Source organism: Echeneis naucrates, chromosome 23 (genome assembly GCF_900963305.1).
Source record: "Echeneis naucrates chromosome 23, fEcheNa1.1, whole genome shotgun sequence".
Classification (NCBI taxonomy): Eukaryota; Metazoa; Chordata; class Actinopteri; order Carangiformes; family Echeneidae; genus Echeneis; species Echeneis naucrates.
In genome coordinates, this window is record NC_042533.1 from 10941955 (window position 1) to 11086133 (window position 144179).

Consider the following 144179-nt stretch of genomic DNA (forward strand, 5'->3'; position numbering starts at 1 on the left):
GGGACGGAATCTGGCACTTCCCTAATTACGAGAGGCCAAATGTCAAGCCTGCTCGCTGTCAGCTTGGTGGCGGGCGGCGCTGCTGTCTCACCGTCTCTATCTCTCACGCCTTCCCTCTGTTTGTCTCTCTCTCTCTCTCTCTCTTACTCTTACTCTCCCCTTTTCTGCAAGTTTTTGCATGTTTTATGAATCTCATTAAAAGTCATTAAAAGTGTGGCGAGATTTTCACAGCCTCCGCTCCGTAGCCCTGTGGTTCTCTTTCTATCAGTCACACATCTGAGGTAAAGAAACGCAGAAAAGAGAGATGTGGGGAAAACACAAAACTGAGGCAGGATTTATGTTAGAAAAAGAGGCATTTTAAGGCATTTTAAGGTAAACAAGTAAGAAGAGGAGAAAAAGAGAAAGGGAGAAACACTCAGGGGCACTGTATCTAAGTGGCTGAGCTACCTCTACCGAAAGGTCTAATTTTTACAGGCCTGTAGCATTATCACCACTTTTCAAGAAGCAAGCACTCTAATAAAATAACAGAATGTGAACAAACACCTTGTAGGAGGGGTGTTTTCAGACAATTTGGCCTATTTGGCAAGCAGCATCTTTCAGCATCTTTTCAATGAAAACTATTCTGCATTCAGGGCTCCCATTTTCCGATGCCAGATACAACAAGGGGTCGAAGTCAAGGTCTTTCTGCGTTGCTGAGTGGGAGAAACTTCAGATCCTGCTTACAAGCCATTACAAAGACCTGCTGTTTTTTCTCATCTTAGGGCAAGTTGGGTTGGGGAGAGAGGTCCGAACCTTGCACATACGGTACATTCTTTAAGGCCTTTCAGCTAAATCTTGGCCAAGATGCTCGGCTGTGAAAAGAATGAGCTTCCATCCCATTCAGGAGAGACACATGGATGGAGGGGTGGGAGGTGAGAACAGGCAATGTAAAGCAATGGGGAGAGATGAAAGAGTGTGTGCCTGTGTGTGTGTGAACGAGGGAGAAATGGAGGGAGAGATGGCACTAAAAGCAGTTGGTCTGACATATAGCGTTCCAGCCACTATGCTGTCGGTCATGCTCCCAATTACACCAGTTCAATAGACCGGCTGAAATCACATTGGCCCCCTGTGTTTGTGCTCTCCTGCTGCAGTATCTCCTTCAGACGCACAAACACACTTTTACACCTACACACATGCAGAAAAAGCCTCCTACCTCCATACAAACACACACACACACACACACAAAGGCACGCATTGTCGCTGGCTGTGTAGCTAATTGAAGGTGTGCGCGCGGAGCACATGTGAAAGGTTGTAAAAGTAGTTGTGTAACAGCAAGGTGACTTGTCTCCCCGCACCAGCATACCAAGACTCTACAGATGGCCCTGTACTGCCGAGGTGGCGACAACCGGGGTGTGTGTATGTGTGTGTGTGTGTGTGTGTGTGTGCACAAGGGAGATAGAGCGCTGTGGAGCCTCGGGCATCGGCGGGGGACCCATGTGACTTGGCGAAGGGAAGCGAGCGAGGAAGAGGCCTGCGTGGGTGGGAACCGACAGAGGTATGAAATGCTTTGGCGAGCTTGTGGGGGGTTGTCACAGGGGCAAGATGTCAGTCAGAGGGGCAGGTGGGAGTAGAGGAGGTGGCGGTGGGGAGGGGGGTGATTGGATTCCACCGGGGGTCCAAGATGAAACACAAAGGTAAGGAAGCAGTGGTGGGCTGAATAAAGAACAGGAAAACAATGTTTTTGGAAAATAGATAAATACATAAGTAAATCAATTTGTACATCATGTATATCATACCGTGAACTTCTAAATAAAATAAAAGGACTTCAAACCTTCAGCATTTACTGCCGGACAAAAATTCACAATGTTCATGAAAATTTAGCAAACAGCATCCTTTTTAAAAAGAAAATTTTGCATTACCTTTGTGTTGAATTGTGAAGAGGAGGCAATGAGCTAACTGCAACAAGCGACAACCTTTTTCAAAAATTATACTGAGATACAATGAAAAATACTAAATATGCAGCCTTGGTGCATAACCTTGCTGAACAATAGTGTGTGGTTCACCTCACCGGTCTTGGTATGCCTGTTTTTAACAGCTTTTATGAACACCATTTCCAACAAGCTGGCAAGGTCCTCAGGTTAAAATGTCACAGCTTTGAAAGACTGAAAGGCAAAGCAAAGCACACAAGTTCGGCCACTTATAATAATTAAATATGTGAACACTATTAAGCTGTATGGTAACACAACAATGACAGCCGAAAACATGCTCACACAGTAACGTGTGCATCACAGTAGTCCAAAGTTTGAGTGCGTTTCATGTCACGGTTGGTTTAATCCACTGTGATGTTTCATTTTTGTGACTGAATATCACGACTTTCAATAAAAAGTTGCATTGAAAAGAAACAGAAATTTTCTGGGGTAACATTTAACAATACTAATACTAATGATGTGATGACTGTTTCTCACACAACAACACAGAGGAGGTTAAACATAAAGCAGCAAAGATAATAGAAGATAATTGTGTGTCACTACTGGCCGACTTGCATATATTTGCTTTGAAAGTTTGATTTCATTGTAAATTTGAGTTAAACACGAATGGCATGAAATTCAGGTATTGTAGGTAATTCTTTCATTATATGTTTGTCAGAATATTTTTCTCTTTCGGAGAGACTGTTGGAGGATTGAGCAGAAGAGTAGTTAACCTGAGAAAACCGTTTAAATCACCTCTCAGTACCACAAAAATCTCTCAGCTGATATCGGACTATAGTATTACGACGCGATAAAATAGAGGCACAAATGGCCAGAGAAGGTGAAGAAATGAAGAAAGTTGGAGGCAGAGTGATGTTTGAAAGAGAACGGTGCTAACCGCCTGCACATTAGGGCTCCTGTAGAGCAGGAGTGGACAAACTGCAGTCTAAGAGGTGTGAATGGTGGATGTTTTTTCCTCCAACAGTGAATTGTTGGTCTTTCTGTCTGATCTGAATGTATGCATCTTCAGGTGAGATTGGTGCATAATAGGCAGAATTATAAGGCAGCAATAATGGATTCTAACAGCCTGCAGTGAAAATATCCTTTTTTCTTGTTTTGTTTTGTTTTGTTTTGTTTCACAAGCAAGAGAAAATCCATTTTTTCTGCAGGCTAATATGAACTTTAATTTGGGGAGTAGCCAGGCTTAAAAAAAATAATAAATAAATCACCGGATTTCCCAGGGTCCTTTGTGCTTGATTGTTATATGAGCGATGTCTCTGGGTCTAACCCACCAGTTCGCTCACTTGTCAAGCACTTAAGTTTGGCAGCTAGTTGAAAGCAATTGAAAGCATGGAGGAGGAAGATCATGGTCAGATATTAAGCTTTTTTGTTTCTTCTTTTATTTTGTTACTTTGATAGCTTTGAGCAAACTATAAATTGATATACCAAAACAACAATTATTTCAGAAAGTACATTTGTCCAACATTGTCTGCTTTAAAAAAAAAACTGAACAAAACAAAGTTTTTTTTTTTTAAGTGAAATAGTTGTATTCAGTGTTGTTGGTGGTTTTAGTCAGGCCTGGTTGTGTTGGAGAAGATGAGTGGCAGTCCTGATAGCAGACACTCTGGGACAATATTTAATATTAAATTTAAACTGAATTTAATCACCTGGCCAGTTTTTTGGAGAGAGGAGGCGTGACGGTTCCCATGAGCCCCCAGGCGGTTTCATTTCATCGCCAAACTTTGCCTTTCATTTGTGTATTTGATTGAGATCCCTAGCAACAAACATTCCTTGTGTACATTTTGATTTTAACAATCGAATGCACAATTATTTGGATGTTGAGCAGAATGGTATGGCCACAGGATTCAGACTCTGGCAAAATAGCAGCTGAAAACCGAGTGATGTCAAAATCAGCTCCCTTCTACACATGGAGCAGACCATAGCATAAATAAATGATAAAATAGAGGCACAAATGGCACCTGGTGAAAAACAAAGAGGTAAAAGAGATTGGTGCATAATAGTCAGAATAATAACGCAACAATAATGGGCTCTAGTAGCCGGCAGAAAGTGAAAAGGCACTAATTAAAGATACATTTTTCAAAATTCTTATTGAAATACTAACAGAAAAACAATTCTTGCTGAAACCTAATATGCACTTTAATTTGGGGCATGGCCAGTATATGTGCATTGAAGTATAGCTTGATTTGTAAGGATTCATTGTTTTGTTCATTGTTGAGTGCTGGGTGGGAGACTTCTAAGTTTCCGTAGTAACAAAGGATCATGTGATTACTTCTAAAATGGCTCATCTGTAGAGACGAACCAACGCATCATTCAGAAGCTGTTTTCAATTCTTCTTATATTGCTTTTTTACACCACGGGAATGTTTCCTGCTGCTGCCCAAAGTGACCGAAAAAGTTCTCCAATTCATTTTCTTTGCTTAACTTTGGGGCCAGCATGGTAGTGATGGTGCCCCACAGCAAGAAGGCTGTGAGTTTGATTCCCAGGCCTGGGCCCGTTGGGTGGTGAGTTTGCATGCGTAGTCCGAAAACATGCACAACTTGTTAATTGGTGACTCTAACTTGCCCGTAGGTGTGAGTGTGAGCGGTTGTGCGTCTCTGCCTTTATATGTCAGCCCTGCGATGAACTGGCAACCTGTCCAGCATGGACGCCGCCCTCGCCTGAGATGCCAGCTGGGATTTGCTCCAACACCCGCCGCGACCCTCACAGATGAGCAGTTGAGAAGGAAATGGTGAATGATTCACTTCAGGATTCATATTCAAGACATATCGATGAGTGAGATTGAACTAGTATAATTATAAAGTAGAAAATGGAGGGTAAGTGCTTTCCTTAGAAGCTGGCATGCCAAATCTAAAAATTGCTTTTGGTGGTATGAGGTGGTTTGCATGAATTATATGAAACGTTTTTCAGTTTTTCTTCGATTAATGGTGGAGCAATTTTCTAGAGCGATTTGAGCTCCAGAAATACCTGTTCCTCCAAACGACACGGTGCAGCATCCTGAAATGATGTTTTAAATGCAATATTGTCAAAAACAAGACACAGATGTATCATCCAATTAGTCTGGCAGAGATCACCGTCCTCTGTTTTGGTTGTGTGGGGAGATGCCATGTTACTCATCCAGACCACCACACACACTAACACACACACACACACACACACATATCCCCCCCCCCCCCACCCCCCCCCCAACCCCTGAGTGACGGCAGGAGGGAGAAGTGATGTGAGGAGCGGTAGAGCAGCAAGAAGTGGGTATGTGTGGGGGAACCCCTACTGGGCATGAAGACACATGCCCACACACCACACACACACACACACACACACACACACATCCAGTGCGCACACACGTCAGACAGAGCCCTGCAGTCCCACCTTTGACACTAAGCTTCCAGAAGCAGGGAACTCTGTCTCATCCCCGTTAACACAGACTGGCAGGTGAAGCTAAGCGCCCTCTCTTTTCTCCTCCACTCCTCTCGTTTTCTGTCTGTCTTCTTCCCTCTCTCCGCTTCTTATGTGCGTTCCTTTCTTTTACCCACAGTGTCTCCTATTTCTATTTTCCTGTATCCATCTGTTTCTTTCTCGAACCCCCATCTCCTTTCCCTTTTCTCCCTCCTCTCCTCTCTTTCCCTCGGAGGCTGCAGGCTGGGGTTGAACTCATCTGTCAGGATCAGAAAGGGGCTGGAGTGACGGGAGACTCCTGTTTCAGCAAGATAAACAGCCAGCACAGATCAAAAATACTCTCCCTTAAACACACACACTCAGACATGCACACCTACATGCATGCACAAAGTCACACACACACACACAGAGCGAGTGATCCATCTCGCACAACAGCAACGTCAGATTGAGGGTGTGAGCTTCTTGTCAGCTTAGGAAAGGTGCAGCATCCAAATTCAGGAGGCACCTGGTTATTTACAAAGTTAATCACGGAAAATTCTGCTAAACTTGGCCAGAGAACTCAGGCGGCTCTTGATTGACGGTGACCGAGCAAAGATGCCGATATAGATCTTTAGAAGAGACGAACATATTTTTGGACGAGGCATAGAGACATCTGTATTCGCTTTGACTGATATGTTGAGAGCGGCTGAATATCTAAAAAAACTAACTTCTTTCTCTCTGTGTTTTTCTTTTTTTTTTTTTTTTTTTTTTTTTTTGCAGACGAGAGCTACTTCAACACTTGCCAAGATGACAACGGTTGCCCAAATGTTCCATTTGATGTTTCAAGCCTCAAGAGCAAGTGGGAGAGAAAGAGTGATACAGAGGGAGAGAGGGAGAGAAACCCAGGGAAAACAGAGAAAATAAATAAGAGAGAGGGAGAAAGGGGAGACTGAAAGCAAATGAGAATGAGAGGAGTGGAAAAGAACATTAGCTCAAGAGGTGCCAAGTTCACTATCTGCCAGCCTGAGGTGTGTGCAGTCCTGGGCGTCGTGGATGGCAGTGGAGGGGGAGGAGAGGGAGAGGGGAAGGAGGGGTGAGGCAGTGGGTGTCAGGTATGTCTCTCTTTCTATCCAAGCACTCCAACATGCACTTTTTGCTGCAGCTGCTGCTCGCCCGGATAACAAATCATTCCCTACAGCGCCTTCTGGTAACCTCGTCATTCCCACTAATAACATTTGGAGATGCTAAGCTTGTAAATTAGCGAATCTGGACCGAGGAGATATTATTTATGCTTGTCTCCCGTCCTGAAAGACTTGTCTTGATGGGTAAATTGTGTTTAATTCTTGGAGGAAGCCGTTTTTTTCTGCGCCCCAGCGTGAGATGAGATTAATCCCTTGACAACCTTTGCGGGCGCACTTCAAAATTGCTCCCAAATGTCACTGCCGCCATTTGCCACCAACCGAGATTTGCGGAGGGTGGAAACAGGGAAGAAACGATCACCGTGCAGAAACGGGGACACATCCGACACACATGATCCTCCCCTATACACACAAACACACACACATTCTTTAAATGTATTTTCTTTCCCTTCTTAGCATTCACAGAAAGAAGAAAAAAAAAAAAAAAAAAACATGCACACACAGACTCGAGGCACAAGCCGTCACCCACCCACATACACAGACACACACCTTGCACCCTCCTATAGATTATGTTCTTGTTATACTGACACACATATACCATTGCAAATAAAACTATCACTCCAAACTGTTTCTAAGTGACAGCAGACACATTCACACACAGGAGCAGTTGTCCTAACACACAACACTTACAGCTTGTTCCCCAGATTGCCTTTTACTAATTTGTTCCCTCTGAGTGAGAGTTTGTCTTTAATTTAATTTATCTTTATAGCTCTTGGTGAAAAGACACTTTTAGATTTATTTACCAAGAAGACAGACACGGCTGGAGAGGCCCCACAGCCTGCAGCAGCTTTTTTACTCAAACATAAATTCACATACTCGAATGCACTGACAAAACACCTCCAGCCATCTCCGTGGAGCTTGGAGGGACGTCGAGAGGCCTCCTGCCCCAGCTCTCCCTCACCCGGCCGGGGTCTGCTGGACAGGTTTTGCCTGGGTGACGAGTGCTGGTTCTAATTCAAGCTCCCCTGCAGCTTCTAGATCAGCTTCCAAGAGCAGCAGGGGTACGGGCATCTCTTTCTTAATGACCCAGAGTGTGGCGGACATACCAACTGTCAACATACATCCACCTCGCCCTCCCCCTCCCATATCTCTCCCTCCCTGTGTTTGTTTCTCTCCATGTAGTCTTATGCTCTTACTCTTTCCCGGTTGTTCTGTGTGTGTGTGTGTGTGTGTGTTTTTTTTTCTCCCCCCTCACTTCACAGCTGGGATTGGAGGGGGAGAACAGAGAGAATGGGAAAAAGGAAAAATGCACATAATTAGATTGTAAATGCTTCATGATATTTGAGGACTTCAAAGTGCAGAGAGGGCACGAGTGAATGAGTTTTGTGTGGGTTTATGCCTCTCTGTCGACAAGTGCCTCTGCATGCACGCTTGTTGTTCTCCATGTGCCTGCTTGTTATGTGTATCCATGTGCTTTGCGTGTGTTCTGCATTATCATTATCAAAGGGGGCTGCTGACCCCTCTTCTACCAGCTTTACAGCAGTAAAATCACTCAGAAGTTCATTTTACACCAGCGTGTGAAGAGTTCAGTGGGAACCGCAGCGTGACTGGAAACAATGAGCTTTAATGTGTTAAAAATGAGTTGCAAAGTGCTGTTACCCAAAGTTCCGCTGACATCTGACCACCGCATTCAAACATAAAATGACTCGCGTGACTGTTTTCATGCAACAAGTCATTTCTGGTAATTACAGTTATTTGCAGAAACCGTCCCTACACACCAATTACACCCGTCTGGGGCATTTCTGTGAGAGTGTGTATCTGAGGGAGAGAGGAAAAAAAAGAGCAAAGTTGAAAGCAAACAATTGTCACATAAAAACACCAAAAGTAAAATTTGATGAGACAATAATATTTTTGATCTGTCAACTTTTCCTCCTCTGCAGCAAAAGCAGGAAGTGAATGCCCGACCTCCAGGCTGGAGAGGATTAGAAGGCTTCCTCTCTGCTGGGCCACATCCAGCTCAATTTTTGCAAGGCCTCTCAACATTGTGACCAAGTTGTTTTTTCTTTTTTTCTTTTTTTTTTTTTTTTTGAATAATTTTGATGAAATATGTTACATGATAAAAAAAAAAAGGGTGGGGGTTTAAAGTTGTTTTTGCAGAGCTGAAGAGATGTCATTTAAACAGAACATAATCCATAAGCTGAATAACAAGCAGAGATGTTCGTTCTCTCCCCTGTGTGTGTGTGACACAGCTACATAATGTCTGTCTGTCGCTGTCTGAATGTAGGCTGTAGAGCTGGCAACACACACTTGACGAGTACACACACACGCATGCAAAAAGAGCTGTCCTCTTGCATAGCTATGTTTATTTATTGGAGCATTTAAGAGTCGGCATACTTCTGTCCTTAAATTGACAGCTTGGCACCATAAAGCCGGGTGGCGGAGTGATTGGCAACAGTGGAGGAGGAAGAATGCCCCGCTGATCGGGACTCTTACTGCGCTCGTTAAGATTTTCTAATCATAAGTCCTAAGCTTCAGTGTTTCTAATAACGCATGTTATTTTGTAATTGTAAGTGTGATGGGAAAAAGTTAAAATCGAATTTGATGCACATCCCATGGAGTCATAGTTACAGACATTATACCGGATACAAGACCTGATTTATCATCTGGAACCATCACAGTTGTTTGTATGATGAGTTAATTATTGGTTTACAAATCTAGTGAACATTAGCTTCATCTTATAAAGTTGGTAAAGAATGGGAGGAATGAAGCACCTTCAAATATATTTTTTGCAACTTTGTGACATAAAAACTTGTTTATGGTTTGTCACTGAGCTATTCAGCATTAGTTTCAATAAGGATTTTCTTTACTATGCATTTTTATAGCCATTATTTCCTCTAAGACTTAAAGCCATATTACAGTTACCAGCGACTTTTATTATCAAACAAATATTCCAAAAAAAAAAAAAATATCAATGAAATGTCTTGCGCCGTCCAAACAACTGTCCAAAGACCAAAGATATTCACAGTTTACAATAACAACAAACAGACAAAGGCAGCGAACCCTCACAGTGTGATCACAGCTCCACTGTAGCTCCACCGGGAGCATAAACGCTGTGACACCTTCAGAAGATAATGAACATGTCACACATTCCACTGGTTGGCCTCAGATCTATTTTTAAACATTTTTAATCCAATTGCAGCAAGTATTTTGATATTCCCCTGAAGGAAAACATCACAAACGTTCTTGTGGGCATCCACCACTTTCCCACGGTTTACACAAATAATGAAAGAGAGTTTCAGAGGTTAAAAATTTCCCAGCCCCTTTCACATGTTGGGACCGCAGTAAAAATTCGGAGCGTTCTGAAGTGTCTTTATGCAGCACCGAACAGTTTCTGCAGACACTGGTGGAGAATGAAAAAGCCAGATATACCTGCAGGTATATCACACCAGTCGGACCAATAATCTTTATTAAGTCATAATCTACATGTTTATATAATAAGATAACTTTACTCTGAGGTATCTTGAATGCAACACTCTTCTGAGGAGTCCCAGTCGCTGTATAAAGTCTGTTTCTTCAATAACAGTGCTTGAATTCGGTGAACATGAGGAGAAGAAATGCTGCGTGTTTCTTCCATAAAAATCCTTCTGATACAACAATCACTGGCTTCAGTGTTACACACTAATGTGAGCGTAAAGCGCTGCGGATTGTGCGTCTCCACCGTTGTCGATGAAGTTATCCAACAGACCTCCAGTGCTTGGCTCGGCGTGCTGGGCGTCCTCTGCTGAAGTCATGCCTTCTGACAGTGTTTATGGAGCTGTGTTTTGTGGCCTATGTGGTCTCTCGCTTGTCCCAGAGGCCTTGTAAAGAGCCTCACCGCAGGGCTGCTCAACCACACTGCGCGTCGACCACAATACCAGAGCTCACACATCTGTCGAGCAGCAGCGTAGCGTATTGGGGCTTCCAAATTTATGTACAGGGGACCCAACGGGACCCCCAGGAAGACTGGATGTCTCGTTCTGAGCTTGCAGTGTGCTTGGGCTCCGGACTGTTGTTTTAGTTTCATGGATGACTTTATGAAAATGGAAGAAACATTTATTGCATGACTTGTGGAGATGAATGTGACTTCGACCGATTTGACTGCGACGAGGTCCATTTCAGTTTCATTCGCTTCTGATTTGAAATGCTGAAGTTCTGCAGATCAGCAGTGAAAAAGCATTACTGATCTTCTTTAGTTATCTTCTAATATTTAATTTGCCCTTTAATGTACTATTCATGATTTTATAGTCATTTGGCTTTGATGAAACTGTTGTGAGGAAACTCCACCAAAGTGATGAAGTGAAAAGAAATTCCACCGATTGTGTGGAATTGGAATTCCCTCTTTGATTAATGCAACCCAAAGCTTTTCATTATCCAAAAAGCATTTGAGTCACATAAAGCATCGATTTGAATTCATTTAAAGCATTTCAGAATAGTGCCTCGTATTGTGAATGAGATTGGATAGGAATTTCAATGAACGTGGCCGCTCTGAACATTTGTTGCCCTGAATCTTTCTGTATGTCTCTCTCTTACTTGCACACACACACACACACACACACAGACACACACACGAACACACAGTCGACCTCGTGTCACAGTGATGATGGCTAACACATGCCGTTTAAACAATCGCCCCAATCCCCCCTTATCTTCAGGAGTTATGGGTCTAAATCTACTCATAATACACAGCTCACTGAGGATGTAATCCCTCTGAACATCAGAATAAATCCATACTCTATCCGCTACATGCAGACTAGCGGCCTGAGCCAGGGCCATTATGATGGGACTGAGGAAGAGGAGGAGGTGTGTGTTAGGGAAGCGTGCTAATGGGTCGTCTATGAATTCATATCATATTAGCACTGAGCCATTAGGACACCTCTGTCCTCGAAATCCTTCTGATCCTTGTGATACAACAGCTGTCCGAAGTTGAAACTTTAAACCGCCAATCCCTTTGCTATCACGTCTCTTCCTGTCTCTCCTTTCCTGTCCCCCTCCCCCCCCCCCCCCCCCCCCCCCCACCCCACCTCTCCTCGTTCAGCCATACTCTGGCTGGATTGTCCTGGATTTGTCCCAATCGAAAAGTCTTAACAATTCCACCCAGGGCCCAGAGGCAGGGAGAAACGGAGCCAGCTGGTCATATTTGGTCACCACGAGAGGGGACACAAAAGCAGTGGAGGACAAATATGTGACGACAGCCAAGAGGGCAGTTTGTCTTTCATGCAACCTTTTGCAACCTCTTCTAAAAATAAAGAAATAACGCCAAAGCAAACAAAATACAAAACAAAATTAAAGCTGGCAAAATAGAGTGAATCTCAACTCAAACTCAAAGTCAACTGTCAGGACATATGGCTGTCTGCTGCATGGCTCGTGGCGTCTGCATCGCCGTCTGGAGAGCGTGCATGCTGGGGAAATCCTTGTCATATTAAAAAAAAGTCCAAAGCAAAGAGGAGTAAGTGGGCTTTTTAGTCTTGGAGCAAAGTGAAGAGACGAGGCGATCAAATTAAACATGCAAAACTTGGGCTTTCTCTCTCCTTCGCCCTTCCTCACTCTCCCTCAGTGTCTCTCTGCCTTTCTTTCCCAGGCCTGAAGAAGCAGCCAACACAGCCATCTTAAAGTCTGGGGGGGGGGGGGGGGGGGGGGGGATCGAGGCTCCTGGGCTCTTTGGCTGGACGACAGTTTCCTGGCCTGAAGGGGTCAGCGGTGGGCTGTCTGAGAATCTGGCAGCCATTAGGGGTTCCAGAGGGGTGTTTTTTTCTTTTTGGGTAGTGGGGAGGGGGCATCTTGTGGCTGGTTGGCATGGAGCGGACACTGACAGCTTCCAAATAGCGCTACTCCTGCCAGGGCCCGCTGAGCTCTTACACTACACACAGGAAAAGACCAGAGGCACTTGAGGCCTGGTGCTATAAAGCCCCTGACAGATTCATAAGGAAGTGATCTGGGCCGCATTTATTTTAGGTATTCATACTGTAACGGCTCACAACTCTCAATGCTCCAAACAATTATATGCTGCGACCTGGGGTATGATTCCCGGTAGAAAACAAACTATGTACAGGAATGTCCCGGAGCTCAGTATCTCTGTGGCTGTCACCAGGCCCTGAGCTGTAGACTAAACATCAGATTAACTCTGTTCTGAAGTTTGTCTATGACAAGAGGGAATAAAAGTTTTATTCGAGATGCTTTGCTGTGTTAAAATCTGATGGCTCCACAGATTATTCCGGTCTGTGCAGAAAATCTCAAATATTCAAAGAAGAAGACGACTTCTTTAATTTTGAGCGTGACCAACAGGAGCAGGATCTTTTATTAAACACCTTTGAATCAGGATCACGACACCAAATCGACGGCCTCCCCGTGACCTCATTTATGCCTTGTGTGACCATGTGATCAGTGGGCCTGGATCGATGTGACTTCAGGATATATTCAGGATGACCAGAGCAGGCAGGAGCTGCAGCGGCGGCGGCGGCAGTGAGTCTGTTGCGAAATGTGAAGCAGAAACGAGTGGTGCTTGTCCAAAGCACAGGCAGAGGATCGGTCACTCAGCTGCTGCTCAGGTCACACCTACACACACTCATACTCTTTCTGCTGACTGGGAAGGCAAAGAGTGGGAGCCTGTGATCACCACTGGAGAGAGACGAGTGAGCCCAAGGTTCGCTTTCATTCATAAAAGCTCAGTGCGTTTGTTAACACTGGTCCCTGTTTCCTCGTCCTCTCTGTCGATCGGACAAAAACACAACATAGTCCGATGCCGGCCACGAGTCTCTTTATCCGGAGCACCTTGCGGTTTTTCTGTGAGTCAGCAGTTTGACTCCCCTTGTTCCAAATCATTGTCTTAGAAAATGTGATGACCTCAGACGCAGCAGCGTGTGATGATGATCAGGACGGATCACCACAGTCCACTCTTCTTTATTGCCCCTCTGATCCTCACATCCAAACACACTTTCTTGTGTCCCACTCGTCCACGTTGGCATCCAAATTTGCCTCTACCTCTGCTCTCGTGCTCCTTTCTCCCTCTCTCTACCTAATTCCTTTCCCAGAGCTTGTTTCCTCATCCTTTTATGTACATCCTCTGTTTACCTCTTGCCTTTTAATGTAACCCCTTTCAGCCTGTTTCACCCTGTCTTATTCATTTCACCTCTGTCCTGTTTCTACCATGTCTCCCTCTAATCCCCGTGTCTTCCTCATAAACCCTTCTTACCCCTCTTCCTTCACTCGTTCCTTTTGCTCTTGTCCCTCGGCTTCTCTGTATTTCCATATCCCTGAGCTGCTTCCCTTGTCCCCTCGCTTACAGCCTGTTGTATTCCCTGTCTCTCTTCTCATCCGTTTATCACTGGCCCTTGTTCTGTTAATCCCTGAGGGTTTTGTTTATTTGTGTTGGAGCTGCTTTTACAGCTTGCGACTGACCCCACCTATTTTCTCACCAGTCATTTGAACAGCAGGGCTGCTTTGCAGCTACTCCACCAATTAACATACCATTAGCATAATATTTGCATGTGTGCATTAGGGTGTTGATGGGGAGAGAAAATAACAGTTTTACAAGGTTTTTCTTTTTCATTCCTTTCGCAAAAAAATAAATAAATAAAAAAATAAATAAATATATATATATATATATATATATTTCACGGGATGACGTTAAAGCACCCACAAGCTTCTTTATCTCACTTTGATACTGCTTCTCAGCGAACATCATGTTTTCAAGTTGGTTGTGAGAAGTTATGTGGCTCTTGTGTGATTGGCCTCCTACACATTAACATCTGACGATCACTCCGATCATTTCTACTCCTTGAGTGTGTTCCATCACGATTCTGAGCAAACTGCTGCATAAATCTCAGTTTTTACCTTAAAGTGTCAGACAAAATGAAAAAATCTGTCTCACCGGCTTTGTGCTCAATCACAAAGTAGTTTGTTTTGTTAATGTGTATTTGGCATTTTATAGCCAGTGAAATTTCTGCAATGTGGAATGTTGAATGACTTGACGTTGAGGTCAAAGGTCAGAGTAGAAGGAGGAAAGGATAAGAAGGACATGGGACAGGTTGCTTCTCTTGTGAATGAAAGCTTAAAGGAGCTGGACCATCGAGAAGGAGAAAAAAAAACATGGAGATATATGAGGGGAAATCGGTGAAAGCATAGATTCTGATGGAGACAGAGAGAGAAGGGGAAAGTAGGCCAGTCGCTGCTGCCGCTGCCGCTGCTGATGGAGCTGGTGAGAGTTTCTTGTTAGAGTGGCGGTGGATACGAGGGGCGATGTGTCAGGGGCGTCAAGCCAGTTTTTCCGTCTTGATTGGGGATCAGCCCGCAGGCCGCACTGTTCCTCTGTGTACCACGCCTGTCCCTCACACACCGCCACTCTCAGATCTGTCACATTAGGACCGTCGCTCAAACACTGACGGCGCTTTGTGACTGTTTGTCTCACGTCATGCTGATTTCTCTGCTTGTAGAAACCTAAGTGAGGGACCGGGGGATGAAGGTGTGGCGGGGGGCCGCCACATTCGCGTGGTCAGTGGCCACCTTTTCTCAAACCCTCCAATTAATCGTTAATAATTAATGTTCCTCTGCCATCATTTGTCGCGTTTGCATCCAAAGACACAAGTGCTGAGCAGCGCTGTCATGCGGTAATATGATATGTGCTACATGTGAACCGTCACGCATTAATCCTCCATGAAAACTACTCACGCTTAAATTATGGGAAATAAAGTGACTGTGTGGCCATCTGCCAAAATGATAACATGAATATATATTTATTGTACCATATGCTTAGATATCTAATTTTTATTTTGCTGCTCAGCATTGCACTACTTTATTTTTATGGTTTGAGTGCAGCCGTTTTCTGATTTGGGGTTATTTTATGGACTCTTAATGCATCGCCTACCTGATATTAACGGCCAGATGCGGAGCGTCGTCTCACTGCTTCAGCGTCAGGTTGAAAATGAGGAATGACTGGTAAAATATTTGAAATATTTCGACGCTTAAGCACCTTACTGAAATCATTTTCATGAGACGTTTATGACTGCCTTCTCCTGTTTTAATGATGCTGCAGTTTGTGTCTAGATTAGCATGTTGGACAGAGGATTAGCATGGCTGCCAGAATCAGAGATGAAAGAATAAGAAACAGCTCGACCAGATAAACACAATTGTTATATGTTGTTTTTGGGGCTCAAATTCAGATCTGATTGGGAGCTTTTAACATAACTCTGTTTGCCACCAGACTCAAATGAACAATATTACACTTTCAAAATACAGAAAATACTTTCATCAGCTTTTGATTGACATGATGTAAGACCATGTTTCATGATTATTTCTGGAATGTTCCCTACCTGAGAACTATCTATGACTATAAACTATCAGCGGTTCGAACGTCGTTTTGCTGTTTATTTTATCTGCAGGAGCAGATAAATCAATAAAAATGTGAATAACATTTTTCAACACAGTTTAGTATGAATTAAATATCATGGCTCATTTTTCTTCTTATTTTTCCACTTTGCAGCTCTACAGTAATGTGTGTGTGTGTGTGTGTAGACCCACCTCCTGCATTGTGAAATGTGTACTCACGCAGTTTAAATGTAGTTATATATAATATCTAACAGGCCTGTTGGCCCTGGCTGCTCTGCTGCACTCAGCTGCTCTTGTCTCTGTATAATCCTTCCTCCTCATGAATACATTAACGCCGGAGCCTTAAACTCAGCTTAGCTGGCGGCTCAGCATCACAGCACATCCTATTACCGACTTTAAATCATTAATGTGACATCGTTTTCACTCAATTTCCAAACACCCACGGTCGAAAACTGCACATTTCACTGAGCTGGTGCAGAGAGAGGGCCCGCTCAAAGTCACACAGCGGAGAAGGCGCATGCGCACAATGACACAAACATGCGCACACAAGTTTTTCATCTGAGCTACAGTGGAGTCGCACAAGCAGAAATAGGTAGAGCAAACGAACTGATGTTGAGAATAAGCCCAGTCAAACGCGAGCAGGCGCTGGAATGTGAAAGTGTTCCCACTGTAATAGTTTTCACTCCTTTGTCTCAACTATTGTGATGGAAATACGTGGTGGATAATTGTGGTTTAGGATGAGCTGACTCCTACAGTACACCTAAGGGCGTTAGTGTGTGTGTGTGTGTGATTTAATCTGTGAGTCTAGCCACCATTTGCTTCCTCCAGCATCTTGCGTACTGCTGACAATAAAGAAAGAAGAAAAATCTGAATCCCCTTTCTGCTCCTCAACTATTCAAACATAAACCTTTTCTCAGGTTTTTACCTTCAGGCAGCCACTGAAAAATTCACAACGCCCAGAGAACAACTAAGTCCTTCACTTACCGTAGGAGTTGTGGATCTGCCCCCATCGAGTCTCTTTATTGCATCAAAAGGGGTTTTTTTTCAGTGTGTGTGTGTGTGTGTGTGTGTGCATGTAAAGCTCTGGTAATTAGCAAATCACGTAAAATCATCTCCTCAGAGTGCATTTAACTGTTTTTATGTGCAGAGTGTCAGACCGGGCGGTGGGGGTTGATTGTGGAACATATGGACACAGATGGGGACAGCATATTAATGGGTGCACTGAGTGGGGTTTTGTGTTTTTAACCCTTAGAAGTGGAGGCATGAACATACTCAACATCCTTAAGCGAGCATCAATTAAAGATTTGCTTTTAAACTGGCAACAGCAGCTCAGGCGGCATCAGGCACTTTGGCGGGGAGAGGACACAGTCCTCTCTCCTCTCTCTACACACACATTTCATCACTCGCTCCCCTCTCCTCTTCTGCCACGTCCCTTGTTGTGCTTAATTAGGTTATCAGGTTGCTAACGGGCCATGATTCGGCTCCACGCCTCCCAGCTGGCCCTCTGATTGGAGGGGCAAGAAGGTGGACTTAGCGTAATTAACATGTTGTTATGGAGATGATTGAATTGTTCGGCGACACATGGGGCAGTGCCACCGCCGTCATGTCACTAAGAGGATGGCGGAGGGAAATTCTGAGGACTTTTCGTGTCCGGAAATAAAGATTTAAATATCTCTACCTGCCTTAAGCTCAGCTCAGCTTCATCCAACAGTTTCTCATTCACTGCTGTTTTGTTTCCCTTTCGTTAATTTCACATAAATAAGCACGGATGCGTACACTGTCCTCAATGACTTTGTTTTTCTTTTAATAAAGATGGCAGCGTATATTTGTATGTTTATATGAATGTGTTGGAGCTGTAAAGCCATTGTGTGAATGTATGTGTGGAAGCAAAGAAGTGACCAGGACCAGCACAAGTTTTACCGAACACATTGCTGTCTTTATTAGAGCCTTGTCTGGCAGTAATACTGAAAAAAAAGTGAACTTAGAACAGATGGTGGTGGCAGCCCACAGCTTTTTTTTTTTTTTTTCCTGTTTTTCTTTATTTCTTTGATATTTTTTCTTCGTTTTTTTTGTGAGAGTACTGCGACTCCTGCTTTTCTGTGGCATGGATAACATCAATAAAAGAGACAGTAGGGAGAGAAAAAAGAAATATACAACTTATATTACACTGTGTTATGAACAAAATATAAATCTATAACTCTATGTTATATTTACATAATTATCTTTCTTGATTTTTCAAGTTGAGATGGTAAGATATTTTTTTTTTACTTGTAATAATTCTTACTTTGTTTTGAGCTCCACTCATGACTTTGATTGTCTTAAATAATATCATCATCATCTTCATCATTTTCATTGTCTTGATATGGGGACAGACCTTGCCAGCAGGGATGATTGACATCTTAATGCCCCCCACCACCTTCCTGATACTCTAAAAATGGACCGATCCACTTAACCCCATCTCTCCAGCATCGGGTTGAACCATGGTGTGATAGCAGTGGTGACTATACAGCAAAATTAAGACCCAGAGGCTCATCGTGTGGCGTGTAGCAAACATCTATAGCGAGAATGATTGTGGGGATCACTATGTGACAGCACACCTGAAGAGTAGTCATGGCTCCTGTAGCATCGCGTGGAGCTAAAACAAAGCAAAGGGCTCCTGATGAGAAGTGACTTTAAAGATACTGTAGATACGCCTGGTCGTCTCACACACACACACACACAGACATACGCACACACACGCACACACACACACACACACACACACACACAGTGGAACACCGTTGGTGGATCATGGTAAACACTGCTTTCCTATGATTAAAAAAAAAAAAAAAAAAATCACTGCTATCACAGAAACAAAATATATGTACAGGATTTTAAATCTAAAATTGTAGACTTCAAGAAACAGAAAAAGGACAGCATAGGATTTGTTTGGTTGTCATGATAATCTCTTCATTTATAATGTATGTGTGCGTGTCTGTTAGTGATTGTGCAAGTGTGTGTGTGTGTGTGTGTGTGTGTGTGTGTGGATCCGAGCCAATGATGTTCCACTGTGTCTCAGTGAGGCGGCCAAACTAGTAAACGGGGACGGGACTCTTTGTTCACAGAAAACAGTTTCCAAAAGTGATAAAACAGATTTTCCAGAAAAAAAAAAAAAAAATCCCAAAACAAAAGAAAAGAAAACAAACAAACAAAAAAAAACAAAAAACAAAAACAAAAACAAGATGACAAAACACACTGAAAAAAGGAAAAGGCAAAATAAAACAGAGGAAACTTCACATTATACATTATTATAATAACCATTACAAATAAAATTATAATAACAATAAAAAAATCATGTTCTTCTTTTTCTCTGACTGCACAGAGTCTGAGTGCTTTTTAGAAATGGGTGTGGACGTGAAAAGGTTATGTCTTCAGCTCGGAGGAGGGCTGGCGTTGAGTCTGTCAGTCCAGCTCACTGTCCTAACCCCGCCTGCCCAGCAATCCGCAGGATTAATAGATAAAAGATAAAAAAAAAAAAAAAAGAAAAGAAAAAAAAGAGGGAACAAAAAATGCAAAATAAGAAAGGTAAAATGACAACTTTTTGTTTAGATCTAAATACCTACAGCTAAATAGAATAATGTTTCATTGACTGTCATAGTTTCATATGGTCATAAAAACCCGATAAAGAGGAGAAAAATAAATTATACTGTACATAACTTACTAAACTTAGGAAACGCTGACCATCCTTATAATTATTGTTAATAATATTATTAGACTAGAGGCAGTTTGAAGAGAAATAATAAAATACAGTATTCAAATACAAACAGAAACACTGACTGGCTGACTTCACCTCGGCTCTGAGGACAGAAGGACGACGCTGATTGGAGGGAGCAAGAAAACACTGACGGACAGAACAGCAGTTGTGTGTGTGTGTGTGTGTGCGTGTGTGTGTGTGGGTGTGTGTGTGTGTGTGTGTGTGTGTGGTGTGGAGGGGGGGATTAGGGGGGTATAGAAAATAACAGCAGCAGCACAAGTTGCCTGGCTTTCTGTTATCTTGGATATTTTTACAAAGAAGACACACACGTGCAAACGCCCAGTGCACAGAACACACACACCGACGCACACTCACACTGTCGGATGTTTCGAGCGAAGTGAAGTTCTGTCCCGACAGAGGGGGACGGAGCGAGAAGGAAACTGGTGGATTGTCTCACAACACAGTGCTTTCGTTTCTGCTCCGTGACGCCAGAGAGACTCCCCTTCTCCCCCCTGAAAATCCAGTTGATGTGGGACAGTCCATGCTGTACTGATCAGTCCTGGATGGACCGTCCCATTGGATTCCAAATGGGAGCGGGGGAGCAGGCGGTCACAAAAACACAGAGAAAAATAGGAGGGGGGAGGGAGGGCAACCGCTGATAGCACACTGCGAGGTTGAAGAAAAGATATCTTTTTGTTAAAAATAAACATGTCTGATGTCTTTCAGGTGCTTTACAACAAAAGGGGAAAAAAGAAATGTCTCTTTTTTCTATTATTATTCAAACTTGTAGCACAAAAACAACAAATCACATTCACAAGCCACTTATTGGCACCGTGTACCTGAGTGAGAATATTATAGAACCAAAGAACAAAAAAGCTGTTTTTTTTTAAAAGTGTCTCTTGATAATAAACAGGTCCGCCATCTTAAAGTGTCATCTGTTAACCTTTGACAGGTCCACTGCTCCGTCGGTCATTTTCTCTACAAACGGGTCTAAAAGGTTGCTTTCTGAGCGTGCTCTTTATTTCTCCTCACTCGTGGCGTCACTCAAACTCTTGCAGTAGTTCTCAAATATTCCCCAGTTTGTGTAACAGTCAGTGTGAGTGACAGGTCCTGTGCTTCAGTTGATTGATCAGATGCTGGTATCAGGACTCCAGTGGGAGGGGCTTTGGCTCTGTGAAGAGTCCATGTTAGTCAGGAAGGGCAAAGGGTGGCGGGCTGTGTGAGATTGGGACTCAAGGTGATTGGCAAAAGAGAAAATTGTCTTCCTGATTGGGGGATTTGGGATTTTTAGGGGGGATTTAACCAGCGGTGATTGGCTTCATAAAAGGAGGCTCTCACGCCATCCTATTGGGTGATATGGTTCTCGTTATCGCTGGCGTAATCAGCCTCTTCGTCCTCATAGTCGAAGTCGTCGTACACATCGCCGTTGCTGTCGTCCAGCCGTAGCTCCTCCTCCTTGATGCGTGGCTCATCCCCCTTCAGGCTGGGCATGTGTGGGTTCTGGTGGTGGTTGGCGTTGGGTTCGGGGCTGCTGGACATGCTTGAGTGCTCTGAGGGCATCTGTGGTGAGGGCATTCCCGCCATGGACAGCGCACCTGGGTAGACCACGCCTGCGGAGGACAAGGGCAGCTGGCCCTGCTGCCTGTAACGCACAAAGAGGGAAAAGCATCGTCAAGCATCGTCAAAGGCAGCGTCACGTTTAATCATCATCCCCTCTCAAAACCTCGAGGTGCCCTGTCCCTTGTTTTCATTGGATAGTTTTGAGACTCGTCTCAAAAGAAACACAAAAGCGTTGTTTCCTCTTCACCATCTCACCCCCTCTCATATAAATTTTTCCTGTCTTTGTCAGCAGGACAAGTTGTCAACACATTATGTATAATGTGTAGATAATTTGCTCTTGTTAAAATCTCAGATATCTACTATGACGTGCGACTGTCAAAAAAAAAAAAAAAAATAGGTGAAAAAATCTGTTTGGATATTACAGTATGTAAACTCAAAATGAAATACTAAAGATAAAAAAATTTTCAGGCCTACGATGAAACAGCGCTCTCACCCCACACTGAAATATTGCCTCATTTCCTGTCTGCGGGACCTCATAATGGCCTTGTACTCGCCGATGCGCAGCTTCTTGCCGTCCACCAGGCAGGTGCGTTTGGGCCGCGGCTTGTACTTGTAGTCGGGGTATTTTTCCAGGTGTTGCTTGCTGAGGCGAGCCTGCTCCTCATAGTAGGGCTGCTTCTCCAGGTTGGTCATGGCTTTCCAGCGGGAGCCTACATGAGAGGGGGGCAGGTTTCATGAAAAATAAAGAAGCGTTTCACGCTCTGACTCCGCAGAGTAGAGAAATGCAGATAAAACTGGTGAGCGCGCTGAAAGCACGGTATGAGAGGTAACATGGAAATGAAGAATTAAACAGGGTTTCAATATGAAGTGACTTAAATTGAGCATGAACACCACCGTGGATATCGGTTACATCGTGTGTGAGGAACAAATGTCGGTGTGCCATGTGCGACCCCACATCACATGTGCATAATGGCTCTGATTTGACGGCATTTAAACTCACAGACACGCGCAGATAATAATGGAAGTTTCACTCGGAACGCGAACACACAGCCTGGAGTACGAGGTCAGTAAGGAGAACAGGGAGGATGGCAGTTTCTCATCTAAACTAACGAGGACTTCACTTAACCTGCTGTCGTCTCTCTGAGCCCAATTTCTCTTCAGGGGTTTGTGTGTGTGTGTGTAGGTCTAATCCCGAGCATGCCTTCCCCTGTGTGTTTCATATCTGGTCTGAATTTGCACTTGACTACTGTATGTTTAATGGGTAAAAGCTGTCAGCACTTGGCTGTTCTCTCTCTCCGTCTTTCTCTGTTCTGTTCTACGATCTGTTAGCAATCGAGAGAGAGGGAGAGAGGGAGAGGCTTATTAAAACCAGATTTCCCTGTGTTATAAAACGCTTAGGAGCTCTTTAAAATGTCAGGGCTGATCCCAGCGGTCTGGGGGAAATGTCAGGCGGCCTCGCGCTGCTTGTTTAATGCATAATGAATTATATCATCATTTGTCGGAGCCCCGCTCTCCTCAGCCGTTCATTAACAGCAGCTTACACGATGCCACCGCTTGTAAGAAAATGAGTGTGTGTTTGAGATGGTGGGAAATATGACGTTTTTTTTTTTTGTTTTTTTTTTTGAGCAGTATGTACTGTAAGGAGAGGTGGGTGCAGTGACAGGGAAAGAGGAAGATCAGTGTGTATGCGGTTTACCGAGGATCTTGCTGATGTTGGAGTTGTGCATGTCGGGGAAGGCCTGGAGAATCTTCCTCCTCTCATCCTTCGCCCAGACCATGAAGGCGTTCATCGGCCGCTTGATGTGCGGCTCATTGCTGCTGCGACCCCGAGACTCACGAAATATTCTGGAGTCTGACACGCTTGGAGAGCCTGAGGGGGGGAGATGGAGAAGGAGGAGAGAGGGTGTTAAGGGAGGCAAAAATCAGCGAAAAAAAAAAAAAGTACAACAAAAAACCATTTACAGATATCAATAAGGTGTATTTTGGGGAAATGTGTGTTATGTTCTATTAAACAAAAATAAACTGTCTATATTTGGAGCTTTAGGTTTTTTAAATAAATTGAAATATTAAATATTTCTTAATGGAAGGAGACAGTTTAATAAACCAAAACACATTGAAGTACATTAAAAATGTCACAAAGCTGAATGGTTCCTCTTTTACAGACACATGGTTGTCACTGAACACCAGCACAGGGCGAATGATCATTTAGCCTGTGTGTGTGTGTGTGTGTGTGTGTGTGTGTGTGCGCGCGCGCGTACCGTCAGAGTCTCCACTCATGGTGAAGTCCAGCATGGCGTGGCTGAACTTGTCCTCTGCCTGCTGCTTCAGCTGTTGACTCAGACTCTCCAAGGCAGCCTTGTCCTAAACAGCATAAACAGTTCACAGTTGCAGTCAGACTGAGTCAGTGACTGTGAATACATGCATGAATGAACGAACCTGCAGACCTGTAGTGATGCTCAACAACTCATTTCCTTTTACTGCCAGTCGCAGCAGCCTCCCGGCTGATTTCATAACTCTGATATTTCGGAGTTAAAGTAGTGGTTTAATGGAACCAAAAACGGAGACCGTCTTTTACAAAACCGACCGACAAACGAGGAAATCTCAGTTTCTGATGCGCAGGAGATCATATTGTCTTTTTATCGATGGAGCCAAACACAAAGAAAACCAAGCAGCTATTTCAGCAGATAGACAGTTTGTGTTTTGGTCCATTTTGATGTCAATCTGTGGAAACGTTAATATCAACATCAAATTGTTAGAGTGCCGTACGCTTGCATGCTTCAACACACATCTGTGTATGTTTGCATGTGGAAGAATGTTGATTACATTTAGTCCTATTTGGATGTTTACTGTTTTGTGTGTATACTGTATATACTGTGTGTGTGTGTGTGTGTGTGTGTGTGTGTGGCAATTCCTGGCAGCCACCTGCGAGAGTGAAGTGCCACGGCTTGCCTCTCTCTTGCAGAGGCCCCCGAGGGTCGACGCATTAGAGAGAGAGAGAACGAGAGAGTGCAACGTGGACGAGAGCGAGGCCACGCCGCACGGCCCCCTGGGTATTTATTACAACCAATAAAAGGCTGATTTACTGAGCATTTACATGCTTAATGCAAGCAGCCGGCACACTCTGTGCTAGAACCTGGCTGTCGATGAACACACACACAGACACACACACACACTGCAGTGCACCAGCGCCAGCATTTTACAGTTTAATTATACGATTAGGAGCGGTACCCAAAACACCGTCGTCTTCTAAAACAACCTTCCAAAAAGTGTCCCTCTCCATTTATATGTGACCTCGGCGAGCTGGCTGACTGGATGGAGGGAGGGCAACATGATAATGAAATGCATTTTCTCTGTTTTTAGTCCAACAGACTTTAATTGTTAGAGATAATTTTCCCCCCCAGATTGGAATAAATATGGCTAAAGAGACAGGGAGGGGAGAGGGGGGAATAAAAGCCAGAGCCACGCTGCGGAAAATGTTCGCTGTTTTTGTTTTTTGTGAGCCTTTTAAAAAATCTTTTATTATGAATGTATTATGTTTTAATAAAGGAAGAATAATCTGCCGTTGGGTTGGAATGATTTAGTCATTTTGTATGTAAATCTGAAATATTTTGAGAATTTTTCTCATTTTTCACAAATGATCAGCTTTAGTGTAGACCTTGAGTCAATAATAACAAAAAAAGATAAATAAATTAAATAAATAAATAAATAAAGTGTGTCACATGGTTTTAGATTTTGAGATCAAATAAGCTGTTAAAAATGGCTTTATGCCGCGTGAGGCAGAGACGGAGATGAACAGGGAGACAGAGTGGATGACAGCCGAGTCTGACATTAAGCTCCAGTACAGTACATGAGAAAAGTGGATTGAATGGCTGACACTGGAGCCAAGACACAAAGTAGCGACAAAACTAATCCTCTGAGTATGTCAAAGATGAAACTGTTGTATCTGAACGCCGAGAGCTTGCCGGCGTCACACTCGCACAGCGCAAAGCCAAAGGGCCGAGAAAAGAGGAGCCAGCGGGAGCGCTTGGCTATGGAGGCTGAGAAGAGTCACACTGACAGCGTTTTGATAGCTCGCATTGCATTTGATAATATAAAAAAAACTAACAAACAAACAAAAAAAAAAACAATTACTTTACAGGACAAACACGTTCTACAAAGTTTGTATGCTTAATGTTTCATTGTTAAAATAAAGCTGACGAAAAACCTTCCTGTTTTACTTTCACTAAATTCTTACATGACAACCTTACATGACAACCTTGGTTTATGAGAAATCTGGTTGTTTAAATGATGTGTAGTATTTTCTGATCATCTGCAGTAGAGTAAAATGGCTCAGTGCCTCCACCTACTGCAATGAATGTGTGGAAACAAACTAAAGATCTTCCTGAAAAATCGTTCAATTGTGTGCTGTTCCTTCACTTCCCCGCAGAATTTATCAAACTCCCCAACTTCCTTTGCCTCCTCAATGTAATTGGCTGTTAGACTGGGAGACTGAAGCTGCTACACTGCATGCACAATATATTACTCTCTGTACTCTGCGTAAATGTGAACAATAAACCTGGGATGAAAGCAGAGTGTGGGTTTAGAACATCACATGAAAGAGTGGAAAAAGAAGAGACAGAGACAGATAGAGCTGTTGAATGTCAGTGGTGCAGATGCTTCAAGCCCACTGTTGCTCTGTCTGTGTCTGTCTGTCTGTGTGTGTGTGTGTGTGTGTGTGTGTGTGTGTGTGTGTGTGTGTGTGTGTGTGTGTGTGTGTGTGTGTGTGTGTGCGTGTGCGCACCAGCTGACTCCCAATGTGTTTAACAAATAACCACAATTTAGCCACGCTGCTGAGGAGCCGGCGCCGTCACTTCACATTACTGTCTCCTCGACGCTGCGCTCTGCCACACTCGCTCACCAGCGCACACACACACACACACACACACACACACACACGTAACCCTGCAGTGCGCCTTATAGACACACTCATTACCTCTGAGGCGCCTCTGGTTTTACCTTATCTGGCCCTGTTTAGCTTCAACACATTTCAGTGAGCACAATGTACACTGATTTACCTCCTACATAGTGCAGTGGGGATGGCATATGGCAAGACAAATTATTACACACTGACAATGAGACGGTACGGCCTGTGATGACTTCGGAGACCCGTCTCTGCATTTTAGTGGTAGTTTTTGAATTTAGACCTTTACAATCACTTGTTTTTCTTGAGATAAAACACAACAATTTGTATTTGTTCTTGAGTGGCTCCTTATGTTTTTCTCCTTAACAATGACTGAGAGGGATTTTTTTGAGAAAAATCCCAATTCCACAATTACTATTTTACTTCATACATCATTGCAAAAATGTCAGAACAAATATAAATGATTGTTATATGTGATATACAACCTCATGTTTTATAATTAGAGGATTTCATTTGTAGTGTGCAAATTGTATTATTTTAAAACTAGCGTTACAGTAACATCCAGCTGTGTAAGTTGCCTACCTTGTCTGTGCGTCCGTTGTTGAGGCTGAGGTTGCTGACAGCAGCCACTTTGGCGTCCAGGACCTGCTGTTCTCGCTTCAGCTGCTCCTTCATCTGCCGGGCCTCAGCGAAGGCCTTGGTCACCGCCTCGTGATCGTTCAGGTAGGCTGTCGAGGACAGCGACGTCAACAAGTCTGCTGAGACACAGATAGACAAACATAAAGAGAGAGACAGAAAAAGGAAGAGCAATTAATTTGGTTTTGCATTTTCTTTAAAGTGAATGCACATATTGATCTGATTCATTACTGATGTCAGTATTTATATAAACCATACATTGCTTTTAAAGTGAAGTAAATGTGTGTATATGTGTGTGTGTGTGTCTTTATGTTTGGGAAGAAGGCAGGAGGTTCTCATCCAGAATAAATCTTCCCCTGAACCATGAGGTAAAGACATTAACATACAGTTGATGAGGTGAATTTAGTCTGGGGCATGTGTGTGTGTGAGGGGGGGTACTTGTCAGACTTGTGCACATGTACACACATATATTGACCACTTGAGCTCATCAAGTAGGACATGTGAGTCAGACTGTGCCTGTAGCTGGCCTTGCATCATGCTGCCCACTGCCTCCCCACCTGCCCTCAGCCATGCACAAGTACTGACTCAATTAAGACTTCAATCTCTGGATTCCCCTTTATATGACATTAAAACATTCAACATTCACTTCCTTCCCCCCTCTTTACGAGTGCACACACACACCCACACTTCCCTCTCTTTTCATCTGAACCCAACACTTAGAACAGAGGTGGCCATATGACTCCTATTATGGCTGAAATGTCTTGCTAATTTCCGCGGTTGACAACATCTGCCCTGCCGCCAAGCAAAGATCAAATCTCTTCGCTCCTCTTCACCACCTATTATTTGTATTATTTCCGCAGCTTAGCGGCCGATGAGGCATCTGCTCTGATCGTATGTGTATGTATGCGCGTGATTGTGCGCACTGCTATCGCCTCTCTCTATCAGCCGGGTTAGCTCTTAACAAAGAGCCATGGCTGGCTTATGGGGCCTTTATCTACGCTAATCCGCACTGCTAATGCCATCTCAGGCCAGATTACCAGTTTCAGATTGGTAATGACAGAGCCGTGAACTCTTTCAGAAGTCATAACCGGAAAATCTGGATGTGAGCGGGGCTGAAAAGGGGGTGGAGTGGGGTGAGAGAGGACAGAAAAGGGACAGGAGGGAGAGGGCGATGGAATCGGGTGGCAGTCAATTTTAATCTGCAGTCAAAAGAGAGGGAGGGGGGACAGATAGATATTCTTGTGCATATGAATGTGTGTGTGAATCTTGCCTAGACTGACAGCGATGCCAACCATCCAGACAAGTGAATGTGACCCAGTTAGAAGGGGAGGGGGGGTCTCTCTCTCTCTCTCTCTTTCTCACTCGATACAAACAAATTAAGTCTCTGAGCACCAAATCTCTGCAGACAGGCGCAAAACATTTATGACCACAAAAACAGTCCAGCAGGGAGATCAGAGGGAGCTGCAGTATTTGTCAGCATACAAAGACGAATGTGTGATCCTGGTAGAAGTTACAGGCGCTGACAGCCCTTCAGTTTGGTTTGAGATGAGAAGATGGATGGATGGATGGAATCACAGAAAGAGGAACATGCCTCTGGGATGGTAGGTGTCAAAAAGAAAGAAAGCGAGGTGCACTGTGTAGAAGTTAGGGACAGAAACTCTCCTACCAATCTGCTATGGACTAAATGAACTGAGTGAGTTTTACCTGCAGATACGTACAAAACCCTGTACAAGCATTATCAATTTATATTCTTCTTTCAAAAGCCGTCAAAAGGCATCGTCCATTTTTTCCATACTTAGAATTGATATGTGTTAAATGAGGGTTCATTTAAAGCCAAATTCACTTGTATACCCATTTATATAAAATATCACCCTTCATTCATTCATTCATTCATTCATTCATTCATTTTCTACCGCTTATTCGTTTACCCCGGACAGGTCACCAGTCCATCACAGGGCCAACACACAGAGACAGACAGAGGAGAACAACCACTCACACTCACACTCACAGCCACCTATTAACCCAAACACAGGAAACCCACACAGGCACGGGGAGAACAAAACTTCGCACAGAAAGGCCCCAGGCCCGGGAACCGAACCTGTGACCTTCTTGCTGTGGAGCAACAGCGCTAACCACAATGCGAATGTGCTGCCCCTGCAAAATTTCATATGAAAATAATACGTGTTTAGATTACTCATTTGAATAATCACAACACAAACACCTTTCTTTTAAAGTACATGTGCAGTACAGTGTTTTTCAAAGCACACTGATATATTTACAGTAAAATGTATCACTTTACTCTTGTAGTTGGTTAAGGTGGATCTAATTTTATGTATTATAAGCTTTATATACTTTCTGATCAAATATGCTGAAGCAGAAATACACCTTTTTTCTGAAAAATAATTTCTGTGTACATTTCTGGATTTAATAGTGATCACAGATTTTTGTATCTGTCTATTTAAATCAACACACACAGGCACACACTCACTCCCAAATCAACAATGACTGCCTCTAGACTCTTTTCCAATTTGCCTGCCCTTTCCATCCCATCTGAACCCGGAACAGGAATCCTAATTCGAGGATGAACCACAATAAGGAATCTGCTGGTGACTGGGCGCTTTAACTTGGCAACAGATGGGCCCATGAGTTCATACAACATGACTGGGATCTGCGGCACAAAACACACTGGTATCCACACACAAATAATTCAGCGGGGATCACACAGAAACTTTAAACACTGTAATCCATTTTTCTGAACAAAAAACATCTGGGACCGCAAATCCACTAATCTGATATTAAATCCGCAGATTTGTTGAAAAACAGTGAGATTAGCCAAGAAGTCAGAAAAAAATGACTAACTGCCTATTGCATCGGAGGAGGAGGTGGGATTGTGTTTGTGTGTGTGCGTATGAGCCTTTGTGTGTGTTTGAGTGTATGTTTGAGTGTGTGTGCTGTCATTGTGTCATTAATGCTGGGTGTTTGCGCTGTCCTGGCTCATGTAAGAGGCTTGTCTAATCTCATTGGTGATACCTCCTGTCTGTCATGCACTACTCTCTTTATTATTCCCCCGCTTCCATCGCTCGGGAAAAAAAAAAAAAAGTGCTAATCCCCATCCCTCCCTCTCTCTCTCTCTCTCTCTCTCTCTCTCGCTCTCTCTCTCGCTTTCTCTGTCTCTCTCTCTCCCCTCACTTTTATTCCTCTGTCTCTTTCAGTCACTAATAAACACATAACAATGAAGCAGCCCCGAGGCAAATAGCGACAGGGAAGAAACACAAACACACTAATTATAGCCTGTTACATATGTGTAATATTTGAACTATCAGTGTTGCGTGAAAAATGGATTAAGAGTACAAAATAGTGATTCATTTATGTCATATTTTATGTATGTGTGCATATGGCTGGGTATGATTATGGTACTGGCACACACAACAATGGCGACACTATGAGGAAAACACTATTCCCATCATCGCCACTACCAGAACTATTACTGTTTTCCTTAAAGGCATACATTGTCATGGTGGGAACCATTTTGCCTTTCATTACTGGAGTACATGCTCACTTATACCATATGTTTACAATATGTATTCATTCACATGTTGTGTTCTTGCATTGGAAGGCTGTTTTGGATTTACTACAACTACCATCTTTTTTTCTTCATTTATAATAACAATAATAATATGTGTGGTCATTGTTACATGCACATTCATGTAGCTCAGCTGTGGGCTTTGTAGGAAAATGACTTGCCCATTCTTAGTGCTGTCTGAAAAAGCAAACTGGAAGTTTGTTGTGGTGATTTTTGTCAAACCTACCAAAAAGACTGAAGTCATAATAATGTGGTATTTTCCTTCAAGTTTCCTTTGGCGCAGTTTTGATGAATACTTTAGTTCGCTTACCTATTGAGCTGACTCTGCTTGGGGGTCCTCCGATGCTGGAGGGGGCGACACTGTGCTTCATGGAGCCAGCGGGGCCCATCTTGGCGGCGGCAGCAGCAGCAGGGACCTGTGGGGAAGTTGGGGGGGAGTTGGGTGACTTGCTCTCGGATGCCTTAGGCTTGGCCGACAGGTTCAGTGGCTGTGCACCCTCACTGTCCTGCAAAAACCAAAACAGCACAGTTTCGCCTGCTGTGACCACCGTAAGAATTTGGGAACGGGAGGCAGGAGGAACCCCTCGCACTCCCTCACCGAGATCACTCGCAAGTGAGGCTTTTACATGTGCGAATTAAACTTGAGCCCATGCACAGCAATCTGACGCAAGCCTCGCGGGACAAATGACAAGGTGCATGCCGCTGCCTGTCTCCAAACAGCTCATCAAAAGCAAAAAAGAAAAATAATTTAAATAAAATAAACAGCACAAACAAAAAGAAATAAGCAGATATTTCAGTGCAAACCACTGACATTAACATGCAAAATAAATTATGTCCAATTACAACAAACTCACCCTTCAATGGGGTGATTCATGCACATGCACACTCTACATGCATGCTGTAGTTAACGTGCATTACTGTACAATGCTGCTCCTCAACATGCTTCAAACGAGGCCAGCGGCAAGAGCAACAATCAGGAGAACAAACACCTTCAAATCATTTAAAGAACAACAGTAGACTCCTCTTTATCTCTCTCACGAATAATAACACCTCTCACAGACTCACAGTCTTTCTAAGGGAAGACTAAAGACTAGATGACGTCTCAACATATCACACAGCAAATGGAACAGAGGGTTGTCTGCCACTTCAATGTGCACTTGCTCCATTAGAAGCAGCAAACCAGTAGCACTTTCTGCCTCAAAGACAACCGCACACAAATGCAGAGGCAACCAATCGATACATCTTTCTGAAGCATCTACTTTTTTATGAGCCATGTTGATGTTGCCGACAATATTTATATACTAAGGCAGAGGCCATGCAGTATGACGCCAAAAAGGTGTCTGCATTCGCATATCTGCATCATTAAATTTGCTCGTACGTCTAAATTAGTGGATGTCTGCGCTCAAACACATGCAGCAGACAGCAGCCCCTAAATGTGGACCACCACTGAAATCTCTAGGCTGTTATCATGTTAATTGTCATGGCAACATCACCCCTGCCAATGACCTAATCCAATCAGGGTGAGCTTCAGAGGGTCACATGACAGGAAGGAAGGAATTAGATCGCAGAGGGGCCAGATGTACACAAACCACTCTGTGTAATTAAAACTGTGCAATTAAAAGGCAGACACAACATGGGGCAAGGGGCATCTTAATGTGCCAGCCAATAAAGATCCACAACAATCATGAACATACTTAGGAAGAACTATTTGTTTTGAGATTATTTGTTTCGCATTACTATAAGAGCAGTGTACATTTTAGAAAGGAATTTTTTAGCATTGCAGGTGCAGGCTTATTGTAGTTAAATTCAACCCATAGAACAGAACTGAAACATTATTTTTCTTTATTTTCCGATCATTAGTCTAATTGCTGCTTAGGAGGAGAAGAATCCAGCATACGGTTGGATCCAAAAAGAGAGCAAGTACTGCAAGTGTGTGTGTGTGTGTGTGCGGTATCTCCACTCATTAAGGCCGACTTTCCCTGATTCCCACTCCTTGAGTCGTACTAAGCCTTATGAGCCCCTCACAACTCAATTAAGCCCTTCCAATTAAGCCCCTACATGTGTACGTGCCTGTGCATGTGTGGTTTCAAGTTGGTGTGTGCGTGCATGCATTCGTGTGTGATGAGGCCTAACCGGATTGTCCTTCATTAGGGGGGTCTTTCTCAATAGATGGAGGACCCCCAAAGATGTCTTCAGTGAGACAATGGGCCCGGCGAAGAAGAGGAGAGAAAGGAGAAGAGAAAAACTAAGCAGGATGTTCTCAATCCTGACCCAAACTATGGTGGGCTTTGGCTGGGAACATGTTTGAATATTTATTACAAATAGATAATGCCTCTGCCTCTTGTACAGTGGATGGGGGAGTTTCCTCTCTGCGCCAAGCCAAATCCTATGGTGGGAAGGTGGCCAACCTGCATTATGCCAGTGTGGCGGAATTAGTTTAGACAGTGGAGCTGAGAGGCTTGGACCGACTTGTTTATGTGCGTGTGTGTCATTGTTCAACAAGCTCTAAATCTCATGACTGTGTGTGTGTGCTCGCATGTGCGCTTGTGTGTGTGAGGCCTCTAAAGCCTCTTGGAATCTTGAATTAATACAATTGCTTTTGTGTCTCTCTTGGCTGATGAAACAGTCTCCAGCTTTGAGGCCGAAAACATGCAGAGTGACAGCGAGAGCCAGAGGGACAGAAAAAGAGAGAGCGAGACATAGAGGAGGCAGGGGGTGAGAGATAATGTGTGTGTGTGTGCGTGTGTGTGTAGGATGTAGCACTTTTGTGGATGTAGACATGTGAAAGTGACATCAGGGTTCTGAATCTTATCACAAGGGCTGACGGTTCAATTAACAAGACCAATGCCGTTTATCCTGGTCAGGTCTGTGTGCACGTAGGTGTGTGTGTAGGTGTGTGTGCTACAGCGACCATATCACCACCTTTCATGTGCCTCTCAGCTATAAGTGCCTATTTGGATTTTAATTATATTGTCTTATTCAATTCTATCAGACAGCAGACGACACAGAGGAGGCAGATACGACACTGTTTTTCACACTAAGTGGCAACAATTTACTAACAAACCAACACCTTAACGATGTAAATGCACTTCATATTTTCAACTAATTTGTTTTCAGAGACACGGCTTTGCCTTGACAGTCTAACTGGCTTATTTATTTATTTATTTTTTTGTCTGTTTTTGTTTTACTTTTTCAATGAGACCTTGTATAATGATGTTTAAATGAATTTAGAAAAATGTGTATGTGTGTATGTGTGTGCGCGTGCGTGAATCTATATACACACACACACGTATAAAAACATGCACGTATATATGTGTGTATCTTCTGAATTGCTGAATTGAAGGTATATGAATTCAAGGATACATTCCAAAACCTTTACAAGTTTTTTATGATTACACCAGGCCATTAAGGAGCATTTATAGATGAATGACACTTTTGTAAGAGCCTCAACAGCAAACATAGAGCCGCAACCCACTTCACAAAAACCTTTTAAAGTGATGGCAGGGGCCTGTAGTGTGTGCACGTGTGTGTGTGTGTGTGTGTGTGTGTGTGTGTGTGTGTGTGTGGGCACACAGTCAGTCACGGTGATATTGGCAGCAGTTTGCCGGTCGCATATCGTCATTACATGCCAGATGTTTGGAGCGGATGTTTTCTTCTCCATTTCAGCTGATGCTAAATCTAAAATTTAAATGTCTGTGCGCAGGTCAACAGTTGTTGAGCTACGCTGGATACATAAATACTGTGCACAATGTACCCGAGTACATAAAGTGCATTGACAAAATTGTACAAGTACCAAGTTACAACTTAAAAAAAACATTTCCTTTTATTATTGTGCTTAAGTAAAGAGTATAATTTTTTAACTCAGCCTTTTACAAAATATAAGTGCAGCACATTCTGCAGACAGCATTCTTTATGAGCATTACAGAGCATCAATATAGCACAGATGTATCCATTTCAGATGGTGCTCATTGGAGCTTTATATACTTTTGGATATAATGGTAAAATAATTATATGTTTCTATGTGAAACCATAATCCTGATGCAAATAACTAAACCTAGTGGAGTAAAAAAATACCCTAAAATGTAGAGAAGTAGAGTGAGCCATGAAATGAAAATACTCAAGTAGTCTAAATGCATTTCAAATACTGTGGTCATTGTAAAATGAGCAAATGTGTTTAGTTACTTACCACAACTGCGTGCGTGTAATGCATGTCAGCAAATGGGGTACATATGGTGTATCATTTGAACTGGCACTATTGTATGGGCCTGCATGCATGCCTGCCTACATCTGAAAATCCACTCTTGCGTATAAAAAAGCTGAATGTATGTATGCTGCAGTGATTTGTGCCTCACTTGTGTGTATGTATGTATGTGTGTGTGTGTGTGGGTGAAGGGGCTGCATGGTCTCTGGGTGGTATCTTGTTCAACACCTGTGTGTGCGCCTGTACATGTGTGCCAATGGGAGTGTGTATGTGCCTGTGTCTCACCCGAGGGTAAAGCACTTAAGCATTGTGTGCCTGAGTCCAAACAGCTGTGAGCAGAGGTAGGCAGCGGGTCTCTAAATGACTAGAGACCTGAGATAGAGCGCGCAGGGGGAGCACACCTCTGAAATATACATGTCACTCACCCAAAGAGAGATGGAAGCAGAGAGAGAGTGTGAGAGCGGTCAGACAGAGTGATAAGAATTCAAAAAGACAGAGGTGGACAAAAAAGAAAAAAGAAGAAAGAAACATTATTTATCTAATGCTGCTCTTACAAACAGAACTACTACATGGGGGAGTAACGCCAAAACTGCTCTGTGGTCGATTGGCCATTTAGTCTCCGTGGGGTCTGTTGGGGTCCATGTGGCGTCCATACTCCAGTCTGCCACTCCCACTGGACTGAGGAGGTTTGGGGAGGTTTGGGGGGGGGGGCATTATGGCTTTCCAGGTCTCCTCCACCACAGGCCCCAGCACTTGCCCATCAGCTCCAATCCATATATATGGTAATAAGACAAGTGTGTCAATGGGGTGGGATGGAGGTGCATGTGTGTGTGATGGAGGTGAAGGTAGGGGTTGATGGACGAGGAAGCAGGGGTGCAGGCTCTGGGGTCAAACACAAGCTTTAATCTGGACAAGGAGCTTGGCCTTGTAGTGGGAGAATGTGTGTGTGTGTGTCTGTGCGCATGGAGGTGGCACAGGCTGAGAACAATGTGGGAAAAGAAACTGTGATGATGGAGGATGATTAAGTAGCAAGTAGCAAAGAAGAGGAAGTGGAAGTGGAAGCACAGAAAGAGGGGAAGAAAAAGTGAAGGAAGTTGGGAAACTTTGATTCATGGGATAAAATGCGGGGTTAGGACTAATCTGAATTCAGATTGTCAAACTCTGTGGGACTTTGATAGTCTTGTCCCACACTTAAACTGACTAGCCTGACCCTGTGTGTGTTGATTTGTGACTGACCACTACACTTGCAGGGGGGCCCCAGGACAGACAGAGGACAGCAGGGTGCATGTGTGTGTGTGTGTATGGGTGACGGGAGGTGGTCAGGGTCCCAATGGCCCACCAGATATTCATAGAATTCCACTTGAATGGACACAAGGCTTCCCCTCGCCCCTATTGGGCAGCCAGCCGAGAAAACAGCACAAATGCCAATACATCCTCAAATCCACCGCGACCAGATACCAGCTGGAGTTTTGTGATAAAGTTGGAGTGTTTGATTTTGCAGAGGTGACTGTGAGTTTTTTTTTTTTTTTTTTTTTTTTCCCAGGCACAAAGTACCAAGGTGTCCATTAGTATGAGGAGCTGACCGTTGCTTCGGACATTTGTTTGTAAAAACAAAACAAAACACAAAAAACTATAATAAAAAAACAAAAAACAAAAAACCAAAAACCCAAAAAAACAAAAAACAGAAAATCAGGATGCTATGCAAGATTAAAACAAGCCTGGATACACACTTTCAGATCATGCACTGCGGTGAAAGACAATCTCATCCAAGCAGACATTCAGCATCTCGGTCTGTGTTGTAACATTAGAAGGGCCAGAGTCAGGCACAGTTTGTTCGGCAGAATAAATAAATGCCATATTTGGAGTCCAAAAAGTTGTAATTTCTTAAATAGGCAAAATAATTTGCTGGTTCAGAATAAATTTCAACAGAAATAAACATATTCTCTGGGAAATTAGTGTCTGGGAAGGAAGGCAGCAAGGCAATTGCACCAGAATCGAGATAAATGAAATTTATTTTTGTAAAATGCTGGAAACAAATTGATTTGCAGAAAAAAATAGGTGGATATATTGTGACTCCACTGGGGGGATTAATTACAGACAAAAACAGTCTGATTTGAGGTCAAATTCCTATTTTAAGAATGAAAATGTTTTAGCCTGTATCTGTTTTCCTGGACTGGACATTTGAAGAAAACCAGCTGACAGCTGACCCTCTAAACCCCAGAATCCACTGGCAGTTCTAGTGTTAAACACATACCCAAGCACACGTTTCTCTTTTACCTTGGTCTTGTTAGGCAGTGGGGAGCTGCGGCCCTTGTCACTCTGTGGGTGTGTGTTGGTGGGTGGTGAGTGTGTGCCCAGGTTGGCTTGAGGTGGCAGGTTGCCTCCATGCTGCTTGGCCCCCGGGGACACCTGCATGGCCGCCAGCTGAGCTGCATATAGCTGCTACAAGGTCAGAGAGACAGGTAGAGAGACAGACAGGGTTAGAGTTGGAGAAGTGGGGGGAAAGAAAGGAAGAAGAAGAGTAAGAGGGGAGATGACGGGAGGAGGAAAAAAGGGAGAAGAAAGGCACAACATGAATAAATGAATACTTGGGAGCACACAAATGAAAAAGAAGTCGCCGGCTAAAAAGCTCTGGAAGAAAAGGCCATTAGTGGCCCGGCCTCTGTTTGTGTGACACACACGGAAAGATAGAGAGGGACATCTCCACTGTCAACCCCCTCCCTCACCCCATGGGAGAAGTGCTAACAGCCTCTCTGACAGGCCCAGAGATGGCCATGTCCCCTCCAGGTGCATCGTGGGAGAAAAGGGAAAACATTCTGGCTATCGAGGTCATGCTGGAGAGCCCAGCTCTTGCTCAAGGTGAAAAAAAGTGATGACGGAGGGGGGAAAGAGAGAGAGAGCGTGAGAGAGGGAGACAGAGGGAGGAAAAATTTGTGGAGCTACATGCCAGATGGGACATGCCAGAAGTGTCTCATGCCCCTGCGATGTTTTGAGTGTGCTGACAATAAGATGCTGAAACGCACAGAAACGCTACAAAATAGTCTGAAGCAAAGATAAATTGATTCAATATTTGCCGAGGGAAACAAACACAAATAAATAAATAAATAGTTTTCCCAATTCTTATTTATGTATTTAATTAATTTCTAATTAAATAAAAGCATTATGGCGTGAGCTGCTATGGTGTGAACATACTCGGGGAATATTTATGCAATACCATTGTATCACACAAAACAGTCTCTGGCCAGTATTTCCACAGCAACAGACACAACATAATATTCACAACTTGGAAGGAGCTTCAATATTCATAAACGCTTCTTTCTGCCTCTCTATCTTCCTCCTCAAAATCATCCAGCGAGGCTCAATTACTTTCATGTCGGCTAATACAAATCTCCAAGATGCTGTTTTGTTTTTCTCAGAATTGTTATTCCCTCCTCTGAAGAGCAACAGAACGGTTGTTTTTGCGAGAAGTAACTGATGTGTTGGTTTTTTTTTTTTTTTTTGAATAGTTATAATTGTTATTATTTATTTCTGGTGGAAGATTTTTCTGGAAGAGGACCATTCTTTTTTTTCTTTTTTTCTTTTTTTTGAGTTTAACTTCCGTCCTTCTGTTGGTGCTTGGCTGCCGGCCACCAGCGTCAAACAAAGGCTGGTTTATGCAAATGGACAAGGAAGAGATGCTGTCACTGCTATTTCTCTCTCTCTCTGTCTGTTTGTACCTCTCTCTATCTCTCTTGACAGCCACATTAGCGTCTGCTCTCCTCTGCTATCTTAAATAAAGACATTTATCTCTTTTTATACAAACAAGAAAAAAAAAAAAAAGAGACATTCAAACTGGCAGCACACACACTTACACAAAGAAGCACTTTTTGGGAAGAAACTCATATTTGAATGTGAAATACTCTCTGCCTGACTGTCACTCACATGTGGCAACAACAATATTCACTATGCAACAATGCAACAGCATTGTAAAAGCAACATGATTTCTGTTGCAATGCTGTCTCTTTCTATTCAGTCTATGTAATCTGACACAAAGATCAAAACTGGGCATAAAGTAACTTAAACACAGACAACTCACTGAGATGGAATTCTCTAAATTAAAGAAATGCTGCGCTGTGCAAGTAATGTTGAAAGGCAGTCGTATTAGTGCGCTCTTCTCTCAGTATCAGATTTTTGTTTCTTGCACCGTGCTGTAAAAGACATGGACATGAACATTTGTTCTCACACAGTTGCGGTTTACCGAAGACTTTGATGCATGTTTGGAAATAAACCTGTGTCCGCGTGTCAGCACCTGCCACTGTGGGGAACAATGATAATTGAGCTACATCAGGTAGACTGGGCGTGCTGCTGATGCTGCTGATGTGGAAGCCAGCGGGGGATCGGCCATGCTTCGGCGAGCTACAGTATATGGACGCCGTACGGAGGACCAGCTTGCTGAGATCAGATCAGCCTTCATTTGTCCATTTCTCTTCAATTAGCTGCACCGTGGCTCCTGGAAGAGAGAGTGATGGGGGGGGCAGCCGAGCATGAACACCCCACCACCCCCCCCTCCCTATCCTACCAGCCAAACCCCCTAGCGAGTGGACCACAGGCGGTGTGTGTATGTGTGCGTGCATATGTGTGTGTGTGTGTGTGTGTCCTGCCATATTCGGACCAGTGGTTCAAAGGCCTCTTTATTTGTGGAGTGAATTGAGTTCCATTACAAGGCCAGCTCCCGTCACTCAAAGCCTGCTCAATGGGCCGGCGAGCAATGGCGACACACACACACACACACACACACACACACTCGAATTACAGAGGGCAGAGGTACTGTGGAGCGCGCCTAGAGCGTCGCCACAACGACATGCATGTCAACAAACAGGAAGTGACAGCGCAAAGCCCCCTGGGTTGACTGGAGGAGTGAGCATACACAGACAGGCACAGGCACACACACACACACAACACAATGGGTGATGGGGGCTGCAATTGTAGTTGCAGGATGAAACTAAGGAATTTGTCACTCACTTGCCAGGCATACGGTGGAGCTGTGTGTGTGTGTGTGTGCGAGTCTGTGCGTCATTTTGAACTGTTGGGGCTTGTGTCTCGCTCTTTCTGACGCTAATCGCTACATTTGAGGGGCGATGTATACAGATCTGCATGTGTTTGTGTGTGCGTCTTGCACATGAACACGTCTAGTGGTCAGTGTGTGCTTGTCACGACTTGCGCATCCAGAGGTATGTTACGTGTGTGCATCTGTGTCTGGAGTTCTATTGATGAGTGGTGAAAAGGTGACGTGTGATTATTGGCGTTCTCTGGGTGAAGACATGTTTGGTATTAGCACTATTGATACTGTGTGTGCGCTCGCATAGACACAATAAGCTGCTATTTCTTCTGTCATCTTAGTTGGTGGAGATCTGTGTGTGTATGCGTGAGAGCCCTGGTCAATAATCTGCAGCTTTAGTCAGATTACCAGCTTGCTTGGTCTTTGTTGCCGGAGTTAGTGGCGCTTCAGAGCAGTTTGAGCTCTATTGTTTACGTGGACAACGGGGACTATTGTACACATCTTAATGGATTCTTCTCTGTCTTTCTGTCTGTCCGACTTCCTGCCTGTCTGACCACATTTTTTTAAGCTGCAGCGTATTTTAGTGCTGAAGGACAAAAAAGACAAGAAGCACGCGTTGAGTCAGAGACACAAACACTTCTCTGTCTTTAAATTACATCAGCCTCTCAATAGATTTCTCTTTTTTCCTTATTTAGTCAGTCAATAAAAAAAACAAAGCAAAACAAAAAAACGCCTGACATAAAGGAACTGAAGGTGATAAGGTTCTAGTTGTAACATAATTGTAATGCTTCTTCTACTTTCAGGCTGAAGAGCAAACACAAACATTTGGAATTTACAGACATAGAAATTGACTAACTACATTTCTATATCAATAAGGTGCCACAGATGATTGTGCAGACTTATTATACGTCTCTTTTACTTGTCGCTTCATTTACTCAGATGTGGTAAAACAGAATTTTTGTTTAACTGTAGCAACCTATCTCTGCTGCTATTGATTTCGCATTGACCCCTTGCTGCTATCGCAAAATGGCATTTCCTTACAACTCCTAAAGTCTATACGACTGAGGAGATACCAACGCGGCAGCAATTGTCACATTGAGGAGAGTGCGTCCCCGCACTCAGACGCTCATCCAGATAAGGTTCTGTGGAGAAATGAGCTGCTCAATTGGTTTCGCGTTCACCTTCTCTCATCTATCCCTGCCCCTCTCTTTTCCCCACCGGCCGCCTGCCCGTAGCTCGCCCGTCCATCTCTCCGGTGTACAGTGTGGTAATCCAGGACAATATGTTCTAACATCTGCCTCTCCTTATGATGCCTGACCCACAGTACTGACCCTCTTTATACCATGTCACACACACACGCACGCACACACACACACACACACACACACACACACACACAGGCATATACTTTTGCTCCCTCTCACACATCCATACTTTCTTCATTCTCTCTGTTCATCCTTTTAACTGATCATCCTTCTAAATACCTCCCTGCTACCTCTGTCTTTAGCTCTTTATCTCCAATCTTGCTCTCTTTGACTGGATAAGTGCATTTTTATTTTGTATTTTTCTGCGCTCTGCCTGTCCCTCTCAGTACATTTCTGCGATGCGGATGATATCAATGATATCAAGGGGGTCAATAGGGAGCCAGATTAACATGCTCTTATACACAATGTCACAATCATCCCCCAGATTAAGATGCTAAATGCCAACTTTGTACACTCCAAAGCTTCCATTGCCGTGAAAACCTTCTATGGAGGATTGTGTGCTAAGCTCTCATTATATGAGCTACTCTGTTGATTTCTATGAAGGATGTTTCAAACATAGAAAGAGCTTTAAATCATTGAGAGATTAATACATTTTTCTAAGAACTGCACTTAACTGAAAGCCAAGCTATTGAGGGTGTTCTTTCTTTCTATGTATACAGTTTTAATACTGTGTAATCAGTGTAAAAATCACCACTGATTCCTTCCTTTACTTCTATACTGTACGAGGATGATTTCAAAATTGAGACAGCAAAATGGACATAGATGTGGACTTTACTAAAAGGTTCACCGCGTAATGTCAGGATTTTACACTAATATACAGATAGGGTACACTTACTGGCATCTAAATTTGTTTTATCAGTTTATAGTATAATTTGTGGCTCTTTGTTGTTATTGTAGAACTGCTCATATTATTATGAGATGTTTTGAAGTGCATTCATTCATTTATTTTCAACTGCTTATCTGTCAGGGCCACAGGGGTTGGGGTTGTTTGATATTAAACAACAAAAGTGTTTGCTTTCCCATGACTTCAGGGTTATATCAGGTTGAGTTTTGAGATGACAGTTCAAAGAGAATCAAAAGAGAATGTGCCACAAATCAGGTGCAAAGTCAGGCCAGGAGGCAGTAACAAAAAGCAGCATTAAGTTGGATGATAGGAAATGTTGGATTTGGAATTTCTTTGGGCTGAATGTCCACCTGAGAGTAAAAGTTGGGAGGCTTTGATGCTTTTTCAAGTTTCCCACCTTAGCGCATGTGCAATATTGCTCAAGTGGCTCTCATTCTATAAATCGCAAAGATACAGAATGAAGAGAAAGAACATTACTTTGTATGATATTTGGATCAGTAACTTCTGGGTTTTTCGGTGCCTGGTACAGCTTTAATGCTGTGCTGTGTCAGTAGGTGAAAGCTGTGTGGGCTTCCTGTATTAGCATCACTGTATCTCTTTCCCCAGTGAGTTTATTAAGGCCTGTTAGTGTACTGAGGAGGCAGAGGTCATGACCCAGGCCAATGAAACCCATAAGTATTGCATATCGGTGAAACTTCAACATCAATCATTTTATAGGTCAATTGCACTATTTAATTGTTGTTTTTGCTTTTTTCTATATTTCTTTCAACTGAGAAAACACCCTTGCAAATCTACAGGAAACAAAAATCAAGAATATATTGATTTGCACTATTAATTATGTAGCTGTGTGGTAAATTGTAGATAAGAAAACATTAATCCCAATAATTAGGTGTCCATATATTTCTGTGTGTGCGGTTCAAGTGTCCATGTCTTAACGTATCTCAGTCCAGTTTATTGTGTATAGCATGGGAAAATTGTCTTTCTATTTGTCCGTGCGTCTCAGCTAAGTGGGCTCACTTGGGTCCTTTCCGCCAAACCACTGTGTTGCCGTGGTGACCCGAGGCCTGAACTGACTGTCATGTCTCGTTTCATCGTGACAGAAACACCTCCTTATCAAATGAGGGCGCAGAGACGATCCCAAAGGAAATCCATCCACATTGAGACATCTGTACTTGTGTTAGCCTGGGCAAATCCGTTTCTTTCTGACAAAGCCTTAATCTAAAAGTGTGAGTGTGTATTTGTCTATTTGCGTGTGTGCGTGGATGGATGTGTGTTTTTCTGGGAGGATTGTAAGAAATCTGCTTGTGAGATGTTTTTTTGCACTTGTTGTGTCCTCTCGCCCCTCCCTTCTGGTTTAAAAAAAAAAAAAAAAAATCCAATTGCAAGGTGGACAAAGCCGTTCGACTGGAGATTTTGAGCGAGTCTGAACAGAGTCGAACATATGGACAGCTAGATTGGAGCAGTAATAACAGCACAGAGGACATTATTCTCAGTCTAAACACACGCACACACACACACACACACAAAAGTAATAATGAAAACAGTGACGACAGCGGGGTCCGTTCTCCATGATAGAATTACACAGCTATTCTGTTCTCCCTGTAGTGTCTACCATATGGGACAGCATGTTTAGCTGACAGGTGCAAATGCATTATAGACACTCAGCCTCACCTTTAACCCATATCTTACGATTGCTCCTTGCGTGTGAGCAAGTGACAAATATGTGTATGTCAACTATATATTTGTGTGTGTTATCTTTTGTGATATGTGTCAAAAGAGGCAGTGTAGAGGGCAAAGCGCAGCCTGTCCTGAAGCTAAGCCAGACACATGAGGGCAATGTGTTTCAGACAGGCAACTGAGAGGATGCCCTGCCCACATGGGTTCTTAACCTCTGGGAGACAGGGGCCCCAAAGCCCACGTGGATCTAAATTGTAGTCTGTGAGGTCCAGTCCTATGCGCTTGTCTGCGTGCGGGGGTTGGAGGGAGGAAAATGTGCCGGCTGTCAGGGGTCGGGGACGAGGGTCAGGATTACAAAGCAATCGACCACTTATTCAAAATACAAGGCGCAAAGTCAGATTTATGTTTTTCATAAGTGGAATAACAGATGTTGAGTGTTTACTTTTTTATTTTGTTTCATTTATTTATTTTTATTTTTTTTTTACTGTTCTCTCTTTCTGTGATTCTGTCTCTTCTCTGCTTTCTTACTTATTCACCGCTTGGCCGCCAGGTTTATGGCAGCACAGATCATAGCACATAACACTTGAAAAACCTATGATTGCATGTTCATAATGACTGACCCTTCGCCTGCTTGTAATAAATGTTAATATGAAGTCCCTTCCGACCTTTGAATATCTAAACACAAATCGTCACAAACTTTACACTGGAACATCATACGTCTTGTCACATTCCAAAACTTACCACAATAGACTGACATGGCTGACATCTGGATGCTCTTAACTTACTACATGCAGATTTTTAAAACCTGCCACATCCCAGCAAAACTGATCTACATTGTTGCTCGTGTCTAAAAAAAGTAGATCCCTATTTTTCATTTTGTGTTGTGTCTCAGTACTATTGTCAGTCAGTCCCAAGTCACTCACATGGATATTTTGTCTTGTGGTTTGTGGTTTCGGCTGAATATGCCTGCACACAGGGATTACACAAAAGACAACAGGTGGTGACCACACTATTGTAAGCAAATGGCAGGATTTCACATTGATGAATGTTATTTTCCCACAGGCTTCCAATCATGCCCTTAGTGTATACTATTAAAACATACTTGTAATAATTAACATTGTATTTTGACTACAGCTGGGTACCTGAGAGATCAGGGGAATGTCTAAAGATATTCTGATCTCAAAGTCTTCTAACATCACCCCTAGAAAAGCTCCGACAGTGAGTCTGAAGATTTCTGTCCTGCTCCTGCATTTCCTTCCCCCTGCAAGACAGAGGCAGGGGCGAGGGCTACACTTGTCAGTACTGTGTCACTACTGAGTTCTGATCATGAAGATCATGTTTTTTTCCACACTTTGGCTGAAAATGACAGCTGTCCACCCCCCTGTGGCCGTGTTTGTGATCTTGTATAGCTCAGTGGGCAACAGTGTGCGGTGAGAACACTGTCAGGGTTAGGCGGATTTATTCCAAATGAGACCACCCAAGTGAAAAGGGAAACCGCATCTTTTTGTATCATAATTCTGATTATCAGTATGTCATATTAAGAGGCTTGCAGCTAATGTTGTGATTTCACTGTGTTTTTTTGGCTCAAAGATCTGCCTCCAGTGTGTCCTCTGGGGGTTCTGTGTTCGTACCTGGAGCTGTAAGGGTCCTAGACCTGGTGTGGCAGCAGCAGCAGCAGCCATTGTTGTGGGGATGAGCTGGAGAGGGTAGGGGTCACCTGAGGCAAAAAACAACAATAACAAAAAAACGAAAACAGCAAACATTAGTATTTTCAAATGGTTGGCGATTTTTGTGATTTTACACTTCAGTGCCCTTTTCCTCATTCTTTCCATAGTCCCGTCCTTTTTCCTGTTACATCCCCTTCTTTTCTCATGTCTCTGAATCCTCTTTTTCTCCAACACGCTTATGTCTCTCTCTCTATCTGTGCATCCCCCACTTACCCATCATCCTCTTGTTTTTCTCCTCCATCTCATCCCACCTTCGCCTTTCGCCTCACCCCCATCGACTCCCCTCCCACCACCACCACCTGAGTCCCTCTCTGCAGCTGTTAAAGCCTTCCTTTGTGTGTGCTGCCGGTAGGGCCTTAATGAAAAGCCTGATTGTGTGTCCTCCGCCTTAATACCCCCTGACAAAGAGCAGTGAGGTGAGGGGATTCTGATAAAGCTGGCCCTAGCGTCGTAATTAAGAGCCGCCACTGCCGATTACTGTTCTCTCCTCTCTCCCTTTTTCCCCTGCTCAACTGTCTGTTCTTCTGCTTTGTTGAGACAGGGCTGCTTTCAGTCTCTCTCTCTCGCCTGTGTCCTTCTTGTCGTCATGTTCATCTCTTCAAAAGTTACTCTCCACAAGTGCGCCCCTCCTCCCCTATGTCAGGACTGATAATTCGAGAGATAGATGGACAAACAGGGCAGAGAAGATGACAGAGGTGCAGTGAGAATGAGACAGAGAAAGCACTGGAGGAAAGAACGAGTGCGGATTATTAGTGACCAGGTGCAGATAGGGTGTGCTGTAATTACTCAGAGAGAGAGAAAAAAGGATGGAGAGAAAGGTCAGAGATGAAGGGGGGAGCAGATAGATGCTGAGGGAAGAGGAAAGGTGGGGAGGAGAGATGAGGAAGAGGACTACTTAATTATGGCTGAATAAAATGTACCTGTTGACAGCTTTGGGAGCATATGGACATGCCAACGAACCAAAATATAGTAGATGGGGGAGGTCGGGCCTCTCTACTGGCATCACATCGGAGAAACTTAGCTTTTTCATAGAGAAAACTTTGGAATGTTCATGGGCTTGACCTTTCCTTTCTGACTTCGACTTTCAGTTCAGCAGCCAGCCTCTTAGCCTTATCAGGGCCCTCTATTGTGCATCTGGGTGCCCATATAAATATGTGTGTGTGGGCTTCACATAAGCCAGATTTCCCTACCAACATACTTTCCCATATTCTTTGCTTCTTAAAAAAAAGTGTAGCTGATACATTCTTTTCTCCTGTGGGGGAGGGAAGGCAGGGGGGATTAAAGAATTATTTCAGGCCTGTGTATTCTAGGAGATGGGTCTTTTCTCTGCGCTCCCTAAACAAACATGAGCTGGGTGGATATTTATGGTCCTCCTGGGGGTCGCTGTAACAAAAGAGAGACGGATGGAGGAAAGCAAACATGTTGCTCTTGGCTTGAGGACAACGACCTCAATGAACACAGCCAAAATTTCTCACTGAGAGAGACAACAGAGGGAGATAATTTACATCTTTCAATCAAGCTATAATGTAATGAATGACACTTTATAGTCAATGAAGGCAATATTTAACATTTTAGTTGTGAAATAACTTGGAGGGTCACTTATAAGATAGTTGGATAATATCTTAGGTGACTCTGACGGGGGGGAAATGAATCCAGGTGATGTCATGAGGGTTACCTCAAAATGGGCTGAGTCTAAAGATTTTTTAAAAGAAGGTATATGTTGCACACTCAGTATGTTGAGTTTTGAAGAGACGCACATTTTTCAGACAACAGAGTGGCGGTTTTCTGCTTAAAAAGGAAAATGTGTTTCTGCAGTTTGATGTATCATAGCTTAACAAGTTGACAAGGAGATGAAAAAAATCTGATTCAAAGCCAGCCGCGACATGTCACACCTCAAAATCCATGTAAGTTTTGCTCTGATTCAGTTTTTAACATGCAAAAATTTTGATAGGACACATTAACAGGAATGCTAAACTGTAACATGTCGCATCAGAGGCCTGAAGACAAAAACTGTTCTGGCTCAACAAGTGTTTAAACAAGGCAGTGACATTGCACAGAAGTCCATACTGTCGGATAAAATCTATTCATATCTTCAAAGCTATGAAGCGCCGTGAGAATATGTCAGAGCACAATGCTACACATGTCCTATTTAGAGCTGCAGCACCAAAACTACATCAACTCATAACAACTTTGAAAGTTGCCAGATAGTTTTCTCAGGGGCGGCTCAGCCTGGCGCAGCGTGCCATTCCGGTTGGAGTTGGCGGAGGCAGTGAAAAGACAAGCCCACCACTTGACAGGGTATTTACGTGGGCAGTGGGCGTGGGTGAAGATGGCACTAATTAAAATGGAATGGACTTGTTTGGGAAGCTGTGAAACTCTAAGGGATTCGGGGAGGGGGTTGAGGGGCTGAATGTGCACGAGCTTGCGTTTGTGTGCACGCTCAAATTTTTTTCGGTCAAGTTTTTATTTATTTATTTTTCTTATTTTTGTGTTTGAAAAATCACAAAGCAAATCTCTGGCTGCCTTGAAGTTTATGTGTGTGTGTGTGTGAATATATAAATATACATATTGATTATATATACTTATGTGTGTGTGTTAAGTATGTGTGGGCTGTGTTGGAAACATGTTCTGGCTCTGTCCTGTGTTAATGTGAGGAGAACCTGGGGCAGGTCACTTTGCCACCCATTTTCTCCCCCCCTCTGCTAACCCCCTACTGTGCATTTATTCCCAGCCTCCCCTGGCAAGTGCCCACCCTTCTTCTTTTTCTCTCTCTCTCTCTGTCTCTATCATGGTAAACAACACATTGCCACACAGCCGGAGCGTGATAGCCAAAGGAGAAAAAAAAAAACATGTCCTGCAGGATGCCTGCATTTTGTTGCTTTTATACATCAAAAAATAGACAAGACAAAAGAAAGGAGCCAAAAAAGACTGAGCAAGAGAGGGAGTGAGAGATAAAGAGAAAGAGGTTGAGAGTGTAAACAGGAAGGGTGTATTTGGACTGGTTTTTCTATTAAGAGAGAGTTGTTGATGTAGGGAAACAATCTGATTCCTTGTGTGGAAAAATGGTTACACTGTACATTGCTTGGTGAAAAACATTTGAAACATCACACACAAAAACAGCTTTGACTCTGTAAATTGCACCTATTTGTGAATTCACGTGTATGTGTGTGTGTGTGTTTGTGGACGCTACTCACTGCAGCCAGGCTTGTAGTTGAAGCCAGGGGGCATGAGGAAGCCTTGCTGAGCTGCAGCTGCTGCCAGAGTCCTCTGGTCCGGGGGAAAGACAGGAATCATCAGTGGAGGGAGCTGGCCCTGGACCTGCTGATGACGGAGGCAGAGGAGAAGGGAGGAGGGGGTGTGATGTAGGTAGGTAGGAGGAGGGAAAGCGGAAGAAGAGGAAACATTAGCATTTTGGCATGTCTTACAGAAACCATCCATCGACATGCACTGAAAACAATGTTCTAAATAATGCTAAAAAATTTGTGTAATTGAGGCTTGAGCAGCAGGAAGTCGCTTCAGAGAGCACTTTACATTTGAATTGCATCATGTTATCTCTGGATATGAGCATTCAGGCTCTCTCACCCACACACACACACACACACACACGAAGTCAGACTCCATCTTCTCAAAAGACAAAAAGCCAGTCATACAGACAGTTCACCGTACTCTCACAACAGCTGGCCTTTTCCTTTTATTTGGAAGATGATGTTCTGTCCTGTCTCCCTACATTACCCCCCCGCCCAACAACCCAAACACACACTAACTGTGCACACACAGACGCAGACACAACCCTTTCTGCACGCTCGTCGGCAGGAAGCCATATGACTTCACAAGGTTTCCAGGATTTTAAAAGGAGACGCAGAAAAAAGGTCCTCCGATTGATGGCTTTGGCAGGGACAACAGGAGAAGGAGAAAGGGTGGTGTTCGGGGGGGGGGGGCACAGAGAGAGAGAGAGAGAGAGAGAGAGAGGGAAGGGGAGAGAGGGAGAAAGAGAGAGAGAGATAGAGCGAGAGAGAGAGAAGTAGGAGACAGATGGTTGCACTAAACAGCGTTCTGCCAAAAACAACACACAAAGACTTGCGTGTGATGGACTGACTGACAGTTTGAGAGGAAAGATAGGCGAGGATGAGGAGAGGAAGTAAGTAGGAGAGGGAGAGTGGAAAAAGGTGAGAGAAGAGGTAGAATAAGGTTTCTTATCGTGCTGCAAAAGCTGCGGAGTAATGCAACGACAAACATGAAGAGAGAAAGGGAGATGGCACAATATTTTTTGCAATTTTGGCTTAAATCTGATAAAAATATCAAAATACTTTTAAACTACAGGACACCAGTCTGAGATCACATATTCAATGCAGCCCCAATAAGGTTTCCACTGTTCACGTACCATTGTGTCATTTATCCTCTTTTAATTTATTAACTTTTGTGGAAAGACACAATGCAGTGTTTTCATTGGGCACCAGCATTGCTTTGAGTCTTTTGGTCATGGCAACAATACAAAAATGCTGCGCCTACACTGTACTGAAATAAAACAAGAAGCAGAATAGGAAGGTCCTGCAATGCAATCACTTATTTAACAAGTCTGTTTTATCACTTCTGCGTTTCTCCTCTTTATCAATACAGGGATTTTTACACCTTAAGCACACGAATGCTCCTTTTTCTACCAGTATTCAGGTATTAGACTCAGTTTGGGTCTAAAAAACAAACAAAAATGCCAACAGAAAAGAAAAGCCAAAAAACACAAGTGTATGGAACTGACTTCGAACAACTGGGCTTCCACCTTTGAGGGCTTTATATAAATTTAACCTCCATCATCTCCACCATCATGTTCTTTCTCACTTTATGTCTGGATATTACAGGTTAAAATTAAGTGCTGTAGTAGAAACAAATGAGACTAGAAACTCCACATTTATTGGAATGACTGATAAGTAAACTAAATTAAATGTGTTGGTGGAGTGCCTCTTTAAATCAAATCTCTGATTGGTTCTCCAAGGCTTGGACCTGCAACACACTTCTCCTTCCCACTTGTTCGTGTGTCTCCTGTGACTTAACCAGGAGCTCATAGAGTGGCTGAATAGGACAATGGGCTGGGAAAAGCTGTTTGATTCGGAAAATTCATCTGGAGCGATAGAAATATCTGCACAATCATGAAGATGCAGCGTTGCCACGAGACAGTTAGGAAATAAGTGATATGGCAACTTGAAGTGGTTAGTGCTTGAGACAGATAAATAGAGATGAGCTGCTGTCTCCCAGTGCTGACAGCACTCCCTTCTTTTGCCTGTGTGTGTATAGTCAAGTTTACCTGGGCGTACAAATGTTCCTGTACTGTAAATACCTATGTGTGTGTGTGTTTCTGTGTGCCAGTGTGTCTCCTCCCCCTCCTCCTGCTACTGTGTGTCGGCATGTCGTAGCCGGCAGCACTGTAATCAAACTATCACAGCGCAGGGGAATAGCGCTCTTTTCAAGCGGCTCCTGTTTCCCCCTTACACCAAAAACAATAATTACTCCACCATTTTGGTTAACCATAAACCACCAAGCCGCCTGTGCCATGCGATCAGAAGGGAGAGGCGCTCCAGCGCGACGCTCGGACAGGACCCCTGCGGGGACAAATCACAGACAGAACATTTCCGCTTTGCCTTTCAGGCCTAATTGGACATATGCTGGAGTGGAGCTGGCTAGCAATACTGTAATGTACCGTAGGGAGGAGGAGAGGAAAGAGAAGGAGAGGAGAGGAGAGGAGAAGAGAGAGGAAAGAAGTCTGTGGCAGCTGTAATGTATGCATACTGTACATAGACACACTGGAACACACACTGTATAATGTTTGTGTGTGTGTGTGTGCGTGTGTGTGAGAGAGAGAGAACATGGCTTTGCTTTCTTTCTTTGCAGATGAAAATATCATAGAAGATCCTTTAATAGGCTCTGAATCCTCTCCTCTCTATCCCCGCTTCCTTCTATCTTATAACAAAAAGGAGGCACACAATAGGACGACATTAATCAGCCTACAAAACTGTTGCACAATACACGCAAGTCTCCACAAAGGAATAAGAAGATCAAGCTTAAAAAAAAGGAAAGGGGGAACAAAACGAGAATAAAAAAGGCACAGAAGAATTAGAAAAAGCTGGGAGCGAGAGAGTGAGAGAGAGCAGGGTTCATGGGGAATCATTCCCTCCCATATGTTGCTGTTATAATAGTTGAGTTAGATATGTGTGCAACAGCTGCTGAGCTGATGAGCAGCAACACGACCCTTGCACGATCGCTGCCATACATATAGACACAAACACTGACCTCTAAAGTGCAATACACACAAACACACAGATATGAGGCAGAAAACATGGGTAAGAGCAAGTTGAGCGTAACAAGGAGAAACAAGGCACTGAAGGGGAGGAGGGTATGGTGGTAGAAAGGGGTTTGTCTACTAGCAAGTCATATGGTACTGGAATGGATCAGTCTCCCTGTGCATTCCTCCTTATTTACTTTTATCATCTACAAATGACTTAATCTGATATTTCTCCCAATATTGGATATACAATAATGCAAAGTGGATTAAGCTGTGTGTGTTAGCCTCGTGATTGTAATGTAAACTTTGAAGGCAAGGGGACCAAGTCAGAGAATGAAAATCACAATTTAAAAAATATATTTAAATTTAAAAATAAAAATGATCTGACAGGAGGGACAGAGAGAGAAAGGGTGAAGAAAATGGAGTGAGGAAAGGGGAGAGCAGGGCTCCGTCTATCAATCTCCAGATCATACTCAAAAGAAGAGGTGCTTCTGGAACAACGGGAGCTTTGGGGAATATCATACTGCGTCTCTTTCATATCGGGCCCGAAGCGAGAATAAAAACCTTCAACATGGGAACAAGACGTCACACTGCTACCACTGGAGGGTACCAATGTATGCCTCCTCCATGATGACAAAAGAAGCCAAAGCTCATCTGAAAAAGCCCTCCAATCAGTGTAACCGAACACAAAATAAGCACTCTGAATGGAATATATATATATATATATATGGGTGTGTTTCTGTATGTGTGTATATAGCAAAAGTGTGAAACTTTTTCTTGAGAACTTTCACAGGGGCAAAGAGGACGGAAAGACAGAGAGAAGTTGACAGTTCATCCTGGCAAGAGAACTTCTTGGGAAATAAACAGCAGAGACACCAGAATGAACAAGAGAGGGAGAAAGAGTGAGAGAAAGAGAGACGGAGAGGGGAGCAAGAGTTGGATAATTGGCAGCGAGTCGAGGCTGCGTTCACCACGCGCCAGGCGGCACAGCTTGAACTTAAAGCGCCGCTGCGGCATAATGAAGATGTGGCCGCTAATTAACATATGGGGTGCGAAACAGGTTGGTTGGCACGTGGCGCGCTAAAAACTCCAAGGTAAAGTTATTATTGGGGAGTAATTAGCTCTATGAAGTTAATGCGCCGAACAATAGCTGCCAGCGCCGCACAATATGGCTCGCATCTGAGCACGCAAAATAGCCCCCGCTAAAGTGCGAGTCCCACAGCTAAAATCTGTTTGCGACCATATGCTCCGGCAATTAATGCAAGACCTGGATGACCTATTGCTGAAGAGGGGACGTGCAAGCGATAGAACCAATAATTAATTTGGAGAGAGGAGAGAGAGTGAGAGAGCGAGAGAGAGAGAGAGAGAGGGAGCAGTAGCTGGCTTTTAATATTAGTCCATTAAGTTTCTATGTACAGGGGCTGTTAGAGGCCAGCCTGCAGTGATTGTAGGGGCATGGTTCATGACAAAATGGTGTTTCAATGGCTGAGATTCACAGATACAGACACACACACACACACACACGCAGGTATGTCTGTGTATGTGTGTGTAAGTACGTAAGAGAGCATGTGAGCGAGGGTAGGTCTCAGTGGGGTTGGCTGATTGGATGTGGTCCAGTTTGCGAATCCGTGCATTTGTGCGTGCTCAACGACACATACAGTGTGTAAGGAAAACAAATTACACTGGTTGCACGGTAATGGGAACGATTAAACAATTACAAAGGCAATTGGGTTAGACGCTCCTATGCACAGAGTACAGAGGTGTTGGTGTATGGTGCTTGCATGCGTATGCTGTGCATGGTGGATGTAAAAGTGAATGAAAAGAGTTTTTGCATTTGTGTATTCCTCTTCATTTAAGACAGAATCACAAATATTCAGCATGGACGGCTTGTGATTGCATTAGGTCTTTCACACACTTTGAGAGTGTGTGTCTGTGATTGAGTTATCAAAGTAGGTTAACCTTCATAGAGTGCTTGTTAGTTGCTCTCCGTGGCAAGTCTGGCCTTCAGTCAAAGCATCAGGTGGCTTTTCTCATTTTCTGATTCCTTCTCATTTTTTTTCTTCTATCTGCTTTGACTCCTACCTATAGAAAAGGGGGTGCTTCATAGGATGAAAGACAGAACACAGAGGTGCCACTTCACAGTTAGACATACTGGACAGTGTGTGTGCTAGAGAGTGCGTGCCTTTCTACTATTCTATGAAAATGTGTGTGCATGTTCTCAAGGTAAGCTCTGAGCTGCTCGGCAGGTGAGCTCCTTTCATCCCCGTCGCGCTTCCCTGCACGGCAGCAACAGTCGTCCCCGGCAACACTGGAGGGAGCCTTGGAGACAAGTCATTTAATTAGAACGAGAGAAGACGAGAAGGAAAGCAAAGGGAAGTTTGAGGAAATGTGCTCACCCCTCAGAGCTTAACAAGAAGGCCCCTGGCAGGAGGTAGAAGTGTGTTTGTGTCTCTGTGTCCTTTAGTACATACATTCTTGCTTTCAAATTTTTGCGAGAAGCAATTGTGTTATGGCGTTAGACTGAACAAAGTATTGCAAAGTGAGGGTCCTCACTTCCCCAGGAGATGCTTGGATAGAGGTAAAAATGAAAATTTTCTTTGGGCTTAAGGATAATTTCGGCTCAGGACCTGGATTAAGGGTTATGATTAGAGGCTTAGTTGGGATAGGGGTTAAAGTTAACTTCTGTTTAATTTCAGCACTGGGACTACAGAACAGATCAAGGGTAAAGCTCTGATTAGGCATTTCGGAATGAAGGCTCTCTTTAAAAGTAAAACAATGACGCGCATGAGTGTGTCTAAGGAGGGGGCAAAGCGGATCATAATTGATGCTAATTCATGGATAATTCCAGGTGGAAACAATTAGTAACTTGTGAACACTAATGAATGGTGGATGCCCGTGTGTGTTGTTCGTACGGGATGTCATTAGCTAGTGTTGCCTGCCTCTGTGAATGAACCGGCATATCTGGTGGTTTAGACCACAATAAGTGGTGTAAGCCGCTGGTGTATGACGCTAACATGCATATCACTAGCCTGATTTGGACTTCAGGGTGAGAAGAAATAGGAAACCGGACGCGAGGACAATAAATTATTTGTCCTTCTTTCATGAGAGATGTGTGTATGTCTCTTTTTCATGAGCTTGATGATCCATTATATTTCATCACCTCTTCCAAGTGGACGGTTGAAAGCATTCTTCACAGGCCTTTGGGGGTTTGGGCCTAACAAAGCCAAGGACGCACGCAGACACACACACCCAAACATACGCACACATAGACACAGAGACACAGAGGGGACAGCTGAACTCAGCCTTGTTAGGGGGAAATGCAATCACAAGGGGCTTATCATACAGACAAAAAACACACACACACAGACACACACACCCCAACATAGTGAACCTGGTGCCCTCTCTCTGGCAGGCCATTGTATTGTGGGATTGTGCGGACAATCTCTTCATGAATGATTAAGCAGTGTATTTCTCAACCAAGTCTTTGATGATGAGTGTGTGTTTGATCATCAGGCGAGAGTGCAGCACTCTCTGCCTGTGATATGTTTGTGTGTTTGTTTGTGTGTGTGTGTGTGTGAGAGTGAGTAAAGGCATACATTTTGTATGTTTGTCCATGTTTGTGCATACTTTGATGTGTGTGACATATGTGAATGTGTGTGTGTGAGTGTTTTGCGCTCCTGTGATGAGCCCCTGTTGATTGTGTCCCTCTCTTAACGAGGCTGCCTACAGCTGCCCCTGCTTGTGAGAAACTATTGTTGGGGCCGTTCAATGGAGAGACGCTTGTTTGGGAAAAGGTTGCAAAGTCATGGGAAAAGAGAGCTTTGTCTCGATGGGGTCGTGAGGGAGTGAATCATGAGCGGACGTGTTTATAGCTTAAAACACACAGCTGTGGCAAACACACACACACATACACATGGGTGAAGAAACGGACGCTCCAGAACGCACTGAGGAATCCTCAGAAACAAACGTGCTCTCTCTTTTTTTTTTTTTTGTCAAAGGGACAAAACATGAACAATTCAGAATTTAACTCACACAAAGCAAATAAACACAGCTGCTTTGCACAGAATCACGGACCCGCATCCCACACACATAAACACAAAAATTCACTATCACAAGGTCTCTTATCACACTAACTGTGTATAGCTAAACTCTCGGGGGGTGAGGGAATGTGTGTGTACTTGTGTGTGTGTTCCTTCTTGGACAGGGTGTCTCTTTATGACACAAAGCCTGGCTTTCTCAGCTCAAAATTCAGTGTCATCTGCCTTTACAAAGGCCTGGGCTATTCGTTCCAAGCCACCTGGACTAACATAGAGGCTCCAGTGTAGCACCCAAAAGGACAATACTTCCATTTTTAAGTGTTACATATATACCCACCCGTCTTCTCTGGACCTAAAGACACAGATTCACACTGAAAGACACTTTTTTTTTTTTAGTTATTTTACTTTGTAGATTCCTAATCTATATTGAGGCGTATCTGTGTAAAAGCCACATAATTTGATTTGCTGAACATCTTGTTCACAAGAATGCTCCAAATAATAAGTCAACTAAGTTTGCATTGCCCACAGTTGCCTGGTGAAAGCAAAGTGAAAAACAATCCATCTTTTTCTGATGGGATGAAAACAAGTTGATACAATAACAAATATGTGCAGACCCAAAGGCCAAGAAGGGGCTAATTCTGTGTTGAGTAAAACACTCCGACTTGATATGTTTTTTTCTCTCTGTTGTTTTCTGTGACGCTGCAAAGGTAGCCTAAACTACTTGTGCGGATCAAAACTCCAAACTTAAATTGAGCCATCCTGGGTCCTTCTGGTTCCTGACATCCAAGACTCGATCTTATACCCATGTTTCCATTCTAATCGAAGGCCAGGCAGGATTCATTCCTGGTAGATTAATTTGTAACATGAGTAGCATCTTACTCTTTGAACTGGATCAAATAACCACATTCCATCACTGTGATGGGCAACTATAAACCTCAGCATCCAAGATTTGTATCCAGGACGTGTCACTTGGCATTATTTTCTGCCATCTCTCTACTCTTGCCGCAAAATGCTCTGAAAATAAAACTGGAACCTAAATGTTTGAACAGGGCAAGAGTCTAGAACACAGGCCCTCACAGTTTCCAAACCTTTCCGAGCAACTCTTCTGGTTTAGCTGCCGGGTTCAGATTTATACGACATCAAAGTCAAGCCAATCTTCTGCTCTCTGTGCAAACACCTTCACAATCACTCACATACACGATGGAATCAGCATGAGTGAAGTGTCCTCCACCAACAGTTTGATGTGGGATATTTGATTTATATAATAAAGACTTAAAACACACATAGCACCCCACCAGCACCTTACTTCTGATTTTTCCAAGCAGACTGACCACTTTTATGTGATTAGACGTGTGTGTGTGTTTGTGAGTTAGAGGAGGAGGTGCTATAATAAGTCAACACTGATTCAGGTCCGAAATGTTGATGGCTGAGTAAAGAAACACTGCAACAATCACAATCACAAAACCATGATTGTTACAGCCCACACACACTCACAGACACATACGCATCAAAAGATTTGATACATTTCGCATATACGCACGCACACACACACACAATCCTCACCTGGATTTGTTGCTGCAGGAGGTTGATTTTGTGTTGCTGCTGCAGAAGCTGTTGCTGTTGCCGGGCAATCTGAGGACAGAGCACACAACATGTTTTAATGTATATACTGTGTGTGTATGTCAAAGTACGCAGGTTTTGTGGTATATGTGTGCAGGGGGCCTGAGGGACGTACGGCACATCTGCAGGTCTCTAGGCCCCGGTTGCACGAGAGAGGTTTGATGCCCCAGGTATGAAATATTAAAGCGCTCATCTCATCTGGGCACAGCTCATCGCCAAATGGACGCACCAACATACTTACTGACTTTAAAATAGCTTTCTCTTTTCAGAGTGAAGTCCGTGCATAGATGAGTATTCCCTTAAGTCATTTTACATGGAATTTTACAGGTTGAAATAATTATGTGAACCCTGGGTTTAACTCTGTTTGGACGAAGACAAAATCATCATATCTGTGCCTTCGAAAGAAATCAGACAGCTGAAAGAAGTTGTTAATTGTACATAACACATATGGATATATAAGGCATGTGTTGGCTTTGTTTTGCAAGTGCCATGAAAGTGAAAACAATGTAAAATCGATTGAATCTGAATCGAATGGTCATGATCGATTTCTTTGTTCGGTCTCTTTTCAGCCAGTTCTTACTTATTGTGTGCCGCAGCATCAGTTACATTCCTAACATGTAATTAACTTCTGCAACTGTGTAGTGTCCACATGTGCTACAATCCCATACAGTGCACACTGGTGTGGGATGAAGCCAAGGGCAACGTAAAGGCATTGTACTTGTCATAGGTGATTTGTCCTTATATATGTGTGTGTGTGTGTGTGTGTGTGTGTGTGTGTGTGTGTCTGTGTGTGATCTTCTCTTTGTAAAACCAAGCTTTCCAGAGGCAACAAAACACAAAAAAGAAGGAAACCCTTCTCTATGCAAATACCTGGCAAACACTCGCCTGGAAGCTTTGAGTGTGTGTGCGTGTGTGCGTATGTGTGTGTGTAAATGCATGTGTGTATGTCTCAGCTACATCCTTTTCAACACTACACACTTTCAGCTCTTTCCTGTGCAATCTCCCTGTGTTCGAGCTGCCCAAGGCGCTCATCGCTGTGTGAGGTGTGTGCTTGTGTGTGTGTGTGCGAAAAGACAAATCCAGCGTTGCTGGATGGGTTTTGCTTCCTCTCACACCTTTGACCGTACTTCGTGGTATAAGCCTTAAAATGTAAGAGGATTACTGATGACCCTTTGTTATGTTTTAGTATATATGCGAATTCGTATGTCCATATAACACACAAAATGACTTGTCAGGATGTTTTGTTTTTTTTTTCTTTTGCAGTGTAGGCATATATTTCCTAATGACACCCTTCCCAGGCAGTGTGCTCCCATACCTGGTCCTGCTGCTGCTTGGCCAGCTCCATCTGTTGCCTCTGCTTCTCCATCTGTGAAGCAGCCAGTTTCTTCTGCTCCTCGTGGGCCGCCAGGAGCTGCTCCCTGAGGCTGCTCAACTGACCGATCATGCCCATGAGCTGGCGCTCTTTCTCCGCCAGGCTGTCTGGGGTACCTGTGGGGTAAGCAAGGGGGTGGGGGTCAAAGGTGAGATTGTAGCACTTTGAAGAAGAGTGCAACACTTGGCTAAGGTTACATTATAAACCTTAAAAGTCTTCTTAGCACAACTTGAAAGCCATCGCTATAGGTTCTTTGGACGGAGAAACCACAAAGCATTTGGAAGCGATTTAGATTCATCGGTTTATAGGTACCTGCTGGAATATCCTCCATCAAGACACTTGTTACTTATAGTGTTTGCAATTTGCAATTTAAGCTTGTTCACAGTGGATTAAGTAAAAACTGTGGGATTTTTTTAATAATAGCCATGAGTTTCCTAAAGTGTATCTTTATGTATCTTTAAGTGACGTAAGAGGACACAGAAAATGTATGTTCAAAAAGATTAACAAGAAAGGTGGAAATATAAAATTAGCAATGTCTTCAGCTTTGTGCAATTTTTATGGCTAAACAGAGGTCAGAAATGATTGCAGGGTTTAGGTTAAAGGTCAGAGGCAAGAGGGAAACAAGCAAGGCTATCCATGGCTTGTTGGTCATTTTAATATATGACTGTTGAGGGGTTTTAGACAGTGGGAGGGCGGCACATCAGTGGATGGTTGGTATATGTGTTGTGAAGTTGTAAAACCAGATGTTGACTCATTTTCCTGGGCACAGTGGGCCAGCAGTGATTACTCAGACCACATCCATCACTGCTGTTACTGCCTTACTGAAATAAAGAGAATGAATCTGGCAATGGAAACATTTGTAAACAGGCAAAATGTGGCGGCAAAACAAATGTAAAATCTGAGCCAGATTCATTCATGTTTAACAAACACAATAAATCTTCAGCCAGGTTTGAAAATTTACATTTCTCACTAAAACTTGAAGAAAAATCAAAATTTATTTGATTGGTGGCGAATTATGGGTAAATTCAGGGATTAGACTGTTGCTGTGAGGCTGTATTTTTGTGCGGTTTGTATGTGTGTGTGTGTGTGTGAATGAGAGAGGAGAAAAGAGAGCATAAGAAAGAATGAGAGTGTGTCTGGTCTGTGTTTATCCTGCAGTCAGCCAACCTCCTGCTCACATTTAGCATGGCCTGACCTTTGACTCCTTAGATCCTGGCATACCAGCTCCATTACACACACACACACAATTACACATATACAAACACGCTTCCACACAAGGCCTAAATCATTCAACAGGATGTAGTTAGAGAGAGGCACACAGAGGCACAATCAGCAAGAGTGTGTGCGTTCATGTCTGGTCATATGTACCGATGTTTGCCTTCATGCCTTTTTTTAAGTGTGTGTGTGTGTGTGCGTGTGTGTCTCTCCAGCACAATCCCCCATTGTTCTTCAGCTGCTACCTTTAACAGGGCACATTCCTGGGCCAGTCAAACCAGATGAGGAAGAGAGAAGGAGAGCATGAGGGAGAAAGAAAGGGCAGCATGGAGGAAAAGAAAGAGAAACACAACAAGGGATGAAAGGGGGAGTCAGCAGAGAAGATTGGGAGAGGGTGAAGGTGACGAACTATGGCTGCTGACCTGCCCTTTGACCGCGCGGGAAGGTGAGAGTCATCCATTTGTCCTCCCCGTTGGTAGCCGCCGCTTCACCCAACCCACCACCCACCCGCCCGCCTCCGCTGCCCACAGGCACCCCTCACCCCTCCTCCCTCACTTCCCCCCTGCACGCCATCCATCCGCCAACAATGAACAATAAAGGCAACTGTCGGGAGCACTGGCCGCTGGAAAAATAAACACGCCGCTGTCCTAACTCACAGACCCACCTTTGTAGGGCCAGAAAAAAGTGTGTGTGTGTGTGTGTGTCCATGTGTGCATGTGTGTAGCCAAAGCTAACCAAGACAAGAAAGAGCCTTGTGTTAAAAACGTTAGCCTGTTCAAATGGTGTGTGGGGGGGGTGAAAGGGTGGGGAGGAAGGGGGCAAGAGGGAGAAAAAAAAGGATAAGGGGGGTTGCAAAGGTGAAACGGTGGATCAAAGGAGTCTTTCTTGTCGGGGTGTTCTTGTTGGGGTTAACCCCCTTCAGACACACACACACACACACACACATCCACCAATGCAAACACAGTAAAATTGGCTAATTCTGTGGAAAACACTGTGCATGTGTGTGTTGATGTGGAAGGACATTCTTTCAACCAGCAGCCTGAATAGTAAGGTGTGAAAAAACAGAGAGACAACCAGTCTATTCTTCTCCTACAAGCTGTTCTCTATCCTGCTCTCAGCTGTGGATCTTTCATCAGTAAACCAGGGTATTTGCAGAAGAAGTAGAAGCGCCATCCAAGAAAACAACGCGCTTCCGAACTGAGACGAGACTTCCTCGCTGAGCTGACCTGTCTCATCCCATTCGGGCTCTCAGGTTTTCTGCGGTCGCCCCATAAATCAGCTTGTTCCCGCCTGTTTCCTCAACTGCTGCGAGGCAGGCAGGTGGATCGATAACTGGTTTCCTCCATCCCTTCACACACATCCCTCCTTTGGCATATCGCTATGGCTCATGCTTACCCTACCAAACACACACTTTTTTCTCACATACACACACTCACGTAACTGCGTCCACGGTGTAATTAACCAATTTGTAACAATGTAATACTTGTCACCTTGTACGCCGTGCTAATTAATGACACTGGCTCCATTGATGACTTCCCCCCTGGTAAGGAAGGAGTGGTGGGGAGGATAATGTTGAGGAGGAAAGGAAGGCGTAAGAGATGAGAGGTGGAAGAGAGAAGATGGTAGAGGAAATGTGTTGGCGTTAACAGAAGAAGAGGACAGGGAAGTAGAGGAGACAGACAAGAGAAGACTGAAGGAGGCAGACAGAAAAAAAAACTGTCTGGAAGTTTATTAGCACAGAAGTATACTTACATGATACCAATAACCCAATTGCTGTAAATAATTAAATTGAGTTAATATTAAAGTAATAAAATTAGGTTTTGATTAAAGCACAGAGTACATGGTTTTCAGTAATCTGATTTCCCCAGTAATTCAAGTTTACATGAATTGTTGACTACAGGATTTGCTACGTGATTTGTACCATTGCAGAAAATGTTTTACTTTTGCTGTTTATTGCTTTTTTGCCCTAATGTTTTCACAGAACATCTATGGTGCTTAGTTTTTGGTTTTTTTTTTTTTGTTTTTTTTCCTGCCAATTCTGGTCGCAACCATTACAAACACTGCTTTATACCACATCTCCGATCAATACAAAAAAAAAAAAAATAAAATAAAGAAATCTGCTAAAAATAAAATAAAACAAATATCACTCCAGAAATTGGGTTATATTGAAGTAGGGTGCAGTTTACAATGGTGTATTGAATTTGTGTTATTTATTCAGTTAAAACTAAAAGACAACAACTGAGAGGAAACAAGAACAAACTCAAAAGAAATTAGTTTGAATCAGTTCTGCTTACAGTAAAATGCACTGTTGAGTTTGCAGTTGGTTTTACTGTTACTGAGATATGATAAATGTCTTTAGATGACATTCTTCTCTCCTTGACACATACTGACATCGTGCCACTGACCAATGTTAGAGTTAAGCCTTTTTAAACTCTCGTTATGGAGTCCAGCTATATTCAATTTTGAATCACAGCTGAGATGTCCAAAGTTTTCTGTTACCAGGTCCACGTGCAGAATTTGAATAAAATTCTAACAAAATAGGCAAAGGACATCCAGAAGACTAAGAGTAATGCGGGTGCATCTTTAGTTGGAGTCTGTGCCATGATGTGACCTTCATATAGCTTTAATTGAGTGGTGAATTCAGCTGATACACAGCACATACCCTATACATGTGAAAGCCTCATGCGGTGTGCAAAGGGGAAATTTACAGGTAAAATTAAGAGTTTGGGAGATAAATTTTTTCACGTATGTCAGTAAGCAGCAGATCTGACGCAAATGACAGCATGCCACAGAGATGGTGATTCTGTTTCTACGAGTTCCTTATTTGTGTCAGATTATATTTGTGTATACGTGTACGCGCATGTGTATTTTGCTATATGAACCACATGGGACCAATAATGCTTCTCAATGAGGCCGACAGAGCAGGAGGTGGCTCAAAATCCCTTTGTTCCACACATAAAGCTCTTCAATTGAATTTGATTGGGGAAAAGAGTCAAGGGAGGTGCTGATAAATGAGAACAGTATGTGAACACGCACACACACACCCAAAATGAATGCAAAGTGATGTATGAACTCTTGACTTTCTTTCTTTCTTTTTTTAAAAATCACAAGCTCACATAATATTATTATGTAAGCACTGTTAAAGGCACACACGGGCGACTGACTGACATGCGGTTCCACTGTTATCCACACACCCTCTCTCATACTTACTCCTGATATTGCTCCCCAGCTGTTGGTGTGTGGTGCGCCATGCGGGACGCCCCTACACAGAAATGTCAGCGCGACAGGGAGCTGGGAAAAGGGGGTTTGATCAATGGAGCCTCCCTCTCGATGGCCACGCTGCTCCACAAGGCTCTTTGATTACATATTGCTTTGCTTCCTAATGAAGCTCAATTACTGGTGGAGAATGACAGCTTTGCCCCGGAGTTATGGGGAATAATAGCCCGTCTCTTCCATCCCTCTCTCTGCTCCTCTCACATCTTTCTTTCCCTCGCTTTCTCTTTCTCTCGCCCCGGCACATTCACAGCGCAACTCCCTCGATTCCCTCCTTGTTTCACTTCCTGTCCTCTGTCCTGCACTCAGATGATAAGAGGAGCTGGTGTGGATAAAACGGGTGACTAATGCTGAGATTAACACAGATCTGATGGAGCGGCAGAGACATCATTGACTTTTTGACTTGCTGGTCAAACGCACGAGACAAAATTGGCAGCTCAGTTCAGCTCAGGACAAATCAGATCATTTGATTCAGTTCAACTGAATTCACTCACTTTCTGTCTACATCAGTTTGAACAGTTTTTCCTCAGATTAGGACAACAAATTCGGATGATGTTTATGCAATTTGGACAATTTAGATTTTTAGACGCATGCTCACACACATTTAATATATGTGTATAAATGGAACAAGGACAGTTTTAGTGCGTAAAGCCCACCCTACACCTTTATAATACATTTAAGATTAAATAATGTCAAAACATACACAGTTACTGACAGTACAGAATTTGAAAAGGAAATGTTTTTGGTTTCCTTTCATTTTGACAATATAGGCAACAAAAAATAAAATTGCTCCTCGAGGATTTTGGATATAAACACTAAGCATCATGCTGCAATGCAATTCATAAATTAGCTGTGGACAATATTTGGACCCTGCATCTTTCAGATATTTCTTTACAGCCTGCCACCGCAAACAAAAAGTCACGTTGCAGTTTGTTTGCATTGTAACCATGGACACAGACAACAGCGAACTGACTTACTTTTTACAATGAAGAAAACATGTTTAAAATAGATACGCGGGAAGATATGAGGGTGATAAAATGAGTATCTGTTGTGATTTCCAAATAGTTTTAAGGAGGCTTTTCACTTCTCAAAATGCAACTAAACAGATTGCTTCAGTTCAGTGCTGTTGTTATTTACTTGTACTATACCTTTAATTTCGCCGATGTGCCCTGAGCCCATGGCCAAAAGTTTATCCTTCCAGTCCTTTGACAACAGCCTCTCAATGCTGGGGGCCTCTGTTTAGGGGAGGAGAGGGGGCAGAGGAGAGAGAGAGAGCGATTCAGTTGGCTGGCCAACATGACAATAAAGCTCATTTAAAGTCCATTTGCTGTAATAAAGGCAGCGGCAGCTCAGCCTAATGGCCGCATCAGCAGGAGAGAGAGGGAGAGAGGGAGAGAGAGGGAGAGAAAGGTGGAAAAAGAAAAGCTGATAATCGAAAGAGAGGAAATCTGAAGAACAAAAACAAGTGAGCAAAAGGGAATGAGAGAGAGAGAGAGAGAGAGGCAACACAAGATAAAGAGGGAGACAAGTGGAGGAGAGAGGAAAAGAGGGAAAGAGAAAGAGAGAGAGGCTTTTTTGCCTCTCACCTGCTGCTAGAGAATCATTAGCCCTGTGGGCCCTGAGACAAAGAGGGCCTTAATGCACCCGCCACAATGGACACATTATCAGCTACCGCTTTGTTTTCAACGCACACTCCACAGACACTTATACAAACCCCTGCACAAAGACACACATGTGCACACATACCCGGAGAATCACTAATTACAAATCTAACTATGGTCACACTCCCACATGGATGTGCGCGCGAGCACACACACACACACACAGACATAATGTGTGAGATGGAAATGCAAAACAAGAGAGCATGCACAGAGAGGTGGGCACCTACATGCAATGATAGCAAACACACACACACACACGTGCGTGCGCGAATGTGCACAGAAATGCTGCCATCTATCCTGGTACCCCGCTGACTGTTATTGACATGAAAGAAGCAAAAGCGAAGAAATGATCAGGAAAAAAAAAGAGGATTGGAAGTACAAGGCATGAGGATGAGAGAAAAGGAGAGAGAGCAAGAGAGAGAGAGAGAGAGAGAGCATTCTCTTTACTGGGAGTCATCTATACTTTGGAAAGTGAGGCCTTGTGAAGGTAAGAGGTTTTACACTTGGAGTGGGGTGATTAACCCTATCAGCCACATCGCAAACACACACACATGAATGCACAGACGCATGCTCAACACATACAGTTGAGTGCACTCATATGCACAGCTGCATACACAGACATGCTGTATAGCCAGTGCCAACTGCTGATGGCAGACAAATCTGTTTCTCCCTGGATTATTATTATTATTATTGTTTTTGTTAGTTTTATATTAATAATAACTACTGATAAAAAAAAAAGTATTAATCTGTCTGGTGTAGAAATTTTGCAAACACACATACATGCTCACACACACATGACACAAACACTAATGCTCTCCACAGAGAGGGAGAGGTGTCTAGTTGGTGTATTAAGTTGAACACCGTAGTGCTTTTTCTCCATTAAGTGAGACACACTCAACAACAAATTTAAGTACTGTTATCCATCATCACAACAACACAAAAACAGAACTCCTCATCCCTCCATTTTTCCCTGGCTGCGATGTCATGAATGCGGAGAAACGAGTAGGAGAAAGCACCTGGAGATTTTCAGGATTTAAAATGACACTTGATCATGCACAAACAAGATTGCTTGCAAGAGTTGAGATATACACGGCTCAGAAACAAACAAACAAACACACACATACACTCGGTAGCATGTCCTACACACTGTACCTCTGTTTCTGTGTGTTTGTGTGTGTGCCTGAATCAGGTCCTTTCGTGTGCCTTTAAGATGCTCCATTGGTTACAATGCGCACACCAACGCAAACACACACACAAACAGAGATCAATACTGAACTTCCAGCAAGGCCATGTCTCACTTTCCCTTTTTCTATTTCCACCGTCCTTGGATTCTAACTGCTCTGTCCATGTATTTTCAATGTTGCCACTCACCCAGTTAGTAAGCGTCAAGTCCCTGAGTGCTTTCTGGCCTTCAGGGAGGAGGTTAGCTGCGGGATGAAGGTGGAAGGAGGAGGAGCAGAGCATAGATAGACAGAGAATCTACTGCAAAGACAGGGAGGAGGCGAAGAAACAGGCAGAAAGAGTAGAAGTGTACGCGCCTGTGTTTTTGTCCCCCTATGACAGCTGTCTCACCATCACCCCAACAGGTGCTATTAGCCCCTGGCACTCCTTCTCTCCCCCTCTTTCTCTCTGTCTCTCACTCTCATCTTTCCCTGCAGCCCCCTCTCCCTCAACAATGACAGAGGCTTTTAAGCCAAAGAGCTTTGACAAGTGAGAGGGAACAACAAATGGCAGTGTCGCCTGTTCTCTTTCCATTGCACTCCCTCTCTGTCTCCATCTCCTAGTTATTATTTTTATTTATTAACAGGGCTGCAGCCATTGTCCCCAGTGACAGGCCGTGGCCACTTTAACTATTAATAAAAGCCAAGAGGCTCTTTCATTGTGCTGCGGATGACAAAATGGGAGGAAATGGGGTAGAGGGAGAAGAGCAGGGAAGAGAAGAGAAGACAAGAGAAGACAGAAGAGAAGAGAGGGTCACTGAGATAGTGATTGATGGGCTGAACACTAGGAGAGATAAACCCCAATGCCACCTGTGATAAGCTACAAACCTACAACAACATGTGCATACACATTGACAAACTTGTGCATCAGTTAAATGTTAAATGGTCCATCTCAAAGAAAAAAAAAAAAAAAAGTCTCTCCCATGCATTAGCTTCTCATCATGGTTGTTTGGGCATTAGTTTGGTGCTTTCGAATACACTCAACTTCCAAGTGCATTTCCTTGTTTTCATCTTTCTATACACGTGCAATGAAATTTGGCTGCCATTACCTCACTCTGCAAAACAATACCAACTTGCCTGATGCAAAAAAAAAAAAAAAATCGAAAGAGAGACTCTTTCCACTTCTCTCACATTCAAGGATTTACTTGCTCTTGTTCAGCAGATGGAAATGCACCTGATTCACATTTCGTGTTCTGCCATATTTTATGAGGTTTCATAAAATTTGGTTGACATTTTGGATGGAAACATAGCGAGTATCTATTACTCCTAATTAAGGCCAAAAATCCTGTTATAATGGAGGACAGCACAACAGTTTCCATAAAAATCAGAGAAGCTACTCCCTGTTCTTGTGACGTAAGAGATACTGAATGTTTTGTATCTGTTTGTTAAGAGTTCTGTGAGGTAAGCGGGTGGAGTTTGGTGCCCACGCACGGGTGTGGGCCTCATATTTACAAAGTAGGGTGTCAGTAGCCAAGGGTGAGAGAGGACACCCGTCTACCCTTTGACAAGAATGAAGGGGTGAGGAAAATTATTAGAAAAGGGAGAGGAAAAGAAAGAAAGGGAAGAAAGGGAAGTGTTGAGCTACACAGGCGGCTAAAAGTAAGAAAGTATGTTTGCTCACTTTTAAAGACCTCTCTTTCCTCATCCTCTAAAGTACATTTATGGTTAGGATCATTTTACACATCTCTCATATATAAAGTGAAATATGAAAACCGAGTACTGCATGCATACATTTTTTGTGTTTGGCATCTTCAGGAACTTTGGTCCTGGACACGTAAGAGACATTTCTGATTATTTTAAAATACATCCTTTCTTGATTAGGACAGTGCTCTATGTAGGACTGTGAATCCTGTTGTCGTACTTTCATGCGGAAGCACATTAATTCGTCTAAGGATGATGTTCTGATTCCGATCGTGCATGGCTGAGAGGGATTCTGGGAAAAGCAGAGGGGGGAAAACGCTGACAATAACTCTGGAATTGTCGGCTATTATTTTGGCTCATTGGCTCAAACGGAGTCAAGCTGCTGCCCTGCAACAGAGCCAAAACAACCCCGTCCACCTGCCGAGAGAGGGAGAGAGTGAAACAGTGTGTGCATGTGCGTGCATATGTGTGTGTGTGTGTGTGTGTGTGTGTGTGCGTGCGTGCGTGCGTGCGTGCGTGCGTGTGTGTGTGTGTGTGTGTGTTAGAGAGCCCCCATCCGGCTTTTGGATCCACAGTGAGCTTTTGGTTCAGAAGCTGCTGGAGAGAAGGGAAGAGAAAAAGAGAGAGAGATGGGAGGAGACTCAACCTCAGTTCAGCTCGCTCTGACCAACCTCACAAACAATACCATCTCTCTCTCTCTCTCTCTCTTTCTCACTCACTTTCTATTTTTCACTCAGACGTCTTGCCCTGAGTCACTGCAAGCAGCCAGCTCTATTTTTCCTATTATCTCATATTTGTGAAGCCTGTAGACCTTTAGAGGAAAAAGGAGGGAGGGATGGTGAAAAGGAGGCGGAGGGGGATGTGTGGAAAGAGAGAGAGAGAGAGAGAGAGAAAGAGAGGGGACGAAAAGAGAGTGGGAGAGTCCGGGCTCTCGGGTACACAACAAAGGGGCCTCTGTGCCAGCGCCAGGCCCAGCCGGGCTCAGAGGAGGGTGGAGGATGAAGGAGGAGAGCGAAGATGAGGAGGAGGGGGAGGTGGGCCCACAGGAAAGGGCCCTGGCTTGGGACCCGTGGCCGGCCCTTATATCCCAAAAAACAGACTCCACATTGACTTAGGCCTTGGCAGCAGTGGGGAGGCTCCAGCTACTCCCCCCTTCCTTCTCCATTCTCTTCCTTCTCCACCCTCCCTCCCTCCCTCCGAAACTGAGCAGGGGTCAGCATTGAATAAGCAATTATACAAGGACTGGTGGAGTTTGTCTAAGACTGCCACCCTGAACACTGAAGTATTGAGATGGAGGGAAGGAGCAAAAGAGTGCGAGGAGGAGAAGAGATGTGTGGTAAGTGAGCTGGCGGCCACGGCAGACAGAGAAAGAGTATATTTACCCGTGACCTAAAGATTGCTAAGACTGCTATATAACCAGATGAAGGTCAATTTAAACGTCTTCACCAAGCTCTTTACCCACCAACTTAATCTTTTGTAGCCTTCACAAGTGTTTACTGATAAAGAACTTCACAAAAATTTGGCTCAAACACAACAAGTAAAAGCGTCTTATACTGAATCTCTTAAGTGCCCTTACCAGACCATTAGCTCATACTCTGGGCTATACGCGGCTAAGAAAAAATGGGATGCCAGTGTGAGGCTGCAAACAAATCAGCAGGAGGCAAACACACCTGCACATACACAGAAATAGTTTGATCAAGATAGCCTCAAGCTGCACCAAACTATGCTACACAAAATCCCCGTCTTTACAGCCAACACAGCATCAATCTGTGTTCTGAAGAATATGAGTGTAGTTTCAAACTAACAAGTGTCTTCATTTAGAACTGTTCAAATAATATAAGGTAACCGAAGTCTTTCATTGGTAAAACGTTACAACTTGAACAGACTGAGTCTTGTACATTATGTGGATGTTCAAAGAAACTTCATAAAAGCAGAATTCGGAATACAACTTATTTACACCCTCTTGATACTGCAGCTTTTGCTTTTCAGTCCGGCTATTCCCCGCACGCTGACGGAGCCAAGATACTCCATTACGAAATGATGATGTTGATATTTTGATGATCAATTCATGTCTGGTTGAGCTGGGCCATGTGTCTGGACACATTTTCATCGATTCCTTCTAAAGACAGTCCAATCGTTCCAAAGCGAGAGAGGGCTGTGCCAAGATTACGGGCAGACTCTTGTCAAAAAAAAAAAAAAAAAAAAAAAAACAGCAACATGGGGGCAGTATACAGCGGCATTTCCAGTGAGCCAGCGGCTTGAAAAGAGATAGATATTGAGAGGGACATGTATCAAAAAGCTTTTTGTCCAAATTCACCTCTCACCACCACCTCTGCAAGGTTAGCCGCTAACAGTACCAATTACTGGCTTGTTGTTGGGAAGAACAGCACTTGGCAACAGTTGCTGTGGTGGCTGGGCCTCTGTGTTAACACTACTCCTTACTTTCTACCCCCCCCCCACCCGCCCTGCACCCCAGTCTTCCACCAGAGCAAAGGATCGCAGCAAGAAAGAGACAGAGAGCAACAGAGTCGGTCCCTGGTTGGTCTCTTCGTCCACAGTGACTTGTCATTCAGAAGCTGCTCCAAGTTTAGATATTAATAAACACCCGGACCACTAGGCAGGCTAGGGGGACACCATCACACGCACACAGACCCACACACTCACATATGCACACAAGCTGAAAGTATTTGGCACATGCTCACTCACTGAGCGACATGACATCAACTTCTGAGAATTATTGGACTTTAATTCACCTTGCAAAGTGAGTTAAGTTTTTGGGTGAAGCGACAAGGGACATATGGTCCTCCCCTAAAGTACTGTGACAATCACAGGCACGTCTCTAAACACATTTCAGGGCGACACAGCTGTTAACAGAAAACTGCAAACACACATGGTATCTCTTGCCAAAACACCTAAAGAGTAACCAGGGAGAGGGCTTTATTTTTGTCTACTTAAAGCCAGATAGTTTGAGGAAGAAAAAAGAAAGCACAGAAAGGATTTTTTTTTTTTTTTCCTTTTGTGAGGCAACTGTGCTGCAAAATTATAAAAAGAAAGAATTTGAGTCACAAAACAACAGATGTAGTGGTATCTATTTTTTCATTCTAGTATTAGGGATTGTATGGATGCACAGTAGCATGTTTCCATTAAATGTGATGTTCTAAGAATAGGCCACAGCACATAAAGCGAAAATTTACAAGGGTGTCAGTCAACAATTTAATAAATTGAAAATCCATTTATCTGAATACAGAGTTCTGCCCTTCACTCCACTGCCTTTCCCTAACAGATGGTGTTGTGGGTGCTTATGTCCAATTTGATTTGAACCAAACCCTCAGCCAATTTTTACACTGGCATGAAATCTCAGCGAGCCAGATCCACACACTGGCAGTCAGAAATAGCAGCGGAGAGGGCGCGACATTGTGAAAGAACGATGAAGGGCAAAATCTGGAGCGACATTCGAGAAAGTCGCAGAAAAACTTTCCTTGTTGTTTCATTTCGCTTGTGTGTTGTTGTTTTTTTTCTCTCTCTCTCTCTCTCTCCCCTCCTCTGCATGTTGTTTTTGTGCCGAGCTGAAGAAATTAGCGATGCTATCTTAATGCTGTGTTTTGCGTGAGACAGAGAAACGTTCCTTTCACACACACACACAAACCATTTTCCCAATTGCCTCTGTGACCTCCATTATCATTAAATGGTGTTCGATAGCATCTAGACATTTGAATCCACTGCGGACTAATTCAGCTCGGCCCCTGATAGCTGCTACCACTGCACCTTATTAGGGCCAAGCTATGGGACCAAACACAGATCCCATTTTCATTTTACTGCCTCATACTTTACGAGCTGAGGAGACCAAGTGTCAACTGCGGTACTGATAACCACCAAATACTGCCCGCTAATTGCCTGGTTAACAAACAGAGCCTCATGAGAGACTTTTGAATAGATAATAGAGGTTCACATTCAACAATGGGTCATGCTGTATTTAACTCAATAGATTCACTGAGGAGCCTGTGAAAAGCTGCGCTGACAAGTGTCCCGTATCTCGGTGCTGCCGTCGATCAACTTTTTCACTCTTAGGTTTTTCACTGAGTGCATCTTAAAATGACCCAGTATTCTTGAGACAGCTTCAGAAGCTCACGAGGTCAAAGTTTTCTCAGCCAATAAAGGGCCATTGCACAATCTTTCAACTGAACCATGACAATCCCGAAGATTTGATTTTCAGCACCAATTTTGAAGTTACTTGCAGGCCCAAATGCAATTTGAAGTCCCTTGAAATCCTCGTGGAAAAATATGATTTATGTCAATGGCTGGTGAGCTAACCAATCAGGGAAGCCAATGAAAAAAAAAAAAGATAAGAAAAAGGTGTGCGTCCAAAAATCCCACAGTGTCAACCTGGGGTGAGGCTGAGCAGGGGGTTAAATAGTCGGGGACGGCACTCTCTGAACGCACACACATCTTTCCCTGTCAAAAGCATCCTGTTAAAGTAGGCCAAGGCATGTGTATCAGTGTGTGTGCGTGTGTATGTGTGCGTGTGTGTTCTACACAGTGGCTCACGCTGCTGTAATGGAAAATGACACTTGCAATCTGTCTCGTGGCAATAACCCCTCTTCAGTGCTCTTGTCTCCACTCCACACACGTGCACGCGAACACGCACACACACACACACACTCTATGTTTCTGTCACTGCATCAGCCCCGGGCCGTCCTTGTCACTGCGCAGCTTTATTGCATCACTTTAACGTGACAACAAAGGAAGACATTGTGGATTCGGCCTGCCGTGTATGAGGAGAAGAACGGACCCACGCATTAACTACAAGCGAGACAGACGGAGAGCGCACACACACACACACACACACACACACTGCATTTTCTCTTGTGAGTCGTGACATTTTTGGTCTGCCTGTCAAAGCAATGACAGAAAGACAGACAGAACAGCAAGACACTCCTGCCACACTAACACTGCTTTGCATGTCGGAAGCCTTTTCAAACAGGGCTGAGCTGTGACTTTAACCTCCCGTGTGTTTCCGCGTTTGTGCGTGCATACATTTTTGGTGCATGTGACACTGATGGGTAAAGACTGTTATTTCGGATACTATCATAGTTTTGGCCCCGTGTTGGCTGTTTGATTGACAGTTGGCTTGGCTTTAGAGTGGCTCTGCTCTGCCGGACAGCGGAGGCGGGGCCCGCCCATTGCAGTTAACGCGGACGCTGCTGACAAGTGCAAACAGACGCAGACACACGCACGCGCACACACTTCTCCCTCTGTTTATGAGTCTGTTTGAATCTTGAGATCCATCTCTGTCTCTTTTTGTCTTTCTTATCTATGTGTGAATGTTTGTTCCATCTGTGTGTCGATCGGTTTGAGACAGAGCGCATTGTAAGGTCTTAAGAATAGCCCACATTGTCCTGTGTGCTGCTCAAAGATAGGGCGACAGACATGTGAGAACCATTAGACCAATGGCAACAACAGTCCAAACAGCAGTGAAGTGCTGCTGCTCTGCTGACTAGCATGAGTGTGTGTGTGTGTGTGTGTGTGTGTGTGTGTGTGTGTGTGTGTGTTTGACCTGTTGGAGCCTTAAGAGCCAATGTGCTCCAATTCTGCGCTGATGTTGAAGTCTTTTCATGAAAATGCTTTCATGCCCCAGTTTTCCAGAGAAGATCATGTCTTTTTTTTTTTTTTTGAGGTGAAGAAAAAAATTAAGCTGATTGGTTGATGAGATTCGTCTCGTCAGTAACGGCTGATGCTGCTGATAAGGTTACTTGTAGATCACTTTCCCATCTGTGCCCAACAAATACAAGAGATACAACTGACGCAAATTAAATGACAGTAACAGAGTCTGTGATCAAACCTGCTGCAGTAAAAGTGAAATAAAAATGATGCTCTTCATTTCAGCTTTTTCTACGTGAATGGAAAACCACCTACTTTACAAATTAAGTTCAGATCACATGTCACAACATGTACTTCACAACCGCTGAGCATAGTTTTATATTTTCTTCTTTGCTCTGGTGGGGCTTTGCTGAGTTAAAAAAGAAAATAATTTTTTTAGGGAAGAGGAAGTATCCAATGAAATACTTTTGATTTGCAGGAAATTTAGTTTAGTTTGATTCCTAAAGATTAAAAGTCAGGGTATCTCAGCAATTAGTGCCATTCTTCTACTTTATATTCATTATTATCTCTTTAATTGACTGTTTATTGTGCGCGAATGTGTACACATTTGAATTTTAATATGTGCTGTGGCCAATGTCCAAACAATTTGGAGAAGTTTTTCCCAGTTTTCAAATTTCTAATCTTCAGTTTTTTAAATCGTCTTCTTTTATAAAAATTTGTGATGAGAGTGCCAGCTTATTGGTTAGTTATACCAATTCAAGATCAATGGGCTTTAACTCACTGAAAATCTGCCCATTACAGTTTCAAACAGCAAAAAAGTGCAGTTAACACAACTCTAATTCGAGTCTAAGTTTGATTGATGTGTCTACCAAAACATTGATTAGATGATCAATGTTCATACAGTATCTAATTATTGAATTTTTTATTTAATGAAAACTTTATTATTCTGATTATTAACGCTGATAAGTTGCCTACATCAACTTTATTCAACAATGTTATATAATTTCTTAATTTTAACTCGTCACAGACACTGTTTTGTTCATCACTACTGCTTTTCTTCCTGAACATTCCTTTCACTTTCCCCAACAAGACACCCATGACTCTTTGAGTAGGCTAATTGTCTTCACAATGCTTGGCTCAGCAGAGACCAGAGTCTTCAGTTGGGGATGATAACCTTGTTAGTGTAATGAAACAAACCAACAAAATGTACGAGTACTGCACGATGAACAGTAAACCGGAGCTAAATGTGACTCAGTCAGTAGGCTAGAAAGGGGCAAGCAGTCCTGCATTTTTCTGCGCTTTCACATGGTTAACTGATACGAGGAGGGGGCAGGGAAACTTACACAGAAAGCTCAATGTTAGAGAGCGGGTTGGGTGTGTTTGCTTTTGGGTGTAAGAGTGTGTCAGACAAACCGACATGACCTAACAAACAAGTGTCCAGTGTGTTAGTGTGGACGCCTCCTTGAACCAGCATCACAAGACTGCCTAGTGTGAAGTTTGGAAAACAAATATGAGTTCAATTCGAGAAAGAGAGAAAGGAGAAGACAGAAGTACGATAAAGATAGAACCAAAATCTGCCAGAAGGAAAAAATTAAACGTGGAAGTGTCCCCCTCTCACTTTGTCTTTGTGAACATGTATAGATGGATACCAGCTACCAGCATCGCCACTCTGAAGCCCACCACCCACCATCTGACACACACGCAGACAGACAGGAAGCTTGTGAGCTCTAACCACATGTAATGGAGCCTTAAATAGCACTGTTACACACTAGTTACACACACTGCTGATCATTGATATTCATAGTTAATCATCATTTTACTCACAAACAAGGAGCCACATTCTAAAATTAAGCAACGGCTGTGAGTGTAGGAAGGGAGCTGGTGCCAAAAAAAATGGTGATGCATACAGACACACAAACACACAAAAACTAATCTTATACTAAGGATCAAAGTTTCATGGTAACAGTTGAGCTGTTTTAAGAAACTCCAGACAGCTGTGCGTATGTGTAGATGTACTTGTGTCGTGACTACGGACAAGGAAGAATGGATGTTTTGGAGAAAAGCAAGGAACAAGTGAGTGTGAGCAGGGTACGGAGGGAGGGACGGTGGCTGAAGGTGGAGACGTAGAAATCATGTGTTGCCTTAGGAATGGAGAGTTGTGCTAAAAGTAAACACAGTTATAAGCCAAGCCAATATAAACAGGCCTTACTAAAGGTTTATTCACTGAATACTGAAGCAAGTGTCCTGTTTTCTCTTCAAGATGTGGTCTGATAAGATTTTTGAACAAAATGCCGGTGATGGGGTGATATTACTTTTGGATTTGAATTTTGTCTTTCAAGTCCTTACTTTATTGAGAGAAGTAGCTGACTGTTTAATGAAGAAAAGATATTCAGCACACAAGGTTGTAAGTTAATAAAGGAGTCATATATCCTTTTAACGCATGCTCAAAATGTTCCTCTTGGAGGGGAAAAGTTTATACTTCACAGTTGAAATTGAGATCTCAAACACATGAATTGAAATGATTTATTTAGTTGAACTGTTGACCTTCAACAGTTAACCTGCTGATGTATTCATCAGATGTCATAGATTCTGAACCTTGGTTCAGAAATCGGATCTGACAATGTTTTACAAATTGCTGATTTTGAACAATGTATTGAGTAAATGAATCTGTTCTCAGAAGCCACACTATTCCAATGCGTAACCCTGACTGATTTGATTGAATAATGGGAAAATTGCTGAGTGAATTCTCTCAGCTTCAAACTGATAAATCTTACCAATAAGATTAAAGGGCAAGCTATTTCATGTGGTGCTTCTTTTAAGTTAGAGGAGCCACAAAAGTCATTATAAAAAATTTCAAATTGAAGCATAAGAAAGAGAGATACTCAAACAAGTCCAAGAGATCCATTTCCCATGTGGCAACATATTTTGGTAAACTTTTCCAGCCTGTAAAACTAAATTCAAACAATGTCACTAGAAATTTTTATGCAAATTTCTTCCCATGTATTTTAAAAGCTGTTCTTTGTGTGCATTCTAGGTGTCTAGTTGTGTCTATAACAAGTCTCGACTGTGTATTAATGATTACTGTAGTATCATGTCATAATGGCGCCTTTATAGTCACTGACTGTGATGTTTTGGAAAGGCTACAGAAACACACACCTGGGTTACAGACAAGACTGGCGTACAGCAGCTGATTTGCTTTGTCGGTATTACAATGAGCCAGGAGGCTTTGTGCTCGTGTGTGTATATGTGGATGTGTGCATTTCATCCTGTGTGTGCACGCCTGGATCTGAGTGTGCGTATGTTTGGATGTTTGAATATGTGTGTTTGCGCCCGCGCGCGCGCATGTGTGTGTGTGTGTGTGCGTAGGTGACAACCCCAGCCCCAAACTGACTGGCATCTGGCGGTGGCAGTTGTTTTAACAGCTGAGCTGACAGCATTAATCCGAACGCACCCAAATCAAAAGGAGACAACACCTGTTCACTGCTCCTGAGCCCAGCCGAGGAAAAGACGAGGGAAGAGGGAGGGAGGAGGGAGAAAGTATGAATGGAGGCAGCGAATGAAAGAGATGGAGGGGGAGTGATTAGAAGCAGGTGGAGAGAGTGACACGGACAAAGGGAGGTAGGAGGAGAAAAATGGAGAGAAGGTGGCAGAGAAGAGAAACAGAAGTGAGGATAGGGCAAGGACTGAAAGCAAGGGAGGGAGGAAAGAGAGATAAGAAGGAAGGATGAGGTAAGAGAAAGAAAGGGGGGTGTGGGGGGAGTGGCATACTGCCAGACAACACACACACAGCAGTCTTTTCCCTGAGCGAGGCAGAAAGGGGCAGTGGGCCAAATGAGGAGGGAGGAGTGAAAATAGAGGGATGGGAGGAGAGAGGTGAGCGGACGGAGGGAAGGATCCCAGAGGGAGAGAGACGGACGAGGGGGATGCAGGAAGGGAAGTACAGCGATCCAGAGCAGCATTAGAGCTGCGGCGAGAGTGGCTGGTGATGGCTGCTCTGTTTGCCAAGCAGCAGCGAAGGGAAAGAATGCAGCAGGCGTGAGGGGGGTGGGAGTGGAGAAGGGCGCTAGAGATGCTTGTCTCCCAACATCTGGCTCAAATAAGGCTGGACCGCATTGAGGGCTCAGGGTCGTGACCCCTGAAGCTGACAACACAGACCCCCACTTCATCTACAGGACCCGCCCTCTGACCGGATAGCCAGGGGTTAATTAATATAAACCCTGCGGCTTCAAAGACCGACACACTGACTGGTTCACGGGGCAGCTGAGTGACTGGCTCCACTGCTGACTGAGTATCGCAGCGGCTAACAGTGTGGCTACATCTCTGTAGCGTTGGTCTCCTTGCTTGTTGACTTGTTGACATATTGAAAGACTGAGTGAGTCAGCTGCTGCCTGACTTGTTGCTCTGTGAATTACTTAAGTGCGAATGGTGCAAAAACAACATACACTCAACCGCCAATGCGCATCAAAGAGGCAGTGGCGTTAGCGTTAGGGTTGACCCGTGGGTGGTGATTATGTGGACTGTTGGCATGTGCCCATTTGCTTTGCTTGATGGCTCATTGGTAGCTGTGGCTCCTCGGTCAGGTCACACAGGCTTGAATGTTTGTCATCAAGCATGGGCCAATTCACTCTAAACGTGTGTTTTTTTTTTTATTGCTATGCATGAAGGTAATGTAACAAGAGCAGTGATACCCACAAATCCCACGCCTCAACTCAGGGTCTTAAAGCCCCTTTTTTATCCATGTCAGGCCTTAAATCCTGTGCTGGATGCTGCTGACAAGGGTAATGGGAGACTGCAGCTCTGATTTTAAATTGCAGGAATCAGAACGTGCTACCTTGTACGCGGATTATAAAGTGACACTGGGGTGTTGTTTCTGTCACATATATTAAGTCTTAGTTAATAGACTCTAACAGAGAGCTTCCTTACAATCTATACATTATAGCATCCACTGAGCTATAATGCTGCCTATATTTATATAATTTATATTATATAAAACATACAAACTTTACACGTACAAACACATCACCAGGGTGTCGGAAATGCACTTGAATATCATGATCTTTGAATCCTTTGTCTGACAATGATGAGCTTATGTTTTCACAATTCAAATATCACTTTTTGAAAACAAATAGTTTACTCTGGTTCCTCTATGTGTACTGACTCATTAACAGGTAAGAATCATATACTCCTCATGTTACTTCCATGTAATTTCATTTTATTAATACTTATATTGTTGTTAAAATAGAAAGTGTTCATGAGGAACAGTTCTAGTTAGTACATTCAAAAAATGTATTATCATAAGGAATTTGGGAACAATCAAAATACAAGCAATTCAACCTCAATGCTTAAATATCATTTTGCATAATTTTTTCTAGGAAACTTCATTATCAGGATCTGTCAAGTGAAGTGTGGCCCAATGACAGAAAACTAATAAAAAAAATAAATAAATAAATCCACAAAACTGATGAATGTATCACATCTTCCACCTCTTTTACCCTTTATTCGGCGTTGACCTAGAAATGGCTCTATGCACGCACTGTATAAGACGTGCATGTTAATAGAACAGTTTGGAAAGCCTGCAGTAAAGTGATACCCTTTTTATATATTACTATGGCACAATGTCAAGATTAAAAATCAAGCATTTCATTCCAAAATGTGACATCCACCTACTCAGAAAGTAACTGCTGGTATATTGGTAAACCAATTACTGGAAGATGTTGGAAAAGAAGTTATTGGACAACTTGATGAGGACATAAAGTTAAAAATTTCTGTGTGTGCAAACTAGTTGAACTTCAAGCATCAGTGCCTTTCCAGCGTTTTTCTGTGTTTTTGTTACCTAAGTGCCTCAGTGAAAAGCTTTAATACTTTTCTGCTGCATTTCATATCCTTTTGATAAAGTAATAGGGGGACAAATGAAAGTCGCCGCACTTTTACGCAAAACTCATTAATCTCACAGCCATTTTGCACCATAAAAACATTCCTCCGTCTCTCCATGGGAATGGGAGAAAAGACCAAGAAAGGGAAATAACAGGAAAGGAAGAAAAACAACAGGGTGTGCAAATGAAGAGAGTTTATGAGAGGGCTGAATAGACAAATCATGAATTCCACTGATTTGGTCATGGGACATGGTGTTGAATGGAAGTGAATGTGTGGATGCCAAAATGTTGGGGCCTGTCTAATATTTGGGAGTTGGTGACAGAAGCCCTTTATGTTGGACAGTCAGACTTACGCTTGAATCAACAGACATCAAAATATGCTCACCCAACAAATGCACAAATACGTGAGACAAGCAGCCTTTCCCTCTACCTGTTTCATCCCTCAGTACCAAGACACATTCTCAAATACAGACCAGCGTGCACGCACTGTACTGTAGGACAGTCAGATAGTGAGTAGGTCACAATAGCTAAGCTATGGAAGCCCTGTCTAATTCATGAACCTCAGCTTTTGTCCTTAACTTAATGCCACGCCGGGAGGCCAATAACACACACAGACACACACACCATCAGGAAAACCACAGGACCCTCTCCCTTCTCTCTAAGCCCCTTTATGCTCCTGTATTGGACAAAAGCTGGGGCACTGCTTCTCCCCCAAAAATACGCACACATACACACAGACACGTACACACTATTCATCTCCTTAATATCGCTCATCTGGACTGGGGAGAATGGTAGAAAGGAGTTTCATCCCAAACGATTGTCTCGTGCAAGGCTGGAGAGAAAATGCTACGTTGAAAAGCAGACGCAAAACAATTCAATAAGAAAAAGTGACTTGAATGCGCCTTTCATCGAGCCAACAATGGCAGGCCCCACAATAGGCCTCAGGTTCGCCCCATGACGTTGCCTGTTTCTCATGCCACAAAAGATAAAGAAGAAGAAGGGGGGAAAAAAAACAACAACAAAACATTAAAGAAAGAAAATGGAACTGACTCGATTTGAATTGTGAGCCGTGTCCACAATGATTTTTCCTCCATCTACTTCGAATGCTGTGAAGTTAACTGACACAATGAGGCTCGGATGAATATGAAGAATGACAAATAAAACTGGAACTGGTATCCTTAGATATGAAACATGAAGCCGGAGCTCTTTCTCCACTTTACAGTGAGCTTTATTTGTGCAAAAGGATGCCATTTCCTTTTGAATATTGTGATCTTTCTGAACAGAGAATGCTTGATTCTTACAACTGAAGGTTTTTCATTTTTCACTGCCGGGTCATGCATTAGAAGGTGTAGTATAAAAACCAGATACAGAGAGTTCAAATCTCTTTGGTGAGGGGTTCATGGCTGAGTTAAAGTCATAAGCGTCATGTCAACTTCTCTTTGGTGAATGCTGACCGCGTGTTTAAAAACTTTTAATTGGCAAGCAGGAGGACAAAATCTTGCTTTCTCTTCCTTGCTTGAACTGTCTTTCCTGCTCGCAGTGAATTAAAAGAAGAAGAGGGCAAAAAAACAAAACAATTCTCTCTTTCAACCTCCCCCTCTGTGTCATTTCACTCGCCTTCCTTTTCCCAGCGTGAGAAGAATGATCGCAACAAACAATAGCTGTGAGAGTCCTGTTGCACTTCATGTTAATTTATACAACTAACTAATTACCGACAAAGGGTGGAAATCACATAAAGACGTTTGCCCGCTCCCACGCTAGGGCTGTGAACCTGCTGCTGTATGAGTGGGTGTATATGTGCAGTGAGTGTGTGTTTCAGTCCACCAATTCCCCTTAGGGATATGTGCTTAAAAGTCGCAGGTCCTTGTGATGACTTGCAAGGATTATATATTCTATTGTTGATGTTTATAGTGTGTGTGTGTGTGTGTGTGTGTGTGTGTATGTGTGTGTGCGCGCGTGTATGTTTGACATAACCCCCCAGATAGCAGAGCAGTAGAAGGATTAGGCAAAGTGAAGGGGTGGGGGGGCTGAACTGATGGACGGATGAACGGCAGTGCCTCGACCCCTCCACTTCTCAGCCCCCCCCCCCCCTCCCTTTCTTTCACTCTCTCGTTCTTCTTGGCAGAATGTATCCGCCCTTCCCATTGTCATCTATTGGAGTGAATGGAGGCGTGAGGGAGCTCTGGTCACTGTGTGCTTGTGTGGCACAATGGCCTTGCCTAAGTGCTGTCCTATAAAATGCCTCAGTGCTCTCTAAAAGCAAGACCCGGGTTCCCTCCCTTCCTTGAAAGTAGATGAAGTGCTGTGTGTGCATGTGTGCATGTGTGTGTGCGAGTGTGTTTCGTGGCATCAGTCACTGAGCTGGCATTTTCAGTATGGAAACCAGTTCCTTGGAGCAGCAAGTACACTCAGCCATAAAAACGCCATTCTGGTTGACCTCGAGGTTGCAAGAGCGGCTGTAAACCTGCGAGCTGCACCAGTGTGTGGATGTGTGTGCGTGCAAGGCTCAGTGTGCATGAGTGTGTGTCTTGTATCCTCGCACACGTGTCCAGATCAAGGCCATAAAATATAAAGGCAAGGGCCTGACCCTGACCTGCTCTGTGAAACAACAAGAATGTTGCCATTTGATGACCCAAACAACACGACAGCCAGCAGAGGAAACTGACCAATCAGAGATCAGTGAACAATCAGATGAGATAGCTTTTGCTGCTACCTTATCAGTAAAACTTTGTGTTTCAGGTTGTTGCTTTGAATAGCCATTTGCATTTTTTGAGGATTTTTTTTTCTTTTTTTTTCTTTTTTTTAATTTTCATCCAAAATACAAAATGATGGTACAAATCAAAATTTAGTTAGGACAATCCATTCTTTTCATGAAAACCAGTTCTGTTCAAATGAGCATCAAAGTTTGATTTGCAGACCTGGACAAAGTTTCAACTGCTTAATACTTATTTACATTGTATTGTAAAGGCCACTTCAAAAGATGAAAATGTCATCAGAGAAAACATGTTTCTAGGAGAGGACCTTTGTATATTTCTGTTTACATCTGAGCTTCAACTAAAGAGGAGAAAACATGAAAAGTCCCAGAGGCTATGGAGCCCCAGTGACGGGTAGCAGAGGGTCAACAGACGGGCCCAGAGATGGAGCTCAGCTGGCACTTTATGGCAGCCACTTACAGTCAAAGCTGCCATGGAGAGAGAGAGAGAGACGAAGGAGAGGAGCAGAGAGGAGAGGAGAGGAAAGGAGAGGAGAGGGGAGGAGAGGGGAGCAGACGAGAGGAGAGGAGGAATGAGGCTGAGTGTCTGGTGAAAGTCCAGGGAAGTGGAGGCACTACTCCAGGGGCCGAAAGGAACATCTGTGCCCCATTTAGTGATGTTTCTCCTCCTTTTAATTTCCCTTATTTTTGTTCTCTCCTATTTAAGAGTTTATCAACTCAGTCTCAGCCAATCCATCTACGTCTAGGGTGTGTGTTTTGTCCCACGGCTGGGCTGATAGATTATTACTAGGCCTTGCTCTGCGGCACAGGAGGTCACCGTGGGTGAAATGGCAGGTCCAAGGGAACCGTCCACCTCATGTGCGCGCGCCTGCTTGTGCAGCCATCTCTCGTGGGCCTGAGTACCGACTCTCCTCTCGACCCTGTGCCTTCCGCACTGGGCTGCACTCTGCCCTCATTCATTCCACATAATAACACACGCACACTCTCCGGCACGAGCCATTCGCCAAGCGGCCTCTTTCCTCAAGTCGAGATAAATACAAGGACACACACATAAACACATAGATACACACAAGGCAATGTCATGGCATTCTTATCTTTGCCGTTCCTCCCTGTTGCTCCCCCAGAATATATTAAAGACGGCGACGAGCAGTGTTTGGCTGTGTGTGCATCTCCACATGTATGTGCTGGTGTGTTTTGAGTGTGTATCTCCAGGGTAGCAGGTGGCCGGTGGAGTAAGACAGGAGATGAATGAAGAGAGCAGGAGAGCGGTGGAGCATGGTTGGGCCAGGCCGTGGGGGACAACGCAGTTAGTCATTTATTAGAGGCCAACACACACACACACACACACACACACACACACATACAACACACCTAGACCTTGCATCCATGCAGGTAAATGTGATGCTTCCCCTAACACACACTCATGCATACGAACATTCTGCCACAAATACCTATGCAATTACGCATACACAAGTATCCATGCTCCCACACAGCACACACACATACACACTGACCTAGTATCTACCACTCTACATTCATCTAGCGTAAGTAGAGCAACACTAGCCACATACATAAAACGATATCTTTCAAACTTCAACCACACTTGTGTGTGACTCCGTGTGTGTATGTGTCTGTGTGGATGCGTGTGCGATACCTCGCTCAGGGGCAGCCTTCGATAAGTTAAGCTTCACTTTCTGTTATGAGATGTTTATTGTTTTCTGACCCATTTTGTGTCTTTGGCCTCTTGCTCACATCCCTCCTGGTGTTAATGTTCATAGACTAAATATGTGCGCGTGCGTGCGTGCGTGTGTGTGTGTGTGTCATTGATCCAGCTGGAAGCAGTGTGTGTAAGGGAGAGAGACAGAGAGAGAGAGAGCACTAATATTCCAGGCCTTTCATAATGATTAAAGCCTTCATTAAATTTTCATCCCAACCTGCTGTTTGCTGCTAATGGCCTTCCTGAGCCACACAGCCAAACAATAGCTAGCCAGGCACAGAAAAGGGATTTCTATCTTGCGCTCAATACTGCCCCTTGTACACCCCCTCCACCCCATTTCCCTCTGCTTCTCTTCATCTTTTCTCAGCTTCCCTTTTCTTTCTTTACTGTCTTTTCTTTCTTCCTTTCTCTTCATGCTTGGCCTAGGTTTGTGTGTGTGTGTGTGCTGGGTCTTGAGGCGCCGGGGCCTTTTGTTAGCGCGTTTCATTTAAACGTAGGGCAGATAATGCTCCGGGTTGGTTTGGATGCCACACCACTGTGGCACTCAGCTAATGGGGTCTGTGAAGACACTGCTCTATCTCTCATTCACTCTCTTCTCCTTCTCCTTCTGCCTTTTCCTTTCCACTTTCTCTTCCACCCTCCCACCTACCCTCTCCCTATCGCGCTCTCTCTTTCTCTCTGTGCTGTCTGACTCATAAAGATCCATTATTGTTGTTTTTTTCCTGCGCTGCCAGTTCATGAGGTCCAATGAAGCAGCGAACAACCCAAAACAGCTCAGTTCAACAAACAGAAGAGCTGTTTTTTTCTTTTTGGTAAAATGTGCCACAACAGGCCTCTCTATCGACTGGAATAAAAACAACCAGCCAACAAGAGCTGACCAGCAGTCTCTGCTTCTTTCAAAACCTTACAGAAAAGCCTGGAAAATAAGGTTAGCATGTCGCAGCTTGAAATGAAAGCCTGTTGATGCACTGAGAGCACACAAACACACACAAGCACATGGGCACCTACATTTAAAGACAAATATACGCTGTGTAGCTCCTGCACTGTTCTTTAACCTTTTGGGCACAAAAGACTGTATTTGAAGCTGCATACAGTTCACAGAGATGTTTGAATAGAAATCTTAGCGTGCAGCAAAGCTGGATTTAGACATTAGAGGAGAAGTATGGAGGTGTGTAAGAAGAGCTAGTAGATGTTTCACCATGCATCTGCTTTAGACATCTCTCGGAGGAAATGAAATCTGAGCAAGAATCTGAGTCAGACCAGCTCCCAATTACACTCCAATTATAGTCTGGTTTTAAATCTGTGTGCCAATCTGTCTAATAAAGGCGTGAGTCTGAATGGGCCAGAGTGTATCACATGCGGTTTAAAAGTAGCGCAGCTCACTTAGAAAAAGCTCAGTGTGTATTGTTTGGGTGCTTTCAAAAGCTGCACCCAGAACCGAGAGATGCTGATCAAAGCGGGACGATGTCTGGAATAAAACTGTACAATAGAACGTACAGTTTGGGCTACAGTGAATAGTCCATTAATAAATGCTCCAGCTCCTAAAGACTCCAGCCAAGTTCCCATGTTTTGTTTGCCAACTTCTGAGGAAAGTATGTACATTACAGTCTTTTCCGTTTGACCAGGCTCTGATTATCCTTCGGCCTATTCATGCCAGGTGTGACTCTGATCAGATCTGCCTTAATCAGGTCTGTTTTGATTTTGGTACACTTACCAAGACCAGTAATCTGTTTGTCTTAAGTGCCCTTCGACAAGGCAGCAGCACCCCCCCCAGCTTCAGGGACCGGTTTTTAAAAGTGACACTGAGCTCCATGTGTTGCACAGAAACTATTTCTCTACCAATAAAGCACCACGTTATTTATATTCCTGTGTCCTCCTAAAGGAGATGGACACCTGTTGGTGATCCCCTTATCACATTATCACTATCACATGCATTTCATAGTGACAGATACATACGTATCTGCCCAGTGGAGATCGGAGTTGGCCATGAGCTAATTTTATCTCTTTTCCTAACTCCAACTGTTGGCCCTAGGCTAAATTTGAGAATGAAAAGTGGGGGCTAATGAAGTTAAGCTATGTAGCCCAGGGCAAAAATCTGGTTTAGCCTCCTCAACAGTGTGTGAAGTCTTTATCTGAAGCCTGGGAGAGCATTTAACGAAAAGGTTACAATGGTAGCGGGAAAGCTGATAAGTTACATTTGAATCTCAATGATTGTTGAGCTCAAAGAAATCCAAAATAATAATAATTACAGCCAGGAAACATTTGGAGAAGTGGTAAGATATCCATGCATTTTTGCAGGCTTTTTAAACACTCAACTACACATTTCACACGCATGAGACATGTATGCATACACATATCTTATTTGTCAGGTTGTAATAAATATGCAAAGCATGGTGGACAATAGGCCCAAACAGCTAATGCTGTCCGTCTGAGTGCTGGAAAAACAAAGGCTCGCCTCTCATCTGAATGTGAGTGGGTTCATAAGAGAGGGCGAGAGAACAAGAGAGAGAAAGAGAGAGAGGGAGAGATAGAGTGAGAGAGCCATTGACAAAACAAGACAGAAAGAAAGAAGTGAGCAGGGACAACAGAGTGTGATAAAAGGCGCAGAGCCAGAGTGACAGGAGACGACAGAGTTGTAGATCACACATCTGGCTGCACAAGCATCCCCTTTCATTGCTGACCTTCTGGCTCGTTCTTGATCAGCTCCTCCATCTTGCGCTGTTTCAGTGTGTCCACCACGTCTGCCAGGCTGCCCTTGCGTCTCTCAGGGGTCCCCAGGGTACCCGTGGCCGAGCCCCCGTCGCTGCAGGGCCGTCCCCCACCTCCACTCTCCTCTTTGCCCGGTGAGGTAGAATTGTGCTGGGGGTAAGGACTCAGAGAGCTCCCCTTAATGCCGTCCTGGTCCTGGGAGGAGAGGAGGAGAGGTTTGGTAAGGAAAGAGAAAGATTATTTGTTTCAAAAATCACCTATACTTGAAGGTATAAATAAACTGTTGAAGGAAAAAAGTAGGTAGACGTGGGGAAGGGAAAAAACTGGCACACACCCACTCATTATCTCCATCCTTTCCTTTCCTTCTCTAGCTCCTTTTATTCTTTCCATCTTCCCTTCCCATAGCCCAGCGCGACCAACTTTCATCACCGGCCAGTTATCTCAAGTTAGGGCATAGTAAATTCTTCTTCTCTCTCTTTTTCCCTCACATCCTCTGGAATCTGCATTTGACTGACTTGGAGGTACTTGACAGAACAAGCACATGAAACAGCAGCAAAAGACTTTGCACACTCTTAGAGTTAGGCTAACTCTTCAATATAAAAGCCTTCAACAATTCTGCTTTGAGGGATGTCCAACGCTACTGTACCGAATCCCAAGCCCAAGTTTAACTGCTGTGCCACTTTTGTCCTAAGATTTGCGACAATTAATGCTGAGGATGCAACTCCATCAAACAGAAGAATCACAAACGCATACACACACACACACAAAAAAAAAAAAAACAACCCAAAGATAAAGCTTTGGAACAAAGTCAAATCATTTCCATAAACTTATGAAAGGATAGAAAGGGGTAAAAAAAGATAACAGACAAAATAGCAATCAGCATGACAGCTACAAAATATAATATATACAGCTCAAAGTAGAGCTCTGTGACTTATGCCAAGCTGTCATGATGAATAATTATCCTGCTGTCTTGCGGCAAAATTTCCAGTTTAAACATGTTAAGTTTAATGATCGTTAAAAATCATGTTCCTCTTAAAAAAAACAAAAACACCAACATCAACAAAAAAAAAAACCTACACTGTTGGAGACAAAATATTATTTAAAAAAGTAGTCATACAGAAACAAATGATGAGGATACTTCAACTTTTACAATGAAAGGAAAAAAAAACCTGCCTATTTTTAAACAGAGGTTATTTTTAAGGGGGAGAGGGAAGCATGTCTGAATCTTGACACTAACTGAGTGGTAAGTAACTTCCAGTGCTTTAATCTTTGACCCAATAAAACCTTTGTTTGTTTGGAAAGGCCTCATGACAGATTTAATGCCGGCTCAGCCCAATTAATGGTGACACTGACTGAGCGGAAGGAAGGCATCACACAAGAGCACACAGACATTATCCCTTTTTACACATACTGGCATAGGTGAGTGGAAGGGCTGTAGCACATAAGCACATTAGAGTGTGGTCCCACTTGCACAAACAGGTGTGTTAAAGTGTGTGTTGTGCTGTTTAATTACAGAAACAACTGAGTGAGTAAGTGAGTGAATCAGCCTGCCAGTTCTTTGTTCATGGGAGGGTCAATGGTCCACAGGGTTAATCTTTGGCAAATCTCGCTACAGCATGGAGCAAGCCACCTGGGACAGCAGCCCACATATACAGTACCTCTGCTTGTGTGTATGAGTGTATGTGTTTGTGTGTGTGTGCGTGTGTGTGTGTGTGGCAGACACAGACAGACAGACAGAGAAAGAGAAAGTCAGTGGTACATTCTTGAAATATTAATGATATTATGGCATATTAATCCGGAGATGGTTTTTCTAATCATTAACTGGCAGGCTGCTGGTGGAAGTGAACTTAATACTGAGATCACAGTCCACACCGATGTCACCCAGACCCCAGGTGACTCTATTTTCTATTCTTTTCTATTTTATAGGTAAAGTTTTTTTTTGTTTTTTTTTTATAAAAGCATCCATTTCAGCTGAAGAGACAACAACTCCTTTAAACAAAGTCTCAAATCGTTCCTCAGCGTTCCACTGAGAGAATAAAGTCAGACAGAGGCTTTCAATGTTGATGATGCTTTCATTGTCACTGGCCAAATACAATATGAGAGGTACAGAAGAGCATTATCACATGGCATTTTCTGCACTTCACTGACTCTCCACGGCTCTGTGTGTTTCCACACTCTGAATAAGTCAGCACGCTCAATAATTAACAAATTCTCTCCACACTCCTTGCACTTGCATTGTAACGGGGGGACAGAGTGTGACAGCAATGATATGGCTGTAACAGTTGTATATATACTGCATTATTGTGTAACGAGGCGTCATTCAGACGCTGTTGAGACTGCTAACTCACTGGCTGTGGGCTGCGCTGCGCTGGGAAAGTGTCTTGTGATCTTAAACCGCTCAAAGACTTTACTCTTCTCCCTTCACCACCTGACCAACTTACAGCTCCCCCTGCTCTTGTTTTTCTTTGTTGCTTCTTCTCTTCCGTCACCCTCTCTCTGTTCTTCAGATTAGGGAAATTCAGGCTTCAAAATGAGCGGCTTTGTGATTTTGAGTTGCATCAGGACCAGCACAACATGCAAATGTAGGGAGAGAGAGAGAGAGAAAGTGTGAGCGGGTAGAAGTCCAGGAAAGAAAGAAGGAAAGGCAAAAGAGACGGAGAGAGAAGCGATGTTATTAGAGAGGGAACGAGAGAGAGGGTTGAAAGAGACACATGGAGGAAGCAAGAGAGAGAGAGAGACAGAGAGGGAGGAAGGCAGGCATCTTTAAGGCAGCGGTCACACCTGTCACATCCCATTTATCTAATCCAGCGCCTACTTAAAACAGCCGCACTCTTTCTTTCGAGAAAGATGTCGCGCAAACAACAGAATAAGAATCTGGTAGGGAGACGGAGGGGAGAGGAGGGGGGAGGGTAGAGTTTTTGGGGGGGTGGGGGTTGTCGGATCGCTTTCCTCTGTCAGAAAGCTGCCAGAGAGATGTCATCTCGCTGCGTCCAACAATGAAGGTCATTTCCCAATCAAAGGGAATTAGCGGGGAGCCGTGGTTTCTTCAAAGACCTGGTACATTAGGGCCCTTGACATTATTTATGTGTGAAGTCAGACAGACAGGCTCATCCCAAAGGCAACTTAAATCGCTTCTGATTTCTTTTTTTTCCCCATCAACCTCTTAATGTATAATCCATGTGTGTCGCTGGCGATTTGCACCGCAAAGTCCGAAACAGAGGGATCAAATAAAAAAACAAAACAAAACAAGGCAGAAGACAGGCTCGCCATTGTAAATGGGTGTCACTCAGATTGTGTGCGTGCGTGCGTGCGTATGTGTGTGTAGTGACATGTCCCTCTGCTCCTACACTCACGTGGGTTGCAAAACTTTTCTCATCAACATGCATTTATTCATAAGTACAAAAAGAAATTCTGGATACTGTAAACGTTCTTGCCCTCCTCTCGGTGCATGTGTGTGAGCAGGTTTCTGCCATTTCTTTGCATATATGTGTGACATTGCGAGTGCACATAGCCTGTAGGTGTGTGTGTGTGTGTGTGTAAATATGTGAGTGCCTGCATACATGTATTTATATGCACTGGATGTGGCAGGCTGGCAGTGTGGGCGGTTCTGCCTTTAGTTTGCAGATGTCAATTCTCTTCCAAATGACTGGAACAAAGTAAAAATTGCGCCTCACTCTCTTTATCCTTTTACTGCCTCTGCAATGGAACCGAATTAAACAACTTTTGTCTTCTTAAGCTCATCTGTGAGGGGATGTTGGTTTAAAAACACTTAACTCTTGCCAGAAAAGAGGGAAAAAAATCCAAATGCTATTTTTTTTCCTACAGCCAGCACAGATGCTGCTGTTCATGTTCTTTTTTTTTTTTTTTTATTCCCTTCGTCTTCTTCTCTTCCTCCTTCTCTGTTGCCCAATAGAAAAAAAAAAAAAAAAAACTCACTCACTCTGTGCTATAGCCTGACATGTCTTGGACTGTGCAAGGTGTATGTGTGAAAAACAATATTTGATGCTTGGCGCGTCGTCCCAGATCAAGGCATGGACAATGTGGCAGTAGGAAGAACTGGAAACAGCTGCTGAACTAAAATACATGCACAAATACACACTGAGAGAATGTCACTGATCACTCCTGCAGGGGGGTATAGACTTAGCTCTGCGCCAGAGCTGCCAATCTCGACGACATACACTTAACACATAACACACCTCCAATACACTTCCAAGCACACACACACACACACACACATACAGCAAATCCTTTTACATGCCATGGCCAAACACAGAGACTGTCAGTTTTGACTTGGAGATGCCTCGGGCTGGGACAAGCAGGCAAACACATACATTACTTTTATCCTCCTGTTCCTACCATACAGTTCAACTTCACCATGGAGAAAAAAAAAAAAAAAAAAAAAAAAAAAAAAAAAAAACCAACCCAAAACACTGATGATTTTTTACTATCTTCATTAATAAACCAATACTTGTTAATATAAGTATTATTATATAGGCATTGATTGACATATTAAATTAAAATGAATGCAAGTGAACGACTTGAGAAATGCTAATTGTCTGTTCCAACTTATTGTCCTGGATTTACACACGTGCCCTCCCTTATCTAAAAAAAATGCAGCTGTATTTTCTGTATTTTAAATAACAGTTTGGCTGAACTGTATGCCAGGATATTTTACCACGACCCCTCGCTGTTGACAGGCAAGCGTGTGTTGATTCATTAGTGCATCACTGGCATGAGAAATTAAGTGTGACCACTGTGTCTCAAGACTGTTCAATGACTGTGTTAAATCTGTCAAATTCACGAGCACACACACACACACACACACACACACACACACACACACACACACGCAATCACACATACAAATTAAACAAAAAGAGGGACAGAGAGGGCTTGTGGAGGCAAAATGAATAAGAAATAATTCCCGATGAAATATCTATAGTTTTCTATCGTATTTGCGTGCATGTTGCCTGTTAATGAAATAATTAGTGTTTGTCCATTAACACATTTATGAGAGAAGATGCTTTCCTGTGCCTGATGCGAAAACATTTTTTTTTCTGCAAAACACAAAAATAAAAGACCTAAGAGAAAGAAAGCAAGAGAGAAAGATGTGAAAAACGTGTGTATGCACTATTCACATTCAATGAGGCCCGTTATAAGTCACTGTAATGGTTTCTATCACAAATAAAGGTAGAAATCCATACTTAGATAATCTGTGGGCGTGTCCTAACTAGATTTGTTGTGCTGACTGGGCACTGAACTTCTACTAAAATCTTTCCCATCAGGCATTTGAACTGAGCTGCTCTCAGCCAATCAGGGTCCAGCTGCATGTTGAGAAATTCATTGGTAAAACACCCTTTTAGCTGAACTACATTAATTTGCAAACGATTATGGGCAGCACTGTTCTTATACAGAGCCATGGTTTGTTCAGAAACTGAAAAAGCCTAAAAAGTGAATAATCCGACACCTTTCAGGCTTTTAAAATACGTGAGTGGGGTTTTTATTCTGTGTGTGTGTGTGTGAGACTGTTCAGCTGCAGCAGGCAGGTAAAGTGGTCTGGCCAAAGCCGAGCAGGCAGGCGAGGAAAGCAGGATGAAGAGGTCAGTGTGTAGCTGAACGCTTCTGTGCCGCCGTGTTAATTTACTATGACAAGATAAAGCTGTAATCTCACCCTCCTCCCCCACACCCCTCCTTCTCTCCCCTCGCTTTCCCCCGCTGTCTCACTTCCAAGTCAACCAGTTGCCTATGAGCCATTTACTTCCCCCTATCACTTTACGACAATTGCCCTCAGAGAGAGCGAGAGAGACCCCCACCTACTCCCTTAGAGCCCCACCAACGCCCCCGCCTTGTTGTAAATCTCCTTCTCCCTCTACACTTCTCTTCATCCACTCTTCACTGACAGTCAGCGGCAAAGGGATTGAAAAACTTAACACACCTTACAACATGCCAAGCAGGCAGTCGGATAAGCCCCCATCCCACCCGCCAGACACACACATCCTGCTTGCCACTTAATAATCCACATCAACTATTATGCTGTGTATGAGAAATAAAATAAATAAAAATAAAAATAAAAAACACACATATACACACACACACACACACACACAATTGAACAACGCAAGTCCTTCCAGTACATAAATCAACAATAGCTGGACTAAAAAGCAGTTATGTGTCATTTTGAAGATATTTACCAATTTTTCATAAAAGGCCAAAGTCTGCGCACAGTGTTCCTGAGTGATGTTTGTATATTTTAGCTATTTTGTATAGATAGTAAATATGACATACAATTATCTAAATGAACCGGCGATAATCTAATCACTGTCCTCAACAGGAACAGATAACCTGGTGTATGTGAGTGTTTGCATATGTGTGTGTGTGTGTGTGTGTGTCTCCCCCACAGTCCCAGGACTTTGGTTTACAGTCGGCACCTGCCACACATGCAGAGTCCACCGTGGAAAAGGCCTGCAGGCTAATCAGCGGGCTAATTACTGAATTAGCTTTCCATTACAGCTCCTAAGCACCGTTTCATTGTTTTATCATCAGAATGGGGGAAAGGTCGACGGTCGTTATCAGAGCACTGTTGTGACAGGGTGTGTATCTGTGTGTATCAAGGTGAGGCTCTGGGGAAAGCACACTCACTATGTCCCACACTAAGTGGAAACATGCTGCAGCAGGACGAAGGTTCGTCACATTTTTGCCATAGATGGATTAATTTCATTAAAAAAATGAAAAGTACATAAAGCAAAAGCATCACTACACACTCCAGATTCATGTACTGAGTAGCTGTATACTCACAAGCATACAGAGGTTTTGCGATAAAAACATACACTGCAACTATTAAACACACAATGCCCAGGAAACTGCACACACAATGTGACACTTCATCCCAAAGAAAATGACTCATTGCAATGGCTCACATTTTTGCAGTCACGCAACAAACGGGCTCAAGGCAACGGCTGGTGGCGTGCGGATAAAAGCAAGAACACGTGCATCCCAACAGCAGCCTTGAACCTTCAGTTTTTTCCCCCATTAAGAATAAAAAACAAAAATACAAAAAAAAAATACAAAAACAAAACAACAACAACAAAACACAACCTCCAGTTCAAAGCACCAGAATGTTTTTCACTCACAGAGAAAGTTGAAATCTGCCTCTTTAGAAATTGAACTTTTGCGACTATCAGATACATATATTTTGTTTCCTCAATGTTGTGGGTTTTTAAGGTGACTCTTCAGTCACTATAAGAGAAATAAACAACTTGCTAAAATCAATAGGATCAAGATTGGGAACACAGTCATTCTGAAAATGCAGAAAAACATTTTTGTTTACTTGTTTAGAATTAACTGGAAATTCAATATAAGCCACATATATCCGATTACTTCGAACATTCGCTGATGTTGTAACAGATATATTCACGAGATAACAAATAAGAGGTTCACTTCTGGCTGGGTACATCCAGCCTACCTGCTTCTCCAACTCAGAGAAAGAGCAATGCTACTCATCGGTGCTGACTACGCCTTCATAATGAGAATTTGGGCAGGACAGGATTACCGTGAACATAATGTGATATGGGGTCTGTGCCCTGTGGGTCAATTTCAACTTCAGGCTTCTCAGACACACAAAGGCATATGGCTGAATGGGAGGGCATAGATTCAATAGAGACAAATGGAGGTAAGCAGTCAATGACGAGGGCTACAAAGTAAAGTTGCAACGAGCTGTACTTCACGTTTCAGGGAACAAATTGGTTTCTTTTAACACAAAAAGGTTCATAGTAATTGCTTTTTTTTTCCTTTCTTTTCTTTGTTTTGGAGCAGGATGTCTAGCGTTGCATTGGAGTTACACTAACCCTAACCCTTCAAGCTGAGCTCCATTTCATCAACCATCATGTTTAAAAGTAAACTGAATTACCTATTGGCAGATGCTGTTTGAAATATACACATGCATCTGAAAACAACTGTCCTCAGATTCTTTTGATGCCAAAGTAATGTTAAAAACATGAGGATTCTCAAGGAATTTCAGGGGTTGAAAGAAGTGTTTTGTTTACGATGATTTCTAAGTGGATTTATAGATGTGTTATGTCAAGGAACATCATATAATGATTTCTACAGGAAGCGTACGGCACAGTGAATGTGTAAAAAGGCACTTTTAGCTAAAGTGTCTTTTATACTAAATGTTTTTTTTTTGTTTTTTTTTTTGCTGTTTGATCAAAAGTTTTCAAATAGTGCGAGAAGTGATGTGAATACTAAAGTGGGCTAAGAAGAAGAACCTGAAATGCTAACCCACTTTGAGCCATACCAGTTGGATACATCTTGTGGCTACTGCAAACCATGACCCTGAGCCGGCGCTCAAGACCTCGGCGATCTATAGGTGAGTCCTTTCATCCACACAAACACAAATTCTCTATGGGAGAATGAAGAAAAAAGCACTAGCTGTCCGTACCATGTTGGGGGGGCTGTCCAAGTTGCGGTTGGGGGGCGAGCGAGGGGACACCTTGCCGCAATAGGAGGCCAAGGGGAGGTGGATGACACCGCCCAGTCCCTCGCTCTCCTCATCCTCTACTCGCTGTCTGCTGGTTGCCATGGTTACCTCTCCATCTGTCCCCCCATATGGAGAGGCTGGTCGCTTGGAAGACATCCTGGAAAAAAAAAAGGAGGGAGAAGAAGGGAGACAGAAAGACAGAGAGAGGAGGGAAAACAGGAGGAAGAGTGAGCAATATTCAAAGGATGATATAACAAGTCGAGAACTGTTATATGATAGTGAGAACAAAAAGTGTGGAGCTTCCAGTGGATGAAACTACTTCCTGTAAACACCTGGATGGGACGTCAATTCTTCGTCCACTTTGCTTTGTGCTTGCTGTGAAAAGTGCTTGCATGAAGTCTGTCCAGCAGGTATTTACCTAATCCGATTCAGCTCAACAACCTACACCAATTCTCTACCTTCCCTTTTCTCTGGATTTTTTTTTTTTTTTCCCCGGCGCACATTCAGACGACAGAGCTCTCACAGTGCAATTCCACACAATATCCCCTTCAGTTGGTTTGTGAGCACCCAGCTCCTTGGCAGACCTTCAAACACACTCGCAGGTCTTACAGTATGTTTACCATGGGGGCCATTCAACATTCACATTTCCAAAAGACGGGGCCATTACTGCAAATGGAGCCCGCTTGCACTGGCATTGTTGAGAAAATGACCATGTCTTGACAATGGGCTTTCACTGAGAGAGGGCAGGAAAGAGGGGAAAAAAACAAGAGAGAGAGAGAGAGAGAGAGAGAGAGAGAGAGAGAGAGAGAGAGAGATTGACAGGGAATGAGAGCAGTATGCACAGTGACAATTATATGTGTTCATGAAAACCTCTGGACAATGCGGGAACAGGAGGAAAATAGCAAGCAGCACAAGGGCCCCGCTGTTTGCATTTGTTACTGTGGCTCCCCCTGAAAAGAAGGAAAGGATATAAAACCACATCTATTAGGTGAACTCTGTCTCTCACAAGGTAAATTTGCCTCCCAGTACTTCAGCTGAATAGGGATGAAGTGACTATGTGGCAATAATAGAATTTAATGTGGTTCTCAGCATCGCCTGAGTGCTTTCAGATGCACTTGTCAGCCTTGAAGCCACTGTGACTATGACCCTGGGTAATAGGCTGCTAACACTCAGTGGCACAGAGGCAATGCATGACAGGGATGGAGGGATGAAGGCGTGGATGGAGGGATGGAGAGACTGTGAAAACTGGAGGCGGGGAGGGGGGCTGTGGGTGTGCATAATGGGAAGCAGCTAAAAAAAAAAAAAAAAAAAAAGAAATAAGCAACAGGCATCTGACTCTTGAATCCCCTCTACCTCTTCCTTTCCTCCCATTTCACAGGTTATCTTCCCGTTCTCTCTTTCGCTACATCGTCTGTCTCTGATTTGCTCTCGTCTTTCTCTCTGGCCTTCTTTTTTAACCCCCCCGTTGTCTCCAGTAAACTGATTACCCTCTCGACTCTATTGGATTTCCTCTGGACAGTACATCTGGCATTGTTCCTAGGAGCAGCCCTGCCACTAATTCATTGCTTATTTACCTTATGACAGTGGAAAGGCTAACAATATTGAGTGCTGCTCACAAGGGGAGGGTGTGTGTGTGTGTGTCTGTGGGGGGAGGAGGGGGGTTCATAGCACCGTGCTATGAACCCCAACATGCTGCTTTATCACAAGCAAGTAGAAGGTTGAAATTCAATCAGCTGCACTGTGGTAATACTGTAAAAACAAAACAAAACAAAACATAGGGACTTAATTTAATAATCTTAATTGTTTTGGGAAGATTCTGTCTGCAAGATTTTGAAAGCTCATAAATAATCTAATAATTGAAATCTGTTTACAAATTTGTATTATCATGTGCTTATTGGTGAGAAACTTAAAAGTCTCTAAAAAGGCAAGTGTTCAGCAACACAGAGAAGCTATTTTGCTTGCCTTGCATGCATTTTTGGGTTTCAATTGGCTCTGCAAAGGCTTTTTAAGGTTGCATAATTTCATCTACTGATGAGAGAACCATGTAATGCTTCATTTGAAGTGAAATAAGAAAATTATAAAATTGCTACTACAGAAAAAAGTTTCTGTGAAAGTAGTCCCTTTTAACACTTCTAACCGAAGATTCCTATTGTCCATCCGGACTTTGTGCTTATTTGGACCATAAATGGGCCAGAAGGGGACCTGCTCATTTTTCCAGAACTCTTAGAACCTTCGATATACAGCAGTTTGCAGTATGTTGAAAGAATCTATTACAAAGTTAACAACAAAGGAGCGAATTTGCCGACTTCCGGCAACAGTGGAAATGCAATTACCGTAATCACCCTATAAAGCCCGTGACGAGCAACTTCTCAGCTTTCAGGAACCGCAGGAATTTCTCCAATAGAGTAAGCATTCGCTAACCTACGGTAATTCGCAGTGCAGTGGCCGCCTGCGGCCATGCTGAGTTTGGAAGGGTTAGTGACCTCTCCGTGCACTTTCAATACAGGTGGGCAAGTGAGAATGAGCGTTTCAGGTGTGTACAGACACAAACACACAAACACAGATGCAAAGTGGAATGGGCATCGGCAGCTGATTTCTTCATCTGTTTTTCGTGGACGCTCTGCCTACATGGGCTTGGTCAGCAGGAACTGAGGCCATAAATGACCAATCGAGATTCTGTTTTTGTTTCAATGAACAAAAGAGCTCCGAGATAAGACTGCCTACTGCTGTCATTCACTTCAACTGGTGTAATAACTGAAATTGGCAGGAGATAACAGTTATGGTTCTTATGATAGTGGGATGTGCCCACACACAGGCATGCCCCACCCCAACACACACACACAAAAAGGTGAACAGAGACCCTAAACACTGCAGGTTTACTTTACCTCCATTCACACTCTCACACTGAAGCTTTTTGTTTCACACAGGAGGTGCAGTGTAGAGATAAAGAAAAATCACGGGTGAAGGAGGCGAGCGGACACTTACAGAGACGCAGGAACTGAGAGCATGGCGACCACCGAGGCTGGAGCGCACACACACTGGCAACTCGTGGATTGGGAGACACCCCGTCTTTTGGTTGCCCGCCTGCCTGCCCGCTCACACACACACACGCACACACACCCACACTCTCATGTAGCCACTAACCCTTGCCCACACATCTGCGTTTGGAATCCTCTCCCTCCACTGATGTTGCACTTTGACTCAGATACAGAATTGTCTTTTACAGTAGGAGAGCAGGCAAAGTTTCGCTTTTACAATTTTTATGCTCTGTCAGTCGGCCACAGTAGCTGCGCTGGCATTCCTAAATGGAGAGAGACAACAACGGTTACACATTAACACAGGAAGCCACACAGATACAGTAGCCAAAAACTCTGCAGGCCAGACAGAGCACTTCACTCTCCTAAAGGAAATAACTCTTCATTTCATCATTCTTTTTGCTGTATTTTGCCTCTTCTTCTTTTTCACACTCTTCCAGCCCCCAATCCTCCCAAACACTGCTACTACTTCCTCAGAGGTGGGTGTCTATGAATGGGGAGGCCGTTCACAGCTCCTCTCTGGCTATAAAATCCCTCTCTCCCTCCCATTCGCCTTTGAAGTGGAATTACTATACAATTGGGCACGGCTGGTGTGCAGGTTACGCCGGCTACTTCATTTAAAGTTTGGCAGGGCTGTCACGCTGGGAGAGACCCGGAGGAAGACGTTTGAAAGCACATAGCGATGCGAGGATTAAAAAAGATGAGGCTTTATTAAGTCAATAAATTGGCAGCGTCGTCCAGGTCATAATTAGAGAATATTAGCATAATTTTGCCCTATCTCACAAAGCCAAAAAATCATGTCACACCAAACCCACACACACACGCACACTGCTTGCCCTTCAACAAAACAGCACCGTAATGATCAAAATGACATAACACCATTGCAACAATATTGTAGTGTATTTTCTTGATTTACAAATAAAATTAACAAGTAAAATTCCAAAGAAACTAAATTCTAATCGTCTGTTTGTCCTTTCTGCCCACAAACTTCAACATAAACACACACACACACACACACCCACAACCATGCACACAGTCAGAGCTCTAAGCTGAGATTAGAGCACCACTTCCCCTTGGCTTTTTGATGATTAGCGGCTCCTCAGTTAAGTCCCTCTCATATCACATATGTCCACTGCTGCTAAGTCACTAATCGGACAGAGACGGACGTCCATTAACAGGCCAAATAATCGCCATTGATGATGGTTAACCGTCTCCTGGCCGTCGCTTGCTGTAATCAACGCGCCCATTTCATGTTGGCACGTCAGCAGCAGCAAGCTTACGCACACGCAAGCATGTTTAAATACAGGCAGCCGGCTTATAAACACGCAAGCGAGGGAGCTCATACATGCAAAACACATCAAAAAGCCCACAATCACACACACACATATATAAATCAAGTGAATTAAGCAAAATGGGGGCAAAGATTTGTTTCACCCTCAATGAAGAGTGAGAGAAAGACAAAGCAGCCATCGCAAAAATGTCACAGGCTATCACACACACTATAACACAAACACACTCTCTCTGCACACACACACACACACACCCGGCTCTCTCACTTGGTGTGTCTGGCTGCTAACATAATCATGCTGCTAACTGCTCTTGTTAACTCCTCTACTCAGAACAAGCTTTCAGGGAGCGTGGGAGCCTCCTCTGGAGAATTCCACAGTAAAGAGTGTGTGCTTCTGTGTGTGCGCATGTATGTGCTCAACCTCTCTTTAAACTACAGCCCATTATTGCAACCGCTACCGCTACCATGCACTGCAGTCAGTCGAATCCATCGTCTACAGTAAAAATAAGCACGGCGGCTAATTCCAGAGTGCTGTCAGGAGTCAAAGTGACATTTGTGCGTGTGCGTTTTTTCTTCTCGCCACCTTGTGACTGCTGAGAACTGCCTGCCTGTCACTCAGGTGCGGCTCCATTTGCGTGGAAATGCGAGTTATCTTTGAAATTGTTCTCTCAGGGAATGGAAGGGCATATCAAAATAGTTGAACGGAATGTGCCTTTTAGATAAGGCGCCCAGGGCGTTTCTGCCTCCAAGGAGCCGACCGCAACATTTACATCTGTATGACACCTCAGGCGGGAATTTAAACAAATGTTTCCCCCGTGTCATGCTATCACTTGCTTTATTGCCATCGCTTTTTTTTTTTCACTGCTCTTCTCTCCCGGTGCATCTCCTATTCTCAGCTTTCAAAAGTGTTTCTTCTCTTTGCTCTTGCCTCTATCTCTCCGTCACACACTCTTGAACTTATTTTAACATCGACTGTCCGCCTGCTCTTTCCCTCTCTCCGTCTTCTAGCCTCCCTCTCTCCCCGGTGTTGGCTTACTCACTGTTCTCTCTTTACACAATCAGCTGTTTGTAAGAATGCCGCTGCATCCCTCCCTCTCTCCCTTCTTGTCTGTGCAGACTCTTAAGGATATTGCTTAATATCTATTTATAGGCTGTCTTTTTGAACAGTGGGAAGAGTTTGGCAGTAACAGAGAGGAAAGGCTGAGATGGAGGGATAAAGATTTAGGGAGAGGACCTCTTCTCTTGGTGTGGCTCTGCGACATTAGTGCACTCTGGACACAAGTTTTCGATTAAATTCCTTATGCTCCTGTTAAACAAAACGAGTATCAAACCAAACATCCCGAATCTATTTCCAAATGAGCGTAACTTGGTCATTACATTGTTAAAGGTAAAAAATATGCTGCTGCTTAGAGATGACGGCTAAATTTTCCATGACGCCTTACTCTGTTGAGGTAAACTGCGTGCAACAGGGAGAAAATATGAACACAGCTCCTGTCTGTATGTGCTCAATAACTCCTTTACACACAGACACACCCTTACACGCACGCACACACACAAAGGCACAGACACACACTCAGTGTTACACACACAAAGCATCCTCTGTGAGGTGCCCTGAATCGGCAGCCGACAGCCCAAACCGTGTTTCCTGTCCAATGTAACCACAAAAGGCAATAACACATAACCTAATGTCACCACTGTTAATCACTCGCACTCGCACATGTACCCACACATGCATATGCACACAAGCTAGTTATGTGTTGTGTATATATATGTGCACCATGGGAGGGGGTGCAAAATATGGCCCCTGGGACTGACTACTTCTCTCTCCCTCTCGTTTTTTCGGCCCTTCATCCAACCAAAGCTTTAGTCATCAAGAAGGCATCACTCCACATAATTTCCTTGTCATGTCCCCCCGCCCCTTTCCCCTCAAAAAAAGCCTTATTTATGTCTTTACACAGAGTCACCAGACGATGTGATCATCACTGACATTTCAGCATGGCAAAAAGAATGGAATAAATATGAAGGACAGAGCGAGGGATGAGAAGGAATATCTATCGATCTAACGGGTGTAAGGCCGTAGCAAATCTGTTCATGGGAAAAATCTTGAACGCTGCGATAGAAAAGTGAAGAACAGAGGCAAAAAGACAGAGTTTGGGGGTGAGGAGGAGGGAGAGGAAAAACAGACGGAGAGAGGAAAAGTGCATCCGGTGGACGGCGGCCCCACTCCCCTGGTGTTTTGCGAGGGGGAGACGCTGCATAATGTTTATTGAGCGAGGGACAGTGTTTTTCCATTGTTGTGCCAGGCCACTATTTGTGCTGCATTTGTTAAGCAATCCATAAAGCAGTCACAACATTTGTCTCTCTGTCAGCGACTTGGCCTGCCCCTGTAAACCAGACACACACACACACACACAAGCTCATTCTCTCACATAAATGACAACACAAAAAATGCACACATGCACGCACAATCACACACACTTACAGCTGGTCTCTTTCTTTCGTCCCGCACTTTGAAACTCTCCCATCTCAGCCCAAATGGTCTCCTCCTTTTACTTCTGCCCCCCCGTCTATACCTCTCTCACTACCCCCCTCACTCTCTTTCGTTCTCTCTCACTACCTGTAGAGACAGAGGTTTCATTGTAGCACTCTGGGAGGGAGCTCTGAGTCTCTAACACTGTCTCCTATTGTGGACTGGAAGGATGGTAAGCAAGGTCTGTGTGTGTCTGATTTTGTGTATCTGTGTTTGTGTGTGTGTGTGTGTGTGTGTGTGAGAGAGAGAGAGCGCAACAGAGTGATATTAGTGTAAGACAAGATGCCTAGATTATTGAATGGCTGAAGAAGTCGAAGTATGAGGAGAGGGAGAGGAGGCAACAAGCGATGCGTGGTGTGAAATCATGGGTGAACACACTTATGCACACAAATGGGTGCACACAGCTGGAGCTTTCCCGCAGTACCCCTGCCTGACCTTTGACCTGGAGGTACACTTCGGTCTGTCTCTATGTTGTCTATGTCTATATGCCACACACGCTCTCTTTTTGCTGGTTACTTTAAACACCCCGTCTCTTTCTTTTAACCACCCGCATCTATAAACAACAACACGAACAAATGAACCATCCCCATCCCCCCCATTCACTGGATATCAAAATGGGGCAGCTGACCACACTGGGGTGGGAGGTCGTGGTTGGAGAGAGTTGGAGGGTTAAGAGTGTGCTGTGGGAGGGGAGGAAGTTGGGAGGAGGCAGGGGAGTTGGGGGGGCTTTAGCATTCTCCTCTGGTATTTTTCTGTCTGTCGTTCTTTCTTTCTTGCCCCCCTCTCGCTCCGTGGATGGAGACACGGTTATCAAGGCTCTCTGGGGACAGACAATATGGCCCAGACAATAGCCTCCAGTCCGAGGTGGTGGTGGTGGAGGGGTGGGGGGGCCGGAGAGAGCAAAAGCAGGAGAGCGAGAGGGAGGGAGCGAGGGAGGCCAGGACAGGGCCACAGGGGAAGAGAGGGGCAAAAATGGTGCATTAGTTTGCAGAGCACGGACACTCTACTCAATTACTCTACTCTCTTGCTCTCTCTCTTCCCTTTCCACACACACATTTTTCCCCCTTTCCTCAAACACACACACACACACACCACTTTAATCTCGCCCTTTTAAATGAAGTACAGCAACACTTACACTGGAAGCAGCACTGCTCACTTAAATTGGAAACGAGTTTTTTATTTATTTATTTTTTATCGCTGGCCATAAGAATTTCTCATGCAAAATAAAATCCAATAATTATTCAAATAAATAGAAATAAACAATGGTGGAAGACTTATTTGGGAGATCTAAGATTATCACACTATAAAAACTATTTTACTGAAGCACCAGAATAAAGTTTAAAAAGTATAAGCAGTCATAGTGCTGAAAGCTGATATTGTTAAACTTGATCTAATTCAAAATAATTATCAGAACTGCACCTAAGTGGGGGCAGCATTTTCCTCTCACACTCAATTTTGAACTGGTGGTTTGATCTAACACTGCGTGACAGTTCATCATTTTTATGTAAAATCTTATGTATAAATAACGGATGACTACAGCTGCCAAGTAAATGGTGCAAAGATGACAATTTAAGAAATATGGTACATTGTCAGTACAAAGAGCAGAGAATGGCACAGGAGTAAATAACAGTAAGTTCAGAACGTGACTACACAAACTTCCGCTGCTGAAGAACTGAATTTTTGAAAATAAAAAGTCGGTTCGGTCTCAATGAAATGTAATTCAGTCAAATCCTTCAGGCTGCTGATGCCGTCCTCGTTGCTGAGTTGCGACGCAAGTAATGTCAGACTGTATCAGAGTGGGTCCTGCTTAAACCATTCAAAGCGTTGACACATCCCGTGTTAACTGCAACCCCCCACCCCCCCTTTCAAACTTGCTGTCACACACACACACACACACACACCCTAATAAACATTGGAGACAAATGGAGGGGTGTGAAAATCTAGCACTGCCTTAACACCATATTGACAGAGACCTCTTCCTCTCTCCTCTTGCTTCACCTCTTCAAGCCCCCCTCCTACTAACCCCCAACCCAAAGAACCCCCCCACCCTCCTCCCCCACTTCCCCTTCATCTCTAGCACTCTCACTTTTCCATCACCCTTCTTCTTCTTCTGTCCATCAGCAAGGAATGTGTCAGTTTGACCACATCGTTACTTTCCCTTCATCTCTTCATGTGCTGCCACAGCAGCTCCTTCAAATGTCTCTGTTCTCTGTCCTCTCGTCTCTTCGCTTCTCTTTCCCTCTGTGTATATTTTCTGTTCTGTTTGTGTGAACAGATGAGGCCGTGTTGGTGAAGGCAGTCTGTTTCCAGTCTTTTCAGCTTCGGCTGGAAATTTTGATACACAGCCGAGCATGTAGAAAACCCAAAATCACTTCCAATCATAAAAAGGACCAATTGAATAGAAAATGACAATATAATATAATATGACACAATGACACTGAAGCGTCATGGAATAAATTGTATTTTTAACAGCTTAAGAAGATGGGACAGAAATCATATCAAGACTTTTTCTGCCTCAAATAAATTAAGATGAAATATATTGTTTTAACCATCTAGGTAGATGACTCATAGTTGGCAAAGAAAAGAATTTTAAAAAACATCAATTGTGATTTCTCACCTCTAAATAAAACCAAAAATGGAACAAATAAAAGGCAAATAATTCTTCAAAACTCTGCAAAAGTCTTCTTCATCAGATATTTTCCATCAAAAGTGACTCCAAGTGAATTTCAACAACTGATTTCAGAAAAAGAGAGGACAGCAGAGAAAAGGGAAAAAGTGTGGAAAAGTAGAGGAGGAGGAAGTGCGATGAAGAGATAAAGGAGATTCACGGGTGAAGGAGGCGAGCGGACACTTACAGAGACGCAGGAACCGAGAGCATCGCGACCACCGAGGCTGGAGCGCACACACACTGGCAACTCACGGATTGGAAGATACCCCGTCTCTCGGTTGCCCGCCCGCTCACTCACACACATACATCCACATATGAACACACACACACACACACACACACAAACACACACATACGCACATACACACAGAAAAACACAAACACACACACACACACACACACACACACGGCCAGAGCCACAGTGATGGAGTGCATTACTGGAAAGCAAGAGTTTTAAGCGCTCTCCTCCTAAGTCATTGTAATCCCTGCATTTATCTCCATACATTCTGCTTTTGGTTGTAATCCTTTAAATTTTTAATTCCTCCTAGCTGTTGTTATCTTTTTTTCTGTCTCTCTCTTCCACCACTTTGCCATTTTGAACGGTTTATTAATAAAAAATTTTCACCACATCTAAATGTGTTCTTAATTCAAGGGGCCCCTGAAATCCTCCCGAATCCACCCCACCAACCTCAGTTTATCTCGGGGAGGAGGAAGAAGAAGAAGAAGAAGAAGAAGAAAAAAAAAAAAAAAAGATTACTTTCATCGGGCAAAACAGAGCGCTACTTTAATGCAATAAAAGTCGAGCAGACGAGGGGAGAGAGGTGAGTGTGTATGTGTCAGCACATGCATGTGTGTGTGTGTGTGGTTTTCAGTATTAAAACACCTGGGAATTATAGCATAATCTGTCTCTCTCTCACAGTATTAGCATCAAACAACTATTATTCTACAGGCAAAAGCCACTTGTGTTGACAGCGTTGGGAAAGGGTAAGGTTAGAGGGTTCACACCTCTAAATGAAGCAGGCGCGCACAAACATCAGAGGAGTACATTGAGACTGACATTAGCATAAGGCAAGAAAGAAGAAAAACACAACAGCATGCAGATAGACAATAGGATTACTGAGGGTTTGTATGTGCTGAATTTGGATTAAGGGAAAAATAAATCACAAATAAGTACATCTTAAAAGAAGCCGCTGAGCAGCGGTGGGCTATGTGTAAACATTTTAATTTCAGACTGGAAAAAATCATTTGACTTGAGTAAATTTTCTTTGAATTTTTTGAGTGTTTTTGACTTGTTGAGAGTGGCCTCAAATGTCCGGCCCTTAAAAAAAAGGAAAAAAGAAAGTAAATAAAGTTGTGATTAGTGTCGATGAGATGAGAAGGGATCACACGCTCTAACACTGACACACACACAGATACACACTCTCTTTTTAAGTGTAGCTATCATCCACTCATACTTTTGAGCATTTTGTCAACGCGGGTGTTAAATTGAATGAACACAACTTCAGGCAGCAGGGCTGGAGGAGGAAAAAGAGATTCATTTCTGTGGATTCTGGGACGAGCAAACACAGACACAGACGCACACACACACACACACACAAACAAAAAAACAAAAAAAAAAACAAAAAAAAAAAAAACAAACAAACGAAAAAACGTAGACAAACACAGATATTGCCCCAGCTTTTCATATGGTATTTCTCCCAAAACCCCAGGAATCAATCATGAACTCTGCTTTACCATCTCTGACTCTCAGACACATACGCACACACACACTCACACTCCCCAGGCTCAAACTCAGCCAACTCGCTGAGACACTTCACATGTTATATACACGCATACACACACACACACATACACGCACACACACAACCTTTCTCCTATATACTCCTATCCTTCCTCTACGTTCTCCTCCCTGTCTCTGACTCGCTCTGTCCTGTCCTCTATCGCTGTCATCTGCATGTGTGTGTGTGTGTGTGTGTGAGTGTGTGAGTGAGTGAGTGAGTGAGTGAGTGAGTGAGAAAGCGTCACGTACCTGTTACACTCCTGAGGTAGCTCAGGCTCAGTGAGCATGCTGGAGTAAGGGTCCGTCTCTCTCGACAACAACAACATAAAACAGTCCCACAATGCTCAGATGAACAAGGTTAGTCTCCCAAAGACAAGACGGGATAGAAGTGATCCTTCAACCTCTCACACACGCTGCTGATTCTCTCTCTCTCTCTTTCTCTGTATTGCTCTCTCTCCCTCTACTCACACACTTTCAGCCTCACACCCTCTCTCTCTCTCTCTCTCTGCCTCTGTCCCTCCTCTTCTCCCTCCCTCCCTGTAAGCTGTGAGATCTAGGCTCAGCTCTTAAAGGGCCAGCAGCAGAGCCTCTTTCTCTTTGGCTCAGTGTGTGAATGTTTGTTTGTGAATGTGTGTGTGTGTGTGTGTGTGTGTGTGTGTGTGTGAGCAGAGGGGAGGGGCCAATTGACCAGAGGGCTCATCACTCCCCGCTTATGCAAAGGCACATCAGTGCTGCCCCCTTCCTCAAGTCTATCTTTCTTTCTGACACAAACAGACTCTTCCCTATTAACTGCATTAAATTGAAAGATGTCTTCAACTTCAAGGAGCTCAAGCTTTCCAACTTTTCCACCAGGGTTTAGTCATCACTTCTCTCAGGGTTGCTGAGAGGTAACGTGACATTGTTCTGTCAGACTGAAAAAAGACATCCACCTTATAGATTCTTATCAGAGAGCAAAGCATCCGGTTATCTGTGTCGCGAGGCTTGAATTGGTAGATATTTGGAATTAGTGGCTTCCAAATTGTTGAAGTAGTTCTCGGTTGATTAAGGACCATTCAGTTTTGATTGCAAATGTTTGTTTTAGAGAAAGTAGAGCTATAAGGAACATGTTGTTCAGTGGTTTCATATCTATTTTACATTAACATTGTCTTGATGAAGCCTCGACTGTATGTTGTGAAAAACCTTTTAACAAAGATCCCTCTAGATTGCACATTCTACTTTACACTGAACCTGAAGTTAACATAATAAGAAAATAATTAACTAAAATAAAGACACAGTCAGTAGCAACCGTATCTGCATAGCTAGTACATCATAGATTAAAAATCTAAAATGATTCATGTTTATAATAGATTAAAATCTATTATAAACCTACTAGTAACAAAGCTGACAGAGCTTTAGTCACCTTTTGTGTTACTGACACAATTTAAACTTCAGCCAACAAACTCGAGTTATAAATTAACATCACAGTTTTCATGGGCACAACAAAGAATAAAGAAGCTAAAAGTAACTGTTTTTTTTTTTTTTTTTACTGCATTTCTGAAATGCTTTGGCCTCAGTCATGCTTAATGGGTTAACTTGTGTTGTTCCAGCCTCTTTTACTGTCCCTTTGGTTACACTGTGTTGGGAAAGTGAAGCTGTTTTGTGCTCCACACTGACACACATCATGCATTTCAAATGACTGACAGAATACAGCTTGAAGAAAAAAACAAACAAACAAAAGAAAAACTGTGGATGCGAAACAAACCCTGAAGATAAGGTTGGAGTAACTCAGGGTGAAATTCCTTCATGGGTTACTAAATGCTTTGCAACACTGTCCCAATATGATAAAACACATTTCGAATGCATTAAGATTATATTAAGAATGCATCACAGATTGTTATAACAATTGCGTGATTGTCATTATGATGTAACATATCTATATCTATATAGAAAACAAGAGCAAGACAAGAACAAAATCAGCCCAGGGGCCGGACTACATCTTCTATATCCTCTACATGAAGCAATTCTGGACACTCTCACTCCCCAGTGTTAGAAAAACCTTTCTTGGGATCCTGGCAAAGAAATTAACTACCTTCATGTTAGACAACGGGTACATGGATCCGTGTTCCAGAGGTACCAGAGTGTTTCAAACACACCACGATGATCACCAAGGTCATTGAAGATGCAAAGAGGACAGATGGCAACCTAGTATTCCTCTGGTTGGACCTCACGAATGCCTATGGAGGTTGGTATTGTCACAGGCTGTATGATCTTAGTGACCATGTTTTCCGCAGCAATGAGCCTTCTCAGTCAGCAGAGACACTGCAGGGTGCACTGCTGTCAAGTGACATCCAGCAGGTACCGATTTGAGCATTCATGGATGATCTCACTATTATGGCAAAATCAGTACCTGAAGGGAGATGGATTTTGGAGGGCCTAGTGGAAGCCTGGTACTGAAGAAAGGGAGGGACCAAGACTGGTTTCGTTTTAGGATCAAAGATACCATCTAAGAGCTTGAGGAAGTGGTACAAGGCAGACCTCAAAAATAAGCAGAGTGCGAAGGACATGCTGATCCAAACAGATACCTGGATTTAGTCTCTGGAGAGGAGTGGCTTACCTAGTAAGTATAGTACAGGCCAAAGGTTTGGACACACTTTCCTATTCATTTGAATGAGAAGGTGTGTGTACTGTATAAGACCTGGGGCCAGCATGGGCTGCTGCCCAGACTTCTCTTGCCTCTGTTCATTTATGGGGTACCGGTCTCCACCATGGAAAAGCTGGAGAGGAAGATTAACCTGAACATGAGGAGATTGCTGGTTGTCCAAAGAAACCTTTGCTCCAGGAGTATAAGGCATCAAAGACACATCAGGCTATGATGCTGAGAGACAGCAGGGAGGGTACTATAAGCAGGCATTTTGGTTAAGACACACCGCAAGTGGTCAGCCATCAGAGCTGGAGGAGGCGGAGAATCAGCTGCAGCATGCAGACATAGCCCAGGGCAGACTTGGCCTGGGTTGCTCCACCAGAACAAGCTGGAGCAAAACTGACCCAAGAGACCAGCGCAGCATGGTAACGAGGGGGTCCGCAAGACTGAGGAGGAAATCCGCCATGTAAGGGCTGTAGCTATGAGGAAACAGGGCAGCTGGACAAAGTGGGAGGGTGCACAAGGAAGGACGCTGACTTGGCAAGACATCTGGAGCATGGAAGGAGACCAGATAAAGCTCCTGCCACGTTCTGTGTATGATGTCCTGCCTACTCCGTCAGACCTCCTCACATTGGGGGTGGCAGAGAGCCCAAAGTGCACACCCTGTAGATAGTTAGCACACCTTGAGCATGGACAATGGCAGACAGAAATTTCGATGATTCATGATAAGATATTGATGCAGTTGGCAGATGGTGTGAAACAGGCACAGAAAAAACTGAGACAACAACGGTCGGACAACACTTTGTCCAGTTTGTGAAGTCAGGAGAGAGTGCTGCAGCAGGAGGACCAAGGAACAAAGGGTTCCTGGCCTCAGCAAACGACTGGCAGATGCGAGCAAAATTCCCATGCTCATGGAGCTAATAGTACCCTGCGAAAAGAAGATGGAGGACAGCAGTCTGGCAGTCACTCTGGAGAGCCTCTGGGGTTCTGGGGATTGAAGGGGTAGCAAGGAAGGGGCGGATAGGCAATGCCATTAAGCAGGCTGAAAGGCGGTGCGGTGGCAGAGCCAATCAGCTGAAGGGACATCGTGGTGGTCAGCAGGGGCAAACGTGTTGTGGGCTTCTATCGACCAAACACCAATGAGGGGGGGGTGCCAACCTGAAGACCTGTTGTTTCCACCCAACTCTCTTGCCCAGTGAAGTCACAGGGCCATGTACACTACACAATCTCTTGAGGGAAGAAGGAAAGAGCGATGTTGCAGGCCCACAGATGGCTCAAGCGAGGTACCTGTAAAGTTGGGCCAGGTGGGATGTCCCATCGTATTTTGCACTTCATCACTGAGGAACAGAATTTCAACTCACTTTATTCAGCCATCTCTATCCATCTCCAGCGTTCTATCCCTTTTTTCTAAGGTTTAATGTTATTCTAAGATTTACAGTGTTAATATGATTTTTCTATTGCAAGGACAAACGGTCCTGGTACTGAAAATAATGCACATTCTTCAGCTATTGCAAACCACTTTGTGTCCATGGCCATAGTTTGACAAATGAGACGGGATAAAAGCTTCAGCAGGCTTTGATCTACTGTCTTTTTCTTTTGTTTTCATGCAGTGAGAGGAAGATGTTTGATTCTGAAACGTGGAGCAGTTTTGTGTTACAAGAAGACAGCTGAACACTCTCAGCACAACATATGCTGAAGCTCACATGCATGAATGAACACACGCACTAACACAACTGCACTTGCAAAATACAAAAACTGACTGAAACCTTCAACGCTTACCCACACCCATTGTGTCCTCAGGTATACGTACCGTATGCGTATGTGTGTGTGTGTGTGTGTTTGTCGCTAGTGCATGCTGCTTTCAGCCCTTAGTGCTGTCAGTCACTATTAAGGGTGTGTGGTCTACGTGTCACACATACGGCCAATCCAGCTATTGTTCTGGAGAGCACAGAGAAAAGCAGAGCTGACAGACTGCCACTTCTGTGATACTTTAACACACACACTCAGACAGTGACACACACACACAAGAATGAGAGAAAGCAAGGCATGTCACTGTAACTACTGTAGACACACGCACACACACACAAGCATAGAGCAAAAGAACACATACACCTGAGACACATAATCAGACATTTTCATGCCAATATAATCTAATCAGCAGCAATTTAGTGCCTGTTCTAAAACCTTTAGTCACGTCACAGTTTTCTTTTGTCATTGCTCTGATTCAAAGTTCAGATTCAGAGTTTATGCTTCATCTTGAAAGCAGCATTATACAAAACAATCTCTTCAAAAGGTCCATTTAATCCATGAATTCTTCATAAGGTCAAGAATGAACTCTCAGCTATTCACAAATGCAATTTGAAAATTCACCACCACACAGCGCTTCATCACTTCTCAAAAGCAGAAGATCTCTTATTTAAAATAAGTCACTGACATATCAGGAAGAAGAATCGCATGTGTACCGCAACAATTTGAAAGTCTGAGTTGAGAGTAGATTTCTCAACAATACTAAAATGTGTCGGGCTGAATTAGAAAAATGCGAATGAAGTGCCATTTAGAATATTCTCACTCGATGGAAAGGTTGAAATATTTCACCCAGTGTAAACACTGTGTTATTTCCACGAAGAAGAGAGTTGAAACAAGCCAATATGTGCGATACTGTCAGACGGTGTGTAACAAGTTAGTAAGAGGGGGTAAAATTTGGATGTTAAAGGGAATTTCCCCTGATTTTACGCATCAGTGTGTCCACTGATCTTGGGGAGGAGTGGAGGGAGGAAGGGAGCTGTGTGCGTTCAGTCCGATGACTGCAAGTCTGGGAAAAAAAAAAAAAAACCTCTGCGTCTCCTGTCCCGCTCCTCATCTCTGCTTGAGTCTCAACTAACCAACACTAACATAATACAACCAAATTTCCAACTGAGCTTTTGAGTTGCATGGTGGGAAATGTAGACAGGGAAGATGAAATGTATGAATCATGAAGAAAACCTCTCTGCTCCTGCCACGTACATCTTTGGTTAATGGAAGAGAAGTAATGAAGTACTCCGAGTTGAGTATCACGAGAAACCCGACATGCCAACATCATTTTAACTGCAGCAAAGTATCTCTCTTGGACAGACACACACAGCTGTCGACCACATTCTGTTAACAAACCTAATGAACGATCATATGAGTGACTTGTTGCTATCCTCTCGGACAACAGGATACAAGTGTCTCCTAAAATTGCACCCCTATGGAGGCTGTTGTCATGGTTACAATGATAACCACAGTTTGGTTTGGATAAAGGCAAAAAAAATTCTGAGTCAGGTTACAGGAAAGATCATAGTTCAAGTTAAAACGATGACCTATTCAGGGTGAGAGTATCTTTATCATAGAGGTTACTGATGATAAAAAGACAGATATTTATATATTACACACGCAAACACATACACATATATGTAATTGCCAGCAGTATCCAGAAGAAATGCGCTGTTCTCTGAGCTGGCTCAAACGATCTCTAACAAAGACAGGAATTCTAGTCTTTTAATTGCATTTAAACAACTAAATATATGTGTTTGTGCATGCACACATTCACAGAGAAAGCACAGATCCATGTCGACCTCTCCTTCAGCTCTCTATAAGACATTAATATGAATATGTCAATGTCACCAACAATCAGTGGCATTAGTTTTCTATTTACCTAATCTAATTCATGGTCAAATGGAGAGAATACACCGGGAGGGCTAAATCTAATCGCATTCCTCGACTAAATTGAGCTCCGATTGGAAACGGCATCTCTCCTTGACCCCGTAAACAGCTGCAAAACCAATGATAACCTCATTTGTGCATTACAGAAACTTAATTTCTCCATTATGCGGTTGAGTCGGAAGCAATCGGTCAACATAACGCAGCAGCACTGACCTGGGCACATCCCTTGCCCTGCGTCCCTCTCACTGCTACAGACAGCTGAAATAACGAGGATGAGGCTTGTTCTTTTCATTACTATCCACACAATAGGTTGGTTAATAGACGCCTTCAAAATTAACTTTGCAATTAACTTATTGGTGATAAATTCTGACCTGAGAGTAGATTGTATGGTAAATATAGGCGATCCAGCGGGCACCGGAAACGCCCATCAATGTGTTCAATGGTGTTCCAATATAGAAGTTCCACATGAACTTATATCAGTCAGCCTGAGGTCAGGGTAACCAGCAAGCCACGTTGCAAAGAATAAGAATTGAAAAGTTCAGAGCGACAGAGGAGGGGAGGGAAGGAGGGAGAAAATATATATAAGCTTTCCCCAGAATTCTCCTGGAGTAAAAATGCTCCCAGGCGACAGCTGCCTGCATGTTGCTGGAGAAAATGAATAGACAAGGCCAGAGGATTGTAATATGCTCAGTGAGAGTGGCAACAGTGGCAAGAAAATGAAAAGGGAGTGTTTCACCTAGGCTGAAACAAAGGAGGATTGTTAAGTGATTAATAGCTTTATAATCTGATATGTGTTTTTGTTAAGGCTGGAGGAAGGTGACGCGAGACAGACGAAGGGAGACGGCATCACGAAGCTTCTTGTACGGGGACAGAGGATACACATTACACACGGAATTGACACACTATTACAAAGAAAAAATACCCAGAAGGAAAGGCAAATATTCACAGTGCAGCACCGTTGAATACACTCATACATGTTCTAAAAACAAACACTCATTCACAAACAGGAGAAGGAAAAAAAAAAAAAAAAAATCTTGCAGAAAATCAAGCATGCACACAACAGACACACACACAGGCCATTCCATTACAATGGAACCGTTGATGGGAGGCCCTGATGTCGGGACCCTAACAGCTGTAGTGCATTAGGGGCCGACCATGGGCAGGGGCAGGGAAAGGCTGGCAGTAAACAATCCCTGGCCTGAAGACACACACACATACATATCCATACATATCGTCACACACATCCTATGGACACATTTTCACAAACACTCATGCACCATATTATGCAAATATGGAGACACACATTGGACACAATATGGCAAATCAGTAGTTATGGATCTAAGAGGGTTTTCTGTGAAAGCGCAAGATCACTTCTAGAAAATGATATTGTTTGCATTTAAATTGGACAGAAATGAGCAGGCTAGGGTTTGTTGAATATTGCTGCTCTGTGACGCTGTGAATCAACACTCTAGGACAGAGCAGTCCAGAATTCGGCACTGTTCTTTGGACTTTCATTGGTTGCCGCTCGTTGCAATGCAGAATGGAAATCGTCATCCATTGAATATGTTGATTGACAATTGATTATTCAAAGTTATTTTGTCAATAATTATCAGCTTTTCCACTGTTCCGCTGCGTTTCCACAACAACGTCCATGAAAAAGATTGGGACAGAAAAACGCGACGCGATGTTCACCATATCCAACAATTACAGACTTAAGCTTACTCTCAATGCTGAAGAATGAACTGCTAATGCCTGACTTTCAAAAAGACAGATAAAGTTTGCAGCATGAATATAATCCCAGGTTCTGCAGAATTGTCCTGTGTGAAGCTGCCAGCCAGCAGGAATTTTATGAGCCTTATCAGCAATATGTTGAGCCTTACTTTATATACAGCATGCATTGCATTTAGGCTTTAAATGGAGTGAGCTAGTTCAGGCACTTGACTCAAGTTGCATTGCTGCACTCACATATAACACAGTGGTGCCATTGCGACATATTTCACATTTCAAAAAAAGATGTATATTTAAACTAAAATGCAATTCCTGCTCTGGCTTTTCTTGTTGTTTCGCCGTTTCACAAGAAGGCTTGCATGACAAGTCTGATCAGTCAGCTCAGAAAGGCCTCATGGATTTGTCCCACTGCTATAGCGGCTGCTGCAGTTCTGAAAATGTGAGCGGCACGTCTCCATGCTGACCTATCACTGAAAAAAACAGTGGCCTGAGCTAATTTTGCATCACTCAGTTGACAGAGGTTTGACACCTGCACCACTTTATCTGAGCCAGCATTAATACATGAATGACTCAGGCACGCAACAATGGAAATAAAACCAGTTGAAAAACTTCACAAGTGTCTCAAGAGATGCCTCAATCAACGAGTCCAGGGAACAAAAGCTAAATGCATTCACAACATGCCGAAGGAGAAACGTTGTGACATCTGAACACATTGCTGTACCACATATTCCAGGTTGCATCCTATGATAGTTCAAAAATATCTGATAGGATCAACAGCTCAGAGCTGAGCGGTGAAGGCCAGAGGTGAGAATCCTCCTTCTTCTCTCCACCTGTCTCTCTCTCTCGCTCACATCTCATCTCAGTCTCAGGATGAGCTCATATATCGATACCATTGGCATCTTTTCTAACCCCGCTTTCTCCCTCTCCTGTTTCCTGAGAGGAGCAGAGGCCAGTGTAGAGAGGCACGAGCTCCTGTGAAGTGGCTTTATCATGAGGAGGCACGTGCAGGCAGAGGACCCCGTCTGAAGGCTGAGTGGCAGGCGGCAGAAGCCATTAAGATAGAGCCACTATCTCTAGCTGCCAGGGCCCTCTTAATACAGGCAGGAGCTCAGGCCACTGTCGTGCACGCACACACACACACACCTTCTCTCCGGTGGCACTTGAACTGACATGTGATGACATGGATGTAGACACGTGCGTGCTCATTTACACTTACAAGCAACTCTATATTTCTGTCTGCCAGGCTATTCTACCTGTGAAGCCCAGCAATCCCTGCCAGGGCAGGTAGATTCTTCAGATAACAGAAAACAGACGGACACTTTTACCACTGAGTGGCTTTACCCTGGTGGTGCCAGTAAGGTGAAAAGTGTATACCATTCATTCATTCATTTATCTTCTACCACTTATGTTTCCAGGTTCGCGGCGGGTGCTGGCGTCAATCCCAGCTCACGCTGGGTGAGGGCAGGGTCACCCTGGACAGGTCGCCAGTCCATCACAGGGCCAACACGCAGAGACAAACAACCACTCACACTCACATTCGGCACTACAGACAATTTAGAGTTGTTTAATTAACCCAAGCACAATGTCTGTGGATGGGAGGAAACCGGAGTACCCAGCGGAAACCCACGCACGGGGAGAACATGCAAACTCCACACAGAAAAGCCCCAGGCCCAGGAACCGAACCTGCAACCTTCTTCTTGCACTAACCACTATGCTACCATGCTGGCCCTAACACTGGCATACCTGTGTTCACTGTTTTCAGGCATCCAAGTATCACTATACAGCACTGTCAGACAGCACGCTGTGAGGTTGAGCGCCCTGAGGTGAACAGGCTGGTGGGAGCAGCAGCAGGTACAGCACAGATCTCTGTGTAAACTCTGCGTAACACAACCCAGATGCAGCATGTAGATTTTGAGCGCTGACGCTAGATTTTGTTTTTAGCTTTGTAAAGAAGCAGGTTAGCTGTTTCCACTGTTTGTGCTATGCTGAATGCCTCCTGGTTTCAGCTTCACATTTAACATAGATGTGAGTAAGGCAGGAAAGGGGGGGGGGATATTGAACTAGTCCTTTAAGTGAAGGGGCGTCAGTGCTGAGAAACCCATCGAGGCCCACTGTGTTATGTTTGACAAAACATGTTTCTTTTGGGGTTATTTTTCTAATTTGGTTGAACTGACCCCTTTAATTACAAAGCGATGCGTTGCAACTCTTGAGTTGTTCAATTGTTTGATTGCACATGACTTCTCCAAAGTCGCGCCACTACTTATATATATATGCAGCTTCTTTTCTATTATAACTGACTGACAGTACTTTGGTCCATCCCTGTATTTGCCTGACTCTTGAGACACTCTTGATTCTGCGGCTGCTCAAGGTTGTCGTATATGAACTGCCGTATGTGTATGTGTGAGTGCATGCATGCATGTTGCTGTGTCAAAGTACTTTCCCTGCCGCTGCTCCAACCACTGTGGCAAATGCAGCAGTGTAAACAAAGCTGTTTTCTTCCCCAACAATAGCTGCCTGAAAAAATTAATTAACGATCTGTCCTCTTTGTGCGAATCTTAACTCATTCCTAATTAGCTGGATTTTTTTCTCCTCTCCTTGAAAATATCAAGTCAGTTAATTATGGCTGAGGGAAAATAGAGCGTTTCTGGTGTCACATATTTATTAGTAATCTTTAGTGCAGTGAGAGAGCGAGCGGCTGGAGCAGACAATGAAACAAGTGAATGAAAGGGAGTCTGTGTCACAGCAGGGTTAATGAAACACTAGCCTGGGAGAATACATAAAAAGTAAATGATTTACAAAAAATGACAGTCCAGACATCTTGGAAACGCACACATATACACAAAAGCGAACACAGACAAATACACAAAAAAGTGTTTATACATGCACAAACTCTCAGACACACACACAGTGATTGTCCTGTTACCTAACCGCATCACAGACAATGCAGACTTTTCCTTGAACCCTTCCTCTCTCCTCAAATAACAACAAACTACATGCTTTGCCGCGCTAAAATCAATCTGCTGATAGAAAAGAGCAGGAATGAAAGAAATGTCTGAGGGGGCAAGGGGGTGTTTCTAAGATCCGAGCTTTGACTGAACATGGACTGTGGCTTTCAGCACTCGGTTTAATGGCAAAAAGAAGAGACGCACATTTGTGGATGGATGCGAGACAGTTTGACATCAGCCAGGGGTGCATTTAGACAAACTCTGATCAGCCCATTACAAGCACAGTGAAGCAATGCTGTCTCTTTTCTGTGCACATGCTTTGAAGGTCAAAGCAATATAGTTCCAATGTTTTGGCAAGACGACCTAATGCCTTTTGTGCTGTTGAAAATGTGCTGTGTTTATGATGGCTTTTCATGCATTCATGCAGGCCGTGCTTAAGGAGAAACATTTGGACGGCACTGGAACAAAGGCTGTAATCGGGATATTTCCCAGTCAGGGGTCTGGATGAATGATGTGACACTCCTGACTATGATAAATATCTACCTCTCTCTTTTCATATGCCCTCTCCCAGTCTGTTATTGCCACCTATAATTCCCGTCCCAAAGAAATCCCAGTCCTGCTGTCTAAGTGGCCGCTGCGTGGTCGCCCTGACCACTGTGGTGATGAAGCACTTGAAGAGGCTGATCAAAGGCTTCATCACCTCCTCCTTACCTGTCAACCTGGACCCTCAGCAATTTACATGTCGCCCCAGCAACTCCGCAAACGCCACGGAGCCCTAACGCAATGAAATGACAAAGTTGTGCTCCATTGTTGTTCTTTGATCATCCTGCAACAGGCTTATGTTGCAGGAGTTGGAATCTGGAGGATCAAGACAATGATTACGTTGGCGCTGAAGCGCCGAGGACGGCCACTGCATGAGCCTTCAGGTGGGTTTTGTCAACTGCCATCTCCAAGGTGAAAAATGGACAACTTTCCGATTTTCCGCTAGTTTATGTTCACAGTACTTTATAATTTCTGCATGCAAACACATCTTTCCAGAGAGCAGTTGGAGAACAAGCTAAAAGTTGATTTCCAGTTTCATTATATAACAGAGAAAGATAAGAGCAAAACATTTTTAAATATGAAAATACAGCAGATTATCTCTTTGAGGCTTTGTTTTTATCCCCAGCAGCTGATGTTCTCTCTACTTCTTCGTCTCCTTCTCCCACCTCCTCCATCACAATATCTGCGTTAGTTTTTCAGTCCTCCCCTTTTTTCCATCTAGCCCCCCCCACTTCCACCCCTCCACCTCAAAGCTGTCAGGATGTTGCCTCCTTCGATCTGAGGCTGAATGGGGGGATTTGGCACCGTTCCCCTTTCCTCACTTACTGCAGCCGTTTTTGTTTTTTTTGTTTTTTTTTTTGGGTTTGTTTTTTTGTTTTTTGACAGAGCATGCATGTTTATGCACCAAATCTCTGCACTTAGTGTTTTTCCTCCACATCAAGGCACGAGCTCAACCCGGGATTGACGCGCCCTGGCAGGCCCCAGTGTACTTGCTCTGAGGGAGAAGGGGGGACGGCAGAGAAGAACAGAAGAAAAGAGAGGGAAAGAGAGAGCGGGAGGAAATCTAGAGTAAAGAGGAAATGATTTTCTGATTTTCTACACAGGCTTTGTGGTCCTGGAAGGCTGTTTATATGTGTGTGTGTCTTTTAAGTCCGTTGGTGAGAACAAGAGGAGAGGAGATTGTGCTATCCACAGCCCGAGGGCTATGCTGAGCCTATATATTTAAGCCCCCACTGTTCCCCGCTTAACAATAACGCCTACAAGTTTTAATTTAATTCTGCCTTTTTTTTTTTTTTTCTTTAACTAAATAATCCACTTCCATTTTGCATGTCACAGCTGGAGAAATAAATCTAATCTTATCGCAGAGCAGACTGGGTGTGGGGTTTGATGCTTAAGAGTTTTTCTTGTCTTTTTTAATTTTCATCTTCAATGTGTGATAAAGAATAATGGAAACTGAGGTGTGTGTGTGTGTTTAATTCACAGAAGGGCAGATAGGGTGGGGGGTGCATCCAACCCTTAACAATATGCCTGTTTTTGTCGTTTTGCAGTGTTTTTATACATGTGCAACTGTGCATGTTTCTGATATGTGTTTGTTTGATCCTGGGGGGATGGTGAGTCAAGATGAGACATAAAAGCCGAACAACATGCCAAAGTATGACAGCAGCAATGGATAAAGTTTAAGAAAGATGAGCAAAACTAGTTAAGGAATCAGATGACAGGATGGGGATGAAGCAGAAAAGAGCTGCTTGAGGTTTAAAGCCCCCAGCCAGTTGGCCTGTGGCCACTACAGTTGCGGCGAGTTTCCTAAACATCTTACAACCCAGCAGCCTCTGCTGAGCCACATGCAGCCTGTACACAAAACTGTCATTACCAGACCACAACTCATCATCTTATTATAGAAACCTTTCAAATCAGATCTCATTATTGCTTCAACGTGTAGCCTGGGCTGATGCCCGGGATTGTGTGTTCCTAAGACCCAGACCCCGCTGGCATGTGGCACACAAGTGATTGCTATTCAAAAATGTTTTTATACATGTTGTTTTAATGGGATCTTATATTTTTATTTCCTTGAGGCAATGCTGAACAGAGGAGCTTTGTCACACTCTGGTGCGTGTCTCGCACCTCACTCACAGCTATTTGCTTTTTTTTTTTTTTTTTTTTTTTTGGAGCAATGATAAAAATATAGATTGCTGTGCCTTATAGCTAAGGAAAGGACTAAAATGTGCGCGCATGAAGTAAGGCGGACCGTTTTGGCGACGGCATCCTGCATCATTGGCCTCTATGAACTTTGTGCACAGGGAAGATAGTGTGCATGCTGAAATGCACAGGACCGGAGACAAGCACAACAATGCTCCTTTTTATTTTCCTGCATGAGGGGAAATCCCTGCACTCATGGCACAATTACGGATCATTTCTAAAGTCAGTTCACAGCCAAAAGGTGGATTGCTGATGTTTAGTTTCTACCAGTTATATCAAAAGCAAACATCAACATCTTTTGTGATTATTAGGTAGAAATGAACAACACAAAAGATTATTTGAAATAAGTACAAATGCTGTGCAGTATGTTTTTATACCTCACCATTTCTATTCTAAGCACTTCATGTTTGCCCAGGGAAGAACCATCAGGTCACTATGCCTTTGACCCTTGACCCTTACTATTGGCTTCTAATGATGTTGGTGCTTATGAAGCTGACACCTCTTCGGCTGCTGCTCTCTTTGACTCTCTCAAGATTAAACAGAGACACTCCACTAGCGTATGATGTGCACAATATGCTCCTAAACCATCCAGCAAGCTGCACATTACATGACATTGCTTGTTCTTTGATTGTAGAAGTCAGCATGCAGAGCTGCCTTATGTTGTTCTGAAGTCTTGATTTTATTTTATCATACAGTAATCTGGATTTTCATATGTGTGTTTTTCATCACAACCCCTGTTACTGCCACAACAACAACCCCCTACCACCAGCCTCAATACCCCCCCGCCCCCCTCTTCACATCCCCCTTTTCTCACTGTGGGAACAAACTGGCACACAGATGGTTAAGCCCACCCTTGTGATGAGTAGGAAGGGTGGGAGGTGGCTGGGAGGGGTTGTTACAGATGGCACCGAGGGCATCGCCAATCAGCCTACACATACACACACAAACACAATTACAATCACACATACTTAGACAAATAAAGACGAGAGAATGGCATAAATGTAAAGGGGAAGTAGAAGGATGGATGGATATAGAGATGGAAGTTTTATGTGGGCATGTGAGCCCTGCACCCTACAGTGTGTGTGTGTGTTGTGTGCTGTGCACATGCGATGCCTGGTGTTGATCTAGCGTGGCACACAAAGCTGGCACCTCTGCCCACGTCGTGCCGCACTGAGAGGCACGGTGAGGGCTGCCAGAGGAGCCTGGCAACACAGTGCGTGTATCTCTGACTTGATGTCTTTGAGGTGAATGCATGTATATAAACGCTGTGTGCGTCTATGAATTATGTCAGTGCCTGTGTATTTATCTGAATGGGTTGGTGATCAGCAAAGTGACAAAGTATAACATGCATAAAGCAGGATGCTTTTGATAGTGTCTGTGTCTAAGTGCGCATACCCTGTGACCCATCAAAACACACGCACACCCACCAGCACAAACACCGGTACCCCCTCTCATTAGGAAGACCCTACTCTGCGTCTCTAATGGTCTAAAGTCTTTGATATGCAATGACGACTAATTCCCTCCTGTGTTCCACTCTCTGCAGACAGCAAAGTCATTAGACCACGGACATGGACACACACACATACACACAGAGTTGTGTTTGAGTGAGACTCTAATCATTTAACCCGTCCAGTGGTTCGGATTCTCATCTGTCTTCACCTTAGCTTGTGAATTGTCTACCGGGGGACTCACACATCTCACTTGTAATGTAAATAGAACAATATTTACATAAAAACATCTGAATTTATCATTAAAAAATGCTCTTCTTGATGAGGAATGCCTCCTTCTGCTCTTTAAGGCAATAAGGTGAAGCCTAATTTGCTCATTGCACTGTTTGTCTTGTATGCATAAGTTATTCTGCCATCAATCTCACACTGTAATGAGGGAGGAAAAATCCAAACATTTAAGCAAGCACCTATTTTTAAAAAGAGTGAGGAAGAAAAGCCCTACAATGCAAGCAAATACCTTTTTTTTTTTTTTTTCCAAACCTTAACATTAGCACTTATTGGTCCAGACCTTGCACGACTGTGTAAAGCATCTGTAGTTTTCCTTAATACGCCACAAAGTCCATTGTGAGAAGCTGAACCAGATATGTAACTTGATCAAGTTGTGCCTTTATTATTTTTTGTAAAGGGAACGTGACTGTCAGAGGAGAGGCTGGAGTTCAAATTCAAGTCCTTGCATTGCAGAAGAAAACTCTTTCATTCCTTATCAGTCTGTGCTCTCCTTCACCTCCTTGGTTTATTTCCCTGCCTCCCTTTCTTCCTTCTACGTTATATTTCTCCCTTGTCCCATCCCTCAATGCTGTCTTTTCTATGTTGAGCTTGCACTTTTCTTTTCCCTTTTTCCACATTCCCCCGTCTTTCTAACCTCAGTGTTGTTATCGCTCTATTACTGTGTCCTCCTTTTATCCTGCAGCTATTAACCTGGTGAACAGGCTCACCCCTGCCGACCCCAGTCAGCTAGTACAGCTTACACACTCAAAACTCAGCTGGTTGCACTGGCACACCTCTGTGCACACTTCTGCCTCTCCTTGTAAATCCTCTCTAATCAGCCTCTGTCTGCCGAGGCCTGTGACAGTCATGCTATTGTGCGGGCGAGGTAGTGGAAGTCATGGTAGATGTCTGCCTGCAAGCAAACAGAGAGCCTAGACTGTCTCTAATATCTGGACGCCAATTCAGCATCAAGGTCCCTCAAAGTAAAAGAGATTTCTGAAGCATGTGGACAAATTAGCAATGAAATATTTGATTTGAAATGTGAGAAACCGCCGACAGAACTTGAACAGATCGGCGGCTCAACTGAGGCAATGGTGTCGCTGTCAAGCAGTGGCACTGAGTTAGAGAAGGGGTTGCTATTAGCAGAGGACATTGAAAGGCTTTGTTTGATACTGACAACAGGCCGGGAAATGTGGCCATTAAAGTCTAACACTAGCGACGGTTCCCACAGTTACCACTTATCACTGCTGCATCAGTAGGTGAGGGTGAGAAGCCAAGGCTCCAGTCAACTGTGGTGCAGTGCTCTGTGAAGAAGGCACGAAGACACCAGGAAAAGCTGATCGTCAATGACAGGAAGTGACGATTAATGCAGGGGGTGGAGTCAAAGTCGCTTGTTGCCACTCCCTGACAGTCATTTGCTTAGCTAGAACAGGGTTTGCATGCTGCTTGCTTGCCCCTTTTGACGGGAAGTCCTGCTGAGGGTATTTCCAGGTTGAACATTCATTCATTAAGTACAGATTTGAAGCCTGGCTCAGCTGCTTCTTACCCCATCAAGTCATCTCAACATCTCTTCCCTGGCACGTAGTACACATTACCACGGTTTAAAACAGCTGTTCTTCCACTCGAGAGCTCTTTTTCTCTTGTCTTGGAACTTCTCTTTAAGACAAATGAGAAAACAGTGAGTTTGCACTTCAGTCTGGTTGATGGGCTACATGCTGTGAGATATGTGTGGATGAGAGCAATAGAAAAATAAAAAATAAAGTCATACACAGACTTTTGGCTTAGGGTTGTATAATGTGGCTAAAACGTTGAGCTCTTTGTGTTATATGTACATCTATATATTGACATGCATACATTATATTCAGATCTGATTGATCCTTTAAAATAAACAGTGTGGCCCATTGCAGCTGGAATATCCAGTACAGACAGATGGGCTGGAGAGCAGATACTGCTCAGTAGGCTTTAACACAATAGCTGTTAATACTATTGTCTGTGACACAGGGAGGACTGGCAGTGAAGCGGTGTGTGTGTGTGTGTGTATGTGTCTTCACGGGTGTGTGCTTATGCGTATGCTGGCTGCCTCGATCTATGCGCGAGCACGAGCGTGTATCTGCATGTGCGTGTACATGTGTGTATCCACAACACTGGGCTGCAGTTAAGTGAGTGAATGTGTTAAAAGGGGCTGTTGGGGAGCCCAGCTCGCTCATTGCCCGCGATAATGAGGATGTTTTCTGTCTTCACTTCAATCAGCGCCCCCAGCTCTCTGAGACGGGAGAGCCTAGCAGATGCACGGCACGTAGCAGATGTGTGCTATTGGAGTGACATCTGAAAGTAAAACTCTAGAGTCTTTTTACGACATTGTGTGCTGCTGTTTAGATGCCCGCGATTTCCTGGCGCCGAGCAATGGTGACAACGGCAACTCCGGGAACAAGAAAAGGCAGAAAAGAAAGAAGGGGAGAGAAAAGGAAAGAGGCAAGGAGAAAAAGGGAGGAAATCTTTGGCAAAGGCCTCATCTTTGAAGTGATTTGGAGAGAGATGACATGCAAAATTAGAGAGTAGCGTTTCGCCCTCTCCACTTTGACTACACATTAAACACAACAGGGAGAAATTTTTCCCCACAAAGATAAACGGCATGGGGGGCGCGCTGCGGTCCCTAAACAACACAGATTACCTTGTCTGCGTGCTTTCAGAATCTGTAAGGATTTTCGAGCTGTTTGATTAAAGTTTTGTTGCTTTTTTTTTTTTTTCTTCCTGATGCAGGTACATATAACTTTCCAACCATTCAGTTCCAACTTTTCAAAAGCCCCAACTGCAAAAAAAAAAAAAAGAAAAAAGAAAAAAAAAAAGGAAAAACTTCTTTTTCTCTTCAATCGGCTCTGAGCCAATCAAAAACAGCTCCTTAGCAAACAAACGCTAGGCACAAAAAACGTACACAAAGCATTTGTTGTATACAAAAGACTAGATATCTGAACGAATAAATGGCTAGGATTTATACTGAGGATTTCTTCCATTATGTTATCGAAACACAGAAATGTTTAATTGTACCAACAGTGTTTCTTTGGCTCATAATCACAGGATGTGTGGCTCCTATGTAGATCTAAGTTCAGATCCTATATATCTGTGTATTCATGCTCATATGGTACTGTGCGGCACCTTGTCAGCCATATGGTTTTCTTATTCTTCACTAAAGAATTACCACTATTTAATATTTATTATGGCATGGTTTTTAGAGGGGTCATATCAACAAGACAGCTTCAGCAGTAATTACTTCCAAACAAGATGCTGAAGTAGGCTGTTTCTCACAATACCATGCAACACTTCCCTCCGTTTGGACTGAAGGGCTAATAAAAACAGTGTCGATTAAAGGGAAGCCAGCTGAATATGTGAAGAACGGATACAGATTTTGTTTAAGCAGGTATGGTCCCCCGTAGAGGTGGAATCACAATAAAGATGAGATGTAAACAATTCCTTTTCCTCTTTGAACTATGAGGCTCTTAACCCAACCTAAACTGTTGTACGGTTCAACTAACCCTAATTAAAAATATAACCGAAAAAGAACTAAACAGTTATTAAGGAGGAAGATGAAGATGAGAAGAAAGCTGTCTCTGCTTTGAGCTGATTTAGATATTGTGTAGGTGAATGTTAACCAGATAAGTGAGCAGACGTCACGAACATTAGAGCATTCTTGATTCACACAAGCACATACACACACATATTTATTCCTGTCTTTGAGGCCGATGCATTTTGCCAGCGTATATGGTGTGAGGCTGATCTAGAGGGAGTTTTATTGTTGTGCCCACGGGAGCAGATGTCGCTGGCACTTACTCAATACTCTCTCTCATTCTCTCTCTGTTTGCTCCCTTGCTGTGTTGCTCTCTCTCTCTCTTTCTCTCCATCTCTGTTTTTTCTATCTATCGCTGCCTTTTTTTCTTTTCTTTTTTTTTTTTTTTTTTTTTGCTTCGACCAGATGGAGAGATGCTCCGCTCCAAACCTTTCTCACTCAGGATCACAATGCTCATGAGTCATGTGATCCATCTCCTTCCTCTCTCTGTCTGTTTCTATCCATGAGCGCTTGCTCTCCCTCTTTCTCTGTGTCCTTTTCCCCCTGACAAAAGCAGACAAAGGCCTTTCATTTCTCCTAGCCTGCTTGTGCTCAGTGTGTTTGTACTGTACCAAACTAGGCTCCCTCTTTCATTGTATTCCCTCCTTCTCTTTGCAAAGAAGGTGTCTAGGGGCCCCGGGGCCCCCGCTCTGAGACAAGGGGCCTGCCTCAGTGCAGGGAAGGTGGCTGGGGGTGGGAAGGGTCGGTGTGTTGAGTGAGGAACGAGGGGAGGAAGAAAGAGCAAAAGCGAGAGAGTATATTATTTCATTAAGTGCTTTGGAGCTCGGTAGGGATTGGGGAGTAAAACCTTGCAGCTCTGTGTGTGACAAGGGCACGACCTCCCACAACCTGGGAACTCTATCCACACATCATACCGCTTTCATCTGGTGCTGGGGGTGTGTGAGAGTTCTCAGTCACTGGTGCTGGCTGGCTCGCTGAGGGCGCTAAGCTTTTTAGTCAGGGCCTGCTGAAGGGAGGAAAAGGTGGCAAGAATGACAGAGGAGGGACAGAGAAGTCTGGAGGGTAGGTAAAGCAACTGTGATTGGGAAGGGGGTGGGGTTGTGGTTTGCCTGAGCACTGGTAAGACAGAATTGAGCATTGTCGCCAAGCAGAGCTAGCCTATTCTGTTGATCTGAGCAGGATCCCGGAGAAAACAAAACTGCATTGTTCCCCGCAGATGGAAGCCAGTGTCTCCTGGGTAACAGCATTAATCTCCCCTTTTCTCCTGCTTCCTCTCTTGTCGGGGCCATAATCGGTGGGCTCCTTTCAGCAGCCGAGCCAGCCTCAAAGCCCAGGCTCCTAACTAGCCTCCTAATTAGCTGCAATTACAATGAAGACAACATGATGAGATAATAGAAATTTGCAAAATAATGACATACCACGGGAAAATATTCCTCCTCCCCAAGCACCATTTTTTTCCCTCTGGGAGAGGCACAATGGAGAGCCGGGGCCCTTTTCTGAAAGCGGGGAGCTCAGAAAAAATGGTGGCACATTATGTGGCATAGAACCCTATTGTCTGCCTTCTGGTTGCTTCAATCAACAGGCCATTGTCTGGCTGCTTAAATCAAAATGACTCAAATACGGGCTCCGTAATGATGCCCTCTCAGCGCTGCATACTGAACAGAGACAGGCTGGAGAAGAAGAGAGGAGAGGAGAGGAGAGGAGAGGAGAGGAGAGGGGAGGAGAGGGGAGGAGAGGAGAGGAGCTGTAGGAAGGAGTAAAATAATCACAGCAAGGTAAGAAAAAGGGCCCTGTTGTCAAATATCCTGATAAAATCAGATCGGGTGTAGTAGCAGTGGGTGTCTGGATACCAGTGATGAATTGTTGCTGCACGGTTGTTTTCATCTCGTCTTGTTAGATCACATTAAATAGTTGTCAGAGAAAACACGACTTCGTGAAATCAAACACGACTGAACGGCAGTAAGAGAAAGACAGAGGGGTGGGGGGGGATGACGGCGAGAAGAGATGGAGGTAGACAGCAGGTGGTAGTCATGCACAGAACAACATTTTTTACAACTCTTGAGTTACTTTGCTACGAGAGTCATGAGTGGATGGAGAGAGTAGTCGATGTTCTCTCCACTCGTCAGCATTGTTACTGTCTGTCTGCGTCAAAATGCCTCGCAGTCTCTTTTCTGTCTATTCAATCAAGCATTGTCTTTTGGATTCCTCTCCTCGTAGTTAACCCAGACCGTCACTTTCTGCCGCTCACACACTCATATTTAAATATTAGTGGAGTTGTGCATGCCATCACCTGCTCCACCTGATATACAAGCAGTTCACCATCTGAGCTGACTCCTTCAACCATCAGTCAGCTTCAAAAAAAGCCAGTGGAGAGGCTTCTAACCCCACTCTTCCCCTTCATGACACCGATACTCTCTAATTCTAAACAACGATTTATTCTTCTTTAAAATATGTAGGCCTATTTCTTTTTTTGTTTTTCCGTAATGAACATGTTTCGTTTTGGGTTTTTTTTTCACAAAACCCCAGTTTAATCACATGAACCTTCAGCCTCAACACTTTTCATAACACTCAACTTCCAGAAGCAGTTTGTCTGACACACAGACACACAGCCAGACTGACATATTGACAGACAGATAGGCAGACAAACATGAAGACAGACAGAGAGACAACACGCATATGGACAGACAGACGGACAGAAAAACCAAAGGTTAATGCCGCATTCAGGAGAGGGGATTAAGACAAACAGAGCAGTTGTGAGTTTTTGATAGTGTGCGAATGTTTGAGTGTCGTGTGTGTGTGTGATAGCAGCTGGTGGCTTGTACTGCACAGCTGAACACCTGAAGCCGTCACGCACACTCACATACTCCCTCACTGTTGTAGACACAAACATTTTATGAGAAGTGCAGTGTGTGTGTGTGTGTGTGTGTGTGCGTGTGCCGATGAGAACATGAAGCTGCTGTGTGGTGGTTGGAGTCCTGATTGAATTAATCATTGATGTCGGTCTCTGGCAGTTTTAATCACCATGGTGTATTAAATCTGCAGCTCAGCACTATCATTACCTTTACCCTCTGTGCACACACAAATGAACAAACACACATAGACTTGCATCAGACAATATTATACTGAAATCTCAAACATTTGTTTAAGTTTAAGCACAAACACTCTTTTTACTGTAGAAATATTAAAGTTTATGGTTGACCCATAGTTTATCTACTTGCGTGGCTGAGGAAAATTATACTTAATAAATCTCCTTGATGATTTGAGAAGTCTGCTCAGGTGATAAGTCAACAGCACCAGAGATGGTATCACATCTGAATGCTGTGGCTTAAACATTTAATTACACCGGATCAGCTATAACGAACGGTAGCATTTCAAAATATGTCTATAATTCGATGATGAAAGCATTCAATCACAAAAGGAGGCCTCGTTTTTAACCGTGCACAAACAGGCAGGCTTCACTTCGACGTTTAGGACACCTGCATCACAATTCAGTTCATCTCACACTATTAGCAGTCAGTAACGCAGTCTATAACTGTGTAGTCTACAAATGTAATCCCATTTAAAGACATAGGTACTAATCTGGAGGGCGAATAGTGTCTCAGGCTGAGGTACAGCAATATGTAACGCCAAGTCACGCCGACACTGTTTCCTCCCCTGAAACACAGAGTCCCGCGGAGTAATTAGCGTGTGTCAGATAAGTTGACAAGCTCGTTAACACGCCACATCATCCGATACCGTCGCCTTTGTTTGTGTAGGCTTCTGAGAGGAAGTTAGCAGTCTAATTAGCATAATTATGACTGCTGATTTATATGGCTGTAATTAGCGAGCAGATTTCTGCGTGTTGTGGTCTGATGAAGAAGCGCTGCTGCCGAGGAGGAAGCCGGAGAGGAGATTCTCTTACACTACGTGGTACGTCAAAAAAAATCCTGTGCACAGTCGCGCACACAAAACAAACACTGGATTTTTCACTTCAACTAAATTGAATACATTTGCAAAAATTGAATATATCAATGCATTTTATATATGCGTCCTGGAAACAAACAGTAGATAGAAAGCAACTCCCTGTTGTAGGATATTCAGAAGGAACGCACAGGCAGGTTTGATTTCTACACACCGCTCACCTCTGTTAGTTCATTTAGACGGTGAACGGGTTCCGTAACTGTTAACAAAACAAGCAGTCGATTATTAACTGCAGTTGTGCCATCTTACAAAGTACTTTTGATTTTTCTAGGGAGGCAATGCAGCAGGCATGACTTTTTCCGTCTACTTCTCGGTGGCTGTGCTTGAAGGAGAGCGCAACAGTGAAAAGGCAACACAGAGGCATGACCCGTCTGCTAACTTGGCCTTAATTACAGCAGACGTTCACAGTAGGACAGTGAATTAGTGCAGTTACTTCTCATCACTACTGTAAAACCCTGAGGTCAGTAGATTACCACACAGACATACCGTACAGACACGGACAAACACACACAATGCAGGGGGCCGTCAGGCGATCTTAGCAGCTTCCTGGGAGATTTGAGGTGAAATTAGGGTCAAAGTTAATCTCCACGCCTAATCAGCTCCCACAGTAGTGAACCAAATAGCATCATCAGGGGAGTGGGGGTGTCCTGGTCACTCATACTGCATTTTGTTACAAGGGCAGAATAATTCATTCATCAAGCATGTGTGTCCCTAAAGTTGATTGTTAATTTGTCCTTTCAATGAAATGGCCTAAATGCAAAATTTGAAACAATGCCATAGCATTGGAAGCAGATTCATATTTGATTGAACATCTGCACGGATGAAAAAAATCTGATTTCACTGAGCAACGGTTGCCCACCTTTACAGCCTGTGAGACTCTAAAGTGAAGTAGTGTATGAAATGTTATCACAGTCTTTCAAGACCAGAAGTGTTTTCGCAGAATGTCACGATATCACTGTGAAGCTGTTCTTTGAACCATTCGGACATGTCATCACTTCATATTTGTATTCGATTCAATATTTGAGTTGAATCGAATTAAAGCCAAAAACATGAGGTCACAGTAACCTTTCAGTTTTGACCGCCAAAAACCTATTCAGCTCATCTTTAAGTCAGAGCGAATGTTTATTTCGTGATCCCTGGTGGGATCCCCTGACCTGAAGGCTGGTGAACCACTGCCCTGTGGAATGCTATGTGTTTTTCCATTTGTATGAGGGCACATGTCCTTGAAAAAACTTGCCCTGACCACACACACACACACACACACAATCACACATATCAATATAAAGGTGAGAATGATTTGTGCCGCACACAAACATATCCGTGCTCACCGCTGTCTGATGTGGGTCGTGTGAACATTTGTTGCTGCATATTTGCCATTGTGTGTCTGCGTGTGTGCATGTAAGTTGTGAATTGACTACATTAATTAATGCAGTGCAGATGAGTCCCCTCGGAGCTGTCTAATTAGACATTAGCATGGAGATGTAATTACCTGAGAGGGCTCAACACGTTTCACTTAACTACTCTCCCTCCTGCGTGAAAGACCTACGCTGAGCAGGTAGGCTCACAGTGTGTACTGTATGTGTGTGTGTGTGTGTACACACGCCCATGTGCATCTTCTTCGTTTGTCTATCTGACGGCTTTACGACACACGCAGGTGTGTCCATGAGCACATGTGCCCTCACATACAGCAGCAGGTGAACACCTAATTGATTTACTCGTAAAAAAACATGCTCTCTGTCTATTCCTTTATTACTCTACTCATATCTCAGCCTCGTCTCGTCTCAATCACTCCTCATTTTTTAATTTATTTTTGCACTGTAGCTGGTCGTCCTTTTTTTCTCTACCACCCTTTCCATCTCTTTCTGTTTGGGTCGAAAGTGCATTAGGCCTCCGTACACAGCGACACGGGGTCAATTCTTGATCAATATCTACCACTCTACTGGCGAAAAAAAAAAAAAAAAAAAAGAAGATGCCTCTCTGCTCTTCATCTCCAAAACCTCCCTTCCTCTTAGTGAGGAGAAAGAGAGCCCAGATCTGAGAGATTGTTTGCCAGCGTTGTCATGGCGACCATCTCTGCCAACCTTGACACTGGAGTTGCATTGTCTGGGATCCTGATATTAGATAAATAAATTGCCCAACCTTTGCTGCAAACACACCGACATGCATGTACACACACACACACAGACAAAAGAATAAACACAACATATAATATTTTTCACAAATACAAGCAATTGCAATTATATATAAGCAATGCACAGCATGCTATTAGTAGGGACTAACACACATACAAACTCAGCTCATACACCATAATTTGCATCCTCTTTGTTAAAAATAGACTCTTAGGCCGAGTCCAGAGGAGACTGTCGATACAATAAGTAAGACAACAGATTGTGAGAACCCCATGAACTCCAATACAGTCTGCAACACACCTCTCAAAGCACCAGGAAGAAATCTATGGGCTGTAAGCATTGTCTTCTTATCTGTAGATGGTTCTGTCCTGTTTCCAATAAGGATCAATAGCATTAGCATGTCTGACAGAGGGAGGGGGAGGGAGAGAGAGAGATTGAGGGGGTAGTGGGGGCCAAAACAAAGACATAGAGAAATTACTTTTGGTCAAATTGACAACATACAAAAAAGCATCAACATTAAAAGAAAGTTAGTTTCAAAGCTTGTATAATTAACTGGACAGACACATCTAAAATTTTAACCGGTTTTTTAATTCACATCAACACTGGCTGTGAACTAGCCAATCCACCTTGAGATGATCACCATTTGACCGCAGACTGTATATGTACAAAAGCGTTTGCAAGGGTTAAATTTCATTAAAGCAAAGAAAACCACCAGGAATAAAAGAGGGCTCAGCCAAGTGATTGTATCTGTAACTCAATTTTGTTGGGTCTAAAATTCTGTGGCTGCTTAATGGGAAAATAGAAAAATGCTGTAGTATCTTAAATAATTTTTACTTTTAAAACCACATTGCCGACATTAAGTTTAATAATCTCAAAAAAATGCATTAATTCCCTTGATAAACATGCAACAGCAACATGAAAACACAACAGTGACACATCACCATATAAATCTGTTATAGCAAACAGGCTAGCAAATCATCATCATCATCAACATTCGCTGGAAAACACAGCTGATGAATGTGAGCCCATTTTTAGGATTCTTAACCAACTCACAAACTACTTTAGAAAATACGAAATTCATTAGAGGCGAAAGGTACAAATACGTTCTTCAGCTAGTTAATAACCTATCTGTTATTAGCAGTCACCACTATGCTGCCGTGCTGCCCTGTGCCACTTTATTGGTGCTGAAAATTGGCTACATACTTGGTGCGTCTGACAACAAGTTGTTGAAAGCAGTGAGTTATGTCATCTGTGGGAAATTCAAGCCCCATAAACCAGAACCCTCTGAAGTCAAACACTAATTGAGCGTTATCAGCCTCTAGTCACCAGTGGTGAATACAACATGGATAGCTCACCTTGTTATCTGGCAGCTGTTGTACTGTTAACTTCTTAACAACTGTGTTCCCTGTTCATTTGTCAAATGTCATGCTTATGCAGAAACTAGTAACTAGAGTAGACAAACTGCGTGCTACTTATATCGGTATACATGATGCTCATATGTGTATGCACCTCCAGGTGTGATGAGATGCAGGCAGATTATTTCTAGTTACATCTAAAACTGTCTGACAGAGATTGTTTTCATTTTAACATAAAAAGTCAGGATATGGTCAAAGAGTGAAACTGTTAAACATGATAGCCATAAAACTAACACAATAAGTCAGCTGATGACTCCGTGACCTACTACCTTTCATTTAACGTCATGGAATTTGTTCTTTACGTATGAATTAGTGCAGCTTTTAAAGATTATGTTATACATTCATGACAATTCCAAAGATAAAAAAAAAATAAATGGCATAACTGTAACTTACATTAGTCACTAACTTTATGTTCATTGAGTGAATTTGCATCAAAAGATCGAGACGCACAGCGGCGTGTCTTGATTTAAGTAATTAAGTATGACAGCAGTATCAAAACAATGAGAGATGGTCTGTTATGTCTTTATGAGCACAACAATTCCATTTTTCACAACTCTCCTTCAGCCCATTTGGTCGAAGATAAACTAAGTAAAAGTTGTAATTGCACAGCACTGAAGTTGAAATACCAGTGTCTATAGCATGCTGGCTAATAGAGAATGGTAATGGAATCATGAAGCAGCTTATCATGTGAATGAGAACAATAATGAAGAGACAAAGCAGAGGCAAATCCATTGTAAGTGAGGTGGAATTATGTCGGCTCAGTGGATTATAAAAGGCCTTGATCCAGCGGGAGTTGAAAAAACATGGCTTCAATTCGCACACACTTTCACACAAAGGCACAGGCATAAATACATTCATATACAAATCCATGCACATGCATGTTCTACAGTATGTCAGGAACCGATAAGCATTAATATAAAAATGCATGCATACTCATACACATATTACACAACTGCACAGACACAGAAATTCGCACACTGAAACAAATGTCAAACCTTGATATCTACTCATGCTGCTAGATAATTGAATTAATTCAGCTGAAGAGCAACTTCACAGATTAGCGACTTAACTTTTCAATAATAAGAAAAAACTCAGCCAAGCATGCTAATTGCATTTGTCTCAAATGAGGGCAGCCATCGAAATGTATCATGCATGCGTCCACATTTTAACCCGCATGCTTGCATGCACATGCACACAGACACCTCCTGGAAGCAGCCGAGAGATAATATTTAGTTAGAAAACACAGAGGAAAAGTGATGGAAACACTGTTTGGCCTTTTTTTACCCCGTAAGGCACGGGCATAAAGTTGAAAAAAAAAAAAAAAAAAACTACAATTATAATTATTTTTTACTTTATTACAGGGTACATTAGTCCTTGGTGACATCAGTTTTTGGATGTTCTGAACAAATTCATACATTTCCAATGATGAAAGTGAGAGGGAGTAAAATCAAAACAAAATTTTAACAAGTATCAAATTAATGTCTCTGACAAAAGTACTGTAGGCTATGCTATTGGCGGCAGCTTAAAAGACTGTGATGGAAATGTTTGAGTGAGTCATTATGGGAGGTTGTTTCACAGTTAAAGGCGATGAATGGGCATGAAACTGAAGTAGGTGTGGCTGGTTTGTGTGTCGGAGCAGAACTACTGTAGACGAGAGTATGACAGACTATGAAGGACATTGGAGGACATTGGACACGGTGTAAGTCTATGTCCAACATGCCAAACACACAGGGAGAGGTATTAGTTTACCAGCTAGCTAGCATTAAGGAAAAATCCCTTACTTGTGGTCAGCGCAACAACACAGTGACACCGATTCAACGAGCTTTCGTCAGACCCATCCAACCCCAAGGAGTCCGTATGCTTCAAACTGCTGAACACATTTCTAATACTGAAATTTCAAAGGTCATAAAAAAAAAAAATGCATGGTTTGAACAACAATGCTTTGAAGAAGAGCCTATCAAAAAGTACACATTATACACACACACACACAATCTGTTTATACGTATGGATACATTTGACTTTGGATATGTTTGGATAACATGCGATAAGATTCAAAATCAATTTGCATATTGAGGGTGCCTTAGAGGGTGCAGCTGATAGGTCCATCCCTTTTACTCACCATCACCACACAGGATGCTCAGCTACAATACGTCTGCTTGTCTGTCACCTTTTTTTCCAGAGTGGAATGCCCAATATCAGATGAGCCACTACAGACAACCGTAATGATTAAAGCACAAATGCTACTTTAATGTCAGACATAAAAAGTATTGTGAAAGATGTCTGTCACTGGTGGAATTTAAGATATAATCCAAGAGTCTGAGGCATACAGAAGTCCTCTCCTCGGACCTTACAAGCACAAAGCCGATATGAGGCTGAGAGGTCTGAAAACTTAACAAGGAGCCTAATGACTTTCCCTCTCTACCTGAGCCAACTTCCTTACCTCCCATTACATTTTTTGTGTCTATTCTTATGAAGTCTAGTCCAAATGCAGGTCTAATCCAAATGGCCTAACTGCACATCATGAAACACAAAGCATGAGCAGCGTGGCACAGTGGACCGCCAGGTAAAGGGAGGTGAGAAAGGTGCAATGCATATTTCATGGCCCCACGACACTGAATCGTGAAACTGCAAAAACAAGCCATAAAAATTCCAGAGGGTGCACTGAAATCCTCTCTAGGCACAATTCTTCCCTTTCCCCCTTCAGCTCCCTCTCCATCTCTCCTTCCCTCCCTCTCTGGCTCTCTCTCTCTCAATATGCTGTCTCCCTCTCCTATTTCTGTCTATAGTTGGTACAATGCATCCCATTCAGGCCGGTGACTTTCTCTTATGGCAGACAGCAGTAGGCTTAACGGACAATGGCCACATGGAAACAAAAGGCAGTTTATTAGGCTTGAGAGTGACAGAGAGATGGAGAGATTGAGGAAGCGAGAGAGAAAGAGTGGCACTCAGCGTTCCATTGTGGCTGGACTCACATCTGGTGGCCATGTGTGACCGGAGCAGCAGGGCTAATGATGGGCTTCCTGAGGCCAGCTCAATTAGGCCAGGCCTCACCGGACTCCCAGAGAGAGAGGCAGAAAGGGAGATGACTATCGACATGCTGGTTCACCATTTGTGTGCATTTGTGTATATGAGTCAATCTGCACCATATACAGCTGTCTGTTGCTGGGACATGTGCTTGCGCACACTCGTATTAGTGTGTCCTAGACCTACAAATGTGTGTTTCGGGGCATTTGTGTGTAGGTAAATTTGCACTGACACACTCCAGAGTACTGTGTCCTTATTCTTCAGTCCAAATGACACCTCCCCTCAACACACATACATATACACACACCCTCCTCCTGAGTGGGCTAAAACTAACTAACAAGCCGTAAAGCCATTAACGGTTAGGGCGCTGCTTTGATGGCTCAACTCAAGATTTCCAACACACTTAAAACGACACAGGGGGGAGAGCAAAAATGGTGAGAGCCTGCAACCGTGTCCTCAGGCATGTGTGTCCATGTCTGTGTGTGATGTCTGGTGTGTGTGTTACATTGTGTTCAACTGAGCACCAAATCAGATGGGCTCCACCACCATCCCTTATTATTCCTGCGTCGCAAACTGTTCACCCCAGAAGACACAGACTGAAAAATACAAACCTAATAAAGAGCAAAGAAAAGCCCATCTGTCTGAGTTAATACAAGGCTTTATTGGGGAAATTTGATGCCAATGCTTTTCATAATCATGTGTTACTGGTCAGATGTGTATGATTAGTATTGCATAAGCAATTGCACAAACAAGAACTGGGGTCATTTGAGGCTTTCTGGTTCAGAAGACATAACCATAACAATATTAGGTTAATGTTTCAGACATGACCCTAGTCTGCGTCTGTATTATCTGTATGCATTGGAAAGACATGGTAAGGACATGGAGCCCTGTTAAGGATATTTAGTCAAGTCAGTTTCTGTGTGACCTGACGCAGACAGGAACACACCACGAAGGACACTGTCATTTATGTACTACCTGTTCACCTCATTAATGTGGACAAATTCATCCATCCGTCTTCTACCGCTTTTCCATCTCTGGGTCGCGGAGGGTGCTGGAGCCAATCCCCGCTCACTCTGGGTGAGGGCGGGGGTCCACCCTGGACAGGTCGCCAGTCCATCACGGGGACACACAGAGACAAACAACCACTCACACATATACCTATGGACAATTTAGAGTAACCAGTTAACCCAAACATGATGTCTTCGGATGGTGGGAGGAAACACATGAAAGTACAGGAAGAAAATGCAAACTCCACACAGAAAGGCCCCAGGCCCGGGAACCGAAGCCACGACCTCCTTACTGTGGGGCAACCACACTTACCACTGTGCCGCCGTGCTGCCCTTGACAAATTCACCAGTGCCCCAAATGAAACTAATAAAAAAAACTTTCGAAGTAGCCACTCTCTGATTTATAAAATTAAAACTAAGACTTTACAAAGGAAGAGTGTATTATGTATCTAGAAAGCAGAAAAAGAAATAACTAATTTTACACTAAACCATTCCAAAAAATCTAAAGAAACACTAACTCATTTGAATTAGCCAAATCAGGACCTCACTTTTCATCAAAACATTACATATGAGAAACAGGGGCAGCACGGCGGCACAGTGGTTAGGAAGGTTGCAGGTTCGGTTCCCAGGCCTGGAGCCTTTCTGTGTGGAGTTTGCAGGTTCTTAATTAGTTAGGTGGTAACTCTAAATTGTCCGTAGGTCTGAGTGGTTGTTGGTCTCTGTCTGTCGGACCTGCGATGGACTGGTGACCTATCCAGGGTGTAACCCGAATGTGAGCTGCAATTGGCCCCTGTGGCCCAGAGATGGATAAGCGGTTGAAGATGAATGAATTTGGGGAACAAAAATTAAAACTGGAGCAAGTAACCATTCACAGTTTGTCTGGATGCGTTTTAGGTAAACCTATCAATGGATACATGCTAATGGTCTTAACAACAGTAACAGTTAATCATCTGCACAGGCTTGAGTTAAAATTAACAGCCTTCAAAAAGATTCAACAGCAACAACAAATTCTACCCATTCTACCTAAAAAGACCTAAATCGCAAGGCTCATGTCCGTCATAGACAACTGCAATCCTGAGGATACTCGAATGAGCTTTTTTCAGGACTTCTCGCTGATAAAATATCATTTTGATTGAGGAGTTTTACCCAGTTGTGTCATTACTCATCAATGTGTTGCTGAGCACACAGTTTGTGGGGAGTGGTGTTTTGAATACAATGAATCTGAGGAATTTAAAGGGATTCTTTCCACAGAGAAATTCTGGATTTTGGTCAGTTAGAGGAAAAATCAAATACAAATGTACAAATAGGACAAAAACTGTCCATGGTGAAAACGGTTCATAAAACAGCAGTTGCTGCAACGACAGAACCTATGGCATCAACTCACCTGTGTCCTACCACACACCTAGGAGCAAGAAAATCCGAGAACAAAGGCTGAGTTTGGTCAGCAAAGATGAGCTGAGCCCACGAGACACTCCACCTAAGCACTGCCCACATCGCGCACACTGACTCGCTCTCTCTCTTTCATGCAGTAAATCGATGGAAGTCAACTGGAGTGTTCAATCCCCATCCGTTTTCACTTACTTCCTTTGTGTGACATTGGAGATGGTTTCCGTGGTTACATGAGCTCGCTCTGTGGAGCTGAAGCGGGTCTCTACCTGGACACTCACAGGTGTCTGTCAACCCATTACCGACTTATGATAAACTAACAATTTGTTTGACTGACATGTTTCCAAAACAGTTTGGAGTTTTTGACTACCAAGGCAGTCGAGAATTTTGATAATTTTGATAATTTATATATACTGTATTTATATTTCTTTTATGATTGTTGGAATCAATGCTGTGATACACACAGCGTTTCCAAAGCTCACCTCAGCACATATTGTTCTAATACTACAGGTGAAGAAAAGTTAATGATGTGATGGCAACATTATCACCGTGGTCACACTACAATATTACTTTCTGGCAGCTGAACAACTGTGGTACAGCAACACTGACACAAGTGTGATTTTGTAAAAAAAAAAATTATATACATATATATATATATATATATATATATATATAGATTTACTATTTCACGACATAGCATTGAGTTTAGTGATTTCACTCTTTGACCTTGAACAGAAGAATATAATCTAAATCTGTTTTGACACAGCTTTCATGAAAGAATTTGGGTTTGCCACAGATGGAGCTGAAGATTAGATTGTTTTTGTCAATATATACGTTTTACTTCTGGAGAAGAACCCCAGAAATTTTTTTTTTTTAATTAAATCTATTTTGCTAAATTACAGGGAGAAAAGTGACAACTAAAGTGCTTATCAACACAAAATAATAATATACTCTTTTTTATTGTGATAATGAATTTATTTAGTACATAGCAATTTTTGCGTCTCAGAAACTGATGATTCATTGTTGTATACATGTAATTTGGAAATTTTTTTTATTTAGAATTTTGGTTGGCTCTTGGAAACTGCTAGGTTTCTTTTTTCCCCCTGTTTTTTAACTTACAAATGTATTAATTAAAGAAATAATCCTTTGAATAATTGATAATTAACAGTAGCTCATTCCAATGCAGCTTTTAGTCTTCTCTAAGAGTAAAATGGAACTGGATATGAGGACACACACACACACACACTGCATTTGTACATAATACATGTGGTATACTTAGCTATTGACTGTTAAGGTACCATAAAGACTAATGTAAGTGATTTGGTCATTGTCTGCCACATTGCACCAAAAAGTTCCAGCAGACAAAGAAGCTGCGCAGCTTTGTTGGTCATCAAGGACAAGGGGGGGCTTCACCACCGGTTAGAAAACTACAGCAAAATCCCACCGGCCCATTCCCCCAGTCCCTCTCTGTCTCCACAGGAAATGAGCGGGCGAATAAGCAGAGGTAATTACAGACCAAACAATAGCTGTCATTTCTGTCTACATCGACCTCCTGGCCCCGCTCTCCCACCAACACAGTTTAACGTAATATGTACCCACTGGATGGACATTGTGATCCAAAGCATGGCAAAGTAGCTTCCGCCATCTATTCTCTGTCTAGCCTTACTCTTTCTCCCTTTGCTTTCCACAGAACAAAGCATGTTAACCTTGAGCTGCAAAACAGCTTTCTGTTGGCGTCTGAGGAGATATTAAGAAGGTGATTAAGTGAGATTGATGGTACTTTAATTCCCTGACAAAAATAATGGCTCCTTCCTGTTGTTTAATCTTCAATCTTCATTACAAGGGGAGACTCAAGAGAGTATGGTTTTCAGCCAAAAGAAGGCCATGTTAACAAAGGACACCATCAAGGATGGTGTATTTACATGTTTAATTACAATGAATTGTAATTCAAAGTCAAAGAAGGTTTTGAATGCAGCAAAATGTGGATTGAAAAAAATTAAAAAAAAGTTGAGAAATCTGAAGGTAATTCTTTTGGACGAGAGCTTTTCTTTTGGAATTTGGAGCATTTGAGTGGAATTCAGCCACAACATAATTAGAAACGCAGTCATGAAACTCTGCATATTACTGTTGTGATTTTCATTTTGCTGATAATTTACGCAAACTTATGGATTTAGCTTCTTACCATGACCTTGGGGTACTGCAAACCCTTTAAAAAGTTGCAATTTAAATGGATAAAAACTAATTTTAATAATAAAAGTTGCCTTTTCTCAACTCAGTCACAGTTTTTGGAGACAGAAAGTTGTTACAGAAGGCATTTACATTTTCCCCAGAAGGTGCAGGACTTATTTAAGAGGAGTCGGATGACAAAATTTACATGCTCTTATATAAATTGAAACGTAACCTATTGTTGGGTAAAAAGACTACAGGGCAGTTATGCAAAACAAAAAAGGGTTTTCAAGTGGCACAGGTTTGATTCTCTCCCTCGTGGTGGATGGAGTGTGCCTAAGCAAACAAATGAACCCCTACCCTTTTCCAGAGGCACTGTTCTGAAGCTGACCCTGTGCACTGACCTCCCAGTGGAGAGAGGCAAGCAAACATAAAATTCCTCCTTTGGGTGATCAATACCACAAGGGGAAAAAAAAAAAAAAAAAAAGCGATAGAAGCAGCCTCGGCTACTCGTTCCTACGGTACAGGGAGGTCAGAACACAGGGTCATCAGGAGAACTACACTCAACAGCTGTCAGGGATTCAATGTCTTGCTCAAGGACACTTCAGCAGGGAGGATACTTGCCGAGATGCAGCAATGCTTCTTTAGATCAAGGGCGGTGTCCTCGCTCACCACAACACCCTTCTCCTCTCAAAGAGACCTAATAAAAAACCTGAGTTAAATACTAAAGCTCAGCATAAACAAGCATATTTGAGATACAAGGTCGTACATTTAGGATGAATGTGCATTTGCAATAATATCAAATGAATAGGAAATAATTAGAAGTGAGTAAATCATTGGTTAAATGGTTTAAAGCATATATACATTTTCATAATCTGCCAAAGAAAAGAAAGAAAATCTTTTACATCCTCTCGCTTTCTGTCTCTCGGCGACATTCAGCCAGCTTTCTATGTCCGCCTAATGATTGGCTGCAAAGGGGTCCTGCTGTGTCACGGCAACTTTTTGACGCCATATCTGTGCATGTGCGAGCAAGCCTGTTTACGTCTGCGCGTGGGTGTGTTCATTTGTGCATAAATACACATGTGATGAGTTGTGTATGTATCTGTGTCTATAGTTGCTCCTCTGTGCAATATGAACTGTAGCAGCAGCAGAAACAATCCTTTTAATCTAGTGCATCTTCTGCGGCGTCTCAGCCTAATGTCCAACTGCAAAAAGGAAGGTCAGGGAGGGCTTGGCTTGGGTGGGTGGAACAAACGACTGGGATTCTCTTTCTCTTTTTCCCTCTATGTCTCTCAATGAGGCTTCAAGGTCTGCTTTGGCGTACAGTTACAGTTAGTTTACTCACTATCAAAGCAAACCCAAACTTCAGAGTTCTCTAATATAATTGTGTGTGTCCTTGCTCCCCGTTTTGGTGGAGGAAAAAAAATGAATGATGGGGTCCCTAATAACTGAACTGCACCGACAGAAAGTTAACCAACCTCTTTTTATCTGTGACTCTCCTTTTTCGTGGTTTCTTCTTCATCTCTTCTCCATTTATCTCTTTCACTGTTGTATGTGCAGTCCATATCTGTGATAATAGCTGCCAGTCTGAACATTTACTAATCATTCCTGCTACCAAATCAGTCCTAGCACCGAATCCATGCCTACCAAATAGCACTACACACTGTCTAATCTAGCTCATCCTCCTGAGTTCAATACACTTTATCAGCAAGAGACCAGGAGGGAGCAGAAGAGAAAGCTGCAAGGAAAGAGAGAAAATAAGGAATTGGAAGAGAATAGATCAGGAGGAGACGGGGGAGGGGGTCAGCGGAGGTAGAAATGAAGAAATGAATGCAGCCCCTGTTCCTTCACACTGTCTCAAACAGGGCCTGGGTAAACAGGAAGTACAGCTGCATTTTGTCTCTCTCTGTCTCACTTTTACCTCCTGCACCTCCCTGCCTGTCTCTTTGGCCTGTCCTTAAGTACGCAGCATTCCTCAGCCATTTCTTTTACCTCATCTCCGACAAAAACCTGGCACCGTAACAAAATGCAACAGTTTGTGAATTGGAACGAAACAAAATGTGAGAAAGAGGGACAAACAAATGACGAACGTCTTCTGAAATATCTTGTCGCCTTCTCGTCACATCGCGAAAAGTCATGATAGTTGGCAATCTGGACACGCAGTTCCCCTCATTGAGCCCTAATCCCCCTATTTCTTTAAGAGAGAGAGGGAGTAGAGCGGAGGAGAAAGGAGGCATTGTGGCTCGAGACAGTGCAGTAAAAAGAGGAGCGTACAGTACCAAATTGAGGTCGCGGCAGGACAATGGCTGCCCTTCACTGGCTCATTCACACATGGTCTCCACACAGCTCTATCAAACGCCTCTTTCTTTTCTTCTTCCCCTCCTCTGTTCTGTTCTTTCTCTTTCTTTCTCTCACGTCCGCCTTTCTTCTCCTCATCACAGAGGGATGGGGGATAATGAAACCCCAACTCACCCAGGCTGTTCTGGGGCCCATTTCAGAGAAGAGCAGCTCTCTCTCTCTCTCTCTCTCTCTCTCTCTCTCATTTCTCAACGGGCACCTTCTCATCTCAACTACAACCCTACAGGAGCTCCACCCACTGCCTTTGTTTTGGAGGGAGAATGTGTAGTCCAGCAGGAAGTGGGTTGTTTTGAGACTGGACTTTATGTCATCTCCAAACTCAGTGTCTGAACTGTAACACTAACTTTCGGGTTTACAAAGGTTTTTCATCATCTGTATGCTTGTATGTAAGAAACCTGTGCGTAAAAATTTACTTTGATTTCATTCATTTTCAATTTCTGGTCCATAAGGGTGACAGGGGATGCTGGAGCCAATCCCAGCTACGGCGGGGTTCACTCTGGACAGGTCACCAGTCTATCGAATGCCGACATATAGCGACGAACAAACAACCATTCACACTCGCAGGAAATTTAGCGTCACCAGTGAACCTAGAAATGCCTGTCTCGGGACTGTGGGAGGAAACTGGAATACCCTGAGGAAAGCCAGACAAGCAAGAGAAGAACATGCAAACTCTGCACAAAAAGGCCCCAGGCCCAGGAATCAAACCCACAACCTTCTTGCTTTGGGACAATACTACTACTACTACTAATTGATCTAAGTGTCAGTTTCTCTGCAGTAATAGTGTCGCATTAGAATTCTCCAAGAAGTGTCAATGTTTGGTTCCCACCTCTAAGGCTGAAAAACTCTCTTTTCCCAAATAGCTGCCCCAGACTGGTACCAAAAGCAAACAAACCCCTTAAATTCCTATGTTAAATTGCTCTAATACATAGCAGAAACACAGATGTTGGTCTTGACAAAGACAGTGCATGAGATATTTTTTATATGTCTCACCCATTAAAATCTTACTAAGGTTTAAAGAGCAGCACGTTTGAAGCTGTGTTTGCCACAGACTAGCATGACAAGAACATGGATTGCCTTCATTAGTGAGGCTGGAATAAAACCATCGCCAATACTTTGAATACTTAGTTCAAAGAAGCTGTGCTGCCCCGAGACAGAGAGTGCACCATTCTAAAAAGAGACTTACACGATAGAAGCGCTAACCACTACGCTGTCACCCCACAGAAGAAGGTCCCGGGCCTGGGGCCTTTCTGTGTGGAATTTGCATGTTCTCCCTGTGCGGGTTTCCTCCAGGTACTCTGGTTTCCTCCAACCGTCCAAAGACATCATGTTTGGGTTAACTGGTGACTCTAAATTGTCTGCATGTCTGAGTGTGAGTGTGAGAGGTTGTTGGTCTCTGTCTGTCTCTGTGTGTTGGCCCTGTGATGGACTGGTGACCTGTCCAGGGTGTACCACGCTCTCGCCCAGTGTGAGCTGGGATTGGCTCCAGCACCCCCCGTGGCCTGGAAACGGAAAAGCGGTAGACGACAGATGAATGGATGGACTATAGAACTGTGTCATTTGCAACATCAAGTATCATATGGATATCTACAGAGGAGAAAATGTACCCTTTTTACCAATGGATGGATTCATCAAATCCACGGCTTTGCACAGACGAAAATCCCACAATGCCTCTGCACAGATACAAGAGGGCAAAAACACCTTCAGGCAACTTAGGTCACAAAGGCTGATCTATAAACCTAATTTAGCTTGGCAAACCTAATCGTTCAAAATTGATCAAATACAGAGTCGACTAGAGGCCTTTAAGCAGTTTATTGCAAGACAAGAGGGAAACAGAGATTGGCCTTGTTATTCAAACCACAGAAAATTTGTTGTCATCCAATTGCATTTAAGCAAAAGCACGTCAATTGCCCACAGGGTTGAGCGCGTGATGATGTTAAGGTGACCATTATTGCCCCAGTGAAAAAAAAAAATGCTCTTTTGATGGTCAAGTGCTCTTGAATCGAAGGCAATCATGGCATACTGCGTAAGTATTCCACGGTATACAC

The 144179-nt window shown here is 43.4% G+C and overlaps 1 protein-coding gene across 7 annotated transcripts; it reads right to left on the minus strand.

The window, feature by feature from the left end:
- Nucleotides 1–19386: 19386 nt before the first annotated feature.
- sox5 (SRY-box transcription factor 5) lies at nt 19387–106087 on the minus strand. 7 transcript variants are annotated; one of them, XM_029495226.1, is made up of 15 exons: nt 105949–106087; nt 94360–94555; nt 85895–86117; nt 63939–64025; nt 58246–58418; nt 56874–56942; nt 48197–48320; nt 44907–44992; nt 36729–36893; nt 30561–30756; nt 26614–26789; nt 23390–23492; nt 22828–23001; nt 21625–21841; nt 19387–21213 (listed from the first exon to the last, which is right to left on the minus strand). In XM_029495226.1, exons 1-15 carry the CDS (start codon nt 106023–106025, stop codon nt 20916–20918), a joined length of 2364 nt encoding a protein of 787 aa, XP_029351086.1. In that variant the 5' UTR covers nt 106026–106087; the 3' UTR covers nt 19387–20915. The 7 variants fall into 7 exon arrangements, with proteins under 7 accessions (XP_029351086.1, XP_029351089.1, XP_029351088.1 ...); XM_029495229.1 differs by having other exon boundaries at nt 26614–26786; nt 30561–30666; nt 48197–48323; XM_029495228.1 differs by having other exon boundaries at nt 30561–30666; nt 48197–48323.
- Between the last annotated feature and the right edge of the window lie 38092 nt (nt 106088–144179).

Bases quoted from the DNA above. Each gene is read 5' to 3' on its own strand.
- sox5 (XM_029495224.1), bottom strand. From the start codon at position 106,025: ATGTTGTTGTTGTCGAGAGAGACGGACCCTTACTCCAGCATGCTCACT. The intron at 86,118-94,359 runs GTACGGACAGCT...CTCTCCTCCCAG, and splicing joins TGGACAGCCCCCCCAACATG to GACCAGGACGGCATTAAGGG. The intron at 36,894-44,906 runs GTACGAACACAG...CTGACCTTGTAG, and splicing joins TAGGACCCTTACAGCTCCAG to CAGCTATATGCAGCTCAGCT.